The sequence below is a fragment of the Monodon monoceros genome, unplaced genomic scaffold (genome assembly GCF_005190385.1).
Source record: "Monodon monoceros isolate NGI ecotype Baffin Bay Population unplaced genomic scaffold, NGI_Narwhal_1 Super_Scaffold_2, whole genome shotgun sequence".
Lineage (NCBI taxonomy): Eukaryota > Metazoa > Chordata > Mammalia > Artiodactyla > Monodontidae > Monodon > Monodon monoceros.
The window spans coordinates 22,780,056-22,901,951 of record NW_021703776.1 but is presented as its reverse complement, the minus strand read 5'-3'; the positions used below and the strand labels follow the sequence as shown (position 1 = coordinate 22,901,951).

The 121,896-nt window shown below is 37.3% G+C and overlaps 1 protein-coding gene across 1 annotated transcript; it reads left to right on the top strand.

Annotated features, from left to right (window-relative positions):
• The first annotated feature begins 13,359 nt into the window (after positions 1–13,359).
• Positions 13,360–62,297, top strand: LOC114901861 (guanine nucleotide-binding protein G(t) subunit alpha-3-like). The gene is given in 10 exon segments (XM_029234029.1): positions 13,360–13,498; positions 18,348–18,412; positions 46,860–47,017; positions 51,193–51,298; positions 51,300–51,319; positions 59,698–59,744; positions 59,747–59,823; positions 60,015–60,168; positions 61,924–62,070; positions 62,073–62,297. Coding segments are annotated over 10 exon segments (948 nt in total). The 3' UTR covers positions 62,108–62,297.
• Positions 62,298–121,896: the final 59,599 nt, after the last annotated feature.

Sequence of the window (121,896 nt, the reverse complement as noted above, 5' to 3'; positions counted from 1 at the left end):
GAGCTAGGGTGAGTTCACTTTCAAACACTTTCACTTTGAAGTGCTGTAGGACTAGCCACAAGCTGAAGTGGGGGTGGTCTATGTGGAGGTAAACATTTGGGGTAAACAACTTCATCTCGTGATCGTGGAACCCTAAAGAGGAAATGAGATTGCCTGGAGAAGGAACAGGGGATTTAAAAGACAGGAACATGAAAAAAAACTGGCTTTAGAAATGAGTACGAGAGGAAGAATTTAGCGAAGACAAGGTGAGAAGGTAGAAAAGGAGAATAGCCCTAGCATGAAAGCCCTAGTGAGAGAGGCTTCAGAGGAATGAGTGGTTAGCAATCTCCAAATCTGCAAATAATTCAAGGACAACTCCTAAGAGAAAAAGGAATGGATGATTTGGCAAACATGAATGGCTGTTGAGACATCGTTGGTAGAGGCGGACGGGTGGGGTTGCATGACTGATACAAGGAGTTATTTAAATAAGAGCTGATAAGGAAGTAGGTCACTATTTTATTCTTTTTCTTTTTTTCTTGTATCTCCAACACATGTTCCCACTCTTGCTATTTCACTGAGAAAATAGAAGCAACCAGAGGAGACATTTACACCCTTCCACCATCACACCTAACCTCTATCTGCTTCTGTATTTATTTACTTTTCCTTCTCTCTTGTTACTGTGAATGAACTGTCTGGTGTTCTAATAGAAAACAACCATCCACGGTGCACTACATCCCATCCTTCATCACCTACTCAAGGATATCACTTTAACAATACCATCCCTTCTCTATTATGTACTATCAAATTTTAACATTTTTCCTCTCCACTGTGTCTTTCTCATCAGCATATACAAAACCATCCTTTTTCTTTTTAATTGGGGTATAGTTGCTTTATAATGTTGTGTTATTTTCTACTGTACAACAAAGTGCATCAGCTATATGTATACCTATATCCCCTCCCTCCTGGACCTCCCTCCCACCCCCTCTGCCCCAATCCTCCCACCTAGGTCACCAAACAGCACCGAGCTGAGCTCCCTGCACTATACAGCAGGTTCCCACTAGCTAAGCTATCCGTTTTACACATGGTAGTGTATATACGTCAATCCCAATGTCCCAATTCATCCCTCCCTTCCCCCTGCCCTGTGTCCGCACATCATTTCTCTACATCTGCATCTCTATTCCTGCCCTGCGAATAGGTTCATCTGTACCATTTTTCTAAATTCAACATATATGCGTTAATATAAGATATTTGTTTTTCTCTTTCTGACTTACTTCACTCTGTACGACACAGATGGACCAAAAGCAGCTTTTTTTTTTTTTTTTCTTTTTTTGTCAGTACGCGGGCCTCTCACTGCTGTGGCCTCTCCCGTTGCGGAGCACAGGCTCCGGACGCGCAGGCTCAGCGGCCATGGCTCACGGGCCCAGCCGCTCCGCAGCACGTGGGATCTTCCTGGACCGGGGCACGAACCCGTGTCCCCTGCATTAGCAGGGGGACTCTCAACCACTGTGCCACCAGGGAAGCCCCAGCCTCTTTTTTTAAAACATCTTTATTGGCGTATGATTGCTTTACAATGGTGTATTAGTTTCTGCTGTATGACAAAGTGAATCAGCTATACATATACATATATCCCCATATCCCCTTCCTCTTGTGTCTCCCTCCCACCTATCCTACCCCTCTAGGTGGTCACAAAGAACTGAGCCGATCTCCCTGTGCTATGCGGCTGCTTCCCACTAGCTATCTAGTTTACATTTGGTAGTGTATATATGTCAATGCTACTCTCTCACTTCATCCCAGCTTATCCTTCCCCCCCCCATGTCCTGAAGTCCATTCTCTACGTCTGCGTCTTTATCCCTGTCCTGCCCCTAGGTTCTTCAGAACTTTTTTTTTTTTTTTTTTTAGATTCCATATATATGTGTTAGCATATGGTATGTTTTTCTCTTTCTGACTTACTTCACTCTGTATGACAGACTCTAGGTTCATCCACCTCATTACAAATAACTCAATTTCGTTTCTTTTTATGGCTAATATTCCAATTGTATATATGTGCCACATCTTCTTTAACCATTCATCTCTTGATGGACACTTAGGTTGCTTCCATGTTCTGGCTATTGTAAATAGAGCTGCAATGAACATTGTGGTACATGACTCTTTTTGAATTATGGTTTTCTCACGGTATATGCCCAGTAGTGGGATTGCTGGGTCATATGGTAATTCTATTTTTAGTTTTTAATGAACCTCCATACTGTTCTCCATAGTGGCTGTAACAATTTACATTCCCACCAACAGTACAGGAGGCTTCCCTTTTCTCCACACCCTCTCCAGCATTTATTGTTTGTAGATTTTTTGATGATGGCCATTCTGACTGGTGTGAGGTGATACCTCATTGTAGTTTTGATTTGCATTTCTCTAATGACTAGTGATTAGTGATGTTGAGCATCCTTTCACGTGTTTGTTGGCAATCTGTATATGTTCTTTGGAGAAATGTCTATTTAGGTCTTCTGCCCATTTTTCGATTGGGTTTTTTTTGTTTTTTTGATATTGAGCTGCATGAGTCCCTTGTATATTTGAGGGATTAATCCTTTGTCAGTTGCTTCATTGGCAAATATTTTCTCCCATTCTGAGGGTTGTCTTTTCATCGTGTTTATGGTTTCCTTTGCTGTGCAAAAGCTTTTCAGTTTCATTAGGTCCCACTGTAGTTTTGTTTTTATTCCCATTTCTCTAGGAGGTGGGTCAAAAACGATCTTGCTGTGATTTATGTCAAAGAGTGTTCTTCCTATGTTTTCCTCTAAGAGTTTGATAGTGTCTGGCCTTACATTTAGATCTTTAATCCATTTCGAGTTTATTTTTGTGTATGGTGTTAGGAAGTGTTCTAATTTCATTCTTTTACATGTGGCTGTCCCGTTTTCCCAGCACCACTTATTGAAGAGGCTGTCTTTTCTCCATCGTATATTCTTGCCTCCTTTATCAAAGATAAGGTGACCATATGTGCGTGGGATTATCTCTGGGCTTTCTATCCTGTTCCATTGATCTATATTTCTTTTTTTGTGTCAGTACCATACTGTCTTGATTACTGTAGATTTGTAGTAGAGTCTAAAGTCAGGGCGCCTGATTCCACCAGCTCCATTTTTCTCTCTCAAGATTAAAGCAGACTTTTTTGATCAACTTCCCCTACCAGTTACCATGCTAGTCCTCTCATTTCCTGTACAGGAAAGCACCTTGAAAGCAATGTCCATTGTAGTCTCTAGTCTTTGTCCCCTCCCCCCCCCTTTTTTTGTTCTTTTGGATTATTTTTCCACTCTTGACAATGCCTTGAAACCACTATTATCCAGGACAATGTTTCTAAATTCTGTATCACCTCTAGAATCAGTCAACAGGGGACACTTCCCTGGGCCCTGCAACTTGGAAATTCCTGCTCTGGCCCTTCACAGGCTGAGCTTCTCCCCAGTGGAGCAAGGAGTTCAGGGGCCAAGGGGAAATGCCCACCTGGAGCCTACAATCCTCTTGTAGCCCACACTCCAGGCAACCAGAACCCCATAATTTCTTGCTAAGATCACTTAAACCCACTTCAGGTTCTGCATGGGCCTCTTCTGTGAGTCTGACCACTCGGGAGTAGATCACACCACTGACATACTTATCCCTAGGCCAGAGGGCTTGCCAAAAGGGATTGCCAAAAGGCAGCCTGTCTGTCGGCTGTTAACAGAGCTTGGGCAGGGCTTGCCTGTGCAAGAATTCTCGTGGCAGAGCACTGAGTGGATAGTGGGTAGAGAAGGGGGGTAGGATCCTTACACTTTCATATTTCACTAATGAAAAGGAGGCAAACTGTGTTAAATTTGAACGTGTCTTTTCACAACATTATCAAGTTACTTTTTTAAGTAAGAGGAAAGAATTTTTAAGTTTGTAAGCTTGATTTATAACATAAATATTTAGATGTCTAGTACACATGCTTTGAATGATACTCTGGCCCTGGAAATGTTAGATGTAGGACTTATCAGACTCAATGATTAATTCTCAGTATATTTTTTACTTGACCAGTCACTAGCTTTTGACAGAGTTAGTCACTCCATTTTCTTAAGACCCTTTCTTCCCTTGGCTTCTAGGAGGACAATCTATTCTCCAGACTATTCTCCTTCCACATTAGCAGCAACTTCTCAGACTTCTTTAAATGACCTTGGACACAGTCCCTGAAGCTCTTTTCTCTCTTTACATGTTCCCTTGATTATTTCATCTACTTTTGTAGCTTTAAATGTCATTATCTGCTGATGACTTTCAAATTACATTCTAGCCCTCGTATGATATTACTTATATGTGGAATCTGAAAAAAATGATACAAACGAACTTATTTTCAAAACAGAAACAGATTCCCAGACAAAGAAAACAAACTTCTGGTTATCAATGGGGAAAGCTATAGGGGGGATAGGGGGAGGGATAAATTAGGAGTATGGGATTAACATATACACACTACTATATATAAAATAAGTAAACAGCAAAGACCTACTGTATAGCACAGGGAACTACACCCAATATCTTGTAATAACTTATCATGGAAAATTATCTGAAAAAGAATACATACATATATGTATGTATGTATAACTGAATCACTTTGCTGTACACTTGAAACAAACACAACATTGTAAATTAACTATACCTCAATTTAAAAAGTTATATTCTAGCCAAAATTCTGACATTGAAATGCATGTATGGGTAGCCTGCTTGAACACTTAATGTGGCTAATAATTTTTCAAATATGATATTCAAAATTGAGCTCCTGATCTTTCTCCTCCAAATCTGCTTGTTCCATAGTATTCCTCATCTCAGTATGTAGAAACTCCATTCTTAAAATTACTCAAGCCCCTTTCTTTCTCTTAAACACTGCATCTCAAACCCTGCCAGTTCTACCTGTAACATGTGTCTGAAATCTGTCCATTTGTTACCAGGGCAACAATCCAGCCTAAATCACATTGCCTTTTACCCGGACTACTGCGAAATTTTCCTAATTTTCAACATGTCATCCATAATTCTCCCGTGAACATGTTGGTTCTATCAATTTATTCCCCTGCTCAAATCCCTGCAGTGTTTTCCAAACTCTCACAGGGTTAAGTCCTGAGCTAATTTAGAAGTCCCTCAATAATCTGAAGAACCCACCCTATGCTCACTCACTCTTTTCTTCTTCTACTACTGTCCCTGCACTCACTCTACTCTAGCCACCCTGGTTCCCTGTGATTCTTCAATCACACTAGGCCAATGCCTGCCTCAAAGCCTTCACAATTACTATTCCCTTCGCTCAGATTTGTCTTTCTCTAGATGTCTGTGTTGTTCATTCCTCATCTGTTTGATGTATTTGCCCAAATGTTACTGAAGTGAACATTCTGCTGCACCACTAAGAGCTCCTTTCACGACTGAGACACTTGTTCTTCCAGCTACCGGCAGTGTTGGCAGCTAAGTACCTCTCCAGGGAGGGGTCCTTGACCAAAAGGAGCTGCCTTGCCCAAGGTTATAACTCTCACCTGAAAGCAACCCTCATCCAATGACTGGCAACTTGGGAGTATAAACGTTAATCTCCCTTCTCAAGTACAACTTTGAAGAATCATTCCAGTTACAGACTCCCCAAAGGATCAGTTGAAGCCCTCATTACAACTGCATATAGTTCACCCTTCCCTACTGCCAAGCTCTGCCTCCCTCCTTCCATACAGGTGTATCTGCCAAAGGTGTTCTCCACCCCTCTTCTTCATGCAAATCTGCCTCAGATTCTGTTTCCAGGAAACATAATCTGAGAGAGTTGGTACCAGGAGTGGTCCCTTAGAAGCAGACTGTAAATGGATATTGGAACTAGATTACCCACCACCCACTCTCAACCTTCAGCCAGCTGGGCAATTAGGGCCCCATTACTAGTGGTAGGTTTATGACTGATAGCCCCCGGCTTGCAATAGCAGTTAAGTTTTTAAAAAATTTCACTGGTAGTAATCTGAGATTGGAGATCAGTGAGAGACGATATATAAGTAAGAAAAATCTCAGTGTTTGAAAGAGTTAGGGCAAGTAGAAATTATAAGGATGGTAGCATCATCATGGCTGTTGCTGGGAGCTATTAATTCACTGAAAAATGACAATGGAAGGCCAAGGGTGATTAATCAGAAACTTAATGCAAAGTCCAAAAGTCAGAGGATCTCCTGTAGAGATGAAGGTGGAAAAAGTAATGATCAGGCATAGGACTTAATTATAAAGATAGGAGAGTCCAACAGAAGACTGAATTTTCAACCTTGGCAAGACTGTAACACCAAAGTCAAGGTCTTCATGGAAAGGAATGGGACCTAGATAATTAGAATAGCGATGCCTGAGTTGATGCATCAAAAAATCTTGAATCCTTAGATTCTACTTGGACCTTCTGAGCTGGCAAAAGTGTTACACAATTCCCTTTTAAAAATAACACCCCCTCTTGCATGAAGACAATGCAGAGTCCTTTGTCTTATAAGGAAATATTCAATCTAATGAGGATCTATACCCACTGCTTCAGGAGACCAGGTTAATAACTGTAATCTATTTATGACATAATCTGACCAGGGAAGTTCTGGACCTGCTACCAGAAGAAAGAGCCCACAAGCCAAAAGAGCTCCAGAAACTATCCAACATGTACTTGCAGGAGCTAGATGAGTATATATGTATATTTATATACACACCTATATATATTTGGATGTTAAGGGTGCTAGATCAAAGGAAGGTGGAACATAAAGTTGGATAAAGGAGAAGTATCATACAGAAGCACTTTCCTATGATACAGGATGCCGACCCCCTAGGAAACAGTACCAACATATTTTCTAAGATGGCTCTTAGGAGCCTAGATACAGTGTTGTCCCAGGGAAAATGGTAGAGGAAGGCAACAAAAGGCTCAGAGAAGTTGGCTTCCTAGATTGGAAAAATAATCAGACTTTAGGAAATGATCAAACACATTTCCATGTATTAAAATAGTAAGGAATGCACTAGTGGGGGGAGGAATTTCAGCATTATTGAGATGGTTCTCTATAGGCAGGGGTTGATGAAAGAAAATGCAATTACAGACCTAGGTTTCCTCAAAGCAATGGGAATTATAAGACCCCAAAATAATAGAAGCCAGGTACCAGCATTTAATTATCAGCACCAAAGCAGGTGTAATATTATAAAGAGAGTAAAGGTCAGAGTGGCAGCCAGCAGAGCCTGATATGCAGAGACCTATGGAAATACTTAATAGAACAGAGTGTTCTTAAGACCAAAATAAGTGAACAGGCCATATGAGTACTGCTGAATTTAAACAACCCCAAGAGTCATGGATAATTATTAGAGGGATAATGTCAAAAAATGTCTTGATCCCTTATTCTGTTTTCAGAACTGAGCTATTTCTCAGAGCTAGATCCCAGATACTGAAAGATCCTCATGAAGGAGAAATCTTCAACACCATGACAAATGTATAGAATGAAGATTCACTAAACAAATCCTAGGAGGTCTGATTGGACTTTGATACGTGGGGACCAGCAGTAGCATTGCGGCCCTCATGTTAGAGTGGAGACATATGGGAACCAGGTAATAAGTGTATCCTGGGCCACATAAATGTCACAGTGGGCCCAGTGGATTCACAGATCCAGCCAGTAATCATTTCTCAATTCCCTGAATGTATAATTGGAATGAGTATATATCACAGTTGGAATGAATATACATGGCAGACTCCCCATTTTGCTTTTTTTTGGCTTGTACAGTAAGAGTTAGCATAGTGAGGAATGTCAGATGGGAGCCTCTTTTACTGCCCCACCCAGTCCCCAGCTGTCATGGTCCTTAAATGGAGTGGAGTGCCCCAGTCTTTGTGCTCCATTTCAGTATAAATCTGAAGGACCATCTCAGCTTTGAAGTTCCCCAGACGGTTGGCTAAGTTCCATGTTGCAACTCCACTGCACTCCAATTTCTCCTTTTGCCAATATTGCTTCCTTCACTCACTTACATGGAGTATTCCAAAGAACACTTTCCAGTCAAATTTCTGCATGCCTTTTTCATATAAAAGTCAGTTTTTATGGAACTTGACCTAAAATAATTACCTTTTCAGTTTGGTCTTTCTTGGATGTATTACATAAAATTCGAATCGCTCATCCTTACCACCACCCCCATGCTCCTTATGTCCATTCTCTGTTTTCTTTTTTAAACAGTTGTCACCATCTATAATTCTATATCCTTGAAATATTTAGTGTGTTTATTGTCTGTGTGAACCCCCCTATGCACTCACACACTAGAATTTGAGCTCTGTTACAGGAGGCATCTAATTTGTTTACTGCTGTATCTCCCATGCCTGGTACCTAACAATGTTAAATATATCAATTGTTGAATAAATGAATCCCTGCCATTCTAGAGGTAATATTTCACATTTGCAATCATTTGGGAAGGAGAATCGTGCATTTCCAAGATGGAGCAAAGAGCTGTCAAACAGCATATATCTACTGATCACTCACTATTTACTAATTATTTCAATAAACAAGATTTTCTTCTATGTACTCTCAGTTTGGAGGTTACAAACAGAAGAGAGGTACCAGAGGGCATGGTCACTGCAAAATACTCTGCCTAGGTAATGAGGATGGACAAACTGATCAGCAACAGATTCCTCTTAGGGATTTGAAAAGTAAAGAATCACCTAATGGGGGACAGTAGATGTGAAGCATATTGGAGAATATACAGATTAGGTTCTCTCATAAAGGATGATTATATGAGAAAAAGTCAGCCATGGAAGATCAAGATATTCCTAGTGAGAAAAAAAAGCATGAGTGAAAGCTAAGTTGGGACACCTAATTAGGAAGCAGGTAAAAGCCCAGCTCTAATAGAGAATGTGTTATGAGAAGTCATGGGAAGTACATTTGGAGAGTTGGGTGGTGCTGACTATATCATTGAGTGCATGGTGGTAGGATTAATATAGGAGACAGTGATAAACAAGAAGTTCTTTTTCAACACGAAAAGTAGTATGATGAAACTTGAGTTTGAGGTAATTTAACATGGCACAAGCAGACAGGTTAGACTGGGATAGGGTAGAGACTAGAATCAGGAAAGCTAAATAAGAGGTGGTTGCAAATCATCAGGACTGAAGTTATTGAGGAGTAAGATTAAGCGAATATGTAGTGGAAATGTTGCATTAAAGAAATATAAAAGGTTTTTTTTTTTTTTTAAGAGACAGAATTTGGGACAGGAAGAGGTCCCACAGGAAATAATTATCTATTTGTCAGTTAGGCTTGTAACATTTTTTATTCCCAATAATCACTGTATATAATTACATCCTAATCCATAAAGAGGAGTATGTAGCAAAATAAAGGTAGAAATCAACTGCAATGAATAAAAATATGTATTTGCACTACCTCTTGAGATATAAGAGCTGCTTAAGGCTGGCACTGTAAACTTATTGCACCATCTGAATGTGCTAACTTGAAACACCAAGTTTTGCCCTATTCCCTCAAGATGGAAAGACTGCTCTCAGGAAGTCCCCAAAGACATGAGCTCTCTGGAGGAAATACCATGCACAGAGCTCCCGGAAGTGCACATCTGAGTACAATTAGCAAAGAAGGGATAGTTTGCCTCAAATGTCATGGGAATACACAAGGATAAAGGTCACTGCTAAGGGAACCAGGACTCAAACCACCCAGGGACCCAATGCCTGAAGTCAACACCTCCTATTAGATATGGAAAAAAAATAAATAATACAGATGGCAACCTGATTTGACAATTTTCAGAAGGAGCTGAGCCACTGAAGCCACTTATTGATGTCAGCCACATGCCACAATCTCAGGGGAAATCCAGCTTGATGACTATTTTAGATCCGGTAATACCGGCAAAAGAGACATCTCTAAAAACGTAGGTTGACATCTCAATACTAAAAGCAAATGGTAAATAATCACACGTCATCTCAAGCTAGATGTTGAAATATAAATGTAAAATGGTGATTATTCAAACTGTTTAAAGGCTAATGTCCCAGTCTGAAGATTCAGAGAACCTGATCCAAAACAGACAGAGGAAAAATTATGACACCATATAAGCTTGCAGTATTTCAGTGACCTTTAGCATTGAGGACTCACTCTTTGTATTTTACCTCCTCAATTTTCTTTCTTGCACAGCCTGTTGCCCAAAGAAGATGTTGACAATCAGGTTTGTGATTTTTTTTTTAAAGGCAACAATGTTCTTAGAAGTCATTTTTGAATGACTATTTTAAAAGACCATGATGCTCCAACAGTGTGTTTGGGTTGGGCATGCACATACGTGTGTATCTGTGTGTGTGTGTGTATGTGTGTACACAAAGTAATCTGCCTTTTTAGCTGGTCAATATATAAAACTCTAACATGATATGGTCTTGAATAGCTTTATGTTTCTGTTTTAAAGAACAAAATTTATGGCCACATTTTTCCTTGAACAAAAACATCGAATTTAGTTACCTTTTCCTATTGACATTGTCTATCAATTTTCCCTCACTATGGAGCAAGGTTGAACAATAGAAAGGGAGTGTTACATGAGTGCTGGTGTTATTTTTAAGGCCGAGAAAAAAAAAGGGGGTAAATATTGGGCTAACAGTTGTCATGGTATCAATAGATATTGACCTAACTTCTGACTAAAATTGGGCTTTTTTGTTGATTTTTTGAGTCACTCTAAAATTTCTAGGGTGTTGAGATAGACCCACTATGACGTTGAACCTTGGAAAGAAATGCTAACCATACTGTCACCTCAGCAGAGCACACACCAAAAAGGCCCCAGGTCTCTATCAATTTTTTAAAAAGAAATAACTTTTGAACATTTCCTCTAGTTAGCACTGTGCCAAATACTGTGGAGGACATCCAAGCTAATAAGATGTTGTGCTCACTCTAGCAGAATTTACTGTTTTACTGTCATCATTTTCTTGGGTCCAGAAAGCCATAATCCCAAGTGAAGCATCATGGATTAATAGCTGTATTAACCTCAGGTCATTGTTGAAGTTGTGTCCCAGGCACCCAGGGGAGAGGGATGGGAAAGAAGCCTTTCTCTTTTCTCTGGCTTTCTCCAGCCTCCCTCCCTTAAATATAGACACATCTTGAATTTTATGTCAAGATTATTTTAGTCGCTGATGAAAAAAATCACATAATAATCTCATAAAGTTGATGACTGAACATTCTGGGTTACACAGAAAAGTGGAAATTCATAATTTTATACAGTGCAGAAAATGCACAATTCTACTCCTGAAAGAGCTGGTCCGTTTTCGTCAGTAACCCACTTAGGAAGTCCTACTAAAACACATACCCTTTCAAAGCCAGGGTATGTCCCCACCAAAAAGCTATGGGGTATATTTACCTGAATGCAATTATACGAAGTACCTTATCCGTTCATAATTGCTATGGAACATACAAGAGTCTTTTATATTCAAGGTACTTCACATTCAATTTTTACGTAAAAACAAAAGGCAAAAAGATTTTAACGGGGGCTTCCCCGGTGGCGCAGTGGTTGAGAACCCGCCTGCCAATGCAAGGGACACGGGTTCAAGCCCTGGTCCAAGAAGACCCCACATGCCGCAGAGCAACTAAGCTCGTGCGCCACAACTACTGAGCCTGCACTCTAGAGCCCGCGAGCCACAACTACTGAGCCCGTGTGCTCCAACTACTGAAGCCCGTGTACCTAGAACCCGTGCTCCACAACAAGAGAAGACACTGCAGTGAGAAGCCTGCGCACTGCAACTAGGAGTAGCCCCCGCCTGCCGCAACTAGAGAGAGGCTGCGCGCAGCAAGGAAGACCCAATGCAGCCAAAAATAAATAAATAAAATAAATTTATAAGAAAAATGATAAAAGATTTTAACGTTTGTGATCTTGTGTTGCAGTTAGCATAGACTCTGTGTTCGTGGATGAGTATAAATAAAGCAGTCATTGCAAATCTTGTTCCCTTGGGGCAGGCCCTTTGCATTCTAAAAGCAACACCACACGATTTGCATGGACCCTCACATACCTACCTTTCCACATCCTTACACTATCATAAAATGGCTTTGGATGGATGAAATCCAGAAAGTTTTGACTACACTTATGTATTGACAGCCTAACATTTTATATGAAAAAGCAAACAAAGCAGGACTATGTATTGAATTTGACAGCCTATTTCCTTGTTCTATGAATATGCAAAAATCCACCTGTTCAGACTTTGCCCATGGTACAAGAACAGCACCAACATGCTGATGGACTGACTATATTCTAACATTTCCCAGTTAGGCATTTTCACAAGTCCCAAAATGTGCACTGAGACTGCTGTCACAGGTAGCCAACTCTGTTTATAAGGAAAACATCACTTGACTACCTAAGCACTTTATGCTTCATATGAACAAAAAATTATACAATAGAATCTCTGTCCCCAAGCTTGCAGCTCGTCAAGAAGGACATGGCATCTACTGGGGTAGTCAAAAGGCATGGAACATGTTTAGGTGTATTTACTGTTCTTACTTTTCAGGAGAAACCAAATGACCTACTGTTACAAAGAATATTGCTTTTTATTCCCTCAGTACCAAATCAATCAAAGTCCTTCCAGCACAGCAGCTGTTGCTTAATGGCCCCAAAGAGTTAATGTATTGCTTGAATCAAACACATTTCAGTGTCTACACCAAGCGGATCCTCAATTAATGTTGATGGATTGACTTTCTCACAAGCAGTAAAAGCTCAATTTATAGAAATCGATCCTAAGAAATGAAAATAAGTAATTTAAGGGCACTGTGTGTTGAATTCTACGTTTGGCTACACAGCAATGTGTATAGATGTAAGAACTGCATGTATTTATTTCCGTTTTTTAAATAAAAAGCTGTTTTCTAGTTGGCTGACAGATACTAAGTCTCAGTCATTTTGAGTCATAATCTAAGCATAGCAAGGCTATAAATTTGGTGATTCAATATAAATATTCTGATAGTGATATTAGAGTGATTATGAAGAATTTCAAGACTCATATATCTAAAAACAAGACACAAGCATGTTCATTAGTAATTATAACTTTAAATCATGTAATAAAGATTGCTTATTAGTGAGAAACATTCTATTTGAACTGTTTATTTCAGATTATTTTTAGTGTACAGGTTTTGACAACTTTCTACATTATTGTATGCTATTCTGTAAGGAAGAAGAGTAGGTTTGAAGATGTGTCCGAAGTAACCATTTAATCTGAAAGCATAAAGAATTTTCTCTTTAGCTGCCATAGCGTTGTATGCTTTTTACCCTTTGATCAGGTGACAGCTCGAAAGCATCTCCTTAGTCAAAGCAGAGTCTTAGAAAATGAGGGAATGGGCTATTGGGTATTTCAGCAGAGCACTGCTTTTACATCCTATGTCCAAACCAGAGCTGTGCTCTACATTTCAAAAAGTTTGAGCAAATAAACTGACAAGTATCAAACACTACAAGATGAGAAGTGGAATTAGTTCAGAGAGCAAGGAGTCAGGCAAAAGATCAAAAGAACTGGAGAAAAAGCTTCAGGAAGATGCTGAGCGAGATGCAAGAACTGTAAAGTTGCTGTTATTAGGTAATAGCTTTTTTTTCTTTTGCCTTTAAAACCCTGATTTTTTTCAATTGTGATTTATTTACTTTTCTCAAACTTTAATTTCAAGGGTATTACCATACGGGAGATTTATTATCAAAATGTGTTTGGAGCTTGACTTTGTGTGCTCTATAAATATTTACTTGTTTGTTTAGCATTTTATTACATGTCTTTTGTTAAGCACAGAGACAAATATTTACTAGATGGTTCAATTTCCCTATGTCAATAATCTTTTATTATGTTTTTAAAAATCTCATGCACATTTATTATTTTATTGTACCCTAGTCATTTCGTGAATACCAACTTTTTATATGGAAAACAACCCTTTAATTACAAAGTTATAAAGATTTATGTCATTTTGTTTGAAAATATGTTGAGTTGTTTGATAGCAACACTAATATGTTATTTAATTATTTGTACTGTTAAAACCGCTTAGTCTCAAGTTATTTGGAGAGTAATGATAAAGTACTTTAAATTATACTAATATTATTATTTAGGCTTCTGAATACTGCCTGTAATATTGTCTGTATGATTGAAAAATACTCCATTTAAATCCTTTTAGGATATTTAAATATTCATTCAGGTCAGGAGTTACATCTCTTCTATCTTTTATTCCCTCAAAATTCAGCACAATATTTTACCACAACTATAAACTTAATAAATGTTTAATGAATTGAAAGAATGAAAATAATCTAGATGCCACACATTTTTCTAAAAATTTTTAACATGTTATAGTCACTAGAAGATATATTTTTGAAATAACATAAAGACCTATGAAAAGAATACAAAACAGCTTTAATTTAATCATAGCTGTATGTTTCTCCTACTCTTAGTTATACACAAAAGGACTTCATTTTATTTCAGAATTGTGAATCTTTCACACAACAAAATGCTCTCATTTGTGTGTATGTGTGTGTGTCCCTTTACTGTATCTAATTTGCTCCCAGTAGCAAGAGTATCTCAGAAACGAACCATAGCATTCCCAGCACTTGCTCCTCCAAGGAAAGGAAACGTTTTCTCCCTTTATGCCCAAGTCCTGAGGCCTCACACTTCCCACAGCACTTGCAAGTAACCACCAAGAGAGGGTGATAATTTGGAAAGATGTAGGGGTCAGCCCTTATGAAACCAGAAAACAGACCTTCCCTAACACTCCAGAGTATTCTCCGAGGCTTTGATCAAGAGTCAAAGTAATAAGTGGACTTAGAGAAAACAAAAGATGAGAGGGAAAACCAAGCATTCCTGCAAATGCATTCTGTGTCCTTCTCGTACTAAGAACAATGGCACAGGAATAATGATACAATACATTAAGAATCCCTATGTTTGAAGAAAATTTCAAAAGAATAGACATTTTCAATATACCAATTATTTTTAGATTAAAGTGGTGGGCTAGATAAAGAGGAAAGGGTAACATTTTATAAGAAATGTAAGAGTAGCCCCCGGCTCGCAGCAACTAGAGAGACCCCGCACGCAGCAATGAAGACCCGACACAGCCAAAAATAAATTAAATAAATAAATTTTTAAAAAAGAGATATCAAAGAATCTTAGTGGTATTATTACATCTTTAACTTTCCTAAAACAATGACAATTGCACAAATTCGTTTCCAGTGTTACCATACAATAAGCTTGGATTCGTCTGGTTCCAACAATATGTCACCGAACTTTTCTGTCACATCTTATTTTCAGAAAATGAATCAAATTCTCTTTAGCTTTTCACATTTCAATGTCCAAACACTTGACTAAATTTTCCCTTCTGGACTCTATATGAGTTCTATATCTAATGATTAAGTTGTCAAAGTTCAAAACAATAAAGGTTTGTAACAACTCTGCTTCAATTCTCATGTTTTGAATTGAAAGCAAATTCTCTAACCTATAATCTTTATATTCAATTTGGCGTCATTAAGATATCATAAAAGCATTCAGTGGAACTAAACAAAACCTTCCCACCCTCAAATCCCCTCACTAATGAAATCTATCTAATTTCTCCCATCACTGAGACAATGATTCTCACTCATCAGTCTGGTCTGAACAACTGTTTTTAAGTTTATCAGTGAGCGGACGTCATGTGGGACTAACCAGGTAAGCGTTGGTAGTAATCAGTCCCTGAGTCTAGCTCTATTTTTATAAAAATTAAAAATCTGAAAAACATTTTCAACAGAATTCATTCTTTATGTTGATCCTCTTGTTATCCAACAAATTTCTAGGTGCTTTAACACAACTTTCCAAATTTAACATGTGCTGTAAAGTAGATGTACCATTTGGTATTACTGAATACAAGGTTTCACTTAATCTGAAGAGCTATTTATATCAAAGTGCACTTTGCAACTAAAGGATCACTTTGCAGACAGATTCCCTTTTATTGTACCTTTCAGACATTCAGTAAAATTATAGAAGAGATGCAAAATCTGTTCCTAGAAGCAGGCTTCTAGGAAACACTGGAGATGACATACATTCCTGGCTCATTTGATAACTGCTATCAAGACAATAATGTCACATACTTTAAAAAAAAAAAAAATTAGCCTGTAAAGGTGCCCCAGGAAGAGTGCATTTTAATAAGAAAAACAAATGTTAATGAATAAGCTGTTCTCTTTTGTAAACTTCCTACGTTACTTTTTTTTAAATCTTAATTTACAAATGTTTGATTAAACTTGTATTCTATTCAAAAGAAATGTATGTCATTTGATTGTGAAATCAACGTGGATCATGTTTCTGTTTTTCCTGTCCCCGTTCCTTACATTTATTATTTCAAATTTCAGTTCAAATTTATTTATTTACATTACTTTTTTTTTTTTACTTTTACAAATTTCTATCACATGAGCTAGTTAGATTCAAAGCTGTGAAGTATAGAGAAAAAAATAGTTTCGTTCTTTCTTCATATCTGAAACCTTGCCTCATTCACTCTACAATTTTTAGTTATGATATTGTAATGAGCTTTTAGCCAGTGATTCCCAACATTGTCATGGACTGTTCATCACTGCTGTTCTATTCCTTTAGTTCTAAAACCATTTATTTTTTTATGTGCTATCTTGTAAGCATCACACTATCATTTTTTTAATGGTGCCAGCTGAGTTTTATCATTTTAAAATATTATTCTACTCATCTGGCTCTTAGAAACATGAACCTGGATGGAGCCTAAAATTTCTCAATCTACTTTAAATATGTTTCTATTTACTTACTAATCAACATCAAATTTTCCAAATTGGCCCACTTATTCAACAAGTGGATGTTTTAGAAGATGTTCCATTGTTTTAGTATGACAGTAGGAGAATTATAATAATTCTGACACTATGTAAAAGCCTGTTAGAAAATAATTGATAAAATAAAACTTGCAAAGTAGAATTAGTTAAATAGGTTTATCCACCTGGCAGAGTGGAGAGAATACAATTTACAATTCTGGTAGAGTAGAATGTGTTTTTAAGCCATTTGAGGTAAAATTGATTTGTTAATATTTTCATCAAGTGTTATGCTTTTTTCACTTCTCTGAATGACCTCAGCTAGACACATAACCTCAGAGAAATGATGGTGTCAAAGCATTTGGTGAATTGTAAAAATCCAGACAAACGTGGTTTACTCTTACTGTATAACAGATTCCTAGATGTGAAATAAATTGAATGTCAGTAAATGTATACAGGTTTTCTTCCTCTTACGTATATCAGGAGGAAAGAGGACATAAGATTCATATCAAAGTTGTTATTTATATTGTATTTGTTTAAACAGGTCTTTATTTTTAAGAAGTATTTCTATATATGAGTGGGAGTGGATGCAGAAAACTGGAGTGTTCCTGAGTCACTGGCTAGAGTATAAATTCAACAAGTGTAAGAAGCTCTGTTTTGAATTTCTATTACGCCAGTAGAGTCAATGCCTGTCTGTGGATGTGATCACATACACAGATCCCCTGGAATAATTACGTTACACTTAAAACTTGCAAAGAAGAATTAGCAGAATTAGAAAGAAAAAAAAATTCTTTCTCATCACTAGTGATAAGAACCTTATGTAGAACTTATTTCTGAATAAGGTTTCCATTTTTTTAAATTAAAGTCATTCTTTCCTTTCTGTAATATCAATACATTTTTGTTTTAAAATATTTTACAATATTTTGTTTCTAAAGATATCAATCTTGTGGGTGCACAAATATTTTTAATACAAATGTTTAAAATTGCTTTAGAGTAAATGGAGAGAAAACAGGAAGAAAAGGTCTACTTGGAGAATTTCAAATCATCTCAAAGCAATGAACTATTTGCACCATAACAATTTGAAAGTTCCAGAGGAAAAGCCAAATATTTGCAGTTGTATTTATTTATAAAGAATGGCAGCTGGCAGCATCAAATAGCTTTTTACAGTGTCTCTTTTTTCTAATAGGAAAAAAGCACTTAGACGAATGTTTTGCATATATTTGGTTGTTTGTTTTAGATTAATTTATCTCAAATAATCAGGACACATTAACCATAGGCTCATAAGTCTCTCACATAAAAGATGCAAACCATTCATTAAGGCACTTCATATTTAGCCAAATGATGGTATTTGTTAATGAGATTAAACATCCTGGCTTGCTGAGAATAGCTCTCGTTAACTATAATTTAACAGAACCTCTCTAGTTATATCACAGAGCATTTTCATATTCATTTGTTTCATTCAAACCTGAATTATTGACTCAAGAGCAATACTGTACCTTTAAAAACATTCATATAAGCAACATGAGCAGTTAACAAAAATCGTTTACCCCTCCATTGTGTTAGAAAGGAAAGAGGGTAGTGAAACATTTGATGGTGTAAAGGCTCCATGATATATTTTACATAAAATAAAATATACTTCCAGTTAAGATTTAGATTCAACTTCAGAATCCATCTCCTTATTTAAGTTTCCTCCAAATACATCAATGTAGAATTTGCACCTAAGGAAGCAGAATTCAAGGAGAAACTGAGGGTGAAATTAATCAAGATATGAAAATCTCCATTCTCTTTACTAGATTCTGATGTTAATAAAGTAGAACTCGAGGGTTTAATTCCTGCCTCAATATTTTATATTCAAATAGAACAAATTTGCTATTTAGAATTGTTCCTCTTTTAAGGTATCTGGAAATTCCACTCTCTGACCAGGATGTGATTCTTTACTATCTCATACTTGTTCACAGTTACTGAATTTGTTCTTTAATTTCATATATTTTCCTTCAAAGTCAGCCATTATACCTGTGCGCCTCCTAAAACTCTGAAATATTCTGTCCCCTTAATCTTCTACCTTAACTGGCATTCACAACCCCAAACCTGGACAATTCCTCAATGTTCTCCATTTATTATTGTTTTAATACACTGTTCCCAACCGATTTCCTCCAAAGTGATGTTATTTAACATCTTTTCAGCCCTCAGTGCTCATCCTGGTTCCAATGTAAACTCCTAATTTCCTTCATTCCCAGATATTTTAGAATAAAACGATTTATCATTGTCAGTTTCCTGGCTGACAACCTCCTGTTTTTAACTTTAGCTGGGCTAATAATTGTTTTACTTATTCCTACTTTTCTACTAAAATATTCCAAAAGGCAGCTCTTTCTACATTTCCAACATCATTTTCTTCTAGAACTTCCTCTCTTCCCACCTCACCCTAGATGACCACCCCTGTGTAAGACAGTCATCACTCATCATCTCCAAACGCATTAACTTTCATTTATTCTCTTCTGCTTCAACTAGTTTTAAGGAATTGGTGGTATTCCATTTTTAATTTAAGGCTAACTTCAGCCTTTGTGCTATAAATTCTATCCCCTTCTGTATTAAGAATTTTGCTTTATGAATTATTTTATCTCTTTGCCATTTTCAAAATTCTTCTCTGCTAGCTCCTTCCCCTTGGCATATAATATTTCTCTCCATTTGCCTAAAAAGCTTTTACTCTTTTCTTTGACTCCCTTTGAATTCACCTTACAGAGTTATCTTTTAAAATGTTATTATATTGAAATGCTTATAGAAATAGTCTATGGTCACTGCTTCTATTTCTATACCCTCTACATTCCCTTCAGTTAACTGCAAAGTAACTTGTACATACTTTTCTCTACTAAAAAATGATCTCTCACAGATTTCTGATAACCTGCAAATTCACAAAACTGAGACCTCAATAACTGAATCTCTCTTCTTTTTTAACTCCTGTAACACTGAAATACCTTCTCATTTTTTATATCCCTTTACTCCCCACTTCACTGAAGCTTGATTCTTTTCTCTCCATTTGTGAGTGGTTTCACTCACCAAAATTTGCCCTTGGGCCTTTGTGTTTTTCAATCTGTACTCTCTCAGGGACCTCATATCAGGACTTAACTATCACTTCTACAAGAATGACTACAATTTTTCCAATTTCTTGATCCATATTTGCAAATTTCTGTTATTTATCAATAACCTGATTGTACTTTGGGAGACCTCAAAATTATTTTCCAAGTTTATCTTGTTTCCAATCATCTTCAAACTTAATTTTTTTAATGAGATCCCTCATTATATTCTTTCCCATTAGATCAACATGATATTTCAATCTTCTTTAGCTCCTTTCTTTGTAATCATTCTCTATCCATTGTCCAAAGCCTGTTACAAAGTTTAGTTTTAGCTCTTCTCTGATAGAATGGGTCTCACATTTCTCTTTTCTCCACTACTTCTGTTATTGTTTTCAATCTACGAGGAACCCCTATGAAATAGTATTTTCATTATATAGAGAAGAAAATGAGAACTAATTAAGGTAATTCAATTTATAAGATGACAAATGAGTTTACAGGAGAACAGAGCCTTTCCTTTCTTTTTATAAACATCTTTATTGGAGTATAATTGCTTTACAATGGTGTGTTAGTTTCTGCTTTATAACAAAGTGAATCAGCTATACATATACGTTTATCCCCATTTCTCCTCCCTCTTGCATCTTCCTCCCATCCTCCCTATCCCACCCCATCTAGGTGAACACAAAGCACTGAGCTGATCTCCCCGTGCAATGCGGCTGCTTTCCATTAGCTACCTATTTTATATTTGGTAGTGTATATATGTCCATGCCACTCTCTCACTTCGTCCCAGCTTACCCTTCCCCCTCCCCGTGTCCTTAAGCCCGTTCTCTATGTCTGTGTCTTTATTCTTGTCCTTCCCATAGGTTCTTAAGAACCAATTTTTTTTTTTAGATTCCATATACATATGCGTTAGCATACAGTATTTGTTTTTCTCTTTCTGACTTACTTCACTCTGTATGACAGTCCCTAGGTCCATTCACTTCACTGCAAATAACTCAATTTTGTTTCTTTTTATGGCTGAGTAATATCCCATTGTATATATGTGCCACATCTTCTTTATCCATTCATCCGATGATGGACACTTAGGTTGTTTCCATCTCCGGGCTATTGTAAATAGAGCTGCAATGAACATTTTGGTATATGACTCTTTTTGAACTATGGTTTTCTCAGGGTATATGCCCAGTAGTGGGAATGCTGGGTCATATAGTAGTCCTATTTTTAGTTTTTAAAGGAACCTCCATACTGTTCTCCATAGTGGCTGTATCCATTTACATTCACACCAACAGTGCAAGAGGGTTCCCTTTTCTCCACACTCTTTCCACCCTTTTCTTTTTATCTTTGTCAGTTTTAAATTACTCTCTGCATTCTAAGTTCTATGAAAACAGAGAGCATGTATGCTTTTGCTCTTCTTGAATTCCAACAGCTTAGCACAGGAAAGCATGCATGCATAATGCGTGGAAGAATGACAGAGTCAGAACCCAAAATATCTCTGTATGCTGGTCATGGTGACTAAACCATAGACATACATTTGGTATTTGAAAATAGAGCTGAAAAAGAGCCATCTCATAAGGAGTTTGGGTTTTTTTGAGTTGTCTTTTTTTTTTAATTCATATATATGTTCACATATAACCAGAGCTAAGGATAATACTAGATCATTGAAACTGGAAATCTACACTTCTTTTCTTTCTTCTTGTATTCAATTTCCTTTTTTTTTTTTTTTTTTTTTTTTGCGGTACGCGGGTCTCTCACTGTTGTGGCCTCTCCCATTGCAGAGCACAGGCTCCGGACACACAGGCTCAGCAGCCATGGCTCACGGGCCCAGCCACTCTGCGGCATGTGGGATCTTCCCAGACCGGGGCACGAACCCATGTCCCCTGCATCGGCAGGCGTACTCTCAACCACTGCGCCACCACGGAAGCCCTCTTTTCTTTTTTTTAATATTTATTTTTAATTAATTTATTTTTTCTTATTAGTCATCCATTTTATACACATCAGTGTATACACGTCAATACCAAACTCCCAGTTCATCACACCACCACCTCTAACCCCCGCCTCTTTCCTCCCTTGGTGTCCATACGTTTGTTTTCTACATCTGTGTCTCAATTTCTGCTCCGCAAACCAGTTCATATGTACCATTTTCTAGGTTCCACATATATGCATTAATATACGATATTTGTTTGTTGCTTTTTGACTTACTCCACTCTGTATGACAGTCTCTAGGTGCATCCACGTCTCCACAAATGACTCAAGTTAGTTACGTTTTATGGCTGAGTAATATTCCATTGTATATATATACCACATCTTCTTTATCCATTCATCTGTCGATGGGCATTTAGGTTGCTTCCATGACCTGCTACTGTAAATAGTGCTGCAATGAACATTGAGGTGCATGTGTGTTTTTGAATTATGGTTTTCTCTGGGTATATGCCCAGTAGTGGGATTGCTGGATCATATGGTAATTCTATTTTTAGTTTTTTAACGAACCTCCATACTGTTCTCCATAGTGGCTATATCAGTTTACATTCCCACGAACAGGGCAAGAGGGTTCCCTTTTCTCCACACCCTCTTCAGCATTTGTTGTTTGTAGATTTTCTGATGATGCCCATTCTAACTGGTGTGAGGTGATACCTCATTGTAGTTTTGATTTGCATTTCTCTAATAATTAGTGATGTTGAGCAGCTTTTCATGTGCTTCTTGGCCATTTGTATGTCTTCTTTGGAGAAATATCTATTTAGGTCCTCTGCCCATTATTGGATTGGGTTGTTTGTTTTTTTAATATTGAACTGCATGAGCTGTTTATATATTTTGGAGATTAATCCTTTGTCCGATGATTGATTTGCAAATATTTTCCCCCATTCTGAAGGTTGCCTTTTCATCTTGTTTATGGTTTCCTTTGCTGTGCAAAAGCTTTTAAGTTTCATTAGCTCCCATTTGTTTATTTTAATTTTTATTTGCATTACTCTAGGAGGTGGATCAAAAAATACCTTGCTATCAAAGAGTGTTCTTCCCATGTTTTCCTCTAAGAGTTTTACAGTTCCTGGTCTTATATTTAGGTCTCTAATCCATTTTGAATTTATTTCTGTGTATGGTGTTAGGGGGTGTTTTAATTTAATTCTTTTACATGTAGCTGTCCAGTTTTCCCAACAACACTTATTGAAGAGACTGTCTTTCTCCACTGTATATCCTTGCCTCCTTTGTCATAGGTTAGTTGACCATAGGTGTGTGGGTTTATCTCTGGGATTTCTATCCTGTTCCATTGCTCTGTATTTCTGTTTTTGTGCCAGTACCATATTATCTTGATTACTGTAGCTTTATAGTATAATCTGTAGTCAGGGAGTCTGATTCCAACAGCTCCATTTTTTCCCTGCAAGACTGCTTTGGTTATTCGGGGTTTTTTGTGTCTTCACACAAATTTTAAGATTTTCTTGTTCTAGTTCTGTAAAAAATGCCATTGGTAATTTGATAGGGATTGCACTGAATCTGTAGATTGCTTTGGGTAGTATAGTCATTTTCACAATATTGATTCTTCCAATCCAAGAACATGGTATATCTCTCTATCTGTTGGTATCTTCTTTGATTTCTTTCATCAGTATCTTATAGTTTTCTGCATACAGGCCTTTTGTCTCCCTAGGTAGGTTTATTCCTAGGCATTTTATTCTTTTTGTTGCAGTGGTAAATGGGAGTGTTTCCTTAATTTCTCTTTCAGATTTTTTCATCATTAGTGTATAGGAATGCAAGAGATTTCTGTGCATTAATTTTGTATCCTGCAACTTTACCAAATTCATTGATTAGCTCTAGTAGTTTTCTGGTGGCCACTTTAGGATTCTGTATGTATAGTATCATGTCATCTGCAAACAGTGACAGTTTTACTTCTTCTTTTCCAATTTGGATTCCTTTTATTTCTTTTTCTTCTCTGATTGCCATGGCTAGGACTTCCAAAACTATGTTGAATAATAGTGGTGAGAGCTGTCATTCTTGTCTTGTTCCTCATCTTAGAGCAAATGCTTTCAGTTTTCACCATGGAGAATGATGTTTGCTGTGGGTTTGTCATATATGGCCTTTATTATGTTAAGGTAGGTTCCCTCTATGCCCACTTTCTAGAGAGTTTTTATCATAAATTGGTGTTGAATTTTGTCAAAAGCTTTTTCTGCATCTATTGAGATGATCACATGGTTTTTATTCTTCAATTTGTTAATATGGTGTATCACATTGATTGATTTGTGTATACTGAAGAATCCTTGCATCCCTGGGATAAATCCCACTTGATCATGGTGTATGATCATTTTAATGTGTTGTTGCATTCTGTTTGCTAGTATCTTGTTGAGGATTTTTGCATCTATATTCATCAGTGATACTGGTCTGTAATTTTCTTTTTTTGTAGTATCTTTGTCTGGTTTTGGTATCAGGGTAATGATGGCCTCATAGAATGAGTTTGGGAGTGTTCCTTCCCCTGCAATTTATTGGAAGAGTTTGAGAAGGATGGGTGTTAGCTCTTCTCTAAATGTTTGATAGTATTTACCTGTGAAGCCATCTGGTCCTGGACTTTTGTTTGTTGGAAGATTTTTAATCACAGTTTCAATTTCATTACTTGTGATTGGTCTGTTCATATTTTCTATTTCTTTGTGGTTCAGTCTTAGAAGGTTATATCTTTCTAAGAATTTGTCCATTTCTTCCAGGTTATCCATTTTATTGGCACAGATTTGCTTTTAGTAGTCTCTTAGGATACTTTGTATTCTATGGTGTCTGTTATAACTTCTCCTTTTTCATTCTAATTTTATTGATTTGAGTCCTCTCCCTCTTTTTCTTGATGAGTCTGGCTAATGCTTAATCAATTTTGTTTATCTTCTCAAAGAACTAACTTTTAGCTTTATTGATCTTTGCTATTGTTTGCTTTGTTTCTATTTCATTTATTTCTGCTCTGATCTTTATGATTTCTTTCCTTCTGCTAACTTTGGGTTTTGTTTGTTCTTCTTTCTCTAGTTCCTTTAGGTGTAATGTTACATTGTTTATTTGAAATTTTTCTTGCTCCTGAGGTAGGCTTTTATAGCTATAAACTTCCCTCTTAGAACTGCTTTTGCTGCATCCCATAGGTTTTGGATCGTCCTGTTTTCATTGTCATTTCTCTCTAACTATTTTTTGATTTCCTCTTTGATTTTTCAGTGATCTCTTGGTTATTTAGTAATGTATTGTTTAGCCTGTATGTGTTTGTGTTTTTTACGTTTTTTCCCCTGAATTCATTTCGAATCTCATAGTGTTGTGGCCAGAAAAGATGCTTGATATGATTTCAATTTTCTTAAATTTACTAAGGCTTGATTTGTGACACAAGATGTGATCTTCCTGGAGAATGTTCTGTGCGCACTGGAGAAGAAAGTGTAATCTGCTGGTTTTGATATAATGTCCTATAAATATCAGTTAAATTATCTGATCTACTGTATCTTTTAAAGCTTGTGTTTCCTTGTTTGGATGATCTGTCTATTGGTGTTAGTGAGGTGTTAAAGTCTCCCACTATCATTGTGTTACTGTTGATTTCCTCTTTTATAGCTGTTAGCAGTTGCCTTATGTATTGAGGTGCTCCTATGTTGAGTGCATATATATCTATAATTGTTATATCATCTTCTTGGATTGATCCCTTGATCATTATGTAGTGTCCTTCCTTGTCTCTTGTAGCATTTTTTATTTTAAAGTCTATTTTATCTGAGTATTGCTACTCCAGCTTTCTTTTGAATTCCATTTGCATGGAATATCTTTTTCTATCCCCTCACTTTCAGTCTGTCTGTGTCCCTAGGTCTGAAGTGGGTCTCTTGTGGACAGCATATATATGGATCTTGTTTTTGTATACATTTAGCAAGTCTCTGTCTTTTCATTGGAGCATTTAATCCATTCACATTTAAGGTAATTATTGATATGTATGTTCCTATTACCATTTTCTTAATTGTTTTCAGTTTGTTTTTGTAGGTCCTTTTCTTCTCTTGTGTTTCCCACTTAGAGAAGTTCCTTTAGTTTTTGTTGTAAAGCTGGTTTGGTGGTAGTGCTGAACTCTCTCAGCTTTTGCTTGTCTGTAAAGCTTTTGATTTCTCCATCAAATCTGAATTAGATCCTTGCTGGGTAGAGTAATCTTGGCTGTAGGTTCTTCCCTTTCATCATTTTAAGTATATCATGCCACTCCTGGTTTGAAGAGTTACTGCTGAGAAATCTGCTGTTAACCTTATGGGAGTTCCCTTGTGTGTTATTTGTTGTTTTTCCCTTGCTGCTTTCAATAATTTTTCTTTGTCTTTAATTTTTGCCAATTTGATTACTATGTGTCTTGGCGTGTTTCTCCTTGGGTTTATCCTGTATGGGACTCGCTGTGCTTCCTGGACTTGGGTGGCTATTTCCTTTCCCATGTTAGGGAAGTTTTCGACTACAGTCTCTTCAAATATTTTCTCAGGTCCTTTCTCTCTCTCTTCTCATTCTGGGACCCCTATATTGCGAATGTTGTTGCATTTAATGTTGTCCCAGAGGTCTCTTAAGCTGTTTTCATTTCTTTTCATTCTTTTTTCTTTATTCTGTTCCACAGCAGTGAATTCCATTGTTTCTTCCAGGTCACTTATCTGTTCTTCTGTTTCAGTTATACCACTATTGATTCCTTCTAGTGTATTTTTCATTTCAGTTATTGTATTGTTCATCTATTTTTGTTCTTTAATTCTTCTAGATCTTTTTTAAACATTTCTTGCATCTTCTCAATCTTTGCCTCCATTCTTTTTCCAAGGTCCTGGATCATCTTCACTATCATTATTCTGAATTCTTTTTCTGGAACGTTGCCTATCTCCATTTAGTTGTTTTTCTGGGGTTTTATCTTGTTCCTTCATCTGGTATATAGCCCTCTGCCTTTTCATCTTGTCTATCTTTCTGTGAATGTGGTTTTTGTTCCACAGGCTGCAGGACTGTAGTTCTTCTTGTTTCTGCTGTCTGCCCTCTGGTGGATGACAGGAGTTTGTTTTTTAAGTCAATCAAGATTTTGATAGGTTTTAATAATGTAAATGAGAATAATAATACTTGGATTCTTTGTCAAAGAGTATCCTGGCTCTAGTATGAGACAAAGATTTCATGAGGGTGGTTAAGGTAGGTAGGCCATTTAGGAAATTGTCACTTCCTTGCAAACACTTGATGAGATTGTAAATTAAGGCAGAAATTATAAGTTTGAAAGTGAGATTTGAAGGACATTAAGAGACAAAAATCAATAGAACTTCGTGACTTGACTGCCTGTGATTGTTAAATAAGAGGAATGATTAAGAGCAGAATTGGGAATAGTGAGTATTTTATTCATCAGTATGTGAAAGAGAGGACAAAGTTTAGGTTAGGCAAGAAATGAAAGGAGTAATAATTTGAGACATTCAAATTTGTGATGTTTCTAGAACAATCAAGTTGAGATATCTGTTAAATAGATGAATATATGGGTCTGGAAAGCAGGAGGGATAAACTCAAGTGAGAGCTGTCAATTTGATATATTCAATCCTGTGTTCTCCCTTTCCCAGATATACAGTGTGTAAAGGCCAACCTTTACACACTGTATAATTAACCAAGGCCTTTTTTTGAAGCATTAATTTTTTTGAAGCAATAATTAATTTATACAAAATGTGTGTGCATAACCGCTACCACAATTAAGGAACACTTAGATAAATTCTATCAATCCATCTTTCTATCTATCTATCATCTATGTTTCTATTTAAAGCAGGCCTGTGTGGGAAAAAAAATCACAGAATTCTATATTTCAGGGTTTTCTCCCCCTTTTTTAGCCTCAGAAGTATATTAAAAAGATAAGAAAGATCACATATCTGTTAAAATACTTCAAAATCTAAGAAGGCTTATGTAAATAATGTTTTAAATACAATATTATCAGATATTTTTAGAACAAGTATAAAATTGAAAGTATTTAAATAAAATTTCATTAGAAAGAAAAGATTACATAGCCACAACATTCTTTCTCACAAATGAAATATGCTTGTTTGGGTGATGACATATTTTATAGTTTCATAATGCTTATCATTACTGTATCAGAGAAATAGATACTTGGACATACTAATAGTAATAGAAATATATCTGACACCATATGACTACTGATGTGATTCACTGAAAAAATACAATATTGCTTACATCATATTTATGCTAAAATATTTACACTAGATCTAACCATCAAATATAGAATATTGGACATTTTATAATAAATTGACCTAGGCTTTAGAAAAATGCCAATGTCATGAAAACAAAAAACAACAATATAACAAGGGAAATATTCTAAATTAAGAGTTTAAATATTATAGCATAATATCCAAAGGAAATGTGTAAGCCTTGATTGGATCTTGGGCCAAAGACATATGAAATGCGTGAAAAACATATTTTGGAACAATCAGATAAATTTGAATATGGAGTATATATTAGATAACATTTTGGATTTATACATCTCAATCGTGAAAATAGTATTCTGGTTTTCTGGGAAAATGGCCTATTCTTACGGATGCATTCTGAAGTATTATGGGTGAAGTGCCCGATTGCTTTCAAGAGGTTCAGCAAATCAAAGCATAAATATGTGTATATAAATATCTATATACAAACACACACACGTGTTGTGTAAATTTATATATATATATAAAAATATATATATATATATGAAACAAGACAAATGACAAAGTCCTTGGTAAGGTGAAGGGTATAAAAGGTATAAATATAGGTTTCTAATGTATTATTTTCTCAAACTTCCATAGGTTTATAAGATTATTAAAATTTGGGAAAAATAAGTGCATTTTTTTGGCAAAAGAAAATATACAAATGTATCTGTAAATTCATGTACATTTCCTTACAAATGAATTCTATGAGCTATCTCATGAGCATATCACTTTAAAACCACATAAACTTTCTTAGGAAATTCTTCTCAATGCATTATTTGATAACCTTGACAACAAAATTTGGCCAATCTCCTTGACAAACAGGGATCCAAAAACCAAACCAAAATATTAGCAAACTGATTCCAACAATGTATAAAAGGTACTAAAAAAAAAAAAAAAAAAAGGAGCCAGAGGTGGGAAGGGTGTTATCTCAAGAATGCCTTGTTGAAATACTATTAGAAGATTAATATATTCACATTATCAAAGCAGAAAGATCATGATTATGACAGGAGATACACACGTGTGCGCACGTATGCACGCACACACACACACACACACACACACACACTAAACTTTTTATCCATTCCAGATAAAAAATTTTATCACACTAGGAATAGAAGGCAATTCCTTAAACAGGATAAATAGTATGTACAAAAACCTGCAGTAATTGTCATATTTAATGGGGAACATTTAGCATCATTAACTACAGACAGTGAACAAGGACTTATGATGATGAATGGGCCTGACAGTTTCCTGCCCTTGACCTTCTCCTCTTCAATGCTCTTATCACAGATTTGGGTAAAGATAGATAAGGCAACGTTTCACACTTGACTAAGATTCAGAATTTGAAAGGATATAGTGACAGGGAAGTCAATATTCCAAGTGATCTCAACTAGCAGAAATGCTTGGTCCAAATGAGCAAAATGGAATTTAACAGATATCTTCAACTGAGGCTCAAAATCAACTATACCCATGCAGTATACACATGTAGTATGTGGGAGAATCTGTTTGCTAAGATGTGATGTGAAAAACGTAGCAACAAATTAACTGCTACAAGCTCAATATAGGTAAAAAAAAAAAAAAAGTAATAAAGCTACAAAAAACCTCCAACAAACAAAAAAGAAAAGAAGAGGCAAACTAATCATGGTCTCTATTAAGAAAAGTGTTCTATTTAGAAATAAGTACAAGGATTGAGGCAGTCCTATGTTGCACCCATATCTTACTACATCAGAGTATCAGTGCTCTCAATAAAATCACCTGATATCTATGGCACCATTTTCAGTAGGACAGTGTTTCAAAAGGACATTGGCTCTTGCATGGAGTGTGGTTCAGAGGGTAAGGAATCTAAAACTCATGTTCCATCAGGAAGGGTTAAAGGAGTGGAAGATATTATACTTGAAAAGTCTCTTGGAAAAAAGGTGGGGCATGCTTCAAATAATAGAGAATGTTGAGAGCTCACTGTAAGTTAGAGTATGCACCAGGTACTTTATATGTTAATCTACCCAAACCCTAAGAGGTAGATATTAATAAGCCAATTTTATGAAAGAGGATACTCTCAGAAATTAATTTTAATCAAGATACCCAAAGTCAGCAATGAGTACACGCTCACTTTTATTTAATTCCAAAGCATGAGTTTGCTCATTACATTGTTCTACTCTCTGTCTAGCCTATTTGAAGGGTTGTAATGTGGAAGAGACAGGTAAGTTTGTTGTTGCTCAATGAGAAAGAGGAATAGTGAGTGTAACAAAATCAAGTTGCTTCAAAAAGGGTTACCCTAAAAATCATTTATGCCAACAGTCCACCAACAGATGACAAGCAGACACTACAAACCCATATGTCTATGAAACTTCAGTTCTTCCATATTAATTTAAAATAAGTGATTTTAAAATAATTTATGTCTTGACATCATTTTGATATTGACATTACCAGTGCATACCTAAAAAGAAAGTGACAGGGCTTTCCTGGTGGCGCAGTGGTTAAGAATCCACCTGCCAGTGCAGGGGACATGGGTTCGAGCCCTGGTCCAGGAAGATCCCACATGCTGTGGAGCAACTAAGCCCATGCACCACAACTACTGAGCCTGCGTTCTAGAGCCCGCGAGCCACAACTCCTGAGCTCGCGTGTCACAACTACTGAAGCCCACATGCCTAGAGTCCGTGGTCCGCAACAAGAGAAGCCACTGCAATGAGAAGCCCGCACACCGCAACGAAGAGTAGCCCCTGCTCGCCGCAACTAGAGAAAGCCCGCGTGCAGCAGTGAAGACCCAACACAGCCAAAAATAAATAAATAATTCTTTAAAAAAAGAAAGCAACATTATAGCATTAATATGCAAGTCAGGAGACTTAATCTCTTTGTTTTAAAGTAGGTCTGGGGATCATCAGGGAAGATGGCAGAAGAGTAAGACGCGGAGATCACCTTCCTCCCCACAGATACACCAGAAATACATCTACACGTAGAACAACTCCTACAGAACACCTACTGAACGCTGGCAGAAGACCTCAGACCTCCCAAAAGGCAAGAAAGTCCCCACGTACCTGGGTAGGGCAAAAGAAAAGAAGAAAAAACGGAGACAAAAGAATAGGGATGGGACCTGCACCAGTGGGAGGGAACTGTGAAGTAGTAAATGTTTCCACACACTAGGAAGCCCCTTTGCGGGCGGAGACTGCGGATGGCGGAGGGGGAAGCTTCAGAGCCATGGCGGAGAGCACAGCAACATGAGTGCGGGGGGCAAAGCAGAGAGATTCCCGCACAGAGGATCAGTGCCGTCCTGCACTCACCAGCCCGAGAGGCTTGTCTGCTCACCCGCCTGGGCGGGCGGGGCTGGGAGCTGAGGCTCAGGCTTCGGTTGGAGCGCAGGGAGAGGACTGGGGTGTGGCATGAACACAGCCTACAGGGGGTTAGTGCACCACGGCTGGCCAGCCGGGAGGGAGTCCAGGGAAAAGTCTGGACCTGCCAAAGAGGCAAGAGACTTTTTCTTCCCTCTTTGTTTCCTGGTGCGCGAGTAGAGGAGATTAAGAGCACTGCTCAAAGGAGCTCCAGAGACGGGCGTGAGCCGTGGCTAAAAGCGCGGACCCCAGAGACAGGCGGGAGATGCTATGGCTGCTGCTGCCGCCGCCAAGAAGGCTGTGTGCGAGCACAGGTCACTATCCACACCCCCTTCCGGGGAGCCTGTGCAGCCCACCACTGCCAGGTTCCCGGGATCCAGGGACAACTTCCCCGGGAAAATGCACGGCGCACCTCAGGCTGGTGCAATGTCACGCTGGCCTCTGCTGCCGCAGGCTCGCCCCGCACTCCGTACCCCGCCCTCCCTGCGGCCTGAGTGAGCCAGAGTCCCCGAAGCAGCTGCTCCTTTAACCCCACCCTGTCTGAGCGAACAGACGCCCTCCAGCGACCTACACGCAAAGGCAGGGCCAAATCCAAAGCTGAGCCCCTGGAGCTGTGAGAACAAAGAAGAGAAAGGGAAATCTCTCCCAGCAGCCTCAGGAGCAGCGGATTAAATCTCCGCAATCAACTTGATGTACCCTGCATCTGTGGAATACATGAATAGACAACGAATCACCCTAAATTCAGGAGGTGTACTTTGAGAGCAAGATTTATGATTTTTTCCCCTTTTCCTCTTTTTGTGTGTATGTGTATGCTTCTGTGTGAGATTTTGTCTGTATAGCTTTGCTTCCACCATTTGTCCTAGGGTTCTATCCATCCACTTTTTTTTTCTTAATAATTATTTTAATAACTTTATTTTATTTTATCTTCTTCCTTCCTTCCTTCCTTTCTCTCTTCCTTCCTTCCTTCTTTCCTTTTTCTTTCTTTCTAATTTTTCTCCCCTTTATTCTGAGCCGTGTGGATGAAAGGCTCTTGGTGCTGCAGCAAGGAGTCAGTGCTGTGCCTCTGAGGTGGGAGAGCCAACCTCAGGACACTGGGCCACAAGAGACCTCCCAGCTCCACATAATATCAAACGGCGAAAATCTCCCAGAGACCTCCATCTCAACACCAGCAACCAACTTCACTCAACGACCAGCAAGCTACAGTGCTGGACACCCTATGCCAAACAACTAGCAAGACAGGAACACAACCCCACCCATTAGCAGAGAGGCTGCCTAAAATCATAATAAGTCCACAGACACCCCCAAACACACCACCAGATGTGGACCTGCCCACCAGAAAGACAAGATCCAGCCTCATCCACCAGAACACAGGCACTACTCTCCTCCACCAGGAAGTCTACACAACCCACTGAACCAACTTTAGACACTGGGGACAGACACCAAAAGCAACGGGAACTACGAACCTGCAGCCTGCAAAAAGGAGACCCCAAACACAGTAAGAGAAGCAAAATGAGAAGACAGAAAAACACACAGCAGATGAAGGAGCAAGGTAAAAAGCCACCAGACCTAACAAATGAAGAGGAAATAGGCAGTCTACCTGAAAAAGAATTCAGAATAATGATAGTAAAGATGATCCAAAATCTTGGAAACAGAATAAAGAAAATGCAAGAAACATTAACAAGGATCTAGAAGAAATAAAGATGAAACAAGCAACGATGAACAACACAAAAAATGAAACTAAAAATACTCTAGATGGGATCAATAGCAGAATAACTGAGGCAGAAGAACGGATAAATGACCTGGAAGATAAAATAGTGGAAATAACTACTGCAGAGCAGAATAAAGAAAAAAGAATGAAAAGAACAGAGGACAGTCTCAGAGACCTCTGGGACAACACTAAACACACCAATATTCGAATTATAGGGGTTCCAGAAGAAGAAGAGAAAAAGAAAGGGACTGAGAAAATACTTGAAGAGATTATAGTTGAAAACGTCCCTAATATGGGAAAGGAAATAGTTAATCAAGTCCAGGAAGCACAGAGAGTCCCATACAGGATAAATCCAAGGAGAAATATGCCAAGACACATATTAATCAAACTGTCAAAAATTAAATACAAAGAAACATATTAAAAGCAGCAAGGGAAAAACAACAAATAACACACAAGGGAATCCCCATAAGGTTAACAGCTGATCTTTCAGCAGAAACTCTGCAAGCCAGAAGGGACTGGCAGGACATATTTAAAGTGATGAAAGAGAAAAACCTGCAACCAAGACTACTCTACCCAGCAAGGATCTCATTCAGATTTGATGGAGAAATTAAAACCTTTACAGACAAGCAAAAGATAAGAGAATTCAGCACCACCAAACCAGCTTTACAACAAATGCTAAAGGGAATTCTCTAAGCAAGAAACACAAGAGAAGGAAAACACCTAGAATAACAAAACCAAAACAATTAAGAAAATGGGAACAGGAACATACATATCGATAATTACCTTAAATGTAAACAGACTAAATGCTTCCACCAAAAGACACAGATTGACTGAATGGATACAAAAACAAGACCCATATATATGCTGTCTACGAGAGACCCACTTCAGACCTAGGGACACATACAGACTGAAAGTAAGGGGATGGAAAAAGATATTCCATGCAAATGGAAACCAAAAGAAAGCTGGAGTAGCAATTATCATATCACACAAAATAGACTTTAAAATAAAGACTATTAAAAGAGACAAAGAGGGACACTACATAATGATCAAGGGATAGATCCCAGAAGAAGATATAACAATTGTAAATATTTATGCAACCAACATAGGAGCACCTCAATACATAAGGCAAATACTAACAGCCATAAAAGGGGAAATTGACAGTAATGCATTCACAGTAGGGGACTTTAACACCCCACTTTCACCAATGGACAGATCATCCAAAATGGAAATAAGGAAACACAAGCTTTAAATGATACATTAAACAAGATGACTTAATTGGTATTTATAGGACATTCCATCCAAAAACAACAGAATACACATTTTTCTCAAGTGCTCGTGGAACAGTCTCCAGGATAGATCATATCTTGGGTCACAAATCAAGCCTTGGTAAATTTAAGAAAATTGAAATTGTATCAAGTATCTTTTCCGACCACAATGCTATGAGACTAGATATCAATTACAGGAAAAGATCTGTAAAAAATACAAATACATGGAGGCTAAACAATACACTACTTAATAACGAAGTGATCACCGAAGAAATCTAAGAGGAAATCAAAACATACCTAGAAACAAATGACAATGGAGACACGACGACCCAAAACCTATGGGATGCAGAAAAAGCAGTTCTAAGAGGGAAGTTTATAGCAATACAATCCTACCTTAAGAAACAGAAAACATCTCAAATAAACAACCTAACCTTGCACCTAAAGCAATTAGAGAAAGAAGAACAAAAAAAACCCCAAAGTTAGCAGAAGGAAAGAAATCATAAAAATCAGATCAGAAATAAATGAAAAAGAAATGAAGGAAACGATAGCAAAGATCAATAAAACTAAAAGCTGGTTCTTTGAGGAGATAAACAAAATTGATTAACCATTAGCCAGACTCATCAAGAAAAAAAGGGAGAAGACTCAAATCAATAGAATTAGAAATAAAAAAGGAGAAGCCAGAACTGACACTGCAGAAATAAAAAAGATTATGAGAGATTAATACAAGCAACTATCTGCCAATAAAATGGACAACCTGGAAGAAATGGACAAATTCTTAGAAATGCACAACCTGCCAAGACTAAATCAGGAAGAAATAGAAAATATGAACAGACCAATCAGAAGCACTGAAATTGAAACTCTGATTAAAAATCTTCCAACAAAAAAAAGGCCAGGACCAGATGGCTTCACAGGTGATTTCTATCAAACATTTAGAGAAAAGCTAAGACCTATCCTTCTCAAATCTTCGAAAATATAGTAGAGGGAAGAATACTCCCAAACTCATTCTACGAGGCCACCATCACCCTGATACCAAAACCAGACAAAAATGTCACAAGAAAGTGAACTACAGGCCAATATCCCAGATGAACATAGATGCAAAAATCCTCAACAAAATACTAGCAAACAGAATCCAACAGCACGTTAAAAAGATCATGCACCATGATCAAGTGGGGTTTAACTCGGCAATGCAAGGATTCTTCAATATACGCAAATCAATCAACGTGATACACCATATTAACAAACTGAAGGAGAAAAACCATATGATCATCGCAATTGATGCAGAGAAAGCTTTCGACAAAATTCAACACCCATTTATGATAAAAAACACTGCAGAAAGTAGGCATAGAGGGAACTTTCCTCAACGTAATAAAGGCCATATATAACAAACCCACAGCCAACATCGTCCTCAATGGTGAAAAACTGAAAGCATTTCCACTAAGATCAGGAACAAGACAAGGTTGCCCACTCTCACCACTCTTATTCAGCATAGTTTTGGAAGTTTTAGCCACAGCGATCAGAGAAGAAAAGGAAATAAAAGGAATCCAAATCAGAAAAGAAGAAGTAAAGTTGTCACTGTATGCAGATGACATGATACTATACATAGAGAATCCTAAAGATGCTACCAGGAGACTACTAGAGCTAATCAATGAATTTGGTAAAGTTGCAGGATACAAAATTAATGCACAGAAATCTCTGGCATTCCTATACACTAATGATGAAAAATCTGAAAGTGAAATCAAGAAAACACTCCCATTTACCACTGCAACAAAAAGAATAAAATATCTAGGAATAAACCTACCTAAGAAGACGAAAGACCTGTATGCCGAAAATTATAAGACACTGATGAAAGAAATTAAAGATGATACAAATAGATGGAGAGATATACCATGTTCTTAGATGGGAAGAATCAACAATATGAAAATGACTCTACTACCCAAAGCAATCTACAGATTCAATGCAATCCCTATCAAACTACCACTGGCATTTTTCACAGAACTAGAACAAAAAATTTCACAATTTGTATGGAAACACAAAAGACCCCAAATAGCCAAAGCAATCTTGAGAACGAAAAACGGAGCTGGAGCAATCAGCCTCCCTGACTGTACTACAAAGTTACAGTAATCAAGACAGTATGGTACTGGCACAAAAACAGAAAGATAGATCAAGGGAACAGGATAGAAAGCCCAGAGATAAACCCACACACCTATGGTCACCTTATCTTTGATAAAGGAGGCAGGAATGTACAGTGGAGAAAGGACAGCCTCTTCAATAAGTGGTTCTGGGAAAACTGGACAGGTACATGTAAAAGTATGAGATTAGATCCCTCCCTAACACCATACACAAAAATAAGCTCAAAATGGATTAAAGACCTATGTGTAAGGCCAGAAACTATCAAACTCTTAGAGGAAAACATAGGCAGAACACTCTGTGACATAAATCACAGCAAGATCCTTTCTGACCCACCTCCTAGAGTAATGGAAATAAAAACAAAAATAAACAAATGGGACCTAATGAAACTCCGAAGCTTTTGCGCAACAAAGGAAACCATAAACAAGACCAAAAGACAACCCTTAGAATGGGAGAAAATATTTGCAAATGAAGCAACTGACAAAGGACTAATCTCCAAAATTTATAAGCAGCTCAATAACAAAAAAACAAACAACCCAATCCAAAAATGGGCAGAAGACCTAAATAGACATTTCTCCAAAGAAGATATACAGACTGCCAACAAACACATGAAAGAATGCTCAACGTCATTAATCATTAGAGAAATGCAAATCAAAACTACAATGAGATATCATCTCACACCAGTCGGAATGGCCATCATCAAAAAATCTAGAAACAATAAATGCTGGAGAGGGTGTGGAGAAAGGGGAACACTCTTGCACTGCTGGGGGGAATGTGAATTGGTACAGCCACTATGGAGAACAGTATGGAGGTTCCTTAAAAAACTACAAATAGAACTACCATATGACCCAGCAATCCCACTACTGGGCATATACCCTGAGAAAACCATAATTCAAAAAGAGTCATGTACCAAAATGTTCATTGCAGCTCTGTTTACAATAGCCCGGAGATGGAAACAACCTAAGTGTCCATCATCGGATGAATGGATAAAGAAGATGTGGCACATATATACAATGGAATATTACTCAGCCATAAAAAGAAATGAAATTGAGCTATTTGTAATGAGGTGGATGGACGTAGAGTCTGTCATACAGAGTGAAGTGAGTCAGAAAGAGAAAGACAAATACCGTATGCTAACACATATATATGGAATTTAAGAAAAAAAAATGTCATGAAGAACCTAGGGGTAAGACAGGAATAAAGACACAGTCCTACTAGAGAATGGACTTGAGGATATGGGGAGGGGGAAGGTAAGCTGTGACAAAGCGAGAGAGTGGCATGGACATATATACACTACCCAACGTAAAATAGATAGCTAGCGGGAAGCAGCCGCATAGCACAGGGAGATCAGCTCGGTGCTTTGTGACCACCTAGAGGGGTGGGATAGGGAGAGTCGGAAGGAGGGAGATGCAAGAGGGAAGAGATATGGGAACATATGTATATGTATGACTGATTCACTTTGTTATAAAGCAGAAACTAACACACCATTGTAAAGCAATTATACTCCAATAAAGATGTTAAAAAAAAAACAACAGTGAACACTAGCTCTCTTCTTCCACTTTCCATCTGTCCTTCAACCATTTCCATTGCTCTTGCCTCTGGCACGTCACAGAAATTGCCCTTATAAATGTCAGTTATGATTTCCTAATTGCCATTTTTTAGGAAGTGATGAGTCCTTATTTTAATTCCACTTGACTTCATTGAGTTTTTCCCTCCTAAAACTTTACCTTGGCTTCTAGGATCACTCCCTTTCCCAGTTCACCTCCAAACTCTACTATCCTCCCCGATTCTTTGACTACATCATTGTTGGTGTCTCTACTGTATCAGGTCCTCTTCTCTGCTTACTCTACGCTTTCATCACATGAAAATCGCTGAAGTCCACTGATTTTCACAATCGTCTTCAAGGGGACTGTACCAGAATATTTCTTCCAAACTCAGACACTTTGTCTGAACTAGGGAAGCGGATAATATCTACCTCTATGTTCTGTGGATAGGTCTAAATCAGAATAAACAAGATTAAACTTATCTGCCCATCTGGCCTGTAGTCCCCTACAATGAATCACAGCAACAGCAGCCTCTCAAGAAATAAATCTAGGTGTAGTTATACTGACTCCTCACTCTCTTACCAAGTTATGCTACACCTACATAAGGTATGTTTCCCAACATGTCATTTAACTCTACTGTCACTGCCTTAGTTCGAAACCTCAGCATTTCTGACCTGGATTAATAATGGCATCTTGTTGTGTTGTTTCTACTTCCCCCTCTCTTCCTTCCACTGCATTATCCACAGTGCCACCAACTGATCCCTGAAAAAATGATTGTATCTCCTTCATAAATTGAATGCTTCACCTGTACTATCAAGATGAAGCTCCTAGACGTGGTAAATCAACAGTTCAGAATCCAGTTCTTGCCTATCTCTTCATCCTAACATCCCACAGTTTCCCCCTTCCTACTTCCTGCTTCAGAAATGCTGGACTACAACAGTTCTGTGCACTAGCATGCTATGGGTGGCAATACAGCTTAGTGGCTAAGATCACAGGCTCTAAAAGTAGACTGTGTTTGTTGAACAGCTGTACTACACACTAACATTTTAAGTCAGGGATAGTGACTTAAGTCATAGGATATCTATGCCTATGTTTCTTACCTGTAAAATGTAGGTGATAATTTTACCTACTTTAAATGAAGGCTTACTGTAAGAAATAAGACATAGAAAGCACTTAAAACAATGTTTGGCACATACTGAAAGCTTGATGATTGTCAGCATCCATTTGGTCACACAGATCCTTCTGCCTAAAATGTTCGTTTTCCTTTTGACTCTCTGGAAATAACTATTTATCCTTGAAAAATCAGCTGATCATCACTGCTGCCAGGCAGTCTCCCTGATCGCTTACAACCACTCCCAATAGAGTTGATCACTTTTTCTAGTTCATCATACCACCTGCCAGTATTTTTGCTAAACATTATCACACTGTACAAAAATAGAATTTCATGCCCTACCTTCCTGTAATCTACTACTCTCCAATAGAACTTTCTGTGGTGACAGGAATGTTACATCTGTGCTCTCCATATGTGGCTAGTGTGATTGAGGAACTAAACTTTTAACTTTACTTAATTTTAATTAACGTGTCTGGTGGCTACTGTATGGGGCAATGGTGCACTACTCTGTTTTTAGGGAGGAGGAACTTTTATAATTCATTCATTCTCTTCAGTGCATGAAATATGTTACTGAAAATGCCCAGTAAATGCTTATTAATTTGAACAGATCTAGGAATGAACTTCCAGGTAGAGAGCTCTGTCTCACATTAATTGCAGCCCTTAAAAAGCAATATTGCTTAAGTTCCACTACAACTGGATTTTGTTAACTGTGCTTTTGTCAGTTTGCTTGGTGAAAGGTATTTCCTCATCCTATGAGAAAAGTATAACGATCAGAATCTGTTCCAGGAAGAAAACCTAAATGCCCCCAAGTTTATTTATAATTGCCACTTAAATTTACTAATTAAAGTAATATTCTAATTTCAATTTCTGACAGAGAACTGGGATTTCTTTAATGAACTTATTCCTGATCTATCCATAAAGACATTTTACTGTTTTTCTTTCTACAGCCTTTAATTGACTATTTTATTCATTTATTTAAGTTATTTAATTGCTTGCTACAGCAGGACAAACATGGCCATTTTTGAAGTAGAAATACAGCCATTATTGGCAATCAAATATTAAAAACAATAAATAATAGGTATAGGTACTGCCTTTACTCCTTTCACTAAGAGTCCTTGTATTTGAAGGTTCTAATATCTTGGGAGGCATTTGTGTTGTTTTTTCCCCCTATGCTAAAGCCTCTATGTGTATGGATGCAACGCAAATCCTTAGTAATATGTCATTCAAATGATGCCTAATGAACACACAAGCACTTTTAAAAGCAATAAGAAAAAAAAAACAGAAAGCAACAAGAACATATTATGCAAAAAAGTGATTAGCATACACAAAGACCTTAACTTTCAATAGGTGTGTATTCCAAAACTAGTGGTAAAACTTTGAGCTCTGTTTGAATGAGTGGAAGGGAAAGAAGAGTTCAGCCAAATTAAATGTCTAGGCATTTCAACTTTGAGAACTCAGCGGCAGGTACACACCATGGAACAGCGACAATGGATTTAACAGAGGGTAATTACCGCCATTAAAGAGGATGCCTTTGTTACTGTTATAAATAGAAAGTAGGCATTCCTATTTTCCAGTGTGTCTTAAGTGATAGGACAAGATGTGAATGTTATGTTAAATTACTTCATTTCCTCTAGACGTCATGTTATAAACACCACAAAAAGTTTCAGAGCTCTGTGTATATCTTTGTCCTCGGAATATTGAAGTCTTTCTCTTGAAAAGAAATAACCTTGCTAAGTAAAAAGCTAACGACTGACCCTTAAGAGACAACGAAGTAGAATCCCCTTATTTCAAGATGTAAACAAAAAAGAAGGACCAGAGAGGATTAGCAAGTTGACCTGCATTAAACAGCCAGAGTTTAGGGCAAAACCCGCTTCTCCTGGCTTCCACTATAGTGCTTTTCCCTATACAAGGATTTTTAACAATTAGGATTATTTCTTTTATTTTCTCCCTTTTAAGCAATAATAGTTCCTCAAACAGGTTTTCCTTCTGCAATCCTTCTGCAATCCTTTGAGGATGATTTAGCAATGTTTGAATCTGCATGTGTAATATTGCATTTATTTGCATCACTACCTTGCCCACTGCTACTTAAATATATTTTCTGTTTCATGCAGCCCAATGTTTGCAAATCAGTGATGCCAGTCATCACTAAATACCTGAAATGTGTTGGTTAAGAGTCTTAATGATCTGGCATGCAGGTGGAGTGAAAATAGACTCTGTACATGGCTGCCATTATGCTAACTAGAAAATAGAAATGAATGTCATTTATTCAAACCCTACATTAAATGGTGTAAACAGAGTAACTTAAGCAGCACTAAGCAATTGACATAACTCCTTAGGAGTACTTATGTCCTCAAGCGTCAAGCATCACAGTTGTCAGGTACTATATAGCTCATATTTTGATTTTGATTAATGTAGATGATAGCAGTTTCAATCACATTCTTCAGTATTTGATTTTAAGATTAATACACTCTCTACCTGGCTTAAACTGTTTATTCAACAGATAATTGCTAAGCACTTTGCTTATGTGTGGCTTTCAGAGATCTGGTGTCCTATGGCTTTCAATTTAGCTTTCAATTTACTTATACAGTTTATATATTTCAATTTATTTTATACAGTTTGTACATCATCACACAGATTGCCATTCAAAGACAGAAAGTATCCTAACCGAAAATATACATGAGCTTTATTAGTCACGGTTCTGTAAGTCTGGACAAGTTACTTAGGTTTCAGATTTCTCATACACACAGTGTTAGTGCTTTCATCATTAAATTACAATGAGTATTACAGGAGGAAGCAAAACCATAAGAAACCCACATAAACACAAAGTACTGAAGAACGTTAAGCTCCCAGTAAATATTAGGTATTTTTACTTTCCAATAATCGCATTGAATGGAGGCTCATTAACACTTATGTATTGAAGTCTACACATCCAATACCATTTGAAAAAGTTTTTTTTTCATTAAACTATTATTGATATGGCAGACATCTGACTGGACACTAGGAATATACTGAGGAATCAGCAGTAAATGAGATGGAAATAGTATTTGCCCTCTAGAGAAGAAAATTTGGTGTTGAACAAGTAATTACAAAGCATGAGCTATTTCAAAAGAGCAGCATAGCTGGATATGGAGCTAAATCCTCGTCATGTGCAGAGAGAATTACTGAGAAAGGGAAGACTGTACTAATGAGGATGGGGCGGAACTAATAAATTTCCCTTTGGAAATGTTGAGTTTGTAATTCTGCGAGCTATCCACATGTATGAACAGTTGAAAATGTGCATTTGAAGTTCAAAGGGGATATTTGGTTAGAGACTTAAGTCTCAGTGTTACTGCCATACCCTTACACTAAGGCATATAATTTACATTAAGGAAGGGGATGGGATGGAAGAGATCAAGTGCTTAGATTGAGAAGAGAAAGGCACTAAGGAGAATGGAGACTTAGGTAACAATGTTGAAAAACTCCAACAGTTTCCGGTCATTTGAGAGGAATAGGAAACTTTGGAGAAAATGATGGAACAGTAAGAAGAAAACCAGGAGAATATGGAATCACGGAATTTGAGTGAAATGCTCCAAAGGAAGGTGATCTAAATGGAAAGGTCTGAAGAGGTCAAGAAGGTAGTATATTTAAAGGAATCTAATGGATTTGATAATGTAGAGATTATGGGAGAGGTTTCAGAAAAGTTGTGAATACAGAATACAATGAAGTGTGTTCAGAAATGAGTAGATATGAGAACAGAGTTTAAAGAACTATCGCTGAAGAGTATGAGAGAGAGAGAATCTGTAGTTGAAGGGGAATACAGCTAAAGGGGGGTCATTCTTGTTTCTTTTGGTTTAATGTTTGATAAACCAATTTCATGAGTATATAACTTTTAAAGAGGGCAAAGTTGAAGAAACAAGAGGGGGAAATAATAAAGGCATTTGCTCTCTCTGAATATTCCTATATTCTATTTTAGAGCATCTAAAGCAATCACTAGACCAACATAAAAGGATGCTGAAAATTAACAACACTTTAATTACACATTTTGGGTGTTGTGACCATCTTTGACATAGCACCCTATGAAGTGAATCCTATAATTTCAACTAAAGAACACTGATTCCTCAAGATGTTCTATGATAAAAGTTCTGTAATCAAATAAGTTTGGGATATGTACTACAACAACTTACTGGAAATTTACCAACAGTATTTGTAAGCAAAGGCTCTGAAGATCCTATAGTTAAAACTTGGTATTCGGAACCGGACAGTTCTGCAAATTATTAGGCTATGATATCCTTTCCTTCCATTGATATATCAATATTTTTTTCCGCAACACTTTGAAATATGATTCTAGGGTTCAGAATGAGTTCCACAAGGTTCTAGGATCATCTGAGGTCCCTAATGTTGATGAAGAAAGTCTGAGTAACTTGTTGAGGAAACATATATTTCACTTTCTATGCAACATAATTCTAGAACGATCCAACATTAAGAGAATGAGCTATTCTAGAACCACCATAATTCCCAAGCTTTTCCAAATACATGATAGGGGAAAAAAATTTCTTTAGGATGCCACTCATACCCACTGTGAATTATTTGAAACTTTTGGAAAATTATTAGACATCCCTTAAAATTTCTCTAGAACATGAGGTCTGAGCTAATTAGTATATTCATTTTACTGATTCATCCATTCAACAATATTTCAGGGACATGTACTATGTGTTAGGTTCTGTTCTTGGTTTTAAGGATATAGAAATGAACAAAACAATAAAATCTCTGCCTTCATTTGCTTATAGCCTAATATAAAAGATATAAAGAACTGTGTACTATATAGGTAGCAATAAGTGCTATGAAGAAAAATCAAGGAGGTTAAGGGGTTAGAAAGTGATGAAAGAATGAAAGAAAGGGTGGTAGGGAAGGCATTCTTGAGGAGGTGGTATTTGGGAAGAGATGAAGATTTGGGAAGATTTCAATGAAGTAGGAAGTGAGCCACAGGAAACACATGAAGAGATCAGCCATTCTCAAAAGCTCTAAAATGGGGGCTTGGAGAGTTCAAGGAATAGTAAGGAGTCCAGTGTGTCTTGAGGAAAGAGCGACAAAAGTGCAGGGGTAGGGGGGAGGCAGGAAATAAAATTAGAAAGGAAGACGTGGCTAAAAATGTAGAGCCTTGTGAGCCACAGTAAGGAATTTGGAATTTTATTCTGAGTTTGACGGGAAATTACTGGAGTTTTGGTTTTTTTTGTTTTTAATCTGGAAGATAATAGGTAGGAGTTTGATGTTCAATCAACTTGGCTGTTATATAGAAGACTGTTCATAATAGCTGTTAATTTTGGTGTGATGCATTTCAAAAATTCAAATTTCATTGGTGGGCCCATTCCCTTAAACAATATCAATTTGGACTCTTTAATTATCATCAACCCTTTGATAACTGTAGAAGAACTTCAAGAATTGAATTGCAGTATGTCTAATACGATATTATTTATGGTTAAAAAAAATACGTTGCCAGGTATTCTCAACTCAGGCTGCACATTTGAGACACCTGCGAGATTTTTAAAGCTACCTTTGCAGACCGTGACACCTGGAGATTCAGACTCATTTTGTTTGGGTTGGGGTTCTGGTATTGACATTTTTTTAAAAGTACCCCACATGTTTACAATGTGCAGCCTGGTTTGAAAATCACTACCATCAACTTTACCTGTGCATGCGGTACACTAAAATATAAAAGGTCTTGAAAGACAAAACCAAACTGACAGGATGGCTTGCCCTTGGGGAAGCTAATAATAAATGATGATCAAAGAGGACTTCAGGACATTTAAATGCTCATGGTGAGACTATATTCTTGATACCTCTACAAATAAAGTATATGTAAATTAAAAATGGTGAATATTTAAAAGAATGAAAGAGTATATAATAGCTTGTTTTGTAAAGCTTACAAGGCATGTGATTTTTTTCCCTTTAGGGACAGTACTGTTTGAGCAGCTGTCGCGCTGCCTCATTTGTCCTAAATGGCACTTTAGTGTGGAAGGAAGCAAATAGGATGATCCCAGCAAAGTGATCGGATCATATCTCACTAATTTGCACTTTCCTATCACATCAAACTAATCGGGAAGAAGGATTTTAAAGTTCACCTTTTGTTGATGCAATAAAATAGGATCAAAGCCCTTGATTTGGGCCAGTTAAAGTTTGTGGCCTAGTGGTCATCTGATCAGTTTGGTTTGGCAATAAAATCCGATTGAAGAAAGATGAAGTAAGGTTTTTAGTCTCAACAGAGCCTCTCTTTAACAATGAGAGCTATACCCTTAGTTCTTCATGCAAAGAGCAGATTTTTGGTAAAATGGTGACAGAAGCCTGTCATAGATTTCAAATAATAATAAATTGAATTATATCAGAAAGTCATCAGGTACTTATTGGACATACTTCACTGGTATCCACCTGATTTTGCAGAAAATACGTTTGGGTTTGACTCTTCAATGCTTATTGTCTTCATTGATTTGGCAAATTTACCTCCAAGTTTTAGATTTGTTATTTGTAAGACGGAGAAAATATTGTGTCTATGTGACTACTGTTGTCAGGATTATGTAAAATATTACAAGTGCTAAATGTCATGTGAGTCGTTATAATAACATGCACTCAAAAGAGTTTGAGCAAGAAAGAGCATGAGATTTGGAGTCTGACAACCAAGATTTGAGCCCAGATTTCTTCATTTGCTTGGTCTAGCATCACGGTCAATAACTGAATTAGTCTGAAATCCAGATTCTTAATCAAAAATTTTTGTCATAAACCAGTGTTTGATTATTAGTTTAAGTAAACTGTGGACTACATTATTTACTCAAACTTTTATTTCCTTCTGCCCTTGTCACTTCCAAATATCCCATCAGGAGTAACACAATGCTTGCTTTTTCTTTTCTCCTTTTCCTCTTTTTACTTTACTTCCATCCCATCTCTTTTCCTAATAAAGTCTCAACTCTGCCCTATCGATTTGCCCCAAAGGCACGCAAGTGACAACACCTACAAGGATGTTCAAAAACTGGGTGGATCAAAATGTTTACCATTGCTGGGCTTCCCTGGTGGCACAGTGGTTGAGAATCCGCCTGCTAATGCAGGTGCAGGGGACACAGCTTTGAGCCCTGGTCCGGGAAGATCCCACATGTCACAGAGCAACTAAGCCCATGCACCACAACTTCTGAGCCCGTGCGCTGCAACTACTGAAGCCTGCTCGCCTAGAGGCTGCGCTCTGCAACAGAAGAAGCCACCGCAATGAGAAGCCCACGCATCGCAACGAAGAGTAGCCCCCACTCGCTGAAACTAGAGAAAGTCCGCTTGCAGCAACGAAGACTCAACGCAGCCAAAAATAAAATTAATTAATTTTTTAAAAAAGTTTACCATTGCTAATTTTTATGATTACAAAGAGGTACGTGATCGCAAATAATACTATATATCAATACATTTTTTTAACTATAATTTTAGAGTACTGAGTTTTAATTTCCTTTTTTACTCTAATTGTTACTTGGTATTTTTGTTTTCCTGGAAAATATATGGCCATAATCAAAGGAAGACAATGTGTCTGACGAGATCAGGTTCATTACCCTTTGACACTAGCATTTTGGTTGTCTAGAAGCTCAGTGGACTCACACTAAAATATTGTTATCCCTTTTTACATCACATTTAGAAGTCAGTGATATATACCAAAATATCCTAATTTCTCCATGTAATAGTTCAGTTTTTGCAATGAAAAACTTTTCTGGACATGAGCCAATCCTTATACGGAACCTGAGTTCTAATGTATTAACCTGAAAATATAGTGACTAGATGCTCAATAAAATTATTACTGAATGAAATAAGAATCAACAAATTGAAATGCTCTATTGGAAAAAAAATGAATACGTGATCCCAAATAACAACGTATTTTTATCCTTCTCACAAAAACAATGCTATAGAAAGACCAAAGACAACTTTATGCGATAACAAATACCCTGGAAGATGGCAGCATGATGCCTGAATTGGCTGAGGTAATAAAACGACTGTGGAGAGATCCAGGAATTCAGGCCTGCTTTGAAAGGGCATCTGAATATCAGGTCAACGACTCAGCAGCTTAGCAAGTGAATGCGTTTTGACAGGAACTGTGGCTGAAACATTTACATTTAAGAATTGTAACTCTGTATGCTCTACATTTGTAATCACAAATGATGAAAGTAAATGGCTTTACATTTTATCATACTAAAAAGCAAGTGAAGAGAAAGAAAAAAAGATCAAGATGATGTAAATAAGATGTAAGAAACATAACCACAGGAGCATTTTAAATAACTAATTTTGAACCTATATGTCTGAGAAGATATATATGTTGTAAATATTTTCTCCCAATTAAAAAGATTTAATCCTTACACACTAAGTTCAACATGAACACAGACTGGTAACATGCACACTGAGGTCTTGGGCTATTCACTTCATCTCTATTCAAGTTACTCAAATCATCTTCTAAAATAACCTTATTAATGATACATGCTTTGGCTCCATTGGTTTGATGGGCATGATATAGCATTTTAGAAGAAAGTTATGTATTGATTTGAAAAACATTTGTATATTGTGGGATTCTTTTTGAGTCTCAAGCAAGATTATATAATTTTCACAACTTTTAGCCATAAGAAAATTAGGATGTTGTAACAATGTTTATAATTTCATTATCAAAATGATTTTAAATTTCCATTTTAGTAAGTGGTCCTTGACCTGTCCCATGGTTACACGCTTATAAGCATGTGTGCACATGCATGTAAATATAATATAAATACTTATTCTATATTTCTGTCCATGCATATGAATGTGTAAAAGGGTAAAAATAGCAGTTCTTCTGAGGCTCCCAACAGAACATGCTAGCAGTACTTTAAAAAGCAGTTAAGTAAAAGTTAAACAAATGAAAGATTATTTGAGGACAGAACAGTAAGACGTGCATGATGCTTCAGATTTTTAAGCATAACGAGTAGGAGGATTATGGAGAGAAAACAAACCATATAAATTCTAGGAAAACATAACAACAGTCTTCTGTGATTGCTCATTCGTTTTCACTTTAAATTCCAAAATCCAATGGACATATTGCCCTTGGAGGAAAGTCCTGCTCTTATCTCTCTGATGACCTAGAGAATGGATATCATCCTGTGATTACATCAACAATGTTTCAATACTAAGCTATAGTATAAAACATTGCTTTTTGATATGAATCATTGATAAAGGCAGTCACAATCAGAAACTGAATTATGGAATATTCTCATAAAATGTTGCTTAGCAATGTTCTGGGGAGAGAAGAAGAGAAGGATAGTTCAACACTTGTAATCCATACGTTTAGTTTCAGATACACATTACTGGTTAAACATTTTCCCTTAAAATAATGTAACTTGTATTTGCAATTATATTATCATTATGTTTACCAAATTCTTTGCTCTTTGATAACAAAAAATTTTACATATTGTATACCCAAAATGGGCACATAGAACGACATTTTATTGTTTTTCCTAGACTTTCTAATCTTTACTTTTAGCTTTTTTCTTTGTTTTGACACATAAAATATATTTTACACTGGCACTATCACATTTCAGATTCATATTAAAAGCATCTGTCTGTTCTTCAAGTTTAACAAATCTACACAATATCTATTTGCATCCATTTTTGTGAACCTCGCCAGTAATGTAATGATTTTTAACCACCCACATCGATTTGCAAAGAGCCGTAGAATAACGACAGGAAAAAGAAAGTTTTCATTTAAAATTTTAAAATTTAAATGTTAACTTTCTTTTCCCTTAGGGATTCTTAAAGGGAAGATTAAGTAAAAGCCTGCTAAGAAAAACAGTTAAATGGCCATTGCTTTCTTCCAAAAATTAACAGCCGATTTTTTTCTTTCAAATACTTAATTACATTCACGTTTTAAAACTAAATACACTATCAGATTGATAACACATCCATTTTAATTCATATGCATTATACAGGGCAGGGGTCTTTCTTTTCCTTCTCCTCTCTTCCTTTCTACCTCCCCTCCTTCTTTTCCTTTCTTTCCTTCCTTCTATTTATTCATCCACCCGTCCAACCATCCATCCATTTTTTGTGTGTGAAAGTGAGATATTTGTTATTCTCTCAAACCTAGCAACCCTTTAAGTTGAGGCCAGCAAAGAGGTGAGTCCTAATCAGAGAATGTTGTTTGTTGGCTACATAACACCTCTCCCCTAATCAGTACTAGCAAACTGAAAGAAAAGGGTCATGAGAGTGGGAAAAATTTTAATTAATACTTCATGGTTTGCTGATTGGGCTGTCCAGTGTGTGACTTAAACTCCACGTTTTAAGATTCAACATGGACTTTACTAGGAGAATACTATTTTTATATGATTAGAAAAAGAATCAGATATTTTTTAAGTGATTTGAGCTGGATGTATTCAGGGCCTCTGGTTTAAGTTTTAGACCACAGGCTTGAGCACCCAAATTCTATATTTGTTTATTAAAATGAACATCTTAAATGCAAATTTGTCACTCTGCTACTGCTTCGCTTGAGATCATTTATGTATGCAAGTACATTAAAATGTGTCTTTACCAAAGCATTCATTCAGCTATCATTAAAATGAATTTAATCTCTATCATGGCAGGTATGTTTTTGTTTGGTTTGGTTTTTGCTCCTGCATGAGCTGACCAGTAGTATACTACCACATATGCAGCCCTGAGTTAACAGGAAATTCACCAAGGACCTGGCTTCAAAAATCAAAAAGAGATAAACTAGAACATTTTTCCAATACTTTCTTCTGATATTTCTATCTTGATTTGTCTTTTTTAATAAAATTAAACTTTATTAGAATAAAACATGGTGATAAATTTTCACATTATACATATATGTGTTTCTGAAGTGTGATTGTCTATTGGTCCTTGGCCAAAATCCCTTTGAGGCACTTGGCAATTCTTAGTTTATTTCAGCTTAAAATCAGAAAGTTCCTCCAAGAATAAATTATCTATATTGCTGTTGAATTTATTAAAAAAATAAAATAAAATAGCATTGGCTTTCAAGGCATTATGCTAGGTGCTAACGCATAACAGCCCTTCAGCTTATTCCCTGAAAACGTCAACTGTTGAGTAATAACTAATATTCAGTTAGATTATACCTCTCATTCTGTCTGGATGGATACATGCCCATTATGATCTTCCTAGTTAGGTTATATGTATAAACTTGGTTCAATATAATGGGCAATTTTGTCATAAAAACCTTACCAGGCTATTGCTATCTCTATTTAACAATTTTATAGAAATAGCCATATTGCTAAGCTCCTAAAGTCTTAGTATCAAAAGTGTATAATAAGTGATTTTCAACTGTTTTTAAAGCAGTGATACAGTTTGTTTTAGTCCAAAGACATGATCTGGTTTGAAGGATGAAGCTAAGAACAGTTTGTTTCCTCTAATCTAACAGACTCTTCTAGACCACACAGCTTAATCAGATTCACTCCTGCCTCTCAACACCTGTGAGAGATCCTGTGGGCAGGAGGAGGACAGTATTTCTCCTGGTAACAGTAGGGTTTTTAAATATGGCCTCCGGTGAAGAGTGAAGGACACACTGAGGCACTGATGGAAGCGAAGAGGAGGTTGGAAAGGATACAGTGTGGAATTTCAGCTTTCTATCCCCAGGAGTGTGATTTGGGAGTGGGTCAGCAATTTCATGAACTAGTTCCAGCATGAACCAGCAAGAAAGTCAAAAGTTTCTTCTGTTACTGAGCTAACCAGATATAGCCATGGTTCTTAATGAAAACTATTCCGATTCTTAAACTAAACAATCCAGGAGACGCAACACAACCACCATCAAATTATGATATTAAAACCAGTCTCTCTCTTAAAATTTGAAGTGCCTACATACAAACAACAGCCTTTTCAGACTAGTCTAGTGACCATCATTACAAGGTAGCATTTTTGGGGATGATCTAAGTCCTACAAGGAGAGCGTTCTTCTCAAATGTCTATTCAGATGCCAGTGAATCCATCACATCATCCTTATAAAATATAAGCTAAGGCAGCATTCATCCAGTTGCCGTTTAAAAAAAAGGTCCCAGAGGTCAGCTGTGTGTCACACTCAGTGCTCTGCAACATCCCAGACACCATGTTCTTGTAATTCTGAGGAGCAGCGTTGGAAAAGCACCAGTCTGGAGTTTCACAACTTTAATGGGCTCTAAACTAAAAATTCATTTGTACTCAATACTGATATCTTCTAGTACAAAGTTAAAATTCTTTATGCTATTTTATTTGTTTTTCTTATTAGCTACCTGAACGATTTGGACAGAAGAGCAGCTCCTGGCTACGTCCCAAATGATCAAGATGTTCCACATTCTCGAGTGAAAACTAGAATCACTGAAACTCAATTCTCCTGTTAAAGACTTGCATTTCAGGTATGATCCAATGTCTCTTTGAACTCTCAACAGAAATATGCATCAGACACAATATTTCTTCATGGAGAAGAGCTCTAACCCATGGTCAAGTGCAGTGAGTCCTTGGGCATGCTCACTAGGCCTCAGGTACTTTCAGTACCACTGTCTTTCATTGTCCTCCTGTAGCTCTACATGCCAACCCTCACCCTGAGCCTCACCCTTTCCCTCCAGCAAAAATGCCTCTGTTGGGCTTCCCTGGTGGCGCAGTGGTTGGGAGTCCGCCTGCCGATGAAGGGGACACGGGTTTGCGCCCCGGTCCGGGAAGATCCCACATGCCGCGCAGCGGCTGGGCCCGTGAGCCATGGCCGCTGAGCCTGCGCGTCCGGAGCCTGTGCTCCGCAACGGGAGAGGCCACAGCAGTGAGAGGCCCGCGTATGGCAAAAAAAAAAAAAAAAAAAAAAAAAAGCCTCTGTCTTGAGTAGGTGGGAGCTAGATTTTATTTTCCTCATAGTTGAAACTGATATCCTACTTTGGAAAAAAAAAAAAAAAAAAGGAAATATACTTAAATAACATTTAACCAAGAGGTGCCAGGGATTGTATTTCCTGGGCCTTCCTACTCTCCCATTTGCTTGAAATATTCGTAATTTGTTTTCTTAGTTAAAAACAAATGAAAATAATTGAGAATTATTTGAATGTGACGCTATTTACTGGAATAACAAAGCCTATTTTATAAGCATGGTTTGGGTATAAAGATGAGTCCATTATTTTCATTGCTGTTGCATTATCAAGACACTCCTAGAAATTCTATTGTAAAATTACTCATTTACTATACCGAGAAATCGAAATCCATACCATAGTGTTAGAAAATGTCCCTTGACACTTAAGTACTTCTCCCTATGATTGCGGATGAGATGGAGTATTCAACATTAAAACCAGGTTCTAGGTGTACCCCTTGGTAATGAAAAAAGTCAGTAAAAACATAGTTCAGTCATTCATGTATGAGATAATGGGAATATTTTTTAAAAGTATAAAAAATGAAAAAAATGTGACATGAATTATTTGTATCCATTTATGAGGGAAATTTGTTTCACTGGGATCAAAGTTTAATATTTTTTAAGTATTAAAACTACTGACACATAATATCTCATTAGAATAGTTATTACATGGATGGCCAGGATATTTTCAAGTTAATATGGAAGAAAGCCCTTCAAAATTTACCCCTCATTTTCAGGCCCACAAATAGTTAATTTTCTGAAAGATGAACCAAAGATCAAACCAGGTTAAAGGAACTGCAAAGACTGGGATGGACATCTCTTTTGGCAAATGTAAGCTGTTTGTCTTCGGGCTTGTCATCACTGTGGTACAGTTCCTCTTTAGCAACTACTTTCTCCAGACTCGTGATCTTTGGTCCAGTTTTCAGAGTTTTCCTTTGAGAACCCAAGTCCAATTCCTCCTCTCTGCCCCTCCTAAGCCTGCCCATGCATTTCTGGCACACTCACTTTTCTCTCTTACTCTTTCTCCTCTCCAAATTTCTCACTGAAACACAGACTAGAAGCTGAGTGTAGGCCTTGGGGCTAATCCTACCAAGGTCCCAATCCCAGGTTCTCCATTAATTAGCAGCAGTTTTTGAGGAATAAAGCTACTTTTTCTTTACTCATGAGGTTGTTGTGAAGATTATTTGAAATGAAGTACCAGCACAGAGTTATAACTTGGTGTCCGCTTACCTTACATAAGTTAATGGAATTTTCTGGATCCTAGACTGTCTGGATCATAATAAGCCAATTTTAACACTTAATGCCGTACATTGAACACCTAGAATGACCCAATCCTGGTCATTCTCTACAACCAATTTAGTATCTTGTCAGAAATAGTCATTAGCATGAATTATCTTTTTAGTACATCTGTTTCTTGAACATTCCAAGCCTTAGAGTCTTCACACCTACTGCTCTCCTTGCCTAAAATGCCCTGACCCTGGATCTCTGCAAAGACTGGCCTCTTCTTATCATTAAGCTTCCAAATCAAAGGCTGTCTCCTCATGGAGCCTTGACCATCCTATCTACTAACCATCCCTTAATATCCCTGTCACTACTATACCCTGCGGAGTGTGGGTAAGCACATAAGAACAAGCTCTCAGGAGTGGGGGGAGGGAGGGCAGCCTGATTTTTGGCCCTTGATGAGTCCCCAGGTGCAAACACCCTGACAATAGCCAATTTCAACCTACCAACATGATGCCACTAAATGTAGAGTTGGGAAGAAATACGAACAAGCAGTTCTTTCTAGCCGCGCCAATGTGAGCCAGTACCGTTACACAATTGATAATATCGCACTATTTTTCTCTTTTTAAACATACCAATATATGAAATTGCCTTGTTTCTTTATCAGTTTGTTCTTTTTGATTCTGTTTCTGCGTCACGTGCCCTGAGCTCCAGAAGGCCAGGGGCCATATTTGCTTACAACTCCTGTGATTATCACACTGACCAACCCGGAGCAGGCACGCAGTCAATCCTGGCTGGAGGAATAAATGCACTATGCCAGGCACCTATGAACACTACCTTCACACCCTGACTGTAACACGGTGAATGGGCACTGCTATCCTTATGGAGGACAAACGGTCAAGAAATGGAGGCTAAAACAAAGTAAAAGGCTTCCCCAAGATCACACACAGAAGTGCTAGAAATGTGATTAAAATGCATATCTTCCTAACTTCAAATATCACACGTCTTAACACTGCTTATCACTGATGGGCTATAAGGTAAATTGGGCTGGAAACCATTCCTTTTCTGTACAGTAAGTGCTTCCTCCAGTGTTGTTGGTCATTCACAATTCCCTTCAAAGGGAAGAGGGAAGGGGGAATAAAAGGACAGTCTATTGGGGAGGTATCTCTCAGTTGTCAGGGCTCTGTGGTACTTCACCACTCTGTGCTTCTAAAACGAGGCTAGATGCGACGATTGCCAATGAACACACAAAACCTCAGAAAATCATGTTCATTTCCTGACGTCAAGTTCACTCAGTACCAATATCATATTCATACATTTTTTAAAACAATTTTTTGAATATTATACAGCATTTGCATTAGGATGCTAGACTTTCATTGGTGTATCATCATTTTCCTGTCCTTTTATACGTCTTTGGTTAATTTTGTAAAGCATTTTAAGTTGTATAAGTGATCTATTCTACTTTCATATATCACCGGCCCTTATGAAGGAATGAGAAAGGTCTTGCTAATTCTCTATTACAGTATTGATGCTAAAATGTAAGATGCTTGTGAATTGGATTGTGAAGCTCAGTTAAGACTTATTTTGACATAACATTTTCTATACTATGCAACTATTACCTCTTTCGCACCCACTAAAACAGGTTTTGAGATCTTTTGTTTTCTTAATAGGTTTTGCTTTCTCTCTGGCTTAAGAGGGTGTGTTATTAAAGGCACTCTCTATGAGGAAGAGAATGTGGAGAATTTCTCTAAAAACAAATATTTAAACAATAAAATTTTGAAAATACTTAAATTTTACTATAAAACAAAAAACACAGCTATACGTACTTTTAAGGAACTATTTTAATCACTTAAATACATTTTTAAGTTTAGTCACAGCAATTGAGTTATATTAATCCCTTAATAAATTCTCACAGCTAAATTACTTTTTTTCAAGTGTTAAATAGGTTTATCCTAAAGCACATAGGCTTTTGCAGTGTAACATTTCATAGTATTTCAAAATAGGAATTGTAAAAAATAAGGTACCTTCCCACTTCGTTTCAGTAAGTGCCCAGGTACTCACATTAGCACTGATTTGTATTCACATAGCGTAAATTATCCTAAGCCTATTTAAAACTAAAGACTTAATTTACATATTAAATTCAAGAACTATAGAATTTTAAACAGAAACATCAAAATGAAAAAATTCTCTCTGTCCAAGTACTGTATCATCCTCATATATCACCTAATTTAATGCAAATTTCCTTAGAGCTCTTATCAAACCAGAACCCCAACTGTCAAACTGGTAAAATTAATTCTCCTTACAGAAGTTACTAAGTAAACAGAAAATGCAATGCAAACGTGAGCCCTTTTATTGCTATAAAATAATTCCGCAGGGCAAAGAACTTACATATTTACAAGGATTTATCAGTTATAGAGAAGTCCTTTCTTCCTAATTGCTTTATGATTAAAAAATAGAACTGAAAGGACATAAAACTATACGGAAGCTAGGGAAAAGAGGTCAGCAACCATTACAACATAGAACTTTAGATTTTGTACCTGTTATATAACTATTTGCAACAGTGTTTAGTGGATCCATGATATGAAATAAATCATAATTGTTTTGAATTTAAAGTTGAATCATGTGCACTATGTTCATTTCTGTGGGAGTATAAGACAGCTTAGCAGTGAGTCTGGTTGTCTACCCAGCAGCTACATCCCAACTTAGCTTTGTTGTTCTCTATTAGATCTCACAGAGCAGTAACTCATGTATAACTATACCTTTGTTTCAGGTATGTTCATGGTTAATGTTACCAAAATTATAAGCTATATAAGATGATGTCTAATTTATTCTCATGATAGAATTTACTTTGATGACTTGAAAAATTATATTATTCGATAATCAGAGAATTATCTAGTGGGCATTTTAAGTTACACCCACACATTTAGTAGGAAATATATGATGGTATTAACAATTACGGGAGTCTAGAGACCCAGCTTCCCTTGTGGTTGTAAATCCTTTTGATTCTGTTTTTAATAAAAAGCAATTAAGGGATTTAGAATGACCTCTCTGCATATACTTTTTATCTGCAAGCATCTGCCCTAATCTATTTTCAGAACTGGGTACCAGGGAAAGACTTGGTTAAGCCATTTTGCTGTGGCTGCATAGTGGTGACACAGATCTACCTGTTGGCCCTGACATACGTAGCCACCTTAGGATTTTATACCTAGACTTATTGTGCTGATCAATTTATAACGCATATAAATGTCGAATCACTGTGCTGTACACCTGAAATAATACAATTTTATATGTCAACTATACTTCAATAAAAAAATTAAAAAGTTATACCATTGCTGATATAGTCAAATATGTTGAATAAATCCCATTCAACAGAATAGTTTAAAATAAATTTCTACTCAGATTAGATCCTATTTTTCTGTGCTCAAATATATAAATGATGTCAGAAATTGTTATTTTTCCAAGAGAGTCACATGCTTATAGGATGAGCAAAGACATCTCACAAATAAATTAGCCGCAGTAACATTATTAATTTTTAGGTATCCTAGACTATTCAATGAGTTTGCAAACACTATAAAGGGCATATTATTCCATAATAGTCTCTTCTGATATGAAATGTAAATAATCTTGTGTGGCCAAATATTTAGCCAACTGTTTAACATAAACTAATAAAACTCAGTAACTTTCCCAACTGTTTAAAATGGACTATAAAACTCAACTGTTTAGTCAACTGTTTAATATAAATCCATAAAACTCTGATGTCTTGCAATATATAAATAACATGGGCAGTTTAACAAATAATTGATGTTCACTAGTCGCTTAAAAGCCTAGCCTGTGAATTTTTAGTTACATCATATATTTCAGGCATTTAAACCCGTTTTCTTTACTATTTAAGAATCCTTACTTAAATATCAGACTTAAGGAAACATGTATTACATACATACATACATAAGTAAATAAATAAATAAAACCTTTCCAAAATGAGAATTCCAAGTTCCATTTAAAGTCTCTAAAGCTCTAGTTATCTTAACTACTCAGGGAATTAAGGTTATTCAAGCTATATCACATATCCATTCACCTCATTAATTATCCCAGTAGATCTGACCAATCCAGATATTCAGTCAGCAAGTATACAGGTTTTCCTCTGATTTCTATTACTGTTTTTCTCAGAATAGTTATGATGGAGTGTATATTTGCATTTCTTCCATGCTCCACTTTGGGAATCTCCAAATTTTTTTCAGTGGTTATAATGCCTTACACCTCTAAAATAAGCCCCAATGAGCAACTGCTCTTTCAATCGACTATTAAATGGAGTGATTTTGCATCGGTACACATATATATTTGAGGAATTTTAGTTCTATATATCTGTTCTCCATTTGGTTATGTGAAAGGTAAAGTACTAACACTACAATGTGTTGTACTTTTCATTATCTTCAGTACATCAGCTGGTTGACATTTAATACCCCAATATAGTTATTACCTTTGAAATTTCTGTACAGCTAGGATGTTCCCTGGTACTTAATACCTTAGGATTAAGCTATTATGAAAGCCCCATAATTTTTCCTTTGCCTCTGGTCTCTTCCTCATCAAATCTATCTTCTGAACTCAGATCAAAGTGACTTACCATAACAATAAGCAAACAAAAACAAACAAATGTTAATTCCCTACCCCCAAATCTCCTACAGATCCCCATTGACTACAATATAAAAACTAATCTTCTCATGTAATGTAAAAGACATAGTAAATCTATTTCTGGCCTAACACCTCAGGCTTACTCCTGCCTGCTCAAAGCTTTTGCCCTCGCTGCCTCTCTTCTTTTTACACAGCTATCATCTTTTGCAGTTTCTGATCACTCCATTTCAAATCACAACCCACCCTCTACACTTCCTATCAGATACTGATATCCTAAGTGTATTCACACACCCACACGCAAACACACACACACACATAAACGCCACCATCATCCACTTACAAGGTTCTCAAGACTGAATCATCTCTGGTACCTGAAATATAATAAATGCTCAATAAACAAATATTTGCTTAATAAATGAATAAGTATCAGGCCATATACCTCAATGTTTTTACCTTAATCTTCACATTTCCAAAAATATAATTATTTGCCCCAAGCATGCCATGTTCTCTCGTTCCTTGATGACTTGTACATGCACTTTATGTAAAACTCCTCCCTCCATTCCATTAACATGGATTCTATTCATTTATTTGCAAGTATTTATTGCATGTCTATTATGTGTCAGGCACAGTGCCTGGTACTGGGAATATAGGCATCACTAATATAGATAAGGTCCCTGCCCTCATGAGGCTACTATTCTATTAGGGTGATGATAGCTATTAAACATGTGAAAAAATAAACCACTTATTTATTGATTGTGGCAGTTACTATAAAAGAAATAAAGAGAGTGATACAATAGAAAGGAAATGGGCAATAAAAAGAGTTAAGAATTTACATGGACATTCAAGGCGGTTACTTGTGAAGGAGATATTGACATTAAGACCTGAAAGTTGAGAAAGAAGCAGCCTTATGGAAGGAAGAAAGGAACTGTGTCACGTGGAAAGGAGATGGATTATGCAAAAGTCCTGAGATAGCAAAAAGTTAAGATTTATATTAAAGGAACTGTTACATGGTCCCTCAGGCTCATTTAAATCTTCCTCTGGGCTCACATTTTACCTTATATATTAGAATATTACATAATATTATAATAATGTATTTTTCTCTTTACAAGACAGGAAGCTCTTTGAAGATAGTGACCAGTCCTTTTTTTTTTTTAAGTGGGAAAGGCAATTTTAGTAACAACTCAAAATTCAGAAGCCATAAAGAAGTGAACACTTATAAATAAAATTATAGAAAAATAAAAGTATATGGAAAAAACCACCACACACGATAGCAAGTGACAACACACAGGGAATATATAGATAAATTGTGAAAACATGGACAAAAAGTTAATTCCCTTATTCTATGTTAGGAAAAGTCCAAGAACCTTACAGAAAGGAGTTCAAATGATGTTGTAAGCTTTTAACACTTGAGACAAATGCTGTATTTACTCAGTCATTAAAGCAACCTCACAATATAGGTACTGTTATTATCATTTATTCATCAGGAACCTAAGGTGCAGAGAGGTTAAGTAACTTGCCCAAGGTTACCCAGCTTATAGAGGACAGGGTGACCACGTCCTTTTATGCTTGTGTTGGTAGGCCTAGCACAGTGTCTAGTACGTAGAACACAAATGATAATTGAATGAATGAATGGAGGTAAGAGGAGCTAAGAGAAGAGGGAAGAATCATAATATCAGAACTATGGTAGCTTCCAATCTTCTGTGGGCTCTGGATATTTAAGAATATGCATAGACTTTGATCAAAATCCCTAAGACCAATAGATGTCTTACTAAAACTCTAAACTGCTGTAAATTTTCCAGTTGCTCAAAGTCAGTATGTGAATTATTTTGCTCCAGGCTGCATGAATACCAAAAAAAGTAAATAAATGTTCTCTTTTTCTCTAGTCCTTGAGCTGCAAATTGGCCAAACAAGTCTTACTTTATTATCAGTCAAAACTGAAAGACTACCTTTTAAACAGATGGGAGCATTCAGTTATAAGTCCAAATGTTCATCTTAATGTAAATTTTGGAAGATATTTGTATGATTCTTTATTCTGTTATTTTTGTTTTTTTAAAGAATGCTTGATGTAGGTGGACAGAGATCTGAGAGAAAGAAATGGATTCACTCCTTGAAGGAGTTACATGGATTATATTTTGTGCTGCACTCAGTGCCTACGACATGGTCTTGGTGGAAGATGAAGTGGTAAGTCTAAAAGGAAAACACGGTCAAGGTAAAAAATAAGCCGTTGTGCTTTCCAATATGAATACCCCATTTCCCAACTCAGTTAAGACCTTCCAAAGACAGATGTTACTTCTACATCCTTGTTCATAATGCCCACCATTAATATCTTGCAAATAACAATCCTACACATTTTCATCTTTTATACCTAACAGAACAGAATGCATGAAAGCCTTCACCTGTTCAACAGTACCTGTAATCACAAGTACTTTGCAACCACCTCCATTGTCCTGTTTCTCAATAAAAAAGATCTCTTTCAAGAAAAAGTAACCAAAGTGCATCTTGGTATCTGCTTTCCAGAGTACACTGGTAAGATACTTTACTTTTAATTCCATAGTAGTAAAATTTTGTATAGAGATACATTTTTTCTATCCGGATCTTGATGTGTAATGTTTAGGAGGTTGAGACTTATGATACTTTTCTGAGTCATGTATATGATCCAACCTGGGAAGAATCTTACAAATAAAGAGGAAACCCTCTCTACACTGCCTGCATTAAAGCAAAGCTCTAATGAATAAAGGGGAGGTGGTTAGATAGACCAGGGTTGTTACTCTGTGTAATGTATAATGACATTGCAAACTATATTATCTTAAACATTATAATAGGAGTGTAAATTATATTCCAAATCGGCGTTTTTTAATATATTTCCTAATGAAACCTTGTAATGTTGTACTAGACCTCAGTGGCTCTTCAAAGTCAGAATTAAGTTTCCGGAGGAATAGCTTGAATGAATGAGAAGAGTGACATCTATTTTTCCAATTTTCCTAGCTCCTAGGGTTTTAGTACTGACCCTCTTAGCCAATGAATATAAATGTCAGTTTCTCTAAAAGGGTTGTGTTTCTTTTGGAGACTTTTTTTTTTTTTTTTTGGTAAATAGTTATATGCCCTGTTGTTAATGAAATTGTATAAGATGGAAATATTTATGATTTAAACACAAATATAAACCCAATTTCACCACTTAGATATGTGGGTAGCCCAGATGTGCCAGGGGTGTTGAATTGTGTCAAAGTAGCTGTTTGTGCTCATCTATAATGAGTACTTATATTTTTCTTATTTGTAAACATTATGTTTACATATTTATCGTATGACTGAATATAATCATGCTTATGTACTGAAAGTTACCAATTAAATATAGAATCATAATTCAGGGCTGTATGTTTTCTTTTAAGTAATCATCTTGATTTCTCAGAGCAATTTTTAGTTTATGAAAATAATAAACAGAAAAAAGTTTCTACATACTCCCTCTCTGGCCAGCTCCCACAATTTCCCCTATTATAAACATCTGGAAGGGGTGTGGTACATTTGCTACAACTGATGAACAGATATTGATACATTATTAACTGAAGTCTGTATTTCAGGTTAGGGTTAACTCTGTGTTCCACAATTCAATGGGTTATGCCAAAGTCATGTCAATGTACCCACCATTACAGCGTTATACAAAATAGTTTCACTGCCCTAAAAAATGCCTGTGGTCCACGTCTTCGCTGCCCTCAACCCTTGAAACCATTATCTTTTTACTGTTTCTGTAGTTTTGCCCTTCCGAGAATGTCAAAGAGCTGAAATCATACAGTAAGTGCCTCTCACTTTTTGGCTTTCATTCACACAGTTTTCCGTCTCTCCTAGCTATCCCTCAAGGTCCAGCTCAAATAACACCTCATAATGTAGTCCACTCATCTATAATTTCCATTCTTTTCTTCTTTTAGTTCATATTAATACACATGCACCCAACCCATGCACACATTTACATGCATAATCTTTGACATACATACGGGCTTTTTTACTCGCTCACTTTGTTATATAAATATATTAGTGTTTCTACTCTACTGTGAGCTTTCTGACGCAGAGGTTACATTTTAGCCACCTGAAGCCTCCAGGGAGGTAAGCATAGTTCCCAGCACAAAATAGATGTTGTGTAAACCTCTGATAATTAACCATTGCCATTTTGATTTTTCAATCCTGAGAACATCAAATAGCAAAGTAAAATACTAAAACGTATTGATATTACTTATAATTTGATGCTTTTTAAATGCAGTTAAAGTTTACTTCTTTAATTTTTTTAACAAGGTCCAAATACCTTTGAAGATGCAAGGAACTACATCAAGAACCAGTTTCTAGACCTGAATTTAAAAAAAGATAAGGAAATGTATTCCCACACGACCTGTGCTACAGATACTCAAAACGTCAAGTTCGTGTTTGACGCTGTTACAGATATAATAAAGAGAATCTGAAAGACTGTGGGCTCTTCTAATCAATCCTTTTTTCTTCCACTCTTGCTGATGTATGCTTTCCAACATATAAAAGGTGCTGTGTGTTTAGTTTTAATAGATATTAACTTGTATAACTAGTGTTGTAAGGCAAAATTTTTCACACAAAAATTTTAATGTATTGTCACCTGCGTGTGGATGAGTTTTGATTTCTCTGAAATATTGAGGATTGGAGTGTCTTTGATGTCCTCAGTTCTGAAAACTGATACATTTTGGTAACACTATAACTGTACATATCAGTGACACTGAATTTCCTTGGAAGTAAATTCTGCACTGTGGCCTATTTTTAATGACAGAGCAATGGAAAAAAAGCAAGGTGTTCCATATTACTTCCACTGGCCAGACACTGAGAGGCCTTCATTTTTGCTGATAATGTAACCATGCCTGTAACTGTAGAAACTATTCAAAGATGATACATGTGGTGTTTTACTGGTGCTTATTTTATTGAATACTCCTATTCAGCCACCTGCAAATGCAATGTTCACTATACATGTATCTGTTGATGGAAATTTCATATGCATCCAATTTTTATTTGCTACTTTTCCTTAGAAAAAACTCATTAATGCTGAATTTACCTTTAGAATTGAGGATTCCAATGATATATTTTTGTACCAATCTGACTGAAAACAGGGGACCACGTGTGGTCAAGAACACAGTGTAAGGCTGCTCAGGCTGAACAAAGTCCTCAACGGAGTACTTGTTTCCTACATTTTATTCCAGAGCAGCATGGAACATTATTGTAATTGATGGTTTGGGGACAATAAATCGAGACCTCAAGAGAAAAAAATAATTCAATGTCTTAGCACTAGTGTGTTTTAGCTCTGTGAATAAGAAGTAGGAAGTAAGAGTGAGTAATTCGGAGACTTTTTGTTTTTGTTTTTGTGGTACGCGGGCCTCTCACTGCTGTGGCCTCTCCCGTTGCGGAGCACAGGCTCCGGACGCGCAGGCTCAGCGGCCACGGCTCACAGGCCCAGCCGCTCCGCGGCATGTGGAATCTTCCCGGACCGGGGCACGAACCCGTGTCCCCTGCATCGGCAGGCGGACTCTCAACCACTGCGCCACCAGGGAAGCCCCGGAGACTTTTTTAAAAGAGAAACATTGAACTTTTTGTTAGTAGTGTATTGTGCTGTCTAAACGTTACACCGGATGCTAGCGGTCAAAGCCTACGCTTTAAAAGCTAATTTGCTGCTTTACAAACAAAATCATTCTTTATAAACAGAAAAGATGACTTTTTCTTTTTTAAAGTGTGCACTATTTACAACATATACTTGTTAAGCATGTGTGATATCATTTACTCTCTCCACTTGCAGAAGGTGATACATAGATCAGAATAGGAGATCAGTGCTTAAGATCTATAACGTCTTTGAAAAGAGAGCTAATTAGGTTAGTGTAACTAGGTGAGATGAAAGACACAAAAATTAAGCAATTTGCGAATGTGTAGCTCAGGCGGATTTAGGTAGCCCTGTCTCAGTGTCACTACTTCACTGTTCTGTAACACATTTCCATTCTAATCATGCAAGAATGATCACTATTCGATCAGTAACCTTGACTAGAGTGTTTCTGGCTTTATTTTCAAAAACACAAGGAGTTATTAACAAATACAGTCAAATAAAAACGTTACTATAGTAAGAACAATTAATTTGAAATTTCTTTGCAAAATATAAGTTATTAAGGAGCCTAAGATACCAAAGACAAAAAGTGTACGAGAAAATATTTAGTTCAGGTATTCAGTAAATTTTTCTGGCTAAGACCCATTATCTGTATGACAACAACCCAACATTTTGCTAGGAGCTAGTCAATGCTTTGAGATCTTAAATTAAGATGAGAAATTCTGTCCTTTCATCCATTGCTTTGTTTTTGTTCTCCTGCTTTACTTTAATCTGTTTTTCTCTAACAGTGTGAAAAGAATGTTCCAGAAAAGAATATTTTTTGAAATACTACTATTATAACTTAGATTTTGACTCTGACTCACCTTTGGGGTTCCTCTTTTAGATAACATAGGTAGAAAGGGTGAGGTCAGAAATGGTCTTTTAAAAATACATAACTCATTTCAGTCTTTGCAAAAGTTAACAGGCATCAGTATGTATTTACGAATATTGTTCTCCGAGAACTTTAAACAATGTTAAATTACCAAACTAAAATTAGAGATCAGTTTGGATTATTTATTTTAAAAAAAACCTGTTCAATTCCTTCCAATCCTAGAATTGAACTTTAAAAAACTTTTCTTCACAATCAAAAATAGTTGCTATGCTAAATGACAACTTTAAGAGAAATTTTTAGTTGGAAAATATAAAATAAATGTTTCCATTATTTCTTTAATGATTGCACTCCTTAAAAATTGAGTCTATTTCTGATTTTACTTTTTAAATGTTTTAATAAAAAAGGGGTTGGAGTGGATACACAGCATTTTGGGTTAATTAAAGAAAGCAGCAAAATGGGAAATATGGGAAGATACACTTCAGCTGGAAGAAACTCACCCTGAGACCAGAAATGTTAAAGTTGGTTAGAATCAAAGCATCTGTTTCTGGGGGTGGAGTCAAGATGGCATACTAGGAGGACGCAGAATGTGCGTCTCCTCACAACTAGGGCACCTAAGGGGATGGGAGGAATCCCCAGTGACCCGATAGGACGTGGGGCGTGGGGAATGAGGGGGGAGGAGAAGTGGAGATGGGACGGGACTGGCGCCCCTGAGGGGCAGCTGGGGGAGGGGGAGGGGAAGGGATCCCACCCCCAAAGTCGGATGGTGGGGGGACCATTGGGAGGGCAGAGGTTCAAACGGGAGCATGACCAGGTTTCCCCTGCCCACTTGGACCCCCAGGAACTTGTTGAGATCCCAGGCCTGATCCTCTGCCCACCTAGGTCCCCTCCAGCTGGCAGGTCCTGAGGGAGTGGGAGGGAAGGGGGAGCAAAAGTAAAGGCCAGACCTCTGGGACCAGCACCCCTGAGGGGCAGCTGGGGGAGAGGAGGAGTTCCTACACCCAGCGGGACCCATCCACGGTTAGGGGTCCAGCGGCAGCAGCGACGGGGGAGACCGTGGGGGAGACGGTGGGGGAGGGGCATGAAGGAATGGAAGGGAACGGGGCCAGCGCTTTCCCTGTCCACATAGGCATCAGGGAGCCTGTTGGGCTCCCGGGCCTTACCCTCTGCCCTTGAGCCTACCTCCTGCTGCACAGAACCCAAGCCCTGCTCCTACACCCCCACCCAGGGCCCTACCTCTACACTCAAGAGACCCCCTCTCAGACCCCCTCCAACAAGCTGGGCCTAAACCCCACCCACACACCCTCACTCAGGGCCCTACCTCCAAACTCTGGAACCCCACACTCCAGAGGCCCTCCTTTCCCCTTCTGCTCAGGTCCTAAGCAGAAGCCCCGCCCCACACTTGCACATGGCCCCATCTAGGCTCCGCACTATGCTCAAACATCACCCCCTGCAACCTGCCTAGGTCCTGCCCCACATTAAACCCCACTCCTGCCTAAGGTACACCACCCCCATCCCCGCCTAAACTCCACCCCCATAGCCAAGGCTTTTTTTTTTCTTTTTTCCTCTTTTAGATTGGGGGTCTGTTTTACTTTGTTGATTCATTGTTGCTGATTCTTTTATATTTTTATTTTTCATAACAAATATTTTTATAATTTTATTTTATTCTTTATACTTTGTTAGTGATCTCTCCTTTTGGCTTGCTCTCTCCCCACCCTTTTTTTCTTTTCTTTTTTCTGTCGTGGTTTTATTTGACCTTGTTGCAGTTGTTTCAATTATAGTTTTATTTTTCCTAATATATTCTTTATCTTTCTAATTTTATTTTGTTTTTTATTCTTTGATACTGTACGGCTGCTGCTGCTTCTTTTTTTACTGTGCCACAAAGTTTGCAGGATCTTGGTTCCCAGGCCGGAGGTCAGGCCCAAGCTCCTGTGGCGGGAACTCTGAGTCGAAACCACCGGACTAACAAAGCCTCAGACCCCAGGGACTATCAATCAGAGTGAGGCCTCCCAGAGGTCCTCATCTCAGCACCAAGGACCCAGCTCTATCCAACTGCCTGCAAACTCCAGTGCCACATATCTCAGGCCAAACAACCAGTAAGAAGGAAATACAGCACCACCCATCAAAAAAAAAAAAAAAAAAAAAAAAAGAAACAACAAAAAAATTTGTTACAGATCAAGGAGCAAGGTAAAAACCTACAAGACCAAATAAATGAAGATGAAATAGGCAACCTACCTGAAAAAGAATTCACAGTAATGACAGTAAAGATGATCCAAAATTTTAGAAAGAGAAGGCAGAAAATACAAGAAACATTTAACAAGGATCTACAAGAACTAAAGAGCAAACAAACTGCGATGAACAACAGGATTACTGAAATTTAAAATACTCTGCAAGGAATCAATAAGAGAATAACTGAGGCAGAAGAACAGATAAGTGACCTGGAAGATAAAATGTTGGAAGTAACTGCCAGGGAGCAGAATAAAGAAAAAAGAATAAAAAGAACTGAGGACAGTCTCAGACCCTCTGGGACAACACTAAACACACCAATATTCGAATTATAGGGTTCCCAGAAGAAGAAGAGAAAAAGAAAGGGTCTGAGAAGATATTTGAAGAGATTATAGTTGAAAACTTCCCTAACATGGGAAAGGTAATAGTCACCCAAGTCCAGGAAACACAGAATCTCCCATACAGGATAAACCCAAAGAGAAACACACCGAGACACATATTAATCAAACTGTCAAAAATTAAATACAAAGAAAACATATTAAAAGCAGCAAGGAAAAAGCAACAAATAACATACAAGGGAATCCCCATAAGGTTAACAGCTGATCTTTCAGCAGAAACTCTGCAAGCCAGAAGGGAGTGGCAGGACATATTTAAAGTGATGAAAGGGAAAAACTTAAAACCAAGATTACGCTACCCAGCAAGGATCTTATTCAGATTCGAAAGAGAAATTAAAACCTTTATAGACAAGCAAAAGCTAAGAGAATTCAGCACCACCAAACCAGCTTTGCAACAAATGTTAAAGGAACTTCTCTAGGCAGGAAACACAAGAGAAGGAAAAGACCTACAATAACAAAACCAAAACAATTAAGAAAATGGGAATAGGAACATACATATCAATAACTACCTTAAATGTAAATGGATTAAATGCTCCAAGCAAAAGACACAGACTGGCTGAATGGCTACAAAAACAAGACCCATACATATGCTACATACAAGAGAACAACTTCAGACCTAGGGACACATACAGACTGAAAGTGAGGGGATGGAAAAAGATATTCCATGCAAATGGAAATCAAAAGAAAGCTGGAGTAGCAATACTCATATCAGACAAAATAGACTTTAAAATAGAGACTATTACAAGAGACAAAGAAGGACACTATATAGTGACGAAGGGATCAATCCAAGAAGAAGATATGACAATTGTAAATTTGCACCCAACATAGGAGCACCTCAATACATAAGGCAAATGCTAACAGCGACAAAAGGGGGAATCGACAGTAACACAATCATAGTAGGGAACTTTAACACCCCACTTTCACCAATGGACAGATCACCCAAAATGAAAACAAATAAGAAAACACAAACTTTAAATGACACATTAAACAAGATGGACTTAACTGATATTTAAAGGACAGAATACACTTTCTTCTCAAGTGCTCATGGAACATTCTACAGGATAGACCATATCTTGAGTCACAAATCAAGCCTCGGTAAATTTAACAAAATTGAAATCATATCAAGTATCTTTTCCAACCACAATGCTGTGAGACAAGGTATCAATTACAGGAAAAAAAACCTGTACAAAATACAAACACATGGAGGCTAAACAATACGCTACTAAATAACCAAGCGATCACTGAATAAATCAAAGAGGAAATCATAAATAACCTAGAAACAAATGACAATGAAAACATGATGACCCAAAACGTATGGGATGCAGCAAGAGCAGTTCTAACAGGGAAGTTTATAGCAATACAATCCTACCTCAAGAAACAAGAATCATCTCAAATAGACAAGCTAACCTTACACCTAAAGAAATTAGAGAAAGAAGAACAAAAAAACCCCAAAGTTAGCTGAAGGAAAGAAATCATAAAGATCAGATAAGAAATAAATGAAAAACAAATGAAAGAAACAGTAGCAAAGATCAATATAAAACTAAAAACTGGGGCTTCCCTGGTGGTGCAGTGGTTGAGAGTCTGCCTGCCGATGCAGGGGACACGGGATCATGCTTCGGTCTGGGAGGATCCCGCATGCCGTGGAGTGGCTGGGCCCGTGAGCCATGGCCACTGAGCCTGTGTGTCCGGAGCCTGTGCTCCACAATAGGAGTGGCCACAACAGTGAGAGGCCCGCGTACCGCAAAAAAAAAAACAAAAAACTGGTTCTTTGAGAAGATAAACCAAATTGATAAACCATTAGTCAGACTCATCAAGAAAAAAAGGGAGAAGACTCAAAACAACAGAATTAGAAATGAAAAAGGAGAAGTAACTGACAATGCAGAAATACAAAGCAACATGAGAGATTACTACAAGCAACTATATGCCAATAAAATGGACAACCTGGAAAAAATGGACAAATTCTTAGAAAGATATAACCTTCCAAGACTGAACCAGGAAGAAACAGAAAATATGAACAGACCAATCACAAATAATGAAATTGAAAGTGTGATTAAAAATTTTTCCAACAAACAAAAGTCCAGGACCAGATGGCTTCACAGGTGAATTCCATCAAACATTTAGAGAAGAGCTAACACCCATCCTTCTCAAACTCTTCCAAGAAATTTCAGAGGAAGGAACACTTCCAAACTCATTCTACAAGGCCACCTTCACCCTGATACCAAAACCAAACTATACTACTAAAAAAGAAAATTAGAGACCAGCATCACTGATGAATATAGATGCAAAAATCCTCAACAAAATACTAGCAAACAGAATCCAACAGCACAGTAAAAGAATCATACACCATAATCAAGTGGGGTTTACCCCAGGAATGCAAGGATTCTTCAATATATGCAAATCAGTAAATGTGATAAACCATATCAACAAACTGAAGGAGAAAAACCATATGATAATCTCAATAGTTGCAAAAAAGCTTTTGACAAAATTCAACACCCATTTATGATAAAAACTCTCCACAAGATAGGCATAGAGGGAACCTACCTCAACATAATAAAGTCTATATATGACAAAACCACAGCCAACATCGTTCTCAATGGTGAAAAACTGAAACCATTTCCTCTAAGATCAGGAAAAAGACAAGGTTGCCCACTCTCACCCCTATTATTCAACATAGTTTTGGAAGTTTTAGCCACAGCAATCAGAGAAGAAAAAGAAATTAAAGGAATCCAAATCAGAAAAGAATTAAAACTTTCACTGTTTGCAGATGACACAATACTATACATAGAGAATACTAAAGATGCTACCAGAAAACTACTAGATATAATCAACAAATTTGGTAGATAGCAGGATACAAAATTAATGCACAGAAATCTCTTGCATTCCTATACACTAATGATGAAAATCTGAAAGAGAAATTAAAGAAACACTCCCATTTACCACTGCAACTAAAAGAATAAAATACCTAGGAATAAATCTACCCAGGAGACAAAAGAGCTGTATGCAGAAAATTATAAGACACTGATGAAAGAAATTAAACATGATACAAGCAGATGGAGAGATATACCATGTTATTGGATTGGAAGAATCAACATTGTGAAAATGACTATAGCACACAAAGCAATCTACAGATTCAATGCAATCCCTTTCAAATTACCAATGACATTTTTCACAGAATTAGAACAAAAAATTTCACAATTTGTATGGAAAAACAAAAGACCTCAAATAGCCAATCTTGGGAAAGAAAAACGGAGGTGGAGGAATCAGGCTCCTGGACTTTAGAGTATACTACAAAGCTACAGTAATCCAGACAGTATGGTACTAGCACAAAACCAGAAATATACATCAATGGAACAGGATAGAAAGCCCAGAGATAAACTAACGCACATATGGTCACCTTATCTTTGACAAAGGAGGCAAGAGTATACAATGGAGAAAAAACAGCCTCTTCAATAAGTGGTGCTGGGAAAACTGGACAGCTACGTGTAAAAAAATGAAAGTAAAACACTACCTAACACCATACACAAAAATGGATTAAAGACCTAAATGTTAGGCCAGACACTATAAAACTCTTAGAGGAAAACACAGGTAGAACACTCTGTGACATAAATCACAGCAAGATCCTTTTTGACCCAACTCCTAGAGAAATGGAAATAAAAACAAACAAATGGGACCTAATGAAACTTCAAAGCTTTTACACAGCAAAGGAAACCATAAAAAAGATGAAAAGGCAACCCTCAGAATGGGAGAAAATATTTGCCAATGAAGCAACTGACAAAGGATTAATCCCCAAACAATACAAGCAGCTCATGCAGCTCAGTATCAAAAAAACAAACAACCCAATCCAAAAATGAGCAGAAGACTTAAACAGACATTTCTCCAAAGCAGATATACAGATTGCCAACAAACACAAGAAAGATGCTCAACATCACTAATCATTAGAGAAATGCAAATCATAACTACAATGAGGTATCACCTCACATCGGTCAGAGTGGCCATCATCAAAAAATCCAAAAACAATAAATGCTGGAGAGGGTGTGGAGAAAAGGAAACCCTCTTGCCCTTCTGGTGGGAATGTAAATTGATACAGCCACTATGGAGAACAGTATGGAGGTTCCTTAAGAAACTAAAAATAGAATTACCATATAACCCAGCAATCCCCATACTGGGCATATACCCTGAGAATACTATAATTCAAAACGAATTATGTACCACAGTGTTCATTGAAGCTCTGTTTACAATAGCCAGGACATGGAAGCAACCTAAATGTCCAGAGACAGATGAATGGATAAAGAAGATGTGGCACATATATACGATGGACTATTACTCAGCCATAAAAAAAAATGAAATTGAGTTATTTGTAGTGAGGTGGATGGACCTAGAGGCTGTCATACAGAGTGAAGTAAGTCAGAAAGAGAAAAACAAATACTGTATGCTGACACATATATATATATGGAATCTAAAAAAAAAAAAAAAAGGTTCTGAGGAACCTCGGAGCAGGAAAGGAATAAAGACACAGACATAGAGAATGGACTTGAGGTCATGGGGAGAGCGAAGGGTAAGCTGCGACTAAGTAAGAGAGTAGCATGGACATATATACAGTACCAAATGTAAAATAGATAGCTATTGGGAAGCAGCTGCATGGCACAGGGAGATCAGCTAGGTGCTTTGCGACCACCTGGATGGGTGGGATAAGGAGGGTGGGAGGGAGACTCAAGAGGGAGGGGACATGGGGATATACGTATGCACAGAGCTGATTCACTTTGTTATACAGCAGAAAGTAACACAACAGTGTAAAGCAATTACACTCCAATAAAGATGTTAAAAAAAAGAAATCTGTTTCAGGGCTTCCCTGGTGGCGCAGTGGTTGAGAGTCCGCCTGCTTATGCAGGGGACATGGATTCATGCCCCGGTCCGGGAAGATCCCACATGCCGCGGAGCGGCTGGGCCCGTGAGCCATGGCCGCTGAGCCTGCGCGTCCGGAGCCTGTGCTCCGCAATGGGAGAGGCCACAACAGGGAGAAGCCCGCGTACCGCAAAAAAAAAAAAAAAAATCTGTTTCAATTGAAAAGTCAACCTTTTTACTATACAGTTAGTGGTGTTCTTTCATAGTATCTCAAGGAAATAGTCTTTGTCATTCAAAGGTCAAATGTGATGATACTGATATTTTCCTTTTCTCTTATTTGAAGCTTCTCTTCCTGACTGAGAATGTTTCACAATCCTGCTTGCCTTAGATTTTTAATCCTAACTCATTATTTTCTAAGATTTGCCCAATTGTAGACACACTGCACTACCTCAGAGATCTGGTGCAGACTTACATCTAATGGGGTCACTAACAACTAGTTATTGCAGAGTTTTTCCAGAAGCATGAACTGATCAAGTTAAGTGTTTGCATCTTGGGACTAGTGGCTAGAGCTAAATGAAGAAGAGTATTAACTGGGCAATGTCTTTGTGTCAAAATGCAAAAAGTTGGCAACTATATGAAGAAGCTCTATGGAAAGGGGGTTTCAAATTCTGAGGAATCTACAACATACCTTACAGATATCTAATATCCTACTGATTAACAACATTTATAAACAAATAGTTTTCATGTGTATCACACAAATGGGCAAACTACTTTTTCAGGTTATGAGCCTGTCCTAATACACATTTTCTTACTTCATCCAATATCCTATTTTAAACACAAAACGTATTTTTAAATACTTGCAGAGAATTAGTCAGGCTTAACATAATCAAACACTATGTATATGAGGAAAAAATATATCTTTTGTGTTCATTTACGTGTTTTCACTGTGGTACATCAGAATCAGAGGTAGAAGCGTTGGTTAACATGTGCATCTGCTAAGAATAAATTCTTTGTAAAAACTATAGGAGAAATTGTGAATCCTCTAATTTGGAATAACTTTAAAAATAGGAGAGAGAACCCTCTGCTTCATTCACTGGAGAATATAACCAGCTACAGCCGTTATTCGAAACATTCGGGTCTTTTCTATATTTTTACAAACTAGTCTATAGCCATTGGGGGCACACTTACATCATGTGTTTTTTCCTACACAAATGTTGCAAACATAATGAATTTGGATGATCGATAACATTAATGAAACAGATAATAAAATCCTATTAAGAATCAAAGCTCATTTTGTGCTTCCAGCTCAGTAGGACATGATAATTTTCTGATAATTATAATATGCACTATCTTAGTCAAATTTGTGAGAAACCACTACTAAATCAGCTCCAAATTTGTTTGATATTATACAGATATTTAGTCTCTGCATGCTTTTATTTTCTGCCATTTTCAAACTGTTATTGAAATCTAAGTAACCATTAATTTTGTAAAGTGTGTGTTTTCCATTAATCTGCATTGTGTCTAAAATCTTGATTAGCTTACAGTGAAAGAATAATCTGATGCCTAACATTTATGTTCTGTGAATAGTTATCAATTAGATGCCTATTAATGTGTATCTTTTCAGTAAATCAGAGTAAAATTCCATTCTGCTACAATATTAGCCATTCCATTATTCTGTTTATTGCCCCTTTTTCTGTAACCGCCACTCCACCACATCAAGAGGAACAAGAGTGCTCTGTGACATTTTGCTATTATCAGCACTGCCACTGCCAACACGTTTTTCGTTAGTAATAGTACAATTGTTTTTTGTTTGTTTGTTCTTTGGGGGGTTTTTTTGGTGGGTTTTTTTTTGTGGTACGCGGGCCTCTCACTGTTGTGGCCTCTCTTCATTAAACTCAGAGATTCCAACAGCAAATTACTCGTCAGGTATTTCACTGTGAATCTGTGGCATGAGTCCCCCTGAACTACATTTTCCCCCAAGAAAGGTGACATGGTCACTGTGGAAACCCTGGGCTGTGCTTGAGAACTTGCATTTAAATCTCAGTTCTATCACCAATTGTCCCTGTGTGCGACATCGAACACTTAATTTTTTCCAGGTGGCTACTTTTCTTATCTATAGATGAACAGAGTAAACAATCCCCACAAGCCAATCCAGCCTGAGCTTCTGAGTCAGCCACATCTTTGAATACTGATACCAGAGTAAGCTTGTCTTAACTGAGAATTAAAAGAAAATGAAGACAGGAAGAGGAATGATGTGTAAAGGATTTTTAATTAACACTTAAAATGTGACTTAGTAAAACTTGTGACTTCTTTCTCTTTTCAGTGTTCAGTTGAGGGCCAGAAGTGTTATTTATTCCTGGGAAGAAGAATCTAGCACCTAGCACTGCCCCTAGTTAAGGATTCACAAGAACATTTCCTAGTGCAGTCAGGTAGATCATCCCTTGCCATCCAAGGGAGGAAAACTGCACTGATTAATGTAAAAAAATTATTAAAGACTAATGTAACAACTTATAAAGTTACCAAACATTGAATTACATACTTGAAATGGACGAACATATAAATTATACCTCAAATCAAAACAATAATAATGATAAAGATAATTTTTAAAAATAATATGGCACCCATCCTTCCCAATAGTATCTCACACATGTAATGGAATTAATAAGTATTTAATTAATAAGCAATAAGGTCACATTCCCCACAATGACCTCTCTACCTGAAACAGACAAGTTCTAAACTCCAATATTGCTGTCTAGCTAGGTCTGCCCTCCCTGCATGGTTGGTTGCCTAAGAGTAATAAATTAGTTTTACTTTTTTAAAATTCCTAAAAGCTTAGATCATTCTCATGCTAAAATATAGTTTCAGGATAAGTCCTAGTGCTCAGTGCCCTGGTCCCTCACTCAGTACGTCCTTTGCTCTTGCTGTTTTATTGTCAGGACTGCCCCTCTCCCACTCCAGGCCCTACTGGCTCCTACGTATTCTTCAAATTTTTTTTTTTTTGTGGTACGCAGGCCTCTCACTGTTGTGGCCTCTCCTGTTGCGGAGCACAGGCTCCAGACGCGCAGGCTCAGTGGCCATGGCTCACGGGCGCAGCCGCTCCGTGGCGTGTGGGATCTTCCCGGACCGGGGCACGAACCCGTGTCCCCTGCATCGGCAGGCGGACTCTCAACCACTGTGCCACCAGGGAAGCCCTATTCTTCAAATTTTAAGTCTGTGTTCACGTCTTGAGACAGGGGTTCCCAGACCTTACAGACACAAGATCACAGGCTACATCCTTTTATAGCTGTTTATAATAAATTTACTCTTTATAACTTACTGACATTTACAATGAAATATTTACGTGTGTGCTTGTTTGACGTGTATTTGTTTCTCCACTTTACTGTTAGTTCCCTGAGGGTGGAGCCCATATGTGGGTTTTCCATAGTTGTGTTTGATGCAAAGTGGGAACTTAAAGAATATTTGTGAATTAAACCAATACACCAATGATTGTTCACCGGGTTCTCCTGGAAAGTTGCTTTTCTTTCAGCTTCCAGAATGCCATATTTCCCTGATCCTTCTCCTTTCTCTCTTGCTTCTTTTCAAACTCCTCCGATTTTCCTGTAAATGTTACTTTTACTGAAGATACTTATCTAGACCATCTTGTCTTCTTACTCCACATATCCTCTATTAGAAATCCGAAGTACTTACACATCTTTATTTTTCTTTAGGCAGCTTCAGTCTCCTGATCCCTGGATGTACATTTTAACTGCCTTTGGGGACATATACAGACTAATAAAATAACATTAAAAAATTAAACTCATGATTTAATAAGTTTAATTAATCTCAAAAAATCTATCCCTCCTCCTGTGATCTCTGTTGTTTAGTCCAGACCTCAGGTTTTACCCTTCTTTTCTTTCACCTATTACCCATCTCAAATTATTCAACAAGGCCTATGGGGCTACATCCTAAATATTTCTTTAACTATTTGCTTTTTTTCCATCATCACTACCCCTTGTCTACTTCAAGTCTCTCTCTTGCAGAGATTCCTGGCACAGCTCCTTAAACTGTCCGCCCACCATCCATTCTTGCCACTTCCCATCTGTTTTCCACCCAACTGGCAGGATGACCTTTCTGAAATGCAGAACAATTACATTACGTGACTTCAAAGGCTGCCATGGCTCTCCAGTGTCATGAAGTCCACCTGCCTGTTTACATGTTCTCCATGATCTGGTACCTTTTTACCTGTCTGGCCCACCTTTTGCCATTCTTCTATCTAAATCCACTTGCAAATGTGCTCCCTCTTAGAACATTCTTCCTTCTGATTCATTGACTGATTAAATCAACCTTTAGACTTTATTTTCAGAAATTCTCTCCTCACCTGCCACGTCGTGGTTACCTGTCTGTCCTATTGACCACCCTGCACCTCCTTCTTTGTAAACCTTATCACGATAAGGAAGTGAAGTAAATTCATTTCAGCCCCTGGGAAGACTACAAAAAGCAGACAATCTACCTTCGAATAGGGATAATTGTGTGTATGCTCTATTACTCTGTGTGTGTGTGTGTGTGTGTGTGTGTGTGTGTGTTTTAAAGTTTCCAACTCTAAATGTTCCTACTAGGATAGAAAGAAATAATAAAAATGTCTAAAGAAAATGATGTAACATGAATAAAAGGACATCATTTGTTTCTACTCAGTTCAGACTTGCAAAAAATCTTGAATGCATTTGGCAAAATTTCCAATTGGTAAATCTTATACACTAATATTATATTCCAAATAAGGCTACATAAGTATGTCAGCAATCTGTTTCCCCAAAGCCATTTACCACATCCTATTAGTATCAATAGTAATAAACAAGCTTCTCGAGAAGAACTCAAACCCACCACTATTCGAAGAAGTTATAGCTAGTCCAACCCTAAAGACGTTTGAAAGAAAGCAACACCAGTCTTGGCTTTGGTGCCAGCCTGATGCCTCTGTAAACAGAGACACATTTAAATGTCCCAGAGGTTTGAAATGAGATTTTTGATCCAGAGCAGACATACAAGTCATATGGATTTTTTTGAGGTTTTGGATAATGAACAGCAGCACATCACAAAGGCCTGTAATAATTAGTCCATTTGTATAAAAAAATAAGCCTTAAAATGTGAGCATTTCTTTTATCTAATTGTTTGTAAAGGTAGAATTACATCCTACAAAGCACTACCCCTTAGAAGAGCAACACCCAACAATAAAAGGATTAAGCTTCAGAATCTTTAAACATTTTGCTTCATAACTTTTTATGATTTTTTTTACAATAATTAGAAGGTTTAAATTTACTGCTGATGTCTTGACATTCTTTTTTGTTGTTAAGTCTCTTCAAGTCTTTCAAAAGCAACTTTTATCCTCTTAACAGGACAGACTCTGAACTTTCTCTGTACGCTACCACTTCACCAACAAATCATATTTTCATCAAAGTATCAGTACCTTTTAAAGCCAGTTCCCTCTGTACCACAAATAACCCCTACCTGGAACACTCCAGAGGACTACAAAACATACTTGATCAAAGTTCTATTACAGCTCTTCAAAATGCTTACACTTCAAAACTTGCAATGTAACTTGGAGAATTAGTCAATAAATTAATGACCCTTTAATGTCTATAAATATAAGTAGATAATAGTGGAACTCTTATTTGTATGTTTTCCATAATCTGAATATATTGTTTTCTTTAAAATTTCTCACTTTTAAAATATGTTTATATAAAAAATACTACCTTCACTGAGATGTATAAGAATATTGGTGATAGATTTCAGTGGGAAGGCAATAAACACAATCTTGATGAGGTAATTGTGATCTTTGATACAGATTTAGGTGTTAGGTAATTTCCATTAATCACATGGGTGTATATGTGTGTATGTATAACAGGGAAAAATCATAAAGTTTTTAGATTTCTTCTAATAACCTTCCTTAAATTTATAAACCCAGCAAATCTAGCAAGTCTCAAATCTTTTTTTTTTTTTTGGCTGTAAATTATGGAGCCAAGTTGCTGAATACAATTGCCCTCAACACCTCATGCTTCATAAAGACCTAACATACATTTGCTAAATATAGTTTTTGTTTCTTTTTATAAATTTATTTATTTTTGGCTGCATTGGTCTTTGTTGCTGTGCGTGGGCTTTGTCTAGTTGCGGCGAGCGGGGGCTACTCTTCATCGCAGTGTGCGGGCTTCTCATTGTGGTGGCTTCTCTTGTTGTGGAGCGTGGGCTCTAGGTGCACGGGTTTAGTTGCTCCGCGGCATGTGGGATCTTCCCGGGCCAGGGCTTGAACCCGTGTCCTCTGCATTGGCAGGCATATTCTTAACCACTGCTCCACCAGGGAAGCCCTAAATACAGGTTTTAAAGTGTTTTTTTAACTAATGAAATCTACCAGTCCTTCTTGAACTCAGAAATTTAAGTCCACCAGATGGGGACTGTAAATTTTTCCTATACAATTCATGGGACTTCGATGACAACATTGAAAAAGCTTAAAGATTCAACGAATTTCTACTGTCCATGGACTAGTCTGTGCTATCTCTCAGTTGTGTTTCAATTCTAAAAATATAACTAGCAACAGTGTCAATTTTTAAAAAGATCTGAAGAGGCAAATTTTCCCTCATGCATAATGACCAGATGAAATTACAACCAGCTTGCAATCTATTAAACTCACACCATGTGAACGGTGAATGCACATAATTTGACTTTCTGATGATCGTGTAACAGTGTACAAAATGTGTTGTGATACCTACGTTCTGAAAATAATATTTTCACTTTGGAAGTCTTTTTTCTTTTCTGAGTTAAACCAAGTCTTACTCCAAGAGACGCCTACCTTCAAACCCCATCTCAGCAGAGGCCCGTCAGATGTCTGTTTATATTACCTTTGTGAGCTCTGACAGCAAAATGCCCAGCTGAGCCCACAGCATTTTACATGTATTCTAAACCCAGGAGGTTGGCATATCAAACATCCACATACTAATTGTGACATTAATCTCCAGGCATCAGCTGACTAAGGATGTTAGAGCTGTGTTAAAAACATGCTGCAGTTCTAAATCACTTCATCAAGTAACCCATGTGGTGTCATATCTTATTACTATACCAACAAGGAGTGGCAAGAAGAATAGTATAGCTGAGCATGAATTTTGAAGGAAAGTGTTCTGTTATCTAAGTTGTGTAAGCAGTATATGATAAAACTGTGCAATCTAGAACTCAAAGGGCATTTATTTTTGATCATCTGTCTAAATGGGAGACTTCTTACTAAACAGGGTGCTTTCCAACTAGTAGAGGATTTGCTCCTTTCAAACCCTGGTATTTTAAACCATAATGAATAGTTCAACTGTATTATAAACTATTTGTCTTCTGAGGTAGACTATATTCAACATATTTTACCCTTTCCTTAATGTCCCATAACCATTATGATGAACAGTAATTACTATATTGTAATGCAATGATACTCTGACATACAATGTAGGTATGTGGGTTTCATTTTATTCATTATCATAGGGACTCATATATGTGAGAAGATGATATGAGTCACCAGGATAAAAAGTGCTTGCCTTTAAAGAAAAACATGCAAGAGAAGCCTGCTCTCTAGTGTGGACAGAATATAAACAGAGAAGAACAACGCTGCCTAAGGATTCTTAGTCATCTGGGCTGATATCTTGGTTCTGCCACTGATTAGCTGCACAGCTGGAGTAAGGTCGTTAACTCCTCAGTATCCACATCCATACGGTGAGGAAAATAACAACAGCTACAGGCCAGATCCCAGGAATAAACGAGACAATATGTGTGGAGTGCTCACAAGAGTGCCTGATAGATGTTAGAGATGACTGGTTATTAGCAGAGGGAGCAGAAAAGTTAACACTCTGTTGTGAAGTTGTATAGAGAAATATAAAGAGTATTCACGGGGGTTTCCCTGGTGGCGCAGTGGTTGAGAGTCCGCCTGCCGATGCGGAGGACACGGGTTCGTGTCCCGGTCCGGGAAGATCCCACATGCTGCGGAGCGGCTGGGCCCATGAGCCATGGCCGCTGAGCCTGCGCGTCCGGAGCCTGTGCTCCGCAACGGGAGAGGCCACAACAGTGAGAGGCCCATGTACCGCAAAAAAAAAAAAAAAAAAAAAAAAATTATTTTTAATAATTGCATTCATTGTGTTAGGCCTAAGAATTATTTTTATTAATTTATTTACTTGTTCATCCTTCCATCTATATGTCCATCCCTACACTAACCTATTCATTTATTTATTCAATTTTTCAACAAACAGCTACGATGCATAGGAAATTTGAAAGTTACTGCAGAATCCTTAAAGTTCAATATGAGGCCTCTGTCACCAAGATACTTTCAAATTAACAGAACAGAATTTCCCACATTGGACAACTTCAGCAAAAGTGAGGGATTAGCTTTGTCAAACACATTTTTGACATACAAGGTGTAAACAAAAAGCACATAGAGTGTCACTCATCATCCAGCTACACAAGGGTTAAGCTGCAACCCACTGCAGATTTCAGGATGAAGAAAACAGGAGGAAGCACCGTGTGCTTTGGATAAACGGGCCCCCCAGATAGTTAAGATGCGTATCTCCAGAAGTATTTCAATGACCCTGGATTCTTCCATCTTCCCATACATCACAGAAAAGCACTAAAATTATTAAGCTGAGCTATCTGTTCTTTGTTATTGGCAGTCATGTTTTTAACCAAGATGTATGCTTGACTGCATGTATTTCCTAGCCCAAAATTTAATCAGATATTGGCTCCTCTCTTATCTCTTCTGAGCAGTTCATCAGAGCTATCCGAGAGACTGTTTCCCCAGCTGTAGTCCTCAGTAAGATCTCTGAATGAAACTGACACTCAAAACACAGCTCTGACATTGCGTGTTTTCCTTTCAGTCGACAAAAGTTAAGTTAAACATTTCTTTAACGCTGTGTATCTTTGAGATGGAGACACAGTATAAGAACTCCTTTTTGGAACCCTTATTTTTGCAGCTAGTGTTTTGGGAAATATTGGGTTATAAATTTACAGCGATAGCATTACTGCACAGACTTTGTGATAGGTTTTTGGGACAAAAGCCTTTTCTCCTTACTTCCTGGTTTTCAGTTCTGTTCAGCATACGGTGATGAGGGTACACATTCAGTTTCAATGAAACAAGGGTGCTATTTGTATTCCTTTAAATCATGCACATGGAAAACACAATTCAGCACAGTAAAAGGCAGTTTTGATGACTGACAAAGTCCAGGTCGCAGGAGAGGGAGCAATGTCCTGTGCCTGGTGAGGTCATCTTGTGGATAATGCTTTTATGCTAGGAGCCACCACTGCTTTTTTTCTGAATGGAGCTCAGGTACTATTTGGTGCAGCAATTTTCTTTAAAAAACAAAAAGCCCTGGATAAGGAGAAGCCCTGGGAGTTCTCCCGGGACTTGACTTTCATCCTGACTCTCCAAAGTGAATTGAGCACCGTCTTTTAAGTTATGAAACTGTAATGCCGAAACACAAATCCTACCCTGGCAGAAATCTTAATTGTTCCAAAATTGGAACCATTAGAATGTCATTAATATGATTTGTTATCATTGTAAAATGATGAATCAAAGAGAAGATCCTCTCTCTCTTCCCTAGGAAACCACTTGTTCCTTTGCATAAAATCAATATGAGGTCGTTCATCTGAATACAACTCTTTCTTGACGCTAATTTTTCACTAAAACACCGTTGAAATAATCTTAACATGGCTTTCTCAACCTAGCTATTTTCCAGATGATTTAGCCCACACAGTTGAACCTAGAAAAATGTTAACAGTTAGGTTGAGACTTCCCAATACACAGTAAAATGTATGAGACATCATTGTAAATTAGGATAAATTACACATTATTAGGTACAACCACATGTTCAGCATCTAACTTTAGCCTGTCTCTGACGTCAAGACACAAGTAACAATTTCTTTATCACACAGGACAAAGATGTTCCTGCCCTTAGCAAAACACTGGTCAGATGAAATCCAAAGTGTACTTATGAGGCAGGAAAAGAAAAAAGGAAAGATTTTTAAGTCTATTGTAAATAAACTTGACTCTGATTTTGGACTACATCAATATTAACATATAGATGGAAGAAAAAAAGGGAAGTAGGAAGAATATAGTTTTTCCTTAAGACATGTCTGCATGATGTCATTGGTTTTTCCTTATCACTTTGTCTATTATAAATATAAATATATTACCTGTATTAAATTGATGTTTCACAAACTTTTCTTGCTAACTTGATTCTTTAAAAATATAGATTCACGGATTCATATTCTGATTCTGTTGCTTTGAAAAACACCCAAGCATTTGTGATAGTTACGAATAGGCAGTAGGGGAAACATGGCTTAAAACATCAAAAATACAACACTGATTTGAATTTAGTTTTATTGTCACTTGTATTTTTTCAATTTAAATGGTAATGAAGCACTTACTATATTCCAACTTAGACATATGAGGGAAGTGTGAGTGGATAAGATTAGTGTCCACTTTCAAATAGACTATTCTAGTAAGGGAGATAAGCTATGTATCTCAAGAAGAACCAGATAACAAAGGTAGGATCTCCAATCTTGCATTTATTAACTCATTCAGTTACTCATTAATTTACTTAGTAAATATATATTATCCACCTATTAAAGAATAGGCATTGTGTCAAATTAGGGAGCTACAATAGTGAGCAAAAACAAGCACGAGTCCTGCCTTCATGGAACTTCTAGTTTAGGAGGGAGAATGCCACTACACAAACTAATAACATTGTAAGTATAAAATGCAGCATATGTTATGAAAGCAGTGAATAAGACCTCATTGGCACACAGCATGCAAATAGTGATCTAGTCAGAGGGGCCGGGAAGTTTTTGCTTACTAAATAAACTTGACCTGAGGATAAGGAAGCAGTAATGAGACGAAGGGAGGAAGAAAACTCTTCCAGGCCACTGGAAAGGCCCTGGGGTAAGAGAAATCCTGTGCATGTAAAAGACTGTGGTGGCTGGAGGTCTAAGAGGAAGGGGGGAAAAGGCTAAAAAGATCAGACTACACAGGATGATAAGATACATCAAGGATTTTTGTCTTTATTTTAAATACAAGCGTTCAGAAATAGAATGGCATGCTAAGATTTGCAATTTGAAAAGATCACCTTGGCTGTGCTCTGGAAAAATGACTAGAGGAAGGAAGACTAGATTTGTACAGATGAGCGGGCAGCTATTCAAAATGTTCCAGAAGGAGATAATAACAACCTAAACTCGGACAACAGAGGTGGAGAATAAAAGGACAGACAGAGTTATCATGTATTCTGGAGGCCAAACCAACAGACCTTGGCGATTAATTCATCACCGTCAGATATGGTAGGGGCTAGTGGGTAGGAAAGGGGAGGAAATTTCAGGGATGGTGGTGACTTACTAAGGTAGGGAACGGTAGAAGACCACCAGGTTTGAGGAAGGAAGAGGGAATAGATGAAAATGATTTTGAACATGATGAATTTGAGGGGCCCTGAAGATATCCCTGTAGAGTAGGTAACTAGAAATTCTGATCCAGAGGATAGAGAAGAACTATGGACTAGAGATAGTCATTTGTGAATCATCAAGGAAAAGATAGTAATAGAAACTGTGGGTACGAATGAGATTAAGAATATGGAGTAGGCAGAAAAAAGAGCTTGGGATATAGCCTTCAAGAACTGCAGGAGCTTTTTGGCAAAGAGGAGGAGATTGTGAAGGACACTGAAAAGGAAAGGAAAAGAAAAGAAGTAGGATTCAGACCAGGGAGTGTGCAGGAATAAGACAACGTGGGAGAATTTTTCAAAAATGGAAAAAAACAATCAATAGTTGTAAGTATCCATCGCATTTAGGGACGCCAGTGTGACTGATGACATTTTGGCAAAGTGACATTTGGCAAAGTCAGATAGTTATGGGTTAGGGAATGCACGGATAGATGGTGACAGTAATGACTCTTTTTTTTTTTTTTTTACATGTTTGACCATAAAGAGGAAAGATAAGGCAATGCTGATTTCAAATAGAATATTGCCCAATAAAAACATCATGTTTACTTTCTTACTCACTCTTTTAATTTCCTTTCACATTTCTTTTCTATTAAATAAACCATGCACTTCTCTATCACCGAAGCTAGTAATGTTGTTCTAACACACACCCTCTACCAAGACTTCAGTGATCCCATCTCATCCTTCAGCAGGTTGAAACAGTCTCTAGTACTCTGAACCTCTTTCCCCTCTGCCCAGATGAGCATGTGACTTAATTTCAGGAGAAGATCCACCCTAGTTCTATTATTTAGCTAATCTAAACTTCAGTAAATAATATAACTTTTTAAAACTTAGTTTGCTCAACTGAAAGGGAAGACTCATCCTTATGTCAAGGTGTCAATGAAAGTGGAATGAGATAGTGAGTCCAAATTGCTTATTACATTTCCTGATCACTGTAGATCTCAATGATTATCAGCTGAATTTGACTCATGTTCATGATGTCTTTTATCCAGTGTTAAAAAGAAGACTATAGGCTCAAAATGGAGTCACTTATGTTAAGCCCCATTTCACCAAACTGGGACTTAACTTAGTTACAGTTTCAGCTTCCCCAGAAATGGAACCTTAAACCAGTCAATCAGAAATCACCTGGCCAGCACTAGTGAAGTCATCTGCCTGGTACACCCAACCATACCCTAAGGGAAAGTAACCTTGCAATAAGCAACCTGCTTTTTTGCCTACTATAACTTCCTTGTTCCTCCTACTTTCTGCCTGTGAAAGTCTTTCATTTTGTACAACTTTCTCTGTGCTAGATTGAATGCTGCCTGAGTCATGAATCACTGAATAAAGCCAGTAAGATCTTTAAAATTTAATCAGTTGAATTTTGTTTTTAACACCAGTTTTCACCCAGAAACTACATGTAAAAATGAACAGGAATCTTACAAAATATTGTTGAGAAAATCAACATTTAAATAGCAATTCAGATGAGGTTGAATCATGAAGACATATTCCTCTAAACTTCATAATCATTATCATCACATTACTTTAAAATAGATACTTAATGCGCTACTTCATTCCAAGCATTTATAAAAACCTACCAACTGAAGGTAGGTTAGTTCAAGTAATGTACAACAACATCCCTATCATTATTTACTGAGAGAGTAAAAGGTTGCTTTTTAAATAATTTTTCTCATACTGTACCTTATAATCTTTTTAACTTAAGGAGAATTTCTTTATAAATTTATACATGTGAAAAAAATAAACATTTATAATTTACTTTCATGACTTCCCACTTTAATAGGAGGGATGGGCAAACATATTCCACATGTGGGAGTGAAGATATAATTTCCACTCACACCCTTGAGTTTGTAAATCAAAAAGGAAAAATAAGCATACATATTTGGAGGAGGAGAAGAATGGCAAGGGAGAAAAAAATCTTAGAGCCAATTTACCAAAGGATGATGGAAAATCATGGATTTAACATGCATGTATTTGCTTTCCTTTGTGTGAGTAATACTTCTTTGAGGTCTCAAACAAACATAAACTAGAAGCAGGTGATCTAACAAAGTACGTAGGAGCAAAAGGAATGTCTCTACACACTCTCATTTATTTTCTGATATAAAATTAGAAAGTTTCTAAGGTGGAAGCAATGATTCCAGAAGAACAAAATTGACGGCAGCACTATAAAGGCACAGGATTTTAATACACTATTGATTAATAGAACATGACATAAATAAGAAAAGGAGAAAAACTCTAATGAGATTGTGCTTCCAGTGAATAAATCACAACTTTCTGCAGGACAGGCACCTACATTCAGTGGAACGCTGAGAGGGAACCATAGACACCTGTGGTCTGGGAGTGAGAGAAACCCTGTTACCTACTCCCTCCCTCACACTCCCAGGCCGAAGCTCTTGAAGGCAACATGCCAAGTGACTGTAGCCACCTCAGCCTAGTGCTTAGGACTGTAAGAGCTCAAGTTCAAATGAAAGACTCAGAATCTGAGTACGAACTCCAGCTCTGCTATTTGCTATGTGACTTCGACTCTGAGCTTCAGATTCTGTCCTTAAGGTGTTAGTCCTGTCATGCTTCTATAAAAGAATACCACAAATTGGGTGGCTTATAAGGAACAGAATTTATTCTCATAGTCCTGGAGGCTGGGACATCCAGGATCAAGGTGCCAGCAAACTTGGTGTCCCATGAGAGCAAATTTCCTAGTTCCTAGAAGCTTGTCTTCTCACTGAGTGCTCACACGTCAGCAGGAAGCAGCGCTAATACCATTCTTGAGCGCTCCAAGAGGAGGGTCATGACCTTATCACCTACCAACCACCTCACCTACTACTACCATCACATTGGGGGATCGGATTTCAACATGTGGATTTTAGGCAGACACAAGCATTTAGTCTATAAAGGTGGTGATGATAATGATTTCCTAATTCAATGAGTTGATGTAAGAAGTAAGTAATGCATATAAGGCACATAGCACAGTGCCTAGGGAATATTAAACAGATAAATGCTGGTTGTTACTATTCTGATTGTAGCCTTCTAAGAAACACAGAAGTGATGACTTTGTTAATCAAAAGAAAGTATCCAAGTTGTATCGGAGGCCACCAAGACCTGTATCTACTTCAGCTAATTCACAAGGAAAAAGTAATATAAGATTTTTTCACTTATATCAATATAAAAGCACAATGGACATGACCTAGAGGATTCATACATAAAAACCACATCGAAGGGCTTCCCTGGTGGCACAGTGGTTGAAGAGTCCGCCTGTCAATGCAGGGGACATGGGTTCGTGCCCCAGTCCGGGAGAATCCCACATGCCGCGGAGTGGCTGGGCCCGTGGGCCACGGCCGCTGAGCCCGCGCGTCCAGAGCCTGTGCTCCGCAACGGGAGAGGCCACAACAGTGAGAGGCCCGCGTATCGGAGAAAAAAAAAAAAAAAAAAACACATTGAAAAGCCTCTGAAATGACACAAGGTAACAGGTGGAAGACAGAAGGGACTCCATATACATGCAGCATAATGACAAGTGGCAGGAATTGATATGGGTAATAAGCTGGAGTCAAAGGGATGCTATTAGAGAAAAAGTGAGTGAATGTGCTGGCAGAGGACAGTGGCGGGGGAGCAATGCGGATAGCAGGTGAGGATGAACATCCTGAGCAAGTCATCCAGGCAAGTCAGGGAGGTCAGGAAGACAAGGCGGAGAGGCCTGGGGTTGACATTAGGAGGAATTCTTTTTCTTTTCTCATTTTTCTAAAGTTTTTACAATGTTGCTATTGCTCTTATACTTTAAGTTGTACTTTAAAGTAATTATCTGGACAAGCATATCTAACATCAATATGGTTTTCAGTGAATGAAAATGGGTAGTTCTTTGGCAACTTTTATTCAACATTTTAAGACATTTCAAATTTATGTGAAACATAAGGCAATTATCCTTAACATTCATGTAACAGGTTGGAATGTTTCTTTGCTTATTTTTAATATAATTCTGTTTGTCTTCCACCTTACTTGAAACATTAATCTACTGACCTAGATATTGTGCCTAGTCAATACATTATTTTATGCCCCAAAGTTAGCTCAGTGTAGTAGGTGGAAACCTAAGATGGCCCCAAGATTCCTGCCCACTGGTGTACACATCTTGTAAAATCTCCTCCCTTCAAGTGTGAGAAAGACTGTGAATATGATGGGCTATCACTCCTGTGATTAGATTTTGAGTTAATCAGAAGGGACAGTATACTGGGTGGGCCTGTCCTCATCAGGTGAGCTCTCCTGTGGGCCCCAAAGATGAAGTGAATTACAGCGTTGTGAGGGGACCTATGGGTGGGTCAGGGATCTATGGTCTCTAGGAGCTGACAGCCAGTAAGAAATCAAGGACCTCAGTCACACAGCCATTAGGGACTGACTTCTGCCCAAAACTATCTGAGTTCGCAAGAGAACACCCCAAGCCTTAGATGAGATTGGAATCCTGGCCGGTACCTTGATTTCAACCTGGTGAGACACTGAGTAGAAAAGCCATCTCACCAATAGTTGGACACCTGATCCAGAGAAATTTTAAGATAATAAAATTGTATTGTTTCAAGTCACTAATTTTGTTGTTATCTTTAGGAATAAGGAGCTAATACAATGAGGAAAGTCAAAATTTTTCAGGAATATTCAAAGGTGTGAAATGTAAAGCAACAAGGTATAATATATCAAGAATTAGTATCAGCTGTTAATTCAACAACAATTTAAAAATAACTCCTAACACTAATACAAGTATGGTAAAATGTGCTAGTATAAAGACTAGAAGGCTATATCTAACAATTTAGGAGATCTGGTAAGGTGGTTCAATTTCTGCACCAGCTGAAATCTCACTAATGTCATTACAATATTACTTGTTTAAGAAATTAAATATTAAGGAATCAGTATTTTTTGAACCACCTGACATTTGACTCACATTTTGAGAAAAAGCAGGAGAATGGCAGAGACTGAATCTGGTGGCCTTGAGTTTGTTGGCATTCGATTAACTGAACGTATGGAGTTCCTACAAACTAGCTTATATTGTAATCACTAGCAATTCTACCTTCTAGCATTTACATTTTAGGCAAATAGCTATTAAACTCTATTATCTGCTAACACTAATACTGACATTTACATCAATGGCTATGCATCACCCCTCCTCACATCTCTTGGCCTTCTCTCTTACTTCAGCCCATGTTTCAACAGCGTTAATGCGGTGATTCTCTACAGTGCCTAGTCTGGGCCATGCAGCATGCTTTCCCCGACCAGGGCCTCCTCCAATCCTGTGGCGTGGGGACACCCTCAGGAGCCCAATGGGCATTCACACAAGTGCAACCAGGAAGTCAGGGTACTTAACACACCCACAGGGCCAAGTACCATCAAAGAAGATCAGCAGCTTATTGATAATGCTTTCTGCTTTTGTCCTCTCTGGAGAGAGAGCTCCTCAAAAATCTGTTTGTGACAGGGAAAAGCAAACTGTCTAAATCTAATTGCAAAGAATTGGTTAAACTATGGGACATCAATATGATGGAATACTACATGATACCTCATTAAGTGAAAAAAAGCAGGAATATGAAATAGCAAGTATACTACAATTCTATTTTTGTAATCCCTAAGTGTACAAATATATTTATAGAAAACAATAAAAAGACTGAGAATATATACACCAAAAAGAAAAAAAGTTCTCACTTCTCCTATCTCTCATTCCTGCTCCCCAGGACCACTTCCCAAATTCATCACCTACAATGAATGCTTTCTTTGAGGGTCTGCTCTCTGAGAAACTCAGTTTAAGACAAACTGTATGTGAAACATATTTAAATTCTTTAATCTGAAGTACATTTGATTTGATTACAGATATTTAAAAACTTAATGATTATGTTTTGAACTCTAAATTACAATTTTGTGGGAGGGTATGTTTGAACAGAAGTAAACAGTCTCAATCAGATTAAAAATGCTTACCATATTAAAAAGAATGCAGGATGTAATTATATTCCTAACAATTGGAAAGTTTGTGAAGTCGTCTATCTTCCCTTTACTTTGAGTAAAACTTTCAGTTACTAACATGCCTTTCAGTTTCTGACAGGTGCAGGCCGACCAAGGCTTTACGAATCATCCACCTTCTCTAACTCTGGATGAAGATTCTGATCCCGTTTTTATCTAGGAGACTTTCCCCTATCATATACTGGCATAGCTGATCCTAGTAGAAGACTGCTTTCAATTAATATGACGGGGTCTTCCTGTGCAAGAGAGGATGAGAGCAATTACAAAACCGGAGAAAGGAAAAATGTAGAAACTGGACACGTAGGATGCATGCAAATGTGACAAATCAGTTTGAAGCAAAGTGACCCTGGCCAGGGTCATGTATAGAGACGTGGGATTCACTGAATATGTACCATTCTAACAGCTTGAGAAATAAGCATATGGTTTGTCTACTGGAACAAAGCAAAAGAAATTAAAGGGTAAAGAACAAACGAAACTTTTTTAACAGCTCTAATTGAAAACCTAAGAGAGGAGTAGGGGATTACTCTTAAGAAGAACAAATAAATGTCCAGTACCCATGAGCCAATTGGAAGCCTCTAGACGAACAGACCATACCCAAATCCACAATGAAGAATTTTTCATAACATGGAAAGCAGCCATTTGATTCAATATGAATAATACAAAGAGAGCTTATGGCTGAATACATAGAGGTTATCAAATGAGAAGAGCTTTATGAATGGCTGACAAACTATAAAATAAATTAGGCTACGGGGAAGTAAGTCTTAAAAGGAATAGAGTGATTGTGCTACCCTCTTCAATAGCTCGTATTATGTTTTAACTCACAATGTGCTTCTTCAAAGTAGAACAAATCTGAAGTAGTATTACTCAAATAAAATGCACCCTTGCTCCCAGGATTTTGCTGAGTCTATACCTGAGCCTTGGAAACTCAAGTAGATCTAAATGCTCCAGAGGCTTTCCTTATATGTCTGTCATTCCTCATATACCTGTGTTTTTTGGGGGAAAGGCTTTAAAATGACAGATATTTTCACACTGTTGATAACGAAGTTAACTCTTCCTGAGAAAATCTGAGGCTATGTAGTTTGACTAAGAACATGCCAAGAAAGTTCAATACTATTATCATGTTTGAAATTTCCCTGAAAAACAGGGGAGACGGAAAGGGGTCGCTAACATTTTAAATTCTCTTCCACTCGCCACCTTGAACTCCACACCTTGTCTGATACACTCCAAGGAAACTATGTCATGTGGATATTTAAGGGGAAAAAAAAATCTTCAGATGATTAAATTATGGCCAGATCTCCCTTTTCCCTTTCTCTCTTCTTTACTGAGAATCCCTCAAAGCAAACAGTGCCTTCAAAAATGTAACCCCAGGGCTTCCCTGGTGGCGCAGTGGTTGAGAGTCCGCCTGCCGATGCAGGGGACACGGGTTCGTGCCCCGGTCCAGGAAGATCCCCCATGCCGCGGAGCAGCTAGGCCCGTGAGCCATGGCCACTGAGCCTGCGCGTCCGGAGCCTGGGCTCCGCAATGGGAGAGGCCACAACAGTGAGAGGCCCGCATACCGCAAAAAAAAAAAAAGAGGTTTTTCCTTCAGGGCAGCGCTCTTTCAGCATTTTTCTGGGTGATATTTACTATCTGTATATAGACCTCCTCGTACCCCATCCTCACTTGTAGATTTGGGGAATGTCTTCTGAAGTAAACTTATACAAGAGTAGAAAAGGACACTCTGGGAAAGCAATCTACTTTGTTACTGCTTCTTTCGAGCCATCTTGGTCTCAATTCTTTTTAGGATCCATAAACGCATGAGATATCAGTCTATACGGTGGATTCAAACACTTATTTGTGGGATCCTGGGAATGAGGTAGGTGGTGTTTGGAAAGATCATGAGATCTAGAGTTAGGCCTGTGTTTGAAGCCTAGCTTTACCAGCTATGTGACACTGGGTAAAGTACATAATCTATTAAAGCCTCTTTTTTTTCTTCAGCTGTAAAATAATATTAATTAAATGATATAATGTACACAAAGTTCCTGCTAGGTTGCTCAGAAAATTTTAGTTTATTTCCTACAGGTAGCTCTCTGAACACTCAAAAGCTAGAATTAACGTATTTTAAAATTCTGTGGACTTCCCTGGTAGCGCAGTGGTTGGGAATCCACCTGCCTAAGCAGCGGACACAGGTTCGAGCCCTGGTCCGGGAAGATCCCACATTCCGCAGAGCAACTAAGCCCGTGCGCCACAACTACTGAGCCTGCGCTCTAGAGCCCGTAAGCCACAACTACTGAGCCCTCCTGCCACAACAACTGAAGCCTGCACGCCTAGAGCCCATGCTCCACAACAAGAGAAGCCACCGCAATGAGAAGCCCGCACACCACAACAAAGAATAGCCCCTGCTCACCACAACTAGAGAAAGCCCGCAGGCAGCAACAAAGACCCAACACAGCCCAGAAAACAAATAAATAAAAATAAAATAAAATTGTGTGTTTATTAAGGTAAATATAAAAGATTGTCTTGAAAAATATTTCTTTTAACCAAAAAGCTTACTCACTAGGTGGTTTGAATTTCTTTTCTATTTCTAAAATTCCTGTATGTGTCCTCAGCAAACAATCACGATCTTTCCTCTGTACATTTAATAATTATACCCTCAAACTCAAAAAATTATTTTTTAAAACAAAGCATCTGATGAAATAGCAGATTTGAACCCAATTAATAAAATAGCAAACAAAGGATATGTCATACTTATAACAAAAACCCAACTATTCAGGTGGCCTTCTAAATACAAAAGTAAATGCCATCTTGTAGTAGTATCTTGTTCTTTTTCTTACAGGCAGTAACTGATATTACTGTCTTACTCATACCCCCAAAATTTTAGGTGCTGGAAAATCTTAAATGCATCAATTTCCAAGCATTTATTTTGTAAAATTTCTGTTATTATTCTGATTTAAGAATTTATGTTTATGTTCAATATTAATTTTTTTTGATCTTGAGGTTATTTATAATCAGTTCTTCTTCGAAGAAGCTTTTTCATGACTCTCAAACAGAATTGACAACACAACTCTTTTAAGTAATGTATATATAATATAATAAGGAGCAAAATGCTAATCTATGTATGTCACAAACTGCCTTCTCAAGTAGGACCTTATTGTTATAGGTTCAGTTTTTCACTACCTTTGTACAGTGGGCTCTTCAAAGGTCTTTCTTTGTCTTACATGTAATGTTTGCTTGCCGGGACAGTGAATGTCTGTGTGTTGCTGTGTGCTGCCCCCTACCGGAGAAGGGCAAAGCTGTGTATTCAGGAATGGCATATCGCTTCAAGAAGCCTACATATCAGTTTTCTCACCTCTGAAAAAGACAGTGAAAGCAGCTCTTTTGCTCCTTTCCTGTTTGCCCATTTCTGTTCCCCTAACTTTAAACGAACCTAATTATAGGAATGAGGTCACTAAGCAATTGAAACTAACTCCTGACTTACGCTCCCCTGAATGCACACCACGCTTTGCCTAACCTGTTGATTCTTTTCCTAGATAAAAAGAACAATGAAGAATTAAGCAGTTAAAAAATGACTAGCTCTCTACTCCCAACAGCTCCTTTAGCAATCCTGAAGGCAGATCATGTGGGCAATATAACATCTGAATAAAGAGTCAGCCTGTGTGCACTCAATGGAGAATGATGCAGAACCCAACCTCCTGCCTTGATGATTCACTGAGATTCTCTGCCACCCTAATGCTCATTTTTCCCTTTAAAAACTGTCCTGGTTGAGCAGAATCTTTGGAGTTGGCCTCTGGACATGAGTCCACCTTCTCCCAGATTGCTAGCTTTCCTAACTAAAGCACCTTCTTCTTTTTCTACTGACACTTGCCTCTCCAATTACTGGCTTATGAGCAACAAACTGCCAAACCTGGGTTCGGTAACAACAGACATTTAGGAATCAGAATGCTTACTTAAGCTTTCATATTTCACGTCCACTCTAGATTTATATTCCTAGTCAGTAAAACAGGCCATGTATCTAGTCAAACACACATCACACTCAAAACGCCAGCAACTGATAGCATCTTCCAATTTATGGAAAAAATTAAGGCCAACATAATAGATATACTGATAAACTTGTGAGAAGCAGAGTTATACAAGCCTGGGTCTAAATCATACCTTCATTGTGCTGTGACCTGATCCTACATGCTAAAACTCAGTTTTATCATCTGTAAATTGTGATTAATAATGTTACTCCATAACATAGCTGTGAGAATTAAATTCCACACATAAAGCACCTCACAGAGTTTGAGAAAAAAATACATGCTTAATAAATGCCAAAGAATGACAATCATTTAATGAGCTACGCATTTTCTGCAACTAAAAAGTTTCTCCAAAAGCAACTTCCCTCCCTACCTCAACATCTATCAATTAGAAAGGTGTTTCCTCTGTCAAAGGTTCCACCCTACACTCGTATTCTTTGTCTTATGCTCTATCACCTCACTTGCTGCTTTTCTCCATTAACGATTCCCTCTCTTACAGTTTCTTTTCTTTGTACTGAGTTTTCTTCTCCGATTATAAACATGCTTTCCTACTTTGACCTATAACCTTATCAGAGGCTTCCCTTTCAAATCAAAATTACCAAATATTACTCTACATTGGCCACCTCCCTGTTACTCCTTAAACCTTCGTTGTACAGTACTACTTTTCACAACCTACCAAAACTCTTCTCTGCAAGGTCACCAATGTTTGATCTCCTTTTTGCCACACTGAGCATCCAAGTATCCATATCCCTATTCTTGCTCTGCATGAACTATTTGTAGCACTGACATGGTTTCTTCTTCAGTTTCAGGACACAGCTCTGTTTTACTCCCTTCTTCAATTTCGCCAACCCATTGACTGCATGCCCTTGAATCAGCATTTTGCCTCTTTCCTTTTTGCTCTGTAATGTGAATGATCTTATCTTTATTTTCATATTCTCTTATCACTCATCATCCCTCCGTGAGTGAGTCTCAAATCCACCATTCCCAGCAATATTTCCTCACACATACCATATAACTCAACAATTCTACTCCTACTTGTATACCCAAGAGAAAACATGCATTCACACAAAAACTGGAACATATATGGTCACACCAGCATTATTCATAACAGCTGAAAACTATAAACAACCCAAATATCCAACAACTGATGAATGAATAAAATATGATACCATATAATGGTAATATGAAAATAAAATATGAAATCCATACAATGGAGTATTATTTCACAATAAAAAGAACTGAAGTACTGATACATGCGACAATGTAGACAAACATTGAAAACATTACGCTAAGTGAAACAAGTCAGTCACAAAAGGCCACACATCATTCCTTACGTATGACATATTTAGACTCAGCAAATCTACGGAGACAGAATGCACATTAACAGTTGATCAGGGTTGGGGAATGCGAGAGCTGATTAACTGCTAATGAGTCCATAGCTCCTTTTAGGAGAGAAGAAAATATACTAAAATTAGATCGTGCTAATGGCTGCACAATCACGTGAATATTCTAAAACTACCGTAGTGTACCCTTTACACAGGTGACTTGTTTGGTATGTGAATTATGTCTCAGTAAAGCTACTGAAGGTAACTACACACACAAATAAATCACTAATAAGCATCCAAGTGACCTTTTGGAACCTTGTTTTTCCTTAGAATAAAGCACTTTTATTTTGAAAGTGTTTCTGAATTAATCCCATTATCACATCTTCCTGTGTTTTATGTATCTATTTCTTATCTAGTTAATTAGGCAGTCTTTGAACCTAGAGAGAGAATTCTATCTTTACTGTTTTCTAAGAAAGCACAGGCTAAGGAAACTAATGGAATACCAGACTCATTCTACTTAATGTGGAAACAGTGCCTAATTTTTCTCAATCTGCAGTGACAACTCAAAGCTGTAACCTTGAGTTTTCTTTATTGCTAAATTTTCAATCCTTCTAATTTGCAAATGGAAAATATGACTTTTTGGATGTCTATGACTACATACATATGGAGTACCCATATGTCTTCCAACAAGGTGATGTATCTAGTTGTTGAGAAAAAGATGATACCAAGGACAGATTATTTTTAGCTGTGGATGCAATTATTCTGCAAAGAATTTGTCCTCTAAGGAAGCAATGTCAGGGTTTTTTGTTTTTTTTTTTAATGCCATGTATGACCTTTGTTTCACCAAGCTTTTTACTCCTGCAGTAAAATAAAGGTAACTGACAGGAAAACGGGGCCACTTTTTTCAGAGTGAATTATCTGTCAAACACACAGTGAAGCTGATCAACATCAAACTTAGCTTGTTTTTAGTATCTTACTATCCACTTACTAGTGTCTTAGTATCCACTGCTCAAGTTAATTCAGCATCACTCAAGATAGAGAGGACAGGTCTGGGGTTTTTTGGATTTTTTAATGCACATATTACTTTTCATAGGAAAATCGAGAGTATTGTTTTCTGTTACTTGATCCTATGGAATTATTGAATGTGATGAGGATCCACAGATCTTGATCAATCTAATCAGATTAGAACTAAGAACGTTAACTCTGTTTCTTGAAATACACATTGAAAGACTGAAATGCACAGAGATTCAAAAGGAGAAAGCAAGACAAGCTTAGCAGACAGAGAATAACTTATCTTAAAAAAAAAAAAAAAGATTAACAATAAGATGGTGGGGTAGAAGGACATACTCTCACCCCCTCTGCAAGAACACCAGAATCACAACTAGCTGCTGGACAGTCATCGACAGGCAGACACTGGAACTCACCAAAAAAGATACCCCACAGCCAAAGACAAAGGAGAAGCCACAATGAGACGGTAGGAGGGGCACAATCACAGTAAAATCAAATCCCGTAACTGCTGGGTGGGTGACTCACAGACCGGAGAACACTTCTACCACGGAAGTCCACCCACTGGAGGGAAGGTTCTGAGCCCCACGTCAGGCTTCCAAACCTGGGGGTCTGGCAACGGGAGGAGGAATTCTTGGAGAATCAGATGTTGAAGCCTAGTGGGTTCTGATTGCAGGACTTCGACTGGACTGGGGGAAACAGAGACTCCACTCTTGGAGGGCACAGAGAAAGTAGTGTGCGCATCTGGACCCAGGGGAAGGAGCAGTGAACCCAGGGGAGACTGAACCAGATGCACCTGCCGGTGTTGGGGGGTCTCCTGCAGAGGCAGTGGGTGGCTGTAGCTCACCGTGGGGATGGGGACACTGGCAGCAGAGGTTCTGGGAGGTACTCCTTGGCGTGAGCCCTCCCAGAGTCCGCCATTAGCCCCACCAAAGAGCCCAGGTAGGCTCCAGTGTTGGGTTGCCTCAGGCCAAACAATCACCAGGGAGGAAAACCAGCCCCATCCATCAGCAGAGAAGCAGATTAAAGTTTTACTGAGCTCTGCCCACCAGAGAAACAGTCACCTCTACCCACCACCAGTCCCTCCCATCAGGAAACTTCCACAAGCTTCTTAGATAGCTTCATCCACCAGAGGGCAGACAGCAGAAGCAAGAAGAACTACAATCCTGCAGCCTGTGGGGAAAAAAACCACATTCACAGAAAGACAGACAAGATGAAAAGGCAGAGGGCTATATACCAGATGAAGGAACAGGATAAAACCTGTTAAATGAATTAAATTAAGTGAATTAATTAATGAGGTGGGGATAGGCAATTAATGAAGTGGAGATAGGCAACCTTCCAGAAAAAGAATTCAGAATAATGATAGTGAAGATGATCCAGGACCTCGGAAAAAGAATGGAAGCAAAGATCGAGAAGATGAAAGAAAGACCTAGAAGAATTAAAGAACAAACAAACAGAGATGGACAATACAATAACTGAAATGAAAACTACACTAGAAGGAAACAATAGCAGAATAACTGAGGCAGAAGAACGAATAAGTGACCTGGAAGACAGAATGGTGGAATTCACTGCTGCAGAACAGAATGAAGAAAAAAGAATGAAAAGAAATGAAGACACCCTAAGAGACCTCTGGGACAACATTAAATGCAACAACATGTGCATTATCAGGGTCCCAGAAGGAGAAGAGAGAGAGAAAGGACCCAAGAAAACATTTGAAGAGATTATAGTCGACAACTTCCCTAGCATGGGAAAGGAAATAGCCACCCAAGTCCAGGAAGTGCAGCAAGTCCCATACAGGATAAACACAAGGAGAAACATGCCAAGACACACAGTAATCAAATTGGCAAAAATTAAAGACACAGAAAAATTATTGAAAGCAGCAAGGGAAAAATGACAAATAATATACAAAGGAACACCCATAGGGTTAACAGCTGATTTCTCAGCAGAAACTCTACACGCCAGAAGGGAATGGCATGAAATACTTAAAGTGACAAAAGGGAAGAACCTACAAGCAAGATTACCCTACCCGGCAAGGATCTCATTCAGATTCGATGGAGAAATCAAAACCTTTACAGACAAGCAAAGGTAAGAGAATTCAGCACCACCAAACCAGCTCTACAAAAAGTTGCTAAAGGAAATTCTCTAAGTGGGAAACACAAGAGAAGAAAAGGACCTACAAAAATAAACCCAAAACAATTAAGAAAATGCTCATAGGAACATACATACTGATAATTACCTTAAATGTGAATGGATTAAATGCTCCAACCAAAAGACACAGGCTTGGTGAATGGATACAAAAACAAGACCCATATATATAGGCTGTCTACAAGAGACCCACTTTAGACCTAGGGACACATACAGACTGAAACTGAGGAGATGGAAAAAGATATTCCTTGCAAAATGGAAATCAAAAGAAAGCTGGAGTAGCAATATTCATATACCACTGCAATGAAAAGAATGAAATACCTAGGAATAAACCTACCTAGGGAGACAAAAGACCTGTATGCAGAAAACTGTATAACACTGATGAAAGAAATTAAAGATGATACCAACAGATGGAGAGATATACCATGTTCTTGGATTGGAAGAGTCAATATTGTGAAAATGACTACACTACCCAAGCAATCTACAGATTCAATGCAATCCTTTTCAAATTACCAATGGCATTTTTTATGGAACTAGAACAAAAAATCTTAAAATTTGTATGGAGACACCAAAGACCCCAAATAGCCAACGTGGTCTTGATGGAAAAAAACGGAGCTGGAGGCATCAGGCTCCCTGACTTCAGACTATACTATAAAGCTACAGTAATCAAGACAATATGATACTGGCACAAAAACAGAAACACGGATCAATGGAACAAGACAGAAAGCCCGGAGATAAACCCACACACCTATGGTCAACTAATCTATGACAAAGGAGGCAAGGATATACAGTGGAGAAAAGGCAGTCTCTTCAATAAGTGGTTCTGGGAAAACTGGACAGCTACATGTAAAAGAATGAAATTAGAACACTCCAAAACACCATACACAAAAATAAACTCAAAATGGATTCGAGACCTAAATGTAAGACCGGACACTATAAAACTCTTAGAGAAAAACATAGGAAGAACACTCTGACATAAATCACAGCGAGATCTTTTTTATCCACCTCCTAGAGTAATGGAAATAAAAACAAACAAATGAGACCTAATGAAACTTAAAAGCTTTTGCACAGCAAAGGAAACCATAAACAAGACGAAAAGACAACCTTCAGAATGGGAGGAAATATTCACAAACGAGTCAATGGACAAAGGATTAATCTCCAAAACATATAAACAGCTCGTGCAGCTCAATATTAAAGAACAAACAACCTAATCCAAAATGGGCAGAAGACCTAAATAGACATTTCTGCAAAGAAGACATACAGATTGCCAGCAAACACATGAAAGGATGCTCAACATCACTAATTATTAGAGAAATGCAGATCAGAACTACAATGAGGTATCACCTCACACCAGTTAGAATGGGCATCATCAGAAAATCTACAAACAACAAATGCTGGAGAGGGTGTGGAGAAAAGGGAACCCTCTTGCACTGTTGCTGGGAAGGTAAATTGATACAGCCGCTATGGAGAACAGGATGGAGAATCCTTAAAAAACTAAAAATAGAATTACCATATGACCCAGCAATCCCACTAATGGGCATACACCCAGAGAAAACCGTAATTCAAAAAGACACACGCACCCCAATGTTCACTGAAGCCCTATTTACAATAGCCAGGGCATGGAAGCAACCTAAATGACCACTGACCGACGAATGGATAAAGAAGATGTGGTACATATATACAATGGAATATTACTCAGCCACAAAAAGGAATGAAACTGAGTCATTTACTGAGAAGTGGATGGATCTAGAGACTGTCATACAGAGTAAAGTAAGTCAGAAAGAGAAAAACAAATATCGAATATTAAAGCATGTATGTGGAAACTAGAAAAATGGTACAGATGAACCGGTTTGAGAGATGTAGAGAACAAACATATGGACACCAAGGGTGGGAAGTGGTTGGGGGGTGGTCGTGGTGTGCTGAATTGGGCGATTGTGATTGATGTGTGTAAAACTGATGACTAATAAGAACCTGCTGTATAAAAAAATAAAATAAAATTCCAAAATTAAAAAAAAAAGATAGGAACCATATCACTGGAAATATGTGACATCTCAGAGTAACAGGAAAAGTGCTCTTTTTTCTCATATATGGTTGGTGACGGTAACAGTTTCAATTTTCACTCCCTTTCATATGATTAACTTTTTTTAAAAAACATCTTTGTATATTGCTAATTCTTAAAGTTCTTATGTCTAAATATTTCAGAAATATATTTTCTTAATGTATTTAATGACAAAGTTACTTATGATATACTGTGCATACGAAACGTATTTTTATGGTTTCTCAAAGTTTTCCTATGCTTTATCTCCATTTTCCCCCAACAAAATTTCCAGATCTTGGGTAGGGCAAACATTGCTATACATAGTTTACAAATGAAGGGATTGAGGTTTAGAAAGCTTGAGTAAGCAGAAAGCTTGCCTAAGGTTTGTGCTTAATAAGTAACATGATCAGGAATAATATCAGTCCTTTTGACGCTAAACTCAAGTGTTCCTCCTAAAATTTTAATTATTATTTACTTTTTAGATAAAAGAATCTTTGTTTTTCTTTTTTCAAATCACAAGTATAATACACACACATTAGAAAACGGTCAGATAACGTACAAATTTATACAGTGAAACCTGAGAAGCCCCGAATTTTAAATTCCAGTGCTTACTGTTGTTAAGTGTTTGCTGCCTCTTCTTTCATTTTCTTCCCTTATACACATATTAGGATTTTTAACAAAATAGGTTTATATAACTATCTTAGCTCAGGCTGCCATAATGAAATACCATGGACTAGGTGGCTTCAACAATAGAAATTTATTTTTCACACCTGGAGGATGGAAAGTCTAAGATCAAGATGCCTGCAAGTTAGGTTTTGTTCTGAGGCCTCTTCTCTTGGCTTATAGGCAGCCATCATCTCCCTATGGGCTCCTCATGACCTCCTCTTCCGGCACCCATGGGGAGAGAGAGAGCAAGCTCTCTGACATCTCTTCTTAAAGGACACGAATCCCCTCATGAGGACCCCACCCACCCTCATGACTTCATCTAACCCTGATTACCTCCCAAAGACTCCATCTCCAAATTCCACCACATTGGGGGTTAGGGCTTCGACATATGAATTTTGGGGGGACACAAACATTCAGTCCATAATGACAACATATATTTTTCTGCAAACTATTTTTATAAATTATATTTGTAAAATACTCCTTGTTAGTAAAAGCATGCTATTTCATTAACTGAATGACCATATATTAATCTACCAAATGGATTCAGTAAATCTTATTTATTGAATTATTACTAAAATGAATATTCTATTATGTATCATTTGTGCTTCAGTTGGCAGTTCCTATTGATATAGAAAACTATACTGTCAAGTATGAACATTTATTAATTTAAATATTATTGCTATTAAAATTTGTTTCTTGAGAGAAATTCTATGAAGGAATGACAACCTTGGTCTTAAATAGGTTAATAGCATAAAGAAGTTTCACATCTACTATCTTTTTGATTCTTCCAGACACAATGTAAAATTAACAGAGTAGACATATTTAATCCTATTTTTACACATTAGGAAATCAAGCCATAGAGAGTTAAAAATTACTCATCCAAATTCATATTTGAATAAGGACCAGAATTAGAATTCAGGCCCAAGTCTGTCGGAGTCAGCGATTCATCTTCTTTATTTTCTCTGATATACTCGCAGAAACAAAGAACCACGTGGGAAATGTGCACTGTTCACTTTGAATCTACAGCTCTCTGCTGCTGGGATTCTCTTCAGACTGCTTCCATTATCTGTTTGCCCAGTCTCACTTTTTCTCTACAGGGCATTTTTTCCCAAATGCACTTCAAACTCAGAAAATGGCTACTTCCCAATTTTTTGTCACTTTCCTTGGACTTGACACTCTAGACTGTGCCTTTACAGACAGCAAAAGAAGAGAAACTTGGAGAACAAGAAATGCCAGCAAAAAACATACAAAGCTCCATAGCACAGTTCTGCTACCTACACACAGATTCTTCATAATTTAATGGGAGACGTTCAAGGTCATGGAAAAGACAAGGAATAAATACGTGTATTAAATACCTGTACGTCATAACCTTTAGTCAATGGAAGATATATAAGCAGATCTCTTTCTGACTGTGCTGGTAGCTCTGTTGATTTTTGTTTTTTTATCTACAGAGGTCATTTCGCCTCTGTTTATAGCTGTCCTTTCAACAAAATAGAACGTGTTCTACCAAAAACAAAAACTCACTACTCTAATGAACAGAAATTCAATTATCATGGCCTGGAAAGAAACTGGAGCATGACAAGGATTATGCTTATAATTTGTGTTGCCAATAAACACCAGAAATTTCATCAAGTAAATAACCAAGACAAATCTTGTGCCTAAAACATTACATGAATTAATATATGCAAAAGTGGGCACAATCACAGGAAACGTGATCAGGCACTAATTAGCAAATACCAGTGTTTCAAGAATGGTTATGTACTTTATGTCCAAACCCCAAATTATATCGTAAGCCTTAGAGAAGTCATTAAATATGCCCCCTCCCCCCCAAAGTTTCTCACTGTCCCCTTTACTTCCTTCCCTTTCTTCACTTTCTCATAGTGACTGAATTATCATCAACTGAATATTTATTGAGGTTAAAGTGTCTTATTTTAAAATTCAAATTTTTCTCAAAGGATTTAGAAGTGAGTGTGGGTTATCAGCTATTCATACTTTGGGTATCAGATAGTATAATCTAACTGCTTTCTTTTCAGATCCAGCTGACATCAGATTCAATATGAGATTGCCAATCTGAATGGAGCTAAAAGGTTTAGCACAGGGTGCTTTAAAGGGAGCAGAGAAGGTGGTCATGTGTGGGTTCTTGGTGCCTCAGGGGTGTTGGACAGTAAGAGAACACTGAGCCAGGAGCACAGGAGACAGCGTGCCCTCAGCTGACCTGAGCCAAGGGAAACAAGGATGATGCCGAAGCCAAACTCGGTCCTCACTGATGTCTCTCTAAGGGACTTGTCTTTGAGGGGACAAGTAAGGTGTAAGAAAAAGCATCTTAATTTACAACCTTTCTACTTTTATAGGACAATATTAAAGTTTCCCAATTACAGTTCTTAGATCTATGCATCTCATCTTTCAGACATCTTCTCATCTTCTGCCCTTCCCAATATCCCTAAGCTGCTTCCCCTGTGACTCAGCCTACTGTTCCCCTTGCTTTCTCTCTGGTTTCAACTCTCTTTTGTATGGAGAAACGAATGTAGGCATCACTAGCTCACGCAGCCTCATTACCTTACCGTCTCAGGGCTATTTGCCACATCATGCTCCACTAGTGAACTCCAAACCAAAGGAAGGCTAAATATGGAATTCAAAAATTACCAAGCAGGTCTATTTATTCTTCATCCAGAAAAGGGCATCACACCAGTATCAACACCAAACAGACTTTAAAAGGCCACCGCTTAGTAAAATTGCTGAACTATCTGGTTCATAGAGTTCATTATTCGGTTTCTTAAAGGTTATTCTTGGATTCCAAAACAGATTCACAAAGAAATATGCCCAACCTAAGAGCTTATCTTGACTTGGATAATCATACATAAGTACTTCAGCTTATACTAAAATGGAAATGTTTTCCCTTCCACCTATTAGAAACAGTTCATAATGTTTTCTCTACGTAGTCCAAAATGCTAATCTCTCAAATATAGACTGCTGAGTGTACTGAGACAGGTGTAGACTTGTTTCTCTCTTCATAGGCTGATTAATTTTTGCTGTAATTTTTTGACTGCCAAACTAAACTCATGCCATTGTGTTTGTTGATCCATATCAGAACACTGGCAAGGCTTCACACTTTGCTGGAATTTAGATTAATACCTTGATATGCCTTTAGTTATTGTCTTGATTTATGACATTTCATTTGGTTTTTGTACAACTTTTAAATTTCATTATCTAGTTGTCTAATCATCATTAACTTTTTTCTTGCAGTCTTTCTTGGCCATGTTTATTGTACTAATTTACGTATTGTAACCTACACTCAATATTTTTAGGTCTTAATTTTTACTCTCATTCTACAATCCAAACTATTTGTATGTTTATAACATTCTGTGAGATGTTTTATTTTTATACATTATAAACTTTTTACCTTCCAGCATTCTTTATATTAATGTATTTCTATTTTTTACAAATAAATTTTTATTTTTTGATTCCAGTTCTTTCATTTTTAAATCACGTATTACTTCTTTAAATACGCTTTTATTATTTGTACCTATTTCTCAGTTTTCATCCCTTTTTACTATCTGCTTTCCATTTGTTAATTTACTTCAACTTTCCATATTTATTTTTTCTGCCAATGTTTTAAATAAATTGTTTTATGATAGTCACAGTGATTATGGCCATGCGTTAGGCATATGGATAAAGTCCACACCACAAGTCAGGGAACTGGGAAGCCTCCTCAGACTCAGCTGTCCATGCAGCTACTGCTCTAAATCTCTAAATGGATATCCTATCCTTTCAAGGAATGGTTTCCACAAGTCCTTGTAATAACCAGCCCTTAACAATAACAGGCTTTTTCTCATAGAGCAAATTATTCCCTCGACGTAGATGATTTATCATTGGATGCTATACATCTATTTCCTTATATAATGAGCTTTTGTTTTTATTTGTTTAATGTCTGTTCTATGACATACATAAATATTAGACTTGGAGAAATGTGTTAACAGCCTGTTTTGATTAAGACACTGATGTCTGGATACAGAGGGACCAGGTGGCACTGATCCTCCTAGTAGATGTTCATGGCAGGAAGCACAGGAAAGTGCTACCATTTCAACATTTGCTACCTGCTAATGTATTTATTAGCAAGTTGGTCCTCCTTTTTCTTGGGTCCATGGGAAAATTTTCTTGGTGCGTGACTCATCTCCCTCCCTTCATTTTGATGGTCTAGGGGAACCTGGATAGACAGGAGGTTATCCTGATATGCATTTCTATAGGTCATTGGTTTACCTATTCAGCAGCTTCCGTAACTTTTCAGAAACTTTCTGTGGGCCTGGACCAATGGAGAAAGATAGAATCTAAGAAAAGGGGAAATACTTGATTCATTCTGTATATTGCCTGAAATAGGGAGAAACAGATGGACCTCTCCCTGTTTTTTTTTAATTATTATTATTTTTGCTTTTTCTCTATAGGTAAAGAATAAGGTACTTTCGAAACTGAAAATATGGTTACTCTGAGAATAAATTAGAAAGATTCAACATGTAAAAAGTAGGTTTAGCCTTTTCAAGAGATGACATAAGAATTCAATAAAACTAATCCTGAGTATAAGTTCAAGGATGCAAGACTGAAAAGTGACTGTAAATGAAGAAGCTCTTATCGTGGTCAATTTTTTTCTCTGTCTGAATTAAGAAATGTGTTCACGAAAGGAAATTTTTCTAAAAAGCATCTACAAAAAAGAGAAAAGAAAGAGAAAACTGGCATGATATTGCCAGCATCTTTTCAGGGGTGCCTTGTCCCATAGACATTCTATATGGCGTATATATATATATATATATATATATATATATATATATATATGTATGGTGAAAGTGTACCATTGGGTATCATGGTTTAATGGAGCATTAACAGCATCCAAGTTTAATGAAACATTAACAGCATCCAGTGAAACCCCGGTATTCTCATTATTTACAGGCCTGTGGTCAATTTCATCATCTGTGAAATGGGAAAAATAACAGTATCTAATGTATACTGTGAGGTTTAAATAACGTAATGTAAGTATGTCTCCTACAACATCATAAGTGCTCAATAAATAGAAGGTATCTTTACCATTATATACTATCAAACTTAGGATTTGTAACTGCTGTTACAAGTATTACAAGAGTCTTGTAGACATACATATAATAAGTGTAGTATTTTAGAGCCTTTGTTAAATAAGCAATGACATTATAAAATATTTTTTTGTCTTATAATTCTAAGAAAATGTGTTGATTTTTGCCTGAGGTTATTGTCCAATTAAATACAATTCATAAGTAATCAGTTTGTTTTAAAATCTGGGGTGCAGCTTGTTCAATATGCCAGGAGCCCTTCTATCAAAGCACATTAATTACAAACTGCTGTGTTAGTCAGCTTGGGCTACCTAAAGAAAATGTAGACTGAGTACCTTAAACAGACATTTATTTTCTCAGAGTTAAAGACGCTGGGAAGTCCAAAATCAAGGTCTGACAGTGTTCAGCTTCTGGTGACAACTGTCTTTCTGGCTTGCAGACAGCTGCCTTCTAAGGCCACAGTCCTATCAGACCAATACCTCACTCTTATGACCTCGTTTAACCTAATTATGTCCTAAAGACCCTATCTTTAATACAGTCACATTACATGGTAGGGCTTTAACATATAAATTTTGCAGGGACAGTTCATAGCAACTGTCTAGTCCAATTTAAAAGAACTGTCATCATATTTTGAAGAACATGCAGCATGCTTTCAGAGCACTCAAGTGAGCAGAAGTCCAGGAATAATACAGAAGGCAATTTTTTTTCCTTAATGAAAATAGTTAGATCCTTATATTAACATGAGAACACATTCAGTTCCATAGACCAAGATCTTTGTTTTCCAACCATGAAAAGAAACAGATTAGTGGAGAAGGGCTATCTGCTATGTTGGGATGCTTACTATTAGGTATCTACTTAAGACATTTATTAGGAAAGTTTCTTCATTTTTAAATAATAGTTGTAGTAAGCCCAACTTGCTTACATATATTATCCCCCAAGGCGGGCAACCAGGAAGATGAGTTAAATATATTTCATCATAGAAGGATAATGATAATCCTTTATTAAGTAATCTTATCTCCATTTTAGTTGGGATCTTTATGCCTAAAATGAGATGTGTTCATTGAAGTTAGGTTTTCATTTGGTCACTGAATATGCAAAACCGCATGTTAAATTCCTTGGTTTTTTGCTCATCAATGTTAGTCACCACAGGTAACCTCTTATGTGGTAATCCTTACGTATCTACAGAGAAGCCAATATACATTTTTGCCTCACCTATAATGTAGTCATTTCACATTCACGGAGCAATCTATCAAGTCATAAAATCAAATATACAGTCAATATGAGATACTCTGTAAGAAAATGTACATAACATATATAAAACATGTATGAAATCTGTGGACAAAAAGTAAGAAGAAATCCTTGTAAGAAATCCAGGCCTTTCTAGTATTACTGTCTATGTAAGAGAAGGTTTTGTATTCATATACAAGAGGAAGGATTTAATAATAAAACAGAATTTCGATAGAATTAGAGAACAATCATGTTCATGTTACCTGTAAATTCTGAGGTTTCTAAGAAAAAAACATTAATGTTCCAAATAGTTAGGATCAGTATTTTCATAGGATGAGAGATGAGTTGTTACCACAAGTAAGGAATGACACTTCAGATCAGCTAAATACATTATCAAAGTAAAGCACTAATCACACAGGAAATACCTTTGCCTTCAGGTCTGAGAAGGAGTGCTGGGTTTTGACCTTCTATCTGACGGTCCCTAGGTTGTTATAAAGATTAGCTCAAAGGCTAACCGATATTTTTAGTTTCACATACACAGACACTTAAAAATAAAACTTGTAAAAGAACAATCATCTTTTCTGGGACCGTTGTTCATTGTTATCACATGGTTTATGTTTTTCCTTTATATATTCTTACTTCAATCATACTGCATTTATAATACTTTGCTCTTATTTTTTTAAACATTTGGAAAAGAGTTCATAATAATAATTTTTCTTAAATAATGACCAAGGTTATGATCATTTGTGGAATTTTATAGATTGGTCCACATCTTATTTACACTCTATGCATCAAGGGATGGCTGACCATGAGAGTAAAATAACATAATTTTGCACTGGGTGTTATTTTTGGTTACAGTCACACAGCCATTTTTAAAAAATATTAAAAACGTAACTCTTTTGGAACACAATACTTACTTTTTTTAATAAGTGGAAAATAAGCAAAACTGACACACTATTTAGATCTCGATTTAGAAGCAGTTTTGGTGACTTGAAAAGTAATTTGCCAAGCTACAGATGTCTAGTATAATTGGATCTTTATATATTAAAAAGCATATAAAGCTATATACCCCACCAGTTTTTCTGGAAGTCAGCAGAATATCCCAGAGTCAATCATATAGCACAGCTTGAACTAATAATGGACACAGGATTATCAGACTAAGCAACTCATTTGGGACTGAAACAAGCAGTTCCTAACTCTAGTCTCCTGGGCCGTCATTCAAATATATTATTATTCAAATAACTAATGAGACAGGAAGAACTCGAACCATAATTGACTTGCATCCTCTTGGGAAGTCAGCTCTGAGAGTAGATCTAAATAAATTCCCCAAGTGTACTGTAGACAGAAAATATTGTAATTAATTGGCTAGTCACGCCCAAAGCACTGTGGCTGAAACAACTGCCCAATTCCTCCTTTATCCACTGCTAGACTCCAACCTCTCTAGGAAACATTAAAACCTACCTCCACATATTCTGAAATAAAGGTGTGATTTAAAACATGAAATGTGATTTAGAGAAATATGTACATTATATTTTTACAAAGAATATGGTGCAAAGAAAATAAAAGCACCTATAGATGGTACAGTACAGTTCTAGATGTCACAGAAGTTCCATTATATTAAATATATCATATTTATATTACTATAAACAATCATTATTACTACTATATAACGTGCTCTGTGTTCTAAAATCTAATTTATTAATTTTTTTAATTGTAAAATTTTAAACATGGCTAAAACTATTTATTGCCAAATGCTAGTAAAATAAGAATAAAAATATTTTATATATATATATAACACAACTATCAGAAAGAGGGAAGAAAAGGAAACAATAGAGATGAGAAATTTCAACACATCTTGGAAGATTGAAAGCATGCAGATAAGTGGGAAACTGACATTTTAGAGCAGAGATAGCTAAAACCTGGGCCCCTTTAGAGGAACGTCCTGGTGAAAAGGGTGTAATTTTTTCATAGAGCCTAGGAGTGCATATTGAAAAAGGTAATGTGAGATATGGAGTAGATACAAGGAGATTTATTGAAATTCTACATTAATGTAGTCTCCAGATCTGGTCCTCCAATGACCCCCAAAGACCTGAAGGTTCCATTGTACAGAATAACTGAATCAGAGTTTCTAGACTAGTGTAGGAGAAATAGGAGAGTAACAAGAGGTAAGAGGTTAGAGGCTAAAATTAGGGGAACTAATTCAATGGTGAAACCATTAAGGGCCCCATTCCTAGACCATTTCTAGTATGAGCTCCAGCAAAGTGGACACTACCTGAAACTGTTCTATAGGCAGGAGGTCATAGATTCTTCTCTAGGAAAATGGAATGGCCCCAGAAAATGTGATATATGAATATAGGGATTAGGTGGTACCCAAATAAAAACATTATCTAACTGGAAGCCCAGAAGTCAGCAAACACTACTATGCGCATGTAGCTTCAAATTCACTCAAATATAAACAGACAGCCAAGGGTCAGCAGGACAATGAAGTATGCTTCCAACCTGGAAAAAAAAAAAGGACCAAACTAAACAAGCAAGCAGAAGAAAAGGAATTGAGGAAGCCAGACAGAATATAAAAATTCCAAAATTAATATCCTCAGAATAGGAACACAGAATAATATACGAAGGCAAAAAAATGAAGACATAGTAAAAAGGGAGAAAAGAACAGGAAAAAGCTGTTGCAAATTAGTAAGATAGCAGATATTTTAAAAATTCAACAAAAAGTTTTGACAAATATAGGGAAAATCTCCCTATACACAAACACACAGATGGAAAACCACCACCACCAAAAAAAGAAAAAGACAAAGCAACATATCATTGGAGAAAAACTGGTAAGAAAATTAGAGGATCATTCCAGGTGGGCCAACGTCCAACTAAAAACAGTTTCAGAAAGAGAGAAGAAAGGCAAGAAATTATTATTCTCCAGAATTGAAAGACTTATGTTCTGGATACTAGTGCCAACAAAATACCCTAGCATTTAGCTGCTTTAAATAACCGTTTAATCGTGCTCATACCTTCAGGGATTATGAGTTTTGACAGGAACAGGGAGAATGGCCTGTCTCTTTTCCACAGTTCCTGGACCCTCTCCTGGGGAACACCTGATGGCTTGGGGTGACTGAATGGTGGTGTGCTGGAATCATTTGGAGCCACTTTCATGCATATATCTGGCGACTGGTGCGGGCTTAACACCTGTGACCTCAGCTGAGTCCATATGAACTACATCTGGCCTCTCCAGGTGGAGAGGCCTCACACACAATGGAAGTAACAAGGTAATGAAATTTCTTACACGGTGGCTCAAGCCACCAGTCTGAGTGCTTCAGCATGAAATACAGAAGATCCATCACCTTTTGTGGCATAACCTTGGAAGGTCACACATCATTTCCAATGCAGCTATTGGTTATAAACAAGTGACTAAATCAAGCCCATATTCATGCAGATGAGACACAGAGCCCCACCTCTCTCCTGGAGGTGTGTCAAAGATTTGCAGATAAAACTGCCCCATGCTTGAATGTCAGAATAAAGGCCTTGCATAAGGACTATAAAATTTCCTACACCAAAGCACTGACAGTAAAATTTCAAAACATTTAATATTTATATATATTTCAGAAGTTTCTGCAAGGGGAAAAATAACCAAATATAAAAGTGGCGTGGGAATTCTGAAGGTTTACACTAGAATCCACAATAATATATCAATGCCTCCAAATTTCTAAAGACTCAATTTTTGACAAAGAAGGGAAGAAAATTAAATGAGGAAAAATAATCTTTTCAACAAAAGGCATGCTAGGACAATGAAATACCCACAACCAAAAGAATAAAGGGGTCTCTCTCCTTCACATCATATGTAAAAAATTAACTTAAAAAGAGTCAAATGTCCAAATATAAGAATGCTTCTTGCATCTTCAAAACTCTTAGAAGAAAACATAGCTATAAAGCTTTGTGAATTTGGACTCCCTCTTGTGAGAGCACTGGAATCACAACTAACTGCTGAATGATAATCAACAGCAAGACACTGGAACTCAGCAAAAAAGATGCTCCACATTCAAAACCAAAGGAAACGCCACAGTGAGATGGTAGGAGGAGTGCAACAACAATAAAATCAAATCCCATAACTACTGGGTGGGTGACTCACAAACTGGAGAACACTTATACCACAGAAGTCTACCAACTGGAGTAAAGGTTCTGAGCTCCACGTCAGGTTTCCCAACCTGGAGGTCCGGCAACAGGAGGAGGAATTCCTAGAGAATCAAACTTTAAAGGCTAGCAGTATTCGATTCCAGGACTTGGAGAGGACTGGAGTAAACAGAGACTCCACTCTTGGAGGACACACACAAAGTAGTGTGCACATTGGGACCCAGGGGAAGGAGCAGTGACCCCATAGGAGATTGAACCAGACCTACCTGCTAGTGTTGGAGGATCTCCTGCAAAGACAGAGGGTGGCTGTGGCTCACCATGAGGACAAGGACACCGGCAGCAGAAGTTGTGGAAAGTAGTCCTTGGCCTGAGGCCTCCCAGAGTCTGCCATTAGCCCCAGCAAAGAGCCGGGTAGGCTCCAGTGTTGGGTCGCCTCAAGCCAAACAACCAACAGGGAGGGAACCCAGCCCCAATCATAAACAGACAAGCAGAATAAGTTTTATTGAGCTCTGCCCACCAGAGCAACACCCAGCTCTACCTAACCACCAGTCCCTCCCATCAGGAAACTAGCACAAGCCTCTTAGATAGCCTCTTCAACCAGAGGGCAGACAGCAGAAGCAAGAAGAACTACAATCTTGCAGCCTGTGGACAAAAACCACATTCACAGAAAGATAGACAAGATGAAGAGGCAGAGGGCTACGTACCAGAGGAAGGAATAAGATAGAAGCCCAGAAAAACAACTAGATGAAGTGGAGATACGCAAGCTTCAGAAAAAAAAATTCAGAATAATGATAGTGAAGATGATCCAGGACCTTGGAAAAAGAATGGAGGCAAAGATTGAGAAGATGCAAGAAATGTTTAACAAAGTCCTAGCAGAATTAAAAAACACCTAGAAGAATTAAAGAACAAACAAACAGATGAACAATACAATAACTGAAATGAAAAACACACTAGAAGGAATCAATAGCAGAATAACTGAGGTAGAAGAAAGGGTAAGTGACCTGGAAGACAGAAAGGTGGAATTCACTGCCATGGAACAGCATGAAGAAAAAAGAATGACAAGAAATGAAGACAGCCTAAGAGACCTCTGGGACAACATTAAACACAAGAACATTCACATTATAGGGGTCCTAGAAGGAGAAGAGAGAGAGAAAGGACCCAAGAAAATATTTCCCTTGTTAGTGAAGTCAAAAACTTCCCTAACATGGGAAAGGAAACAGCCACCCAAGTCCAGGAAGCAAAGAGAGTCCCAGGCAGGATAAACCCAAGGAGACACATACTGACACACATAGCAATCAAACTAACAAAAATTAAAGACAAAGAAAAATTATTGAAAGCAGCAAGGGAAAAACATCAAATAACACAGAAGGGAACTCCCATAAAGTTAACAGCTGATTTCTCAGCTGAAACTGCATGCCAGAAGGGAGTGGCATGATATATTTATGATGAAAGGGAAGATGAAAGGGAAGAACCTACAACCAAGATTACTCTACCTGGCAAGGATCTCATTCAGATGTGATGGAGAAATCAAAAGCTTTACAGACAAGCAAAAGCTAAAACAAATCAGCACCACCAAACGACCTCTACAACAAATGCTAAAGGAAGTTCTCTACGCAGGAAACACAAGAGAAGAAAAGAACCTACAAAAACAAACCCAAAACAATTAAGAAAATGGTCATAGGAACATACATATCGATAATTACCTTAAACGTGAATGGATTAAATGTTCCAACCAAAAGACACAGACTCGCTGAATAGTTCCAAAAACAAGACCCATATATATGCTTTCTACAAGAGACCCACTTCAGACCTAAGGACACATACAGACTGAAAGTGAGGGGATGGAAAAAGATATTCCATGCAAATGGAAATCGAAAGAAAGCTGGAGTACCAATACTCATATCAGATAAAATAGACTTTAAAATAAAGAATGTTACAAGAGACAAGCAAGGATAATGATACACAATGATCAAGGGATCAAGCTAAGAAGAAGATACAATTATAAATATATATGCACCCAACATAGGAGCACCTCAATACATAAGGCAACTGCTAACAGCAGTTATAAGAGAGGAAATCGAGAGTAACACAGTAATAGTGGAGGACTCTAACACCTCACTTACACCAATGGACAGATCATCCAGATGGAAAATTAATAGGGAAACACAAGCTTTAAATGACACAATAGACCAGATAGACAACTGATATTTATAGGACATTCCATCCAAAAACAGCAGATTACACTTTCTTCGCAAGTGCACACGGAACATTCTCCAGGATAGATCACATCTGGGGTCACAAATCAAGCCTCAGTAAATTTAAGAAAATTGAAATAATATCAAGCATCTTTTCTGACCACAACACTATAAGATTAGAAATCAATTACAGGGAGAAAAACGTAAAAAACAAACACATGGTGGCTAAACAATATGTTACTGAATAACCAAGAGATAACTTAAGAAATCAAAGAGGAAATCAAAAACCACCTAGGGACAAATTACAATGAAAACACAACGATCCAACACCTATGGGATGCAGCAAAAGCAGTTCTAAGAGGGAACTTTATAGCAATACAAGCCTACCTCAAGAAACAAGAAACACCTCAAACAATCTAACCTTACACCTAAAGAACTAGAGAAAGAAGAACAAACAAAACCCAAAGTTAGCAGAAGGAAAAAAAATCATAAAGATCAGAGCAGAAATAAATGAAATAGAAACAAAGAAAACAACAGCAAAGATCAATAAAAGTAAAAGCTAGTTCTTTGAGAAGATAAACAAAATTGAAAAACCTTTAGCCAGATGCACCAAGGAAAAGAGGGAGAGGACTCAAATCAGTAAAATTAGAAATGAAAAAGGAGAAGGTACAACAGACACGGCAGAAATACAAAGCATCCTAAGAGACTACTACAAGCAACCCTATGCCAATAAAATGGACAACATGGAAGAAATGGACAAATCCTTAGAAAGGTATAATCTTCCAAGACTGAACCAGGAAGAAACAGAAAATATGAACAGACCAATCACAAGTAATGAAATTCAAGCTGTGATTAAAAAATCTTGCAAAAAACAGAAGTCCGGGACCAGATGGCTTCACAGGTGAATTCCATCAAACATTTAGAGAAGAGCTAATACCCATCCTTTTCAAACTCTTCCAAAAATTGCAGAGGAAGGAACACTCCCAAACTCATTCTATGAGGCCACCATCACCCTGATTCCAAAGCCAGACAGATACTACAAAAAAAACGAAAATTACAAACCAATATCACTGATGACTATAGATGTAAAAATCCTCAACAAAATACTAGCAAAGGCAGAAACAAACAACACATTAAAAGGATCATACACCATGATCAACTGGGATTTATCCCAGGGATGCAAACATTCTTCAATATATTCAAATCAATTAACATGATACACCATATTAACAAGCTGAAGAATAAAAACCACATGACCATCTCAGTTGCAGAAAAAGCTTTTGACACAATTCAACACCCATTTATGATAAAAACTTTCCAGAAAGTGGGCATAGAGGGAAGCTACCTCAACATAATAAAGGCCATATATGACAAACCCACAGCAAACATCACTCTCAATGGTGAAAAACTGAAAGCATTTCCTCTAAGATCAAGAAAAAGACAAGGATGTCCAGTCTCACCACTATTATTCAACATAGTTTTGGAAGTCCTAGCCATGGCATTCAGAGAAGAAAAAGAAATAAAAGAAATACAAATTGGAGAAGAAATAAAACTGTCTCTTTTTGCAGATGACATGATACTATACATAGAGAATCCTAAAGATGCCACCAGAAAAGTACTATAGGTAATCAATGAATTTGGTAAAGTTGCAGGATACAAAATTAATAAACAGAAATCTCTTGCATTCCTATATACTAATGATGAAAAATCTGAAAGAGAAATTAAGGAAACACTCGCATTTACCACTGCAACACAAAGAATAAAATACCTAGGAATAAACCTACCTAGGGAGACAAAAGACCTGTATGAAAAAAACTATAAGACACTGATGAAAATTAATGATGATACAAACAGATGGTGAGATATACCATGTTCTTGGATTCGAAGAATCAACATTGTGAAAATAACTATACTACACAAAGCAATCTACATTCAATGCAATCCCTATCAAATTACCAGTGGCTTTTTTTTTTTTTTAACAGAACTAGAAGTAAGAATCTTAAAATTTGTATGGAGACACAAAAGACTCCGAATAGCCAAAGAAGTCATGAGGGAAAAAAACAGAGCTCAAGGAATCAGACTCCCTGACTTCAGAACATACTACAAAGCTACAGTCATCAAGACAATATGGTACTGGCACAAAAACAGAAACATAGATCAATGGAAAAGGATAGAAAGCCCAGAGGTAAACCCACACACCTATGGTCAACTAATCTATGACAAAGGAGGCAAGGATATATAATGGAGAAAAGACAGTCTCTTCAATAAGTGGTGCTGGGAAAACTGGACAGCTACCTGTAAAAGAATGAAATTAAAACACTCCCTAACACCATACACAAAAATAAACTCAAAATGGATTCGAGACCTAAATGTAAGACCGGACACTATAAAACTCTTAGAGGAAAACATAGGAAGAACACTCTTTGACATAAATCACAGCAAGATCTTTTTTGATCCACCTCCTAGAGTAATGGAAATAAAAACAAAAATAAACAAATGGGGCCTAATGAAACTTAAAAGCTTTTGCAAAGCAAACTACAAACAATACAAAAAGACAACCCTCAGAATGGGAGAAAATATTTGCAAACGAATCAACAGCCAAAGGATTAATTTCCAATATATATGAACAGCTCATGCAGCTAATATTAAAACAAAAAACCCAATCCAAAAATGGCAGAAGACCTAAATAGACATTTCTCCAAAGAAGACATACAGATGGCCAAGAAGCACATGAAAAGCTGCTCACCATTGCTAATTATTAGAGAAATGCAAATCAAAACTACAATGAGGTATCACCTCACACCAGTTAGAATGGGCATCATCAGAAAATCTGCAAACAACAAATGCTGGAGAGGGTGTGGAGAAAAGGAAACCCTCTTGCACTGTTGCTGGGAATGTAAATTGATACAGCCACTATGGAGAACAGGATGGAGAGTCCTTAAAAAACTAAAAATAGAATTACCATATGACCCAGCAATCCCACTAATGGGCATACACCCAGAGAAAACCGTAATTCAAAAAGACACATGCACCCCAATGTTCACTGAAGCCCTATTTACAATAGCCAGGGCATGGAAGCAACCTAAATGACCACTGACCGACAAATGGATAAAGAAGATGTGGTACATATATACAATGGAATATTACTCAGCCATAAAAAGGAACGAATTTGGGTCATTTGTAGAGATGTGGATGGATCTAGAGACTGTCATACAGAGTGAAATAAGTCAGAAAGAGAAAAACAAATATCATATATTGACACATATATGTGGAACCTAGAAAAATGGCACAGATGAACCGGTTTGCAGGGCAGAAATAGCGACACAGATGTAGAGAGCAAGTGTATGGGCACCAAGGTGGGAAAGTGGCAGGGGTGTGTGTGTGTGATGAATTGGGAGACTGGGATTGACATATATATACTAACATGTATAAAATGGTTAACTAACAAGAACCTGCTGTATAAAAAAATAAAATAAAATTCAAAAAAAAATCTTTGTGCACTTGGATTAGGCAGTGGTTTCTTAAAATGGCACCTACAGCACAAGCAACAAAATAAAAAGTAAAATGTACTTCATCAAAATTGAACACTTTTGTGCATCAAAAGAAACTATCAAGAAAGTCAAAAGACAAACCAGAAAATGAAAGAAAATATCTGTACATCACATATATGACATGGGTCTTGTATCAAGTATATATAAAGTTCTTATAACCCAAGACAAATAATTTAATTTTTAAATAAGCAAAGGAATTGAATAGCTATTTCTTTGAAGAAGATCTAGAAATAGTCAATACACACACACACAAAGTTATCATTGTCATTATAGAAACACAAATCAAAATTACATTAAGATTCCACTTTTCGTACAATAGTATGGATATAATCAAAACAACAGATAATAACATGCATTAGCAATGATGTGGAGAAACAGGAACACTTATACACTGTTGACAGGAATGTAATATAGTGCAGTCATTGTGAAAAACAGCTTTGTGATTCCTTAAAAAGTTCAACATAGATTTCCATATGACCCAGTAGTGCCATTCCCAAGAGAACTGAAAATATATTCTCACGTAGAAACTTCAACATGAATGTTCATAGCACCATTTTTTCATAATAGCCATAAAGTATATAGAAACAACTCAGATTTCGGCAACTGTTGAACAGGTAAACAATGTGTGGTATATTCATACAGTGGAGTGATACTTAGCTCTAAAAAGGAATGAAGTATTGATACAGGTGACAACGTGGATGAACCTCTAAAACATGCTAAGCTAAAGAAGCCAGACTCAAAAGGTTACATATTGCATGATTCCATTTTTATGTAATATCTAGAATAGGGAAATCCACAGAGACAGAAAGTGGGTTAGCGGTTGCCAGGGGCTGGGGATTGCAGGGAGTAACTGCTTAATGAGTATGGGATGGGGGGTGGGTGGGTAATTCAAATGTCCTGAAATTAGATAATGGTGATGGTTTCATCTTGGGATAGATTGTGAATAGACTAGAACCCCCAGATTGTACACTTTAAATTGGTGAATTTTGTGGTATGTGAATATCTTAATATGTACATGTGTTTTAAGATTAAACTTTTTATTTTATCTCCACCTGTAATCATCTCATTAGTTGCCTCAAGAAAATGATACTTGATGGTGAGGACCAGGGCAGGGCTATTGTTCATTATAAGCTTTTGAGTGTTATGAATTTTAAAATTATATACATACTTGTTATTTTAACTTTCATGAAATTTTTCACTATAACTGTTTTTCATTATAATCATTATGATTTAAAAACTAAATGGTTGTTTGATTTTTTTACATAATCCTTTGATATATAGTCCAAAATATTACTAATTTTGCAAAGTACATCATTTTATTTAATACGAGCAATTAGAGAGTTCTCTAGTCTGTGTTAGTAACATTTCAATGAGTCTGAAATTTAGCTATGACATATTTTCTACACAACTTTTATTATTTTGTAGTTCCAATGATATATCTAAGTATATACTGATTTACCATGTAGAGGACGAAACCATTAGTTGTGGGCACTCAGAATGCCTGAATGTACCATCTACTGTCCATTTAAACCAGTAATGAGCAGATTTTTTTTTTCCTGAGGCCATGCAAGAGCTCTACCCTAATCCAAGAATTTCTTATAGACACTAAGAAGTAGATCTTTTCAAATGTTCAACAACCCTAGTTCTGATTACTGTGCTTCGTTCCAGCTGATATAATAGAATTATCAAGGAAAACATCTGTACTTTATATATCCAAAGAATTGTTGGTACAGTAAGGAAGCAAGTAAACTGGATAATCACAGAAACCCAACTGTGAAACCCAAAGTAACTGCTTTCCAGGGGACAGAGATAATCTCGAGTATAGAATCTTACAGATCATCTGTTGGCATGCCTCACTTGTATTCAGTTGTTCAACAGTCATATTACTTTGTTAACTAAAATCAGTAATTTTATATTTGGTTTCAGCCCATTTACTACCTGTTTGGTTTTGTCATCATTATTGCTGTTTTTTTTTCAGGACAAAATTTGGCTTCAGGCTAAGATAACATGCATCTGGCTTTTTTATTATTTCAGCTTTACTGAACTCTCTCACAAAGAATCTCACAGAATCCATCTGTTCATCTATAGAGGCTAGACACTGACCCTAGTGGCTAACTTGAGACCAAGGGCACGTGTTCACATCCAGGACTTTTAGACAATACACGGTATGATAGAAAAGGAATAAAAATGGTATACATACACAGCAATATGAACAATAGGAAAGGGGGATTCAGCAGATGAGAGTTTACAATAAAGATACAGAGGAAAAGGTGTTAGCCTGATGAAGCAGAGGAGGAAACCTCCACCTAAAACACTCTAAGTGGGATCTGCAATTGGAGAGAGGCTGTAAAGTGGAGCTCCAGAGAAACTCAGAACCCAAAGCGTAAGCTGAAGAAGGGCCAGAGTGAGGGCTAGGGCCTTAAAAATTGAACTAACTGGAGTCTCTAAGGAAGCCCCTTTCCTCCAATAATATTCAATACATTACCTACAGTCACATGTTTTAGGTCTAAATAAAAATCATCAGGAATCTCTCTTTAAAAAAAGAAGTGTCTGGGAAGAACCAAGGAAACTTAAGTGGAGGTTAGCACTGTAGGGTGAAACTCCTGATGGTGCATTTAGTGATAACTTCTGGCTCTGTACCATTCACTCCAAAGTGAAGTTGTTAGTAATCCCCAAGTACTTTCCAGAGCTCCCAGCCACACTTTTCATTGTCAGATATGGCTAACAACCAAAGGTTATATGACATTTGAAAAAAAGCTTTGATATGAAAGAGTAGACAAATAGGAAAAGCAGGAAAAATGATTTTTGAGGAACCAGATAATTTAAAAATAAAAGGATTAAATATTCTGATAACATCCTCGTATGTGTGTGAATATATTACATTCATCAGCTACAAATAAAAATCTATGACAAATAGAATAATAGTGAGATTTTGTAACTTAAATATATATTTGTAGAAATTTTTTTTAAAGATGGGACAAACAGTGAAGAGAATCTTTCAGAACACAGAATGAAAAAACAGAGAGAAAAAATGAAATACAAGAAGGAGCAGAAAACAAATCCAACAAGACGAGGAACAAATTAGTGAAAATTCAAACAACTGGGAATGGCAGATATGGAAGGAAAGAAATTACCAAAGAAATAATTCAATAAAAATTTCTAGTACTGAAGAGAGCCATGGGTCTTCAGTAAGAAAGGGTCCATGAGTGCTGAATGAATAATGACCCACATCTACGTATATAAGTTAGAAATTTTATAACAGAAGGAACCAAGTCTTTATCCCATGTCTCTTCCTAATTTTTTGATAGTACTCTAAGTTTGCACATTTTCTTAAAAACTGCTTCTGTACCATGAATCAGTTTATGATCTTATATGGCAGATTCTGAGCTCTTTCATGTCAGGACTTTGGTCTACGATCTGTCCCTGGATTCCCCTGAGGTCATGTTCCAAGTGTGTCACATGTCAGGTCACTCCAGTCACTCCAGCCTCCATCCCACCTAACTGAACACTGATATCTGAATACTGCCCGTTAGTGAATTTTCCTCCTTGCTCCACTTACGATTCCCAATCTCTTCTTATGACTTTTTCCAAGATAGCCTTAGATTACCTATTGTGTGGAAAGAGAAAATATTTTTGTGTTTCTAGAGAGTTGGGGCCTTTTGCATGTATTTTGCTAAAACGTGGGATCCTGAGCTAAGAGTAAGACTTGGGAAGTTAGTTGACAACTGTAGAGATGCTGAGAGAACTCCAGAGATACTGATCTAACTGTAAGGGTACATATTTGCATTTCAAGGGAAAATGAGGCCTAGAGCCTTGAAGACATCTTTAGTCATAAAATCCAGAGTCACTGGATCTTATCTGGCCTTATCTGGCCTTCGGAGAGATGTATTTACATTCCAAAAGAGGAGGCTGAGAACGCAGAATCCTTTTCATCCATCTCCAAGAAGCAAAAAAATTGTTTTCTCCTTTTGGGAGGGTAGGAGGAGGCAGTTGCCTCTTTCTCCTGTATATAAAGAGAGAAAATTCATTTTTCTCTGTTTCTCTCCTATGATACAAATTTTTAAATTTCACTTATAGGACATTATACCTAACTTTTATCTCGTTGCCTATGGATAAAAATTAGAGTGTGGAGAATTACACAATCATTATTTTTAAGTGAATAATGATAACTTATCTTTGATCCAGAAGATATCATGTGCACATTTAGAATTAATAAAGATGAATATTTAAAAACCCAACGTTTATCCTGCCCTTACTCACGTCTCACCATCAGTCCTCACAACAGTCCCCGAGGTCAAAAATCAAAACTCTCAAATGTTAGCTTTTGAAGGAGCGAAATGGATACCATTTTTCTATTTATGATTAGAGCATAACACATTTAATAATAATGTGAAATAATAAAGTAATGAATTTTTTCCTCACTTAACAAAAGGTAGATAATATTAACCTATTTAGAGTAATTTATTTATAAATAGCATTGAATTAAACATAAAGGAATGGCTACAACTAGATAATAACATTTCCAGCTGGATTTAGGCTACATTCAAGACTGAAATAAGCTGAATATTTTAAAGGATATTTTCTATCACACTTATCTGCCCCTCTAAGAATTATCTACCATGGAGAAATAAAATATAAATATCATTTTCTATCTTGAACCAAGACTTACTTTAGCTTTTGTATTGGGGCTGGGCGATTAGGATTTAGACTTTGTACTTTTTAATAAAGTTTCATTTTAATTTCATTAAGCTTTAGATCCCTGTTGTGAACATGTATATGATGGAATTCTTCCTACATTATTACTCTACATCAACCATATATATACACCAGCAAAAGTGTTGAATGATTGATGTCATTTTGAGCTTGATATTTTTCCATTCCCTTTGGTCTGTGTTTATAGAAAACAAATATTTACAGTTGAAGTCTTTGAGATCAAATCAGTACTGATGTAAGTTTTCCACAGGGGTAAACCTATACCAGAAAATTTCCTGAATCAATCTTTAGTTTGGCGTCCCAATACTTGTAGTTTCATTCAAATTGTTCCAAGGACCTCACTTCTCCAGTTCAATAATAATTCCTTGGTCTCTTTGTCTTTCCACCACAACTATCCTGATAATCCCATCTCTGGAGGAATCTAACCATCTCCTCCTCCACTCCAAATATCAGGCTGCCAGGGAGAATCAGATGCAACTAAGCATCATTACAAATAAATATCTTTTTTTTGAATCAGTCCATAAACTGTCCAGAATTCTATTTTTTGACTCTAAGTCACCCCAAATCCCTTTCTCTGAAAGCAGTTATTCACCATTTTGAGTACTATCTGCAAGTCTTTTTTCCTTACTTCAAAAACCTTCATCTAATAGTTGATTTTACAAGATAATCTTTCAAAAAAACTTTCCCCCTGCTCTCATATTTTTTATATTCAGCCATCCCTATTTTTCCACCTTCAAATTTTAATGAGAGAGGTGCCTCCTATTTTCCAAGGTTAGCTCTTTCATTTGTGATCTTCATTCACCTCTTCCACCTCCTCAGAATTTGCTCCAAG